The 141,510-nt window shown below is 51.0% G+C and overlaps 4 protein-coding genes across 7 annotated transcripts; 2 read left to right on the top strand and 2 right to left on the bottom strand.

Annotated features, from left to right (window-relative positions):
* Nucleotides 1-2,830: 2,830 nt before the first annotated feature.
* Nucleotides 2,831-7,578, bottom strand: JKAMP (JNK1/MAPK8 associated membrane protein). Its single transcript, XM_086462302.1, has 7 exons — nucleotides 7,538-7,578; nucleotides 7,253-7,344; nucleotides 6,357-6,511; nucleotides 5,099-5,305; nucleotides 4,474-4,655; nucleotides 3,707-3,783; nucleotides 2,831-3,408 (listed from the first exon to the last, which is right to left on the bottom strand). The coding sequence occupies exons 1-7, from the start codon at nucleotides 7,548-7,550 to the stop codon at nucleotides 3,190-3,192; spliced, it is 945 nt and encodes a 314-aa protein (XP_086318428.1). The 5' UTR covers nucleotides 7,551-7,578; the 3' UTR covers nucleotides 2,831-3,189.
* Nucleotides 7,579-7,729: 151 nt separating this feature from the next.
* On the top strand, nucleotides 7,730-10,938 carry L3HYPDH (trans-L-3-hydroxyproline dehydratase). The gene is made up of 5 exons (XM_086462962.1): nucleotides 7,730-8,285; nucleotides 8,578-8,747; nucleotides 9,062-9,184; nucleotides 9,943-10,080; nucleotides 10,813-10,938. Exons 1-5 carry the CDS (start codon nucleotides 7,730-7,732, stop codon nucleotides 10,936-10,938), a joined length of 1,113 nt encoding a protein of 370 aa, XP_086319088.1.
* A 2,926-nt stretch (nucleotides 10,939-13,864) lies between these two features.
* On the top strand, nucleotides 13,865-15,157 carry GPR135 (G protein-coupled receptor 135). The gene has a single exon (XM_086463446.1). The coding sequence runs from the start codon at nucleotides 13,865-13,867 to the stop codon at nucleotides 15,155-15,157; it is 1,293 nt and encodes a 430-aa protein (XP_086319572.1).
* A 14,214-nt stretch (nucleotides 15,158-29,371) lies between these two features.
* DAAM1 (dishevelled associated activator of morphogenesis 1) lies at nucleotides 29,372-86,228 on the bottom strand. Of its 4 annotated transcripts, XM_086461967.1 has the most exons (25): nucleotides 86,046-86,228; nucleotides 72,723-72,812; nucleotides 60,283-60,354; nucleotides 57,740-57,834; nucleotides 55,569-55,902; nucleotides 54,992-55,102; nucleotides 54,770-54,873; nucleotides 54,270-54,336; nucleotides 53,809-53,926; nucleotides 53,545-53,683; nucleotides 53,001-53,059; nucleotides 52,488-52,675; nucleotides 51,859-52,167; nucleotides 51,637-51,744; nucleotides 46,587-46,616; nucleotides 45,106-45,209; nucleotides 39,750-39,834; nucleotides 38,933-39,039; nucleotides 37,110-37,198; nucleotides 36,705-36,873; nucleotides 35,829-35,936; nucleotides 33,655-33,715; nucleotides 32,871-33,002; nucleotides 30,016-30,186; nucleotides 29,372-29,581 (listed from the first exon to the last, which is right to left on the bottom strand). In XM_086461967.1, exons 1-25 carry the CDS (start codon nucleotides 86,226-86,228, stop codon nucleotides 29,372-29,374), a joined length of 3,243 nt encoding a protein of 1,080 aa, XP_086318093.1. The 4 variants fall into 4 exon arrangements, with proteins under 4 accessions (XP_086318093.1, XP_086318094.1, XP_086318095.1 ...); XM_086461968.1 differs by lacking the exon at nucleotides 46,587-46,616; XM_086461969.1 differs by lacking the exon at nucleotides 46,587-46,616 and having other exon boundaries at nucleotides 51,859-52,151; nucleotides 52,490-52,675.
* Nucleotides 86,229-141,510: the final 55,282 nt, after the last annotated feature.

Genomic DNA, 141,510 nt, shown 5'->3' with positions numbered 1-141,510 from the left:
TAATGTTTAGACCCAATACCTAGAGCCCGTGCACAGAAACGCACACAGACGTGCCCAGCCCTCAGTACCGCACCTTTGCAGGTGGCTTTTCCTGCGTGGTGCTGCACTGGCTGCTCACGGGCCTATTGTGCCTGTGCTGATGCGGCAGCTGTGCCAACGTAGACAGAAAACCGCATTTAGGCCATTTTAGAGGAAAATACGCCGATGACTGTTGGTTACGGCAATGGTATTTTAACACATCAGTTCTGAAACAGTACTTTTAGAACTATCCTCTGGATAGTGTGTCTGCAAATTACAGCTTGTACATAGCAGCACAGACAGCATTTGATTTCCTTAAGATCGATTACTTCCTTGATCCCCAAATAAAACCCTTACTCCTGCACGCAAGACCTAGTTTGTTTGCGCACTACGTTTAGAAGCAGTGAACCTGTCAATGGGCATTTCACAGACAGAAAAGCTACCGGGAAAGGCGTATCAGATGTAACGAAGTCAAACCTGCTATGGAGAAAGAGGAGAGCGACATCTCGAGGCGGCCTAGCTGAGATGACACCTCTCAAAGCCCTTGAGCTGCTGGCAGGCTCTGTCCTTAGCAGTGGTGATAGGTAGTAGAATTAAAAAGGCACTGCTGTCACCCTTGTATATAGAAATATACACTGTTATTTGCACTGCTACAGCCAATGAGCCATGCAGGAGGCAGAGTTTAAGTTGAGAAGATCTTCCTATTATCCTCCCTCCATGTTTAGACCTTCAGCATTGCTCCACATCTTCTAGACTACTTTACTACTGACCAATATACAGGACACACGCTTTGGGTATCTTCCTGTATGGTACAGAGGGAAGATCAGAGTCCATCAGTGGGTATTTGACTTCAGCAAGGCCAAAAGCTCACTTCTGAGCAGGCTCAGAAGTTTTAGCAACTCTTATTAAGGTGTTCACATAAAGATTTTGATGACTGTAGAGCAGAGATACTGGTTTTTAAGGAGATAAGGAATCTCCAATGCTTTTCATTAAATCCATGCTGGTTTCGTACTTCAGTCATTCCAGCAGTTCCTATCATCACAGTGGTGCTATTACACGAAGAGCTGTTCCTTTCTCAGCAGCTAAGCTCCGCTCCTGTCCTCCCCTCCTGTCTGATCACTGCTGGTGCTGAGCTACGGGTACAGCTGTGGCCACACAGCAAGACACAAGCTGTTGGCACCGCTGATAAAGGGATGAAACAGGCACAAAGCCTTCTCACAGCGGGAAGCTGAGGGGAGTGCGCTGGAAGGTGCAGAGGAGGCTTTGCCCAGACGTAGCTGACAGATGCTTCACAGGCTTACCTGCAGCAAGTGGTTTGCTGGCCTCTACCAGGAAAGGAATATCTTTGTCTGGTCTTAGATGGAAATTTACAGTCAGGGGTTAAGAAAATGGATTTAGCAGGAAGGAAATTGCTGTTTAACCATCTCCAGGAAGAGGTCTCTGTACATGAAGCACACACAGCTAAAACTATAGAGAACTTTACATCACTGTAACGGGTTTGTGCGTGCATGGCAAGGTTTTGGTAGCAAGGGGGGTGGGACGGTGTTGCAGGGGTGGCTTCTGTATGAAGTTGCTAGAAGTTTCCCCTATGTTGGATACAGCCAATGCCATCCGGCTTTAAGACGGACCCGCCGCTGACCAAGGCTGAGCCCATCAGCAACAGCGTTTTTCGCCTCTGTGATAACGTATTTAAGAGAGTGAAAAAGTTGTTGTGCAGCAGTAATTGCAGCGAGTGAGAGGAGTGAGAATAAGTGAGAGAAACATCCTGCAGACACCCAGGTCAGTGCAGAAGGAGGAGGAGGAGGCACTCCAGGCGCCGGAGCAGCGATTCCCCTGCGGCCTGTGATGAAGACCACGGTGAGGCAGGCTGTCCCCCTGCAGCCCATGGGCGGTGGAGCAGATGACTGCCTACACCCCGTGGAGGGCCCCCACACCGGAGTAGGTGGATCCCTGAAGGAAGCTGTGACCCCGTGGGAAGCCTGCACCGGAGCAGGCTCCTGGCAGGATCTGTGGCCCGTGGAGAGAGAGAAGCCCACGCTGGAGCAGGTTTGCTGCCGGTGACCCCGTGAGGGGGGCTCACGCTGGAGCAGTCGGTTCCTGAAGGACTGCACCCCATGGAGGAGACCCACGCTGGAGCAGTTCACGAAGGACTGAACCCATGGGAAGACTCACGCTGGGGAAGTCATGGAGGACTTTCTCCCGTGAGGGGGACCCCACATTGGCGCAGGGGAAGCATGTGAGGAGTCCTCCTCCTGAGGAGGAAGGAGCGGCAGGAACAACAGAGTGATGAACTGAACCCAACCCCCATTCCCTGCTCCCCCCCTGCACGGCCTGTGGGGGGGAGGAGGGAGAGAAATTGGGATCAAAGTTAAGCCCAGGAAAGAAGGGAGGGGGGGGGGGGGGGGGGAAGGTTTTTTAAGATTCAGTTTTATTTCTTATTACTCCTCTCTCAGTTAATTAGTAATAAATTACATTTTCCTGAAGTGGCGTCTGTTTTACCTGTGACTGTAAGCGTTGAGTGATCTCCCTGTCCTTATCTCAACCCCACAAGCCTGTTGTTATATTTTTTTTTCTCTCCCCTGTCCATTTAAGGAGGGGGAGCGATAGAGTGGCTTTGGTGGACACCTGGCATGTGGCCATGGTCAACCCACCTCAATCGTATTTCCTCTGCTCCTACCTAGCAGCCAGGCTAAAGCAGCATGAGGAATTGTGCTCAACACGGTTGATTTTTTGGTGGAAGGAAGACAAAAGTCTATTTCCACTGGTGGGGGATAGAAGCTAGAGTATGTAGTGAGAAAATGAAGTTCTGGGGTACATTCAAGCTCTGTTTGTTTTATTGAAAGTCTATTGAAAACCAGGCTCTATTATTTTATTCAAACCCCACCTAGAATACTGACTTAGGAGAAAAACACAAGCAAACCGCTGTACTAGAATGTGTCACAAGCTGTTCGTACAGATTCACAGTGATAAACAGATACAAAGACCTTCCCTTCGTTCTATACCAGGTACTCGGGAAGAAAACAAAGTGCAGCTTTTTCATCCTACACAGTCTCACTCAGAGGTGTTTCACCTAGAAGTCCTGTACATAAATAACTTCTTTTAAAACAGAAGTTTCCAAAGAGTAGCAAGAACTAAAGTTGCTTAATCCAGTGTTGTTGGCAGAGGCTCCTTTTAATGTCCATTTCCACCTTCCGAGAGTATGCGTGACGGCTCCGTGTACTTCGCTGTCAGCAGGTAGAAGAGGGCAGGCGCAGGCACCAAGGCAAGCAACGGCAGGTCCTGCTCAAGCTTATCCAGTTTGGAAATGGAGATGATTCCATAGGCATGAAGTAACCAGTGGCTGAAGAGGACAACAAGCCTTTTCTTCCTGACAAGAAGATCCTTGAAAGACTTGCAAAATAAACAGAGCATCCTGTCAGCATTCGGCCCGTTACCTACCACCTGACCTTTAAGAGATGTCATAGGTAGCGCACAGAGACTGCAGGAAGCCGCCCGGGTTTGAGTCTTTCCAGCAGTTTCTCAGTGCGCCCCAAGAGGGAAGTCTCACAGGAGCTTCCTCCAGCTAAGAGAAGTCGTGAAGGAAGAGGCTTAAACACAGAATACACTGCTGAGAAAAGGCCAGAGACAAAGTGGTCTCTGCTCCTTCAAGCAGTTTACGAGTTTTAACACAGGAAACATGTTTACCTACCTCCACTTCAGAAGCAGACATGTACACAGCCAGGGTTACCAGAGACAACACCAGGATGATGTACGGGAAGGCATAATCTAAAGGCAAACATCAAACACAGCAGGAAAAAGAACGTGTGATGATACACTTCAGCAGAGAGAGTTTCTCCACATATAACCATGGGTGTGAAGTAAACTAAGCTACTCCATACAGCCCACCTCTCACTGCACCAAGCACACAGAGCAGTGAGGGTCAGCCAAGCACAACTATGTCAACGCTTCCGTCTTAGGTTTTCAAACCTTTTCTGTATTTCCAGGTGGAGTTACTGTATTAAACCACTAATTGAAAGCGGCAGACAACGAGAAAAGGACTCAGGCCGAGTGGGGATTTTGTGGCACCTGTCCCCTTCATGTGACAAGTATGTTGGCAGCTAAACCCAAACCAGCTGATCTCCCCACACTTACACTTTAATCCATCTCTGAAATCAGACAAACTCTACCCTAGCAGAAAGTGGAATTAACTCCCTCTGAAATAACTTCCTCTCATACCTGCTCTGTGCCCTGTTTGGGAGAGATTCAGTCTCCAGTAGCACCGGCAGAGGCAAAGCAGGGCCGGTCAGAAGCCCCTTTAGGACAGGGCTACCAGCGAGCAACCTTTTCAGGTAAGACTCCTCACAAGAGCCTTCAACAACGTCCTTATTCTCAAAGCAAAAAGAGCATCCCGTCCCGTCCTGTCCCTTCCCTCCCTCCCTCCCATCCATTTATCCGTGTTAGGAGGAGCGAACTCACAGAGCAGGCCTCCTCCAACGGCCTGGAGCACAGTGAGGATAGGGAAGAAGTACAGTGCTGCATAAATGCTTTTAAATCGATCAGACTTTCCTAAGCCACAGGCAATCTTCTTAACCAGGAGAGGCCGAAGTAGCATCATTAACACAAGACAGAAGGCGTAATATATAAACACTATGGTGTACCTGAAAACAAGAAAAAAAAAAAAAGAAAAAAAAGAGAAATTCCTTAAAATGTGCAGTTTTCTCCTGCAGACTCGACTCAGAACCAGGGAATTTGGGGTTAGTCGGTCAAGTCTAAAGAATTTACAAGCAAAGAACGTAAACACAGAACGGTGAGCTCACTTTTCCTAGGGGAAACAGTCAAGATGCAGCAAAGGGGAAAAAAAAATAACTGAAGTCTCAGATTTCATAGCTAAACAGCCTGGGCTATGCCACCTTCTTTGGTGACTCAGGAAGTCATTAGGTGTTGCTAAGTGTTTCACTCAAAAAACACCTCAATGAAAAGATTTCCTCATTGGTCCGAGTTATATCTGAACACTTTCTGCAGCTTTGAGAAGAGTGACGGACAGAAACACGCCTGTACAACAGGGAGGGACAGACAGGAGCACAGAAGCCTTTGCACTCACAGGGGATAGACTGCTTCATGAGTGCAGTGCACTGTGGTGATGTAGTCGGGACTTGGGTTGTAAAGCATCGTGTACCAGTCCGAAAGCTTCTTCACCTTGCAGGAGCGGACACGCAGGGAGCCGACGGGGTCGCTGACGAGCAGCGTGACCACGGCTGCCGCGCTGCACTCGAACAAGGCGGTGACGTGCTGCAGCAGCGCGCTGGAACTGCGGAAGGAGAGAGAGAGATTTAGTACCAGTTTTTGGGCGCTACATGAAACTCGAACGCCGACTGGGCAGCAGAGGCCTGTGCAGTTCAGAACCTTCTAAAGAGTTAACGTTCACTGTGGCCACGGATGGGACAACACTGCTTGAATAAAAAGTATCTGAAGCTGATGAAAACTCATTTACAATCACAGACGATTTAGTGTGTAAAATGTGATTGAACAACGTTCCAGCTTCCTAAATGAAAGCTTGTTGCCAGGTGAGGGACACCACCACCCACGCTGTTGCGCCTTCAAAGAAAGCACCAGCGAGGGTCAGACACCACACCTCTCAGGAGGAACTCCACTGTTATGAGGGTCAGACACCACACCTCTCAGGAGGGACTCCACTGTTATGTGTGACACAAGCGAAATTTTCAAAGCTGCAAGTCCTTGTTAAAGGTGGTAGGTATCCAGACATTAAACTCTCTCAGTCCCCTATGTTTTGAGCGCTTACTACATTCCAGAGTCGTTACTTCTTAAAAGTTCCAGTCTAGAACCCAATGGCCACATGCAGCTGTGGTTTTAAACCCCTTTTCAACAGAATTTGATGCACCACGATGACGTAAAGGTTACATCAGCTACGCTACCAGGACCAAAACCCAGTATACATTCTGCTAAGGAGAAAACTCAAACCCACTCTCTCGTTGCACATGCGCAGCACCGCTGATGGGGGCCTCTGCAGGTGGCAGGTTTGGCCCAGGAGAGAGGGGGTGACACAATGTGCGGCTCCTGCCCGCTATTGCGAAACCCAATTCAGCCTAAATTGCCAGAGGGACTGGGCACCATCACCTTAAAGAGCTACAGACCATGCCCTGAGGGCAGCGACTGGCAAGAAGGACCCACAGGACTCTTACATTTGTAAATAAACCGCCCCCCTCCAGCTGCCCAAAGCTTACGTGCTACAGTATCACCTCAGCCAACGGCACGAACAGTTCATTCAGCATCAGATGGATCGCCCACGGGTATGAGATTTCCATTTTTAAATATCTTATCTGAAGAAGGGGTACACGAACCTCTTTTTTCCTGAATACCATTCAATAAAGAACCAGTGTAAAACCAGGGGAAGCATGGCCATGAAGCCAAGGTACAGCCAGTCATAGCGATCTGGAGATCCCATGCATTCCCGGCAGATTTTGTTGTCATCGGTTCTCTGACCTCTAGGGCATACCTACAAAAAGCAGAGATTGTATTTACAAAGCATCTGAGTACCAGTTACAAATCATTGCAGTTCCTGGAAAAACAGCCCAAAGTAGTACTAAGGCAAGAAACGTATCAGAGTTTCAGAGATGAAACATCAACCTCCGTGATTTCGCAGCTTACAGTGGCCTTGCTCTCCCTGGCTCTTGCTCCTTAACATAAACAAAGCAGAAGCATGTTTAAAAGGCTTCCTCCAAGACTCCCTTTTCCTCCCCTGCTGTCACGCCACCTCCCTTTCATCGCTAAGCTCACTCACCAGGCCGCTCACAAACACTGCCCCGCTGATTTTCTTGCTCCCTGTTCATTCCGTCCTCCCTGGATCTTGCTCTCCCTTAGCACCCCAACAAAACTAGGGGGCAGAGCGATTTCAGCATAGCTCTCCGTACCATCATGTTCTGTTCCAGCTTTTGCAGCCCCTCCGCTCAGCTCCGGTTTAGCACCGAGCCTCCATTTCACCCCCTTCGGGCAAGGCTTCACCATCGAGCAGCTCCTGCTTTCGGTAAGGGAGCTCTGCCCGCCCTTCGCAACCCTCACCGCCACCTGATCCCCACGGCACCCCGGCGCTGGGCTGCGGGGCCGCGGTGCTGCTTACAGCGGGATCCGCATCAGCCTCCGGAGCGGCCCGGCCCGCGCTACCGACGCCGGGCCCAGCCCGAGAGGGAGCGGGGCCATCCCCCCTCCCCAGACCAAGCCCCGCCCGCACATCGCTTACCCCGCACTCCCCGTAGGTCTCCACGGAGCCGTTGACCGACAGGACGGTCCTGCCGCAGTACAGCCCCAGGCAGGCGGGCTGGATGTCCACAGCTGCGGGGAGAGCGCAGCCCGCGTTACCGCGGCGCTCCGAGTCGGCCCAGCCCCGGCCCGGCCCGCCTCGCACACCGCGGCTGCCCCGCAGCCGAGAGGCACCGAGCGCCGCCCCCAGCCCCCTCCAGCCGCTGGCAGCCACCCCCATCCCGGCACCGCCGGGCCCTGTGCCCCCCTGCCCGCCCCGTCCTACCGGAGCGGTACATCCCGGTAACCCAGCAACACGCCCTTCGCTTCCGCCGAGCTACTTCCGTACGCGCCACTTCCGCTTCCGACGCGGGGAGAAGCACCCGCCGCCCCCCCGAGATGTGGGTGTGGTCAAGCGCAAGGGGCGGGGTTGCGCTGCCCGCGGGTGGTGCCGTACGCGGGGGCGGGGCCGAGGGCGATGGCGGCGGCGGGAGGCGGCGGCGGCGGCGCCGGCGGTAGCGGTATCGCGGGGCGGCGGCTGCCGCCGCACTCGCCGTCGGGCCTGGTGGTGCAGACGGTGGAGATGCACACGGGCGGCGAGCCGCTGCGCGTCATCCCGCGGCTGGAGGCGGCGGAGGAGGCGGTGGCGGCGGGGGGGCTGTCGCTGCTGTCGCTGCGGCGGGAGGTGGCGGCCACGCAGGACCACGTGCGGCGGGCGCTGGTGCACGAACCGCGGGGCCACGACGGCATGTACGGGGCGGTGGTGGTGCGCGGCGGGGCGGCCGCCGGCGGCGCCCACCTGGCCGCCCTCTTCCTGCACGGCGCCGGCTACAGCGCCATGTGCGGCCACGCCGTCCTGGCCCTCGGCCGCTTCGCCCTCGACTACGGGCTGGTGGAGGCGCCCACCAGCCCCGAGACTGCCGTCCGCCTGCGCTGCCCCTGCGGGCCCGTCACCGCCTTCGTCCCCTGGGACGGCCGCCGCAGCGGCAACCCCGTCCGCTTCCACAGCGTGCCCGCCTTCGCTGCCGCCACCGGTGGGAACTGGGCCCGCTGTGCTGGGTTGTGGGGTGGGTTGGTGGCGGCCGTGCTGGGGTTGGGGGCTGGCGGCTTGGCTGAGGGGTGCCTGGCAAGTCCTCCCTGACTCCCATGTTCCTCAGAGGCCACTGGGGAGGGCGTACGGTGTCACATGCTGCTCTCAGACATGGGAGCAGTCAAGGCTTTGTCCCCATCTGTCCCCTTGCACGCAGCTGGGTTCCTTCGCTCCACATGCGAGCCCACAGCTCAGCACGGTTTCCCCCACTCACCACCCTCCCTTTCTCTGCCCAGACTTGGCCATCGACGTCCCCGGTCATGGCAAGGTGGTGGTTGACATCAGCTACGGTGGCACTTTCTATGCCTTCCTCAGCGCTGAGCAGCTGGGCCTCGATGTGTGCTCTTCAAAGACTAGAGACCTTGTCAATGCGGCGAGCGCAGTGACAGAAGCTGTGAAGAAACAGGTATGGCAGAGTGCTGCAGTACCCCAGCGTGTTCCCTTTGGGGTGACTGCACCAGACCGAGGCCCTTTATTCCCCCCCGAGATGCTTCCAGCCGCAGGTTGAATTCCAGAGTCCTCCTCTAGCCTCACAAGGACATGAGAAGGAGCTCGTTTCCCTGCTGCTGCGTCCGTCTCTGTGACTGGAGAAGCAGAGGTGGAAACGCAGCAGCGTGGCCTCGTCCCCTTCCTCTGGTCTCTTGAGGAAGCTGTACTGCACGTACTGCTGACTGCCCGGCCGGTGCGCGCGTTGGTGAACCTCTCTGTGCTTGTTCCCAGTTCAAGCTTCATCACCCTGAAAGTGAAGAACTGGCTTTCCTTTACGGCACCATACTGACAGATGGGAAAGATGCCTTTAGTGAGGAGCCCACCACCAACATCTGTGTGTTTGCAGATGAACAGGTACAGAAACAGGCTCTTCTCAGACACACAAGGCGCCACCTTTTTCCCTGCAGAGACGAGGGACAGTTCTGCTGCCTCTGTTACAGGGATGCCTCTGAGTGTCACTTAAGACATGCTGCTGTAGTTCCTAATGACAGATATACCTCTGCGCATCATAGTTGGTGGCGTTTTAAAATAGTTCATACCCACGTCCCACAGGTAGGAGTTTCCCAGTAGTTCAGGGGCTGAGATGGGATCCCAACATAGTGCATGCCCTTCAAATCTAGGGGAGTTGCTGGGGATGACCAGAGCAAGAGAGAAAAGAGGGGGGGCTAAGCTTCTCTCCTTGTCTGCAGTGGGTAAGTAGCAGGGGAAGTTTTGGTTGGGCTTCCCAGCAGTGAGGAGTGTGGAGCGCTGGGACAGATGACCTCGGAAGCTGGTCAGCGCTGTGTTTTTGAAGAATGGGGAAGGTGGCCGCTGCCCCTCTCAGTCCTCTTGCTGTGATGCTGGGAAGCTTTGACGTGCTCCCTAAATAGCCTCAATATTTATTAGATCATCATCCCTACAAGTTTGCCAAAGCAGATCACAATCCATAAGTAGCCCAAACCTGCTAATTTTATTTTCTCATTTGTGATGTATCCGGATTCTGTACAAAACCCTGGGCTAGAGGAGTTTCCCCCGTGTGTGGTAAAGGTGGCAAAGAGAACCAAGGGGAGCAATACTGTTTTCTGTTAAACCCCAAAATACTAGAGCTGGTTCATCTTCTCTTCTGAACGTAGGTTGACCGAAGCCCGACAGGTTCGGGTGTGACGGCTCGCATCGCCCTGCAGTACCACAAGGGACTCATCCAGCTGAATCAGACCAGAACCTTCCGGAGCAGCACCACGGGGTCCTTGTTCACCGGGAAGGCAGCGAAGGCAAGTGGCTGGCGCTGGACTTTCCCTCTGTCTGGAGGATTGCTGGAAAAGTGCTGTTGCCTTGGCTCAGTGGAGAAGCAGAAAAGGCTCCCTGTGGCTGGGGAAGGGCGTATGGAGCCTCGTAAGGCGTATGAAGCCTCATGCTTCAAGATTTTGTATTAGAGAAGCAAGTAGGAGTAAGACCTTGTTCTGTTGCATGGCTTCCCTGCAAATCTCTCGGCCATCGGGAAAGGACTGACTGGGGTGAGAAACATCCCTGATGGAGATAAATCAGTCTGGTGTGTTCTCAGTGGCAGCTAAGGGTGGATTCCTGGTTTAGTCCCCTCTTCCCTGCTCAAAGGCTGAGCGCGTTATTTGGAGATGTAGAAGCTGGGTCTGTGCATCCAGGTTTCCAGGCCCAGCCTTGGCCCCGTGACATCTGGCAGCATGTGGCTGTGAAGGTTTGGATGTGCCCCGGGGACCTCTCCGTCTCTGGGTGCAAGCGGCCACCAGCTTGTCGGCCTCCTGTGAGGCAAACCCAGGCTGTGGCAGCGCAGGGGCAGCAGCAGTTGTGGAGCTCGTGCAGGCAAGGTGAGGCGGTAAAAGGGCTGCTGCACACTTTGGGATGTACCTGGGCAGGGCAGGGCGCTTGGTGAGGGGTGCTCAGTGCCAGGTAGCGCTGGCATTTTGGGGGATTGGGAGAGCAGAGAACCTCCTCCTGTCACCTCCGTCCTGATCCTAATCCCTCTGCAGGAAGCCAAGTTTGGGGAGTACAACGCTGTCATTGTGGAAGTCTCTGGAGAAGCCTTTTACACTGGTACAGCCACCTTCACTGTCGAAGAGGAGGACCCGCTGAAATACGGCTTCGTCTTCAAGTGATCTGAGCCACTGGGCAGTGGCCACGTCTCACTGACGGTGCTCTGCTTCTCCTGCCCACGCATTTCTGTTCTGCTTCCCCACGCTGCTTCGCTGCAATATGCCAGAGCAACGGGAACAGCCTTTGGTGGGGCGACAGCATCTGCCGTGTTTTGAGATAACAGGCCACGTTGCCCTGTTGTGATTAGCATATTGGGTGCAGTGAGTAGCGTATATGGGCTGCTCTGCGAAGCCATAATCTTTTTCTTCTTCTTTTTTTTTTTTTTCCCAATACCTGTTCACAGAAAATGGAGCTGATCTTGGAGAGCTGTCTTCAAATTTATGTGCCTTCTCTACATCTGCAAATTAGTAATTTCAAAGCCATATTGTTACTAAACGCCAGCTGAAAATGCTGCCTTTCTTGTTTTCACTCCCACAGCTCATTTCCAGGACTCTGCCGAGTGTGCCATGGCTGTCCTGCTCTTCTCGATGCCTCCCGCTCAGCCAGCCGTGCTGCTCTGTCTCATGCCCCAGCTTCCCCAGTCTGCCCTGCTCAGGCCTGTCCAGACACCCTTTTCCTCACTGCGCTCGCTTCACCCCTGCCAGAGCCCTCCTGTGTCCTAGGGCTGGATGCAGGTATTTGCTCAGAACTTCCTACGGTCCCTGCTGCTTCCCTAAACCTTCTGCTCTTCCTTGTCTTGGACCATTGGCTGCAAATACCCCCTGGTTAACCTCCAACAGGAGCAGCTGTATTCGAAGGTCTGAGCCATTATGACCTTTGATTGCTTAATTATTTACTGAAGATTTTCTCTCAACCCCGGGGCAGCTTGCACAGCAGAGGGCTGGCAGCACTTGCTTTGCCGGAGCCCCTGGAGGGAGGATTGCAAGTGGAAAAACCAAACCAGGCCCTGGGCTGTAGGCAAACGTTTGCAGTGGCAGAAGCAGAGCTTCAGACCGCTCGTGGCCTGTAATTTCCAGCGTGTCTCTGGACAAAATGGTGTTCGTTTACTGAAGACACTCATGGGAGCGTGCCTTGTTAAAATGAGACACGAAAATGAGAGTGATCATCTCCCAGCAGGTCAGGCAGCAGAAAGGGAGCAAGTCATACTGGAGAGCTTGGAAAAGGTTGGCATAGAAATGCCTGGGAGGAATTTTTTCTGTCAGCTTGAAAATTGTATCTTTGGAACAGAAAGAAACAAAACTCCCCTCATGCAGAGAATGGCTGCGCTCCCAACAGAGGGTTTTCAGGCTGATGTCTGGGGCTTTTGCTTCCAGCTTTCCTGTCCAGGGGAGCAAGAACAGACACATGCATCCTCTGCACTTGCAGGAGTAAAATCCTCCGCGTGTTTCAAGCTTCTGGGCATCTCCCTTGTGATCAGCCCTCCAGCCTGGCTCCCGGCGAAGAGCTGGGGCAGCATCACGAAGCCCAGCACAGAAAGGTTGGAGGCTCTTCAGCCATTAATTAGGTCACAGCCTTCATTATCTATTTGTTATCCCCATCCCTAAGAAACTTTTCACGTAGGGGCAAGCAGCTCCAGCATGGCTGAGAGTTGGGGGGACAGGGTCCTCCTGCCCATGTGGGAGTGTAAGAATTAGGACCACTGAACTTCATGTTTGTCTCAAACTTTGTACCTTGTGGTTTTGGAGAAGAAGTAGAGACAGATGTGGTAGGACCCTGGGCTAGATGACATGGCTCCCTGGAAATATCTTTTTTTGTCGCTACGCGGTAACAGCTAGAGGCATGAATTTGTTTGGCTGATGTGCTACAGCTTGCAAGCTGTGTAATGGAGGTTGCACAGACTGCCAGCTCGCCATCGGCACGTGAAAGCAACTGTTGGATTGGATCTCACCGCTTGATCGCAACACATCACCATCGGATTGGCCTGGGACTACGGTACAAAAACGATCCTTGGCAGCGTCTGGGGGAAACAAGAGGGAAGCAGGAGCGAAACAAGAGGGAAGCAAGAAAAAGCAAAAAGAGGAAAAAAGGAGCGGAGTGAAGAAGAGCAAATTGGAGTGGAGCGGAGCAGAGCTGAGACCTGCCTGCCTGCCTGCCTGGACTGGACCACTGCTGGACAGGAAAAACCACCAGATGCTACAGATCCCCAGTGGTGACTATTGTGGTGTGCTCCTCTTCCTCCCTTTCTCCCTTTCTCTCTCTCTCTCTGTGTCAATAAAGCTTTGTAGTGGTGTTGACAATATATGGCCTCGTTTGTACCCTCATCTCTCGATGGGTATTCAAATCAGCACCTCGGTAAGAGTCTGCCTCTTCCGAACTGTAACAGGGGGTCCCCAGCTTGATCCCTCAGCTTGTGAGACCTGAGCCTGGAGACGGTGAGGGATGGTCCCGGCCTCCACCCAAGTGTTGTGCTGCTTCGTGGGGGGTTGCAGGGCTGTGCGGGGAAAGTAGCCATGAGGGCTGAGGGACCATGAAGGGAGAGGGGCTGTGAGGGGAGAGGGGCTGTGAGGGGGGAGGGGGGTCCCTGTGGGAAGAAGGGCTGTGAGGGAAGAAGAGAAGCTCTGTGGGGAGAGTAGCCATGAAGAGAGAGGGGCCACGAGGGGAGAGGGGGGGCCCTGTGGGAAGAAGGGCAGTGAGGGGAGAGGGGCTCTGTGAGGAGAGTAGCCATGAGGGGAGAGGGCCGCGTGTGGAGAGTAGCCGTGAAGGAAGAGGGGCCCTGTGGGGAGAAGGGCTGTGGGGACCCATCCCCGACTCCGGTCCCTGTCCCCAGCCCAGACGTGAATGGCCGGGGTCTCCCGTGCCCGCTGTCCGTCTGCGGGGCCGCCGCTCCGCCGCCCCCGGACCGCGGGGCGAGCAGGGCCGGGCCGGTTCCCCGGGCAACGGCGGCCGGGCGACGTCAGCGGCTGGCGGGCCCGTCGGCCTGGTGCGGGCGGGGAGCGCGGCGGGCGGGCGGGCGGGCAGCGCCTCTGCAGCGGCGGCGCGGGCCGGGGCATGAGGCTGCGCATGGAGCCGGCGGCGGCGGCCGTGCCGGGCAACCTCTCCCGCGGCGGCGGCGGCGGCAATGAGAGCGGCGGGGCGGCGGCGGCGGGAGCGGGAGCGGCGGCGGGGTGGTCTGCGGCGGCGCTGGCCTCGCAGGCGCTGGCGCTGCTGCTCATCTTCGCCTTCTCGGCGCTGGGCAACGGGGCGGTGGTGCTGGTGATCGCCCGGCACCGGCAGCTCCGCACGGTCACCAACGCCTTCGTGCTGTCGCTGTCGCTCTCGGAGCTGCTGGGTGCCCTCCTCTGCCTGCCCCTGGCTTTCCTCAGCCTGCTCAGCCGCCCGCCCGGCGCCTGGCTCTTCGGGCAGCGCCTCTGCTTGGCCAGCGCCGCCCTCCACGCTGGGCTGGGCATTGCCGCCACCCTCACCATGGCCCTCCTCTCCTTCGACCGCTACTGCGCCATCGTCCGCCAGCCCCGGCACAAGATGGGCCGCCGCCGCGCCGCCCAGCTCCTGGCCGCCGTCTGGCTGGCCGCCCTGGCCCTGGCCGGACCCTGGTACGGGTTGGCGGGCGAAGGGCAGCGGGAGGCCCGGCCCGGGGCTTACCGCTGCGTCTACGTGCTGCCCTGGGGCTCCTCTCGGCTGGGGCCGCCCTATGGCGCGGCCCTCATCGTGCTCTGCTACCTCCTGCCCTTCGCCCTCATGTGCTTCTGCCACTACAACATCTGCCGGGCGGTGCGGCTGGCCGAGAGCCGCGTGCGGCCCCTCACCACCTACGGGCACCTGCTGCGGGCCTACGGGGAGATGCGCACGGCCACCACCGTCCTCATCATGATCGTCTCCATCATCTGCTGCTGGGGGCCCTACTGCATCCTGGGGCTGGCCGCTGCCGCCGGCCACCTGCCCTTCTCGCCCACCATGGACGCCGTAGCCAGCGGGATGGCCTGGGCCAACGGCGCCATCAACCCCCTCATCTATGCCGCCCGTAACCCCAACATCTCCGTGTTGCTGCGACGTAGCCGTGAGGGTGGCTACAGGACTAGGAACAATGTGGCAGCCTACCTTTCCGTCCCAGGCCACCAGCCGGAGCCCCTGAGCCGGGCTGACCGTGTCCGGGAGCGCTATGTCAACCGGCACAACGGCCCCCAGGGCAGCACCCTGTCCTCTTCCAGCCCGGCAAGTGGAGGTGAGGTGGCCATGTGGGCCTGCAAGAACCCCGCTGTGCTCTTCTGTCGGGATGGGCAGCCGGACACCATCTCTGAGGCCACCTTGCAGGCCAAAGCGGACACAGTCGACACCAGCCTCTGAAGGGTCCAGGATGGAGGCGTTGGGCCCTGGGGCCGTCTCCCTGAGGAAATGCAGGGAGCCCTGAAGCTTGCAGCCCTTTGCAGCCAGACTACCAGGAAATTGGACAGATGGGGCTGCGTGAGCCACAGTGTGGTTTCTTCTCCGTTGTGTGAGCTCTGGTTTGGTGACCCAGTCTGCGAGCGGTGAGAGCTCCACGGGGAAAGGATGTCCCCCTTCCCTTTCAGCAGGCCTGATGCACAGGTAATAGCCGCCAAGCCCAGCCAGCACAACAGCTTGACTGCAAGAATGAAAGTGTTTGCTCCAGTCCTGCAGAAAGTGCCACAGTGAGGCTGAAGCAGACACACAAATACAGCCCAGACTGACTGACTGTGTGAGCTGTTTGTTAAGTGCCAAAAAAGCAATTGAGAGCTGAGCACTGGCCGCTGGAAGACACTCTGAAAACACCACCCTGTGAAAACTGCATCATGGCATGAAAATGTTGCTTTAACCCATTATGTGTGGAAGTGCTGGTAGTCAGAAAGTCATAGACTGTAGGACAGGCTAAAAAAATGATCTATTAAGATGATTTTTTTTTTTTCCAAACTCCCAGGCATAACAAAATAGTAATTTTTGTGAAAGGGAAGATAACACAGTACTGGGAGGGGAGGAAGGGAAGATGAAACCTCAGTTGCCGGAATTTCAGCAGCCTTTTTTTTTTTTTTTTGCAGATACAGTCAGCTTAAAATACTATGAATAGGAGAAATGAGAGTTCTTCAGACAGAGGACAAGGGTATGAGTGTAGACTATGATATCACTGGGTTTCTGCACAAACTTTTTGAGCTCATCCAAAGTGTCTTGGCTCTCTCAGAGTTTAACCGTGTTTAGAGGAGCCATGCGGGAAAGGTGGGTATCTGAAAGGAGAGGTAACGCAATACCATGCGCTCTTCCTGAGCGCTTAAGCATGTGAAAATGTGTATATACAGAAAACAGGTATTATATCGATGGCAGGAATCCATCTGGAGTATAGTATTTAAAAAACAGTTGTTTGTCATTGGAAAAAAAAGGAAAAGAACACAATGGAAGTGTGATTGCATGGCATAAATTCATATGAATTTGTCCATATAATTTTTTGGTCCAAAGGCCTAAAGCCTTACATTAGTATTTTGAATCAGAAACTAAGATTGGGCCTTCCTTTATTTTTGCCAGAGTTAAATGTGGAAGACAGGCAGTGTTTTTCCTTGTACAGGCTTTAAAAATACAGTGGTACTGTTTTAGCAGCTTTTTCAACTGTTTGTGACCCAAGTGAACATATTACCGTTGTTTTGTAAGTAAGACAAGAAATAAATTGTCTTTTATGCAGGAGATGAAAATGTCTCAGCCTGGCATCATTCTCAGCCCAGCCTCGAGAAGGGAACTAATGTAAAAAATTGCTGGATGAATGATAGTAGAGAGAGACCTAATTGTTCATGATATTTTAATGCAGCTGTTTTTCATGCTGTGAGCTTTACTGTAATTTTCTTGCATGATGCTTCTGAAGTCCCCGAGGAAAAGATTTGACCCTTGACTACTTCTCAGCACTGATACTTTGCCCTGCAGATCCTCGATTTTGCAAGATGAGCAGTGTTGTTTTGCGCTGTTTCAGAGAGAAGCTGTACAGAAAAACCACAGCTTTTCACAGAAGCTGTTTGACAGCAAGCGAACACTAGTGACTTGTTAGAAGGGAAGGACAGGAATTTCTTGCATACCTGCCCTTCTGCAGCAAGGTATGGCTAGTGTAAAGCTAAAGAGGTGGTTGTGAATGATGAGATTAGATTTAACTCTTACCTAGGTAGCTGGCAGGCGGTTAACGAGGAGATTGGTGTGGGCTAATTTGCCAGACAGAGCGCCCCGGTGTTTGAACAGCTTCAAGAGCTTTTGCCTGAGTTCCACAAGCTGTTGACTCTTATATATCTGTAAAAACTTTAACTACAATCCAGGAGATAGCAAAGAAAACTCACGGGGTTCTGCCTTCCCAGAAGGGACGTTTCTCCATGAGTTGTGGCAGCAGTTCTTAGTTACTTACGGCGCTCTGTACCGCCGGGAGGACAGAAGGAAGGAAAACTGCCCAAGCTCAGTACTCGTCGGCCTTGTGTGGCACAGAGAGCAGGCAAAGGCAGATCGCTTGTAGTTCATGTGTCGCCTGCAGAGCCGCACCCTGACTCTGACCCTCTGGCCATGGTACAGCTAGTATGTTTGTGGTGTGTCCTTACTGCGGTGTGAAGTCCATGTCATACAAGAAAGGGTGTCGCTGTTTCTAGCCTGGCCCCTCTGCAGCTCTGAGGCAGAGCCTGGTCTTTGACCAGAAGTGGTCATTTAGAGCCTTCCTGGCTTTAGCACCACACAGATTTACGGAGGGGGGCTTTTTGTATGCAAATAGAGCTTTCTCTGCCAATTTGAACAACTTGGTCAGAGTAGACAAACTAAAGGATAGTTCTTGGGTTGAGAAAATGAGGAAGATGAAGGTCCAGCACCGCTGTGCCTGACTTGTGGTGTGCAGCTCAGTGCTGCATTGATCTTATGGCAGAAAGCCCCTGAAAAGGGTGGTTCTGCTCCCCTTGGTGCTCTGCCCTGGCCACCTCTCCAGACCCTTCTGTCCCCACCACCCCAGCTGATTCTCGCTGACCAGCTCAGGCACTGAACAACAGAAACCCACCGATTCCCTCTTTTGCACGCTGGTTTAGTTTTCTCCCAATTGAATGCCATGAGCAGCGTACCACAGGCCAGGTGAGCATCTCTGTGGCAATCGCTTCTATCAAAGGCAGGATTGGGGATGCCAGGACTGAGGTTGACCATCACAGGAGCTGCAGCAGGAGTGAGCAAACATGGCTTCCTAGGAAGGTGGTACTGAAGCTGGAACAACACAGATTTCAACATATTTTTAACAAGCACTGGCCGTTGCCCCTGTGTTAGTCTTCTACGTGAAGAGCTGAATGAGGGCAGCTGGCTGCCATCCTTGAGCTGTCACAAATCAGCACATTTCTGTTAAACACTAACTTGGGCTGCAGCAAGGGGAGATTCTTGATCAGATCCCTTTTGATGTGGACCCGCTGCACCTGCAATAGAGAGCCAGCCTGTGTTTTAAAGTTGTGCCTGTCCTGTACTCCTCATAATCATGGAGTCATGGAATCATAGAGTCATTTAGGTTGGAAAAGACCTTTGAGAGTCCAGCCCTTAACCTAGCACTGCCAAGTCCACCCCTAAACGATGTCCCTGAGCACCACATCTACACATCTATGTGTTTTAAATACCTCCAGGGATGATGACTTAACCACTTCCCTGGGCAGCCTGTTCCAGTGCTGAGCAACCCTTTCAATACAGAATTTTTTCCTAATGTCCAATCTAAACCGCCCCCCCCCCCCCCCTCCCCTGCAACTTGAGGCCATTTCCTCTTATCCTATCACTTGTTACCTGGGAGAACAGACCTACCCCCACCTCACTACAACCTCCTTTCAGGTAGTTGTAGGGAATGCTCAGCCTCCTTTTCTCCAGGCTAAACAACCCCAGTTCCCTCAGGCAGCTGCTCCTCAGCACAGCACTGTTGAGCAAGTCAGGCACACGGGTGTCTACAGCCACATTTTTAAAAGTATTTTAAAACATACTACTGAAGGGTGAGGTGCCTTAAATAAACCACAAACAGCAGAGAGAGACACACACACAAACACACATAAAACACGCCAAAAGCTGCAGGCTGCCTGCCAAAAAGGTACTCGAAATGCTGCCATGTCCCAGCTGTGCTGAAGGTTGCTGCCTCTCACCAACAGTGCAGAGTGGGTGAGAAGGTCTTGCCCATGATAGTACGCAGGCCAGCATGTCAGTTTGTCCTTATACGTTGTACCATGTGTTCATCCAGGAGAAGGAGACCTGAGGTTTACCTTGCTGTTTTGCTCTAGCAAAAAACTCTGCCCATGGCTGCAGCTGCTTGTTCCTGGGTAAGAAAACATTGCAGGAGGTGGCTCCTGGCCAAGCCACTATGGGGACATCAGCTCTGCATCTCTTACGTGCCCATGCTGGTGTCACCCCACTTAGAGATCCCCTTTCTTTGGGCTGAAGGAGAACTCAGAAGGCAGCAGGACACTGAGGTTTTCAGACACTGCAAAACTAGCTTTGAGGCTCCAACCTTCCAGCCATGGCTCTGCAATTCTTCTTTCCTTCGTCCTCCCTTGAGATGAGCCTGGATGCAAGGCAAACCGCAATCTCGTTTGCACAAGGGGTCTGCAAAGGATGTTGGGAGACTTTTCAGCACCCCAATTCAAAAATCATATGGGTTATTCGGTGCAGGATATTCAGCATAAGAGAGAGAGCAGTTCACATGATCTGAAGACTGGTTCAGCCCTGGATACCAGTGATGTCACTCAAAGCCAAATTGAAAATTAGTCCTTGGGCTTTTTAGTCCCTTGTTGACTTTCCAGTGTACTTACCCTCAGTTTAAGAATGCCGTGCTATCTGGCCATGATACGCATGCCACTGATAGAACTAATGCATTATATCTTAGAAGGAAGACATTAAGTCTTGATGAATGACAAGCATTTTAGAAGGTACTGTTCCAACTGGAGTCAACAGTAGTTTTGCTGTTCATTTAATCATCAGATTCATTCTAGTCATCATTTTCCGCTCCCTTCCTAATCTCTGGATGAAGTCTTGGTTCAAACCAAATGCTTTGTGCATAACCTGTGAACTGTGAACAATTAGCAATTTATGAGTGACAGCCTGATGGGCTGTAATAGCTGACAGTAATCACCAGAACCGGAATAGCTCAGGTGAATGAGATCCCCCAGTCCCACTTCTCTTTCAGCACTGGTGTTGGTTTGCATATCCAGTAGATGCCAGCAGAGATCTGAGCAGCCAGCACAGCCTTTCTGCTATTGATGCTAAGAAAAGCCTCCTTCTGTTAATGAGATCAACCACTCTGCCTTCAGGACTGCTGCATCCTAAATAAAAGCATTCAGAGCAGGGGCTGCAACCAATGCAGTGCAAGCCCGAAGTGCATCTCTCTGAAATCTGGTTTCAAAGATGGATTCACTACTCATCATTGAACTCAACTCATGCTGCTCTTTGGAAGATTTGTCGTAGAGGCTGAAATGAATAATTTGGAAAGCATACATCAGAAAAGTGGCATTTTGTGCAACCCTGGGTGATGCCTATGCTGCATGCTTCCCAGAGCTGCAAAAACTGCAGCCTGGATACCTGGTGAGAACAGTCCTGATGCGGGCAGGGCGCTTAGTTCAGCAGCAGAGCTGTCTCTTCACTCCTGCTGCATTCGTATTTTTATATGGTGGCTCTGATTATTGATAATAAATGGATGCACTTCTAGATCTGCTGGCAAAGCATTACACAAGCACAAGGCAGTAGCTAAGCACCAGAAGAATAAAATGGTCCCAAATCCTGCAGGAGGTGTAACCCCCTGCCCAGCTGCACTGTGCTGCTTTGCTGCGTCAAGCCACGAGCTTGCCAGGAGCAGTGGAGTGAGTCCCAGTCGTTTCACTGGGGCTGGATGTGGGAGGACGAGGCCCTACCTGTACCATGGCCAGCCCTCTTGCTGTTCCCGGTTCGCAAAGGAGCGATGGGTTGCTAATGCCGTGCTGCTGGCAGCACTCTGCCCGAGTCTTGGAGCATCTGCATTCACCCCAGCTGAAGGGCTTGGGGAACAGCTCTGCTTTTCTAAGTTTTTTTTTTTTTTTTTTCCCTAGGAAATCAGCACTGTGAGGAGCAGGAGGAAAAGCAACATGGAGAGACAGACTGTAAATCCCTCTCGGTGACATAAAATGGATGAGTCACTGGGGAAATCAAAGTGAAAGTAGCACAAACCCCAGGGTGCAACACCAGGGCCTGCATTAGTCTAGTTGGGGAGTGATGGATGCTCTGCTTAGCCAAGAAGACCCCAGGAGGATGCGACTGAAGCCAGAGGAGATGTTGCAAGGGGGACTCAAAGGCGAAGGGAATATGGGCACAGCGTGATGTGTGCTGGGGTCAGGTCCTGCACTGGATTCACCCGCAAAAACTCCTTCCTGTGCCAGAAGGAAGGCAGGTGGTGACACCCTCCAGCATTTCTGTCCTGGGGAGGTGGGAGCCCTGCCCCGCTCCTCCTCCCATCACTGTGGGCATCGCCACTCTGCGCTCAGCTCCTCCCACCTCAGGGGTGGGTTTTTGGCTGAGCCTTAAACCGAGGCTCTTCTAGGGCAATCTGCAATAGCCACAACTGGAGAACCATCCCTGTATTTTCTGCAGGGATCACTGCGCTCATCTTGCCACCCATCTGGAGGGGTCGTGCTGGTACTTGCTGCTCGGGCAGGAGTCAAGCCCTGAAGCCTGGCTTGGGCTGTTTGTAACGGGTGAAACAACACACCAACGTGCCCACAGGCTTCTGGGGTGATCGTGAAAAATGAGCTGGATCCAACTGTGATTCAGCAGAGGAAGGAAATTCACTCTGAGAGGAGCCATTTATTATTTGTGCTATTTATTGTCTCGCTGGCACTGAGCTCCTGCAGGTTCAGCTGGTTTCAAAAAGGCAAGCACTGGCAGAAGCCCATAAAACTGATTGGGAAGCATTTTCCAAATACTCAAGCTCCTTAATTTTATGCATCCATTATCCTTGCCTTTATAAACTATTTTCAACCTTAGCTCTTCCATAAATAGTCAGCTCAGAAACTAATAAACGAGGGAGCATCTGAAGAGTTTCATACTGAAAAAAAGTTTTATTTAAAGCTTTGCTCTGAAAAGAGGATTGCACATTTTCTCGGAGGGGTTTTTATTGTTGTGTCAAGTGTTAAAGGTGTTTGCAAACATCAGTGCTTCACATGTTGTGGGTGCTTTCCCTTCAGACATGGGGACACCCACTCCTCTTTGCTGCTACCGTAAGGAGAAGCAGAAAGGTGCAGGAAGGCTTACTTTGGGGAGATCACTTAGGAAGACAACACTCCTCAGCTCCCAGGGTGGAGATCTGGGGTGGAAATGTTCAGCACTGCCTTCTGCATCTGTAGGAACACCTCTGCTTCTCCCAGGGGCTGGAGCAAGTCTGGCTGAAGGCAGCAGGAATCTCTCCAGCTTCTGCCAGCAGCACTGATGCACAGGCTTAAACACTTCGATTTATGCTCGGGGACTTGACCAGAGGGCTTCACTGAAGTGCACACACTCAGAGCAGGTGGAAGTTGTCCCCAGGTTGGGGCTGCACGTGCTGGGCTGGCTCCTAGGCGAGGCTGACAGCTAGCACTGGGCTAGCCCACCCCACCCCAGCATTGCAGCAGGGCAGCTGGGAAGATGCCAGTACTGCAGCTGGTGAGGAATGAAACCCCCTGGGTGAGCCCTACGGATTAAAAACCCTCAGGGTAATAGACATGGACAAAACCAGCAAGATAAATTTCTCTTAAATCGCTCACCCAGCAATTCCATCACAACCATGTAGATGTAATTTGCTTACCTGACCCAGCAACATGCTCTGAACTCATCTCAGCATCAGGGAAAAAGAATGCTCTGTGTAACCAGGTCACTTAATTCTCCAGTGAAATCTAATGTGCTGTGGCACTTGTGCTCCTTCCTGACCTGCGCCTGTGGCTTCTGTGCTCAGTCTGGTGCATTTTACAGAACATTTGGTAATATATCATCCCTGAGGTCGCATCAGGTTTTGAGTACATCATCTGAGTTGTGGATTCTTTCCAGAAAATGTAACTCAAATGGTGATCGCCCCCTGCTATTAAATTGGAAAGATTTGCTGTAGAAACTAGGTCTTGCCCGAGGAGTGCTTCACACTCTGGTTTCACAGTAAAAAGGGTCTCAGGCAGAGACTGGGAGCTATGTGAAGCACAAGGCTGCGGCTTCCTCACCTTTCCTTGAGCCCAGGGGATGCTCTGCACAGAGCCTGGCAAAGTAAAGCTGTGTGAATGTGCACAAGCACAAATTCAAGCAGCTGGAAAAGCTTCTGGAACCCCACAGTGCCCAAAGCCCAGGTAAAGCCACAGGCACCATCCCAGCCCAGCTTTGCTTACAGCAGCATCCTGGAAAGCCAAAGGAGTGGGTTAGGCAGCAGGAACATAGCTATGTTTGGCTGTCCTGTGTCCTCCAGACTTGCTGTCGTGGTGCCCAGAATTATCCTGGATTAGGGCAGCTCTTCTTGCTGGTGCCCAAACACACAGTGCATGTGTCCTACCCCTTCTCCAGAGTCGCGGCTGAACTGAGAGCGTGGGCATGTGAGCGAATGCTGGAATATGGGCCAGTAAAGAAAATAATGGAAAAATGACAGTTCAATGACTTGTCTTCATAGAGCTGCTCTGGGAACTGGGAAACTCCACCTTAATGTCAAGTTGGTGCAACGTGACAAAAAGTGCAAGGAACGCTGTGTTTTGGCAAGGGGATCCTGCACAAAACAGGCTCCCAACACAGATGCTAGTGTTGGGACAAGTCCTGGGGGGCACTGTAGTGGAGTGGGGCATTCCATGGTTTCAAAAGCCATGGAGGTAAGTTCAGGTGACCCATAAAAGTGTTTTGAGTTAGTTTATCTTACGTATACATGCTGCCTGCATGCACACACAGAGTCCACCAACCTGAAGCTCGGGCAGTGCTGAAAGTCGCAGTGAAGCCACACGTTGTGACCTTTGGCTGTTTGAATTGAATTATGATGGGTAGAATTAAAATTATCCCTCCTCAACTATATTGGGGGAAACTTAAATATAAAATTTAGCATTTTGACCATTCCACAGCCAGACAACACTGAACTTTTCAGACTGCAGCAGAGATCTGGCAAAGGAAAGCAAGAGGCAGAACTGTTTCTATACTCAAGGCAGCTCTAAAACCATGAAGTCCAGAAGGTGCCAGCAGATGGTGGTGCTGCCTTTCCTGAGGCTGTGCTGGGACCCGGCAGCACGGGCACCTAGCTTTCTCCCTGGCTCACCTGCACAAGCTCATCAAGCCTGGTTTAAGGCTAAAAAGAATATAAAATGCTCAGAGGTTTCCTTTTCATGTGCGTATATTGCAGGACCCTGAGCAATGCCAGGGAGAGAGCTCACAGGAAAGATGTCTGCAGGACTTGCTGCAGAAGAGGGGATGGGGAGGGGGACTCATAGCCTCTCTCCTGCACCCATCAGCCTTTGTGTCAGCTTGGCGTCTCCTCAAGCACAGCTCAAAGGGCATCTTCACTCGACAGCACAGGCTGGTACAGAAATACCCAGGTGCTTTTGTGGGGTTTTACTGCTATGCTGGTCTCTGCGCTGAGGGACGAGCCTGTTCCTGGAGTGCTCCAGCAGTGCCAGCCCTGCACAAGTGCCACAGATCGAGTGATCGGTCTGTGTGAGATCGTGACGTTGGCAAAGTGCAATTTTACCCCAGAACATCTGATTGAGCTGTGATATGGGCACTGGGGACAGAGCCAGCTCCAGCTGCAACGCAGGTGGGAGCAGGACCTGCAACGTCCCTGCTTTGCTTACCCTTTCCTGAGGGTCTCCAGGAGGGATGTCAAAGCCTGAGAGATCCATTGGTCCCGTAGTACCCTCCCTTGGGAGTAAATAAATGTTTTTGGACAATAAGTCCAGCAAGCTTCTGCTGATCCAGCACCCTGCAACCCCTTCCAGTGGCACCAAAGGGGCAGTGCTGCTAGTGGGGCTGGGAGCCCTATGTCCTACTTGCTGAGCTGAGTTAGGCATGCAATGCTGTGTCTGCGTCAGGTCGCCGTCCCAACCTCTTGACTCATCTTTTCCAAGCCCAGGTGTGATGCCAAGGATAACAGGCTGAGTGCAGGAGATGACACCTGACACTCCTCGCTCTGGCGGGACTCCCAGTCGCCCCAGCCTTCGGCAATGGGGAAAGCCACTGGGCTGGAGCGGAGCACAGCCAAGGCTGGCTCAGCAGGTTTGGTGTCACCAACCTGGGTGGCCCCATGGGGCAATTCTTCCGTGAGTGCCATGCCTGGCAGCTCCCCTGGCACCGGTGGGTCTGGGCAGCTTTGGCCCATCCAGCACACCTTCCTCATGGCTTTAACTGGAGGGAGCAGTCAGGATTTGGGGCACAGAAGCACTTTTTCAGGTGAAAACCCAGACAGCGGGGCCACCAGTGGACATGAGCTCCTGGTGACATGGGCTTAAATAGCACAGCCGTGCCAGTGCAGCGCAGCGCCCACCCCAGTCCCCTTTCCGCTGAGATGACAAACGTCATAGCTCAAATTTATGTTCTCAAGCCATAGATACTGCTATTTCAGCCCTGAGGAAGGGTTTGCAGGCTAGGAAGCTTGCACAAATTACTAAGCCTTTTTCCCCCTCAGGTATCTTGGTTGAATAAAAAACTATGCCCTGTCCTTCATCACATCTCCCACCGCCACCCAGTCCCCATCCTGGGGACCGGCCTGTGTCACACACTGGTGTGGCCCAGGAAACCTGCACTCTACCATTAACCAGAATTTCAGGTCCTCCATCGGGTTGTTGGGCTTGGCCAGCTTGTTCACATCCACTTATGGATGTACCCTAGAGCACCCCTGTGCTGGGAACACAGGGATTTATAAAGCAAAGAGCAGCTGAAGCCATTCCCCTTGTGTTTGGGTCCTTTCACTACACAGCCCAGGGCTGCTTTCACATGACATCACCAGCCCACCCGACCGCTGGGCACTGCGCTGGTAGCCCTGCGCTTCCCCACCGCCTCACGCTCCCCACCAGCCCAAATCTGACCGACACTGGGTCATAAATATGTTCTGTGGGAGGAAAGACCGGCCATGGGATATAAACAGGAGAAATCTGCTGTGTCTGCCAGCCCCCCATACTGTGTGAGATCGCACCAAAGGAAGCCCCAACAAGCCCAGGGACATGTTAGATGCCCCATCTGGGCTGACTCAGTGCCAGCTTACTGGTTACACTGGGGAAAGCCTCGACTGAAGGGGGAAGCGTATGGGTCTGAGCACGATGCAGGCGCTCTCCTCACTACAGGCAGCAGGGTTTGGGGATGCTGGGTGCTGCAAAGGTCCCTCAATGCAGAGCGCATTGGAGAAAGAAGAAAAATAACAGAGCCCAGCTGGAAAGGTGTGTGGGAAAGGCCATGGTGAGGGTGAACAGCCCAAGAGAGGTTTGGGCTACTGCCAAGAAAACATCTCTGGTGTGTCTAGATAGACTTTGGGGCAAGAGGCACTTTGGCCAGCCCAGCAGCACCAGCTCAGCCCTGTCGGCCGGAGAAATGGGGATGATTTGATCTCGTGATGCAAAACTGGCGGCTGCCTCAACGCAGGCTCCTAGAAAAGCCGGTCACCAAGGTGGGAACAGGCATTACCGAGAACGCAGTGGGGAGAAATGACTGGGGTCGCTGACTGGGAGGCGTTTCAGAGCCCACAGGTGGGTGACCATGAGGATGTCCCAAGCTGGGTGGGTGGACCTTCCCCCCCCCCCCCCCCCCCGCCTAAACCACAGGAAAGCATCGAAGTGGGGTTATCAGCCAGCCCCAGCAATAGCTGCAAATACACCCCCCAAAAAAAGCAACCTGTGGAGGGCTTTTTCTTCAACACCTATCTCAATCCCCAAATATCCCTTCCCCACCCCCACCCCCCAAAAATAACTCACGGCTCTACCATGTACACTCACCGAAATCGTTTTTCTTTATTGCATATTGCCATCTTAGAAAATGTACAGTCTCATAACATTACACAGCATTTCCCGCTAGCTAAGACTACTAACATCCTTGCACCTAACAGACTACCTGGTCACTACGAAGCTACTAAGGTCCAAGACATATACTTCAGTTTACAAATTATTATGGAATTAATTTTTTTTTCCTTTTTGGCATTATTAAAAAAAAAAAAAAATCATCTTTAAAATACACACCCAAGAGAAAAGAGTGGCTACTTACACCAGCACCAATCTAAAAGTAGTTTTTGACAATGGCACATGGAATTACCTGCACACAGCCTTTGCATTTATTTATAGAGATATAATATTTTTTCTTTTTTTTTTTTTATGGAAAGAAAACAAAGAAATGGCAAACTCAGCCCGATAACGAGGCTGTTGTAAAACAATAATAAAAAAAAAACCAAACAGGTTTGGAAGGGCAAGAGGAAATCTGTCAGGAAAGGTCCTGATGTGGCACTGGGGTTGCGGAAGCAGGAGCCGGGGGTGGGTGCTGGCAGCCGAGCCCCGCACCCAGGGACCCCGGGAGGCGATCGCCCTTTCCGACTCCCACCGCCTTTCGAATTAAACACGTGTGACCAACCATTCCTTAAACCATCAGAGGCCAGACTTTTTTTTTTTAACCTTTTCTTTTTCTTCTTTTTTTTGTTATATTTTAAAATCCCCCCAAAGTCCATTCCCTCAATTGTATCAGCCCCATTTTTTTCAGCCATAAATAAAAAATATAAATAGAGGCACTTTAGTTAAGGAATAGTATTATCATTACCTTTTGTCTTTATTTCCCCCTCCTTCTTAAAGCAAAGTGCTTAACTCCACCTTTGAACATAATCTGCAGGTTTTGCAGCTGCTTGGATACGAGGTGCTGGATTTTTTTTGCGCTTACCTGCTTTATTTATTACTGCTTTAAATGCTACTCAAAAAGTCTTTTTTTTTTAATTTTTCTTTCTTTTTTTTTTTTTTTTTTTTAAATCTACAGTGCGTCAAAAGTTGCAATGAAGAAAAGAACAAAATGGTAAAACCACAGCTCTTGACAACTCTGGTTAGAGAGAGATTTCACAGCTTTCACTCAGCACGCAGACCCCGTGGCCTTCAGGTGCTTAGAACCATTTTTTTTTTTTTTTAATACAAATTAGTTTAAACAGCACTTTTGCTATACAGTACATATAGTTAACTGACATCCCATACCCCACCAGTAATACCGATTATCTGACAAAAAAAACAACAAACCAACTTTATTTCAAATAGTGTTAATATCTAGTGCAACAGGGACAAACTCATCTCTCCACAGGAAAAAGAACAAACAAACAAACAAAAATAAGGATCACAAAAGTATTGGTGGTATAAAAAGGTTTTGTTTTGTTTTCTTAAAAAACACACCTCAAATAAATAAAAGTAAAAAGTAACAGTCCTCTATATACTCAGCATAATTTAAGAATAGAAATGTTAATATGTTAATGGTGGTTACTTTTTATTCTCCAATTCTTAATTTTCTAAACCTTTAAATTATTACTCCCTGAGAGCTTTGAATTATTTTTATTTATTTTTTTTATCTTTTTTTTTGGACTGACATTTGACAGGTAGTTCTGCTTAAAAATTTGCAATGACAACGAACAGCAAACCAGTTGAAAAAGGACCTGGCTAAGAGACGAGCGTTTCTTGGCATCGCTGCTTCTGTGTGTCCGATAAAGAAAAGAGGAAAGAAGGTGGGTGAAAGCCAGCGGGTTTTGCACCAGCCCCTTTGTGTATCAGAGACCTTTGGTCCTGACCCACCTTTACAGAGGATACAGTTTGTCCCATTGAACAGAAAGTAAGAATAAAAATTACAACGCAAAAGTCTATGCTCTTCGTCTCCTCCGAGAACCGACCTTTCCCACTGTCTTGGGCCAGAAAATGTCATAAAAGTATAAATACATCTGTGCGGCGTTAGAGCGGTAAGCACTTTGGGGTAAACTTTTTCCTTTAGCAAGGTGGCGGTAAGAGGAAAAAGAGCGTTTCCCAAGGACGACGGGAAGAGCATCGCCGGGAGCGCCCACGGCGCCGAGCTCGGGAACCAGCGCCAAAGCACGGATCTGCGAGTTTTTTGGAATAACCACAACAACGAGAAAAAAAAAAAACAACAAACCAATGGATTAAAGTTCAGTCAACTTTGTTTTTTTTTTCTTTTCTTCTTTAAACCGCTCAGCTTGTGTGCAAGACGTCCCCCGCAAACTTCCCGGGAGGGGTCCGAGCAGGAGAGCAGCGGGGAGTGGCTTCCCATTGCCTTTGGGGACCACGGGGACCGCCGGCGTCTCTGGGTTGGGTCCTCTCTCGCTCCGTGGATGCGGCATTGTGCTTGTGCATGGGGAGAACTACTTTTCGGAGGGGGTCAGAGGGGAGGAGGCAGCGCTGGCACCCATCAAGGCGGGCTGCCCACGCACCTCCATCCGTGCCCCCGACCCGACTATATACACAGTATATACACACACACACTCGCCCGCGGGGAGAAAGAGCGTGCCACTGTTTCGCTTCGAATCACAAGGCAGTATAATGGGAATAAAAAACCCCACCCAGCCACTTCAAAAACACTAACCCACGTTTTTTTTCGTTGGGTATTGTTGTTGTTGTTTGTTTTTCAGAAGTTGAGCTTGGTGATGGGCCTCTCACGGCCGCTGTCGGCCAGCTGGTTGGCGATGCGCTTGCGGTTGCGCTTCAGTTTGGAGAGGTCCTTGTCGAAGACTTCGCCCGAGCGCAGGGCTGAGACGAGGTCGTCGAACTCGCCGCCCTCCTCCCCGCTCTCCTTCGCCTTCCTCGCCTTGCGCTCCCGCTCCCGCTGCTCCTTCAGCTACGTGCCATGGCGGGGGAGGAAAGGAGACATCTCACTCTCATGCAAGGAGATTGTGGAGGTGCCCAGCACACGCATGGTGCCCCCCAAACTCATGAAACAAAAGCGTTTTCCCACCCCAGTGCTTAGCACACAAGAGCTGGTCAGGATTGATAGAACCCATGGGCTGAGGTCTACAGCCTCATGGCTGCTGCTGGTGGGTCACAGCAGCCATGGGCAGCACCAGCTCTGCTGCACATTTTACCTCCAAGATCTCACCAACCCAAGATCATTCGTTAATTAAGTAATTAACAGTAAAAAGTCAGTGGGTCTAAGAGCACAGAAGCTCCTTGCCCAGTCTTCAGTGCTCCCCATGCCACCATGGGGGCTGCATGACACGGCGGCCATCCCCATGTGCCTCACAGGTGCTGCTGGACTTGCTGGTGCCCGCTCACCTGTGCCTCCATGCGCGCCCGGCGCTCCTCCTCCTCCTTCCTCCTCCTCATGTTCTCATTCTCTTGCTTGGCCTCAGTCACGGCTTGAAGGAACTGGTCAAAGATGCCGAAGAACTCGTCGGGCTGCATTTTGTCCGTGTCTTCTCCAAAGTGCTTCACAGCCTTGGAAAACTGGAAGAGAGAAGACAGGGGTCCATCAGTCTCGGAGATACCCGCCGCCTCCGTGAAACCCACCATGGGAAGCCTTTGACCTGATGGAGTGGAGAGGAACACTTCCAGCGGCCACGGCGGAGAGCAGGGCGTTGCTTCATCAAGCCTTGACTTGAACATGAAATAAATCATCTGATGTTTTACCTGCTGCCCTGTAAAAGCCGACCTGGGTTGTTCCCGAGCCCCTTCTTCCCCTTCTCGCCTCCGGCTCTGCTGAGCCTCCCCCCACCCCGGCTCGACTTTATTAACTAAGCAGCAGTAAAAACAAGGAAGCAAAATATTGTGGAACCGAAGGCCGAAGACATAAAACTAATAGTAAACACAGCAGGGGAAGGGAAACTCGCACTTTTAAGTTTTTCTTTGAAGTATTTTTGGGGTATTATTTATCATTGCCACATGCTCTGCTATTGAAACCAAATGTGTTGGTGAAACTTCTAAAAGACATTTCTGCCCGGGCTCAGGCACAGCCCTGGGTAGGGAAATAAGGAGTTTTCCGGCCTTCCGTGCTGTTTGCACACCATTAATGTAAGGGAGTCGAATGAGGCCGTAGCAAAGGTCAGGACAGGACATTCATGATCTGCCAATGCGTTCTGGTCCCCAAGGAGCCTGTGAGTCACCTTGGGACTGACATCCTTTGTTCTCACTTCCAGTTTGAAGGAGACTTGTTGTGCACAGAAAGTTTGTTAAAATTGTGATGGCGCATTCTGGAGATAAGCACGCTTAAAGGAAAAGAAAAACAAAATCAAAGCACAAAGAGATTTATCATTTCTTTGATTTTTCTGGGTAGACCGAGAGGAACATTTTTAAAGCCTGCCTGTATGATTTAGTTCTATTTGCAGCGGTGTCCCAGGCTCTTCAAAAGACATTTAGAGCATTTTTATTTCTTTGTTTACTTAAGAGACTTAGCACTTCAAGATGCAGGGAGGAATCTGAGAGGTGCCACTATATAAGTCAAAATAATTGAGGTTATTCTTGTTGCTTTTCATCGAGATACTAAAATCTCTGCCATGTCACAGGACATGTCGGGGGAGAGGTGGGGGAAGGCTGAACATGTTATCCTCGCAGGATGTAAAGTTTATAAAACAATATGTTGTTTCTGCTTTCCTAAGAGAAAGCGGTGACACAATTTGAATCTGGACATGTGTTTAAAAAGCTAACGGTGCACTTTGCACAGCCCATCCTATCCAATAACCATGGGATTGGTTAGGACTGTACATTGCTTCAGAGCGGACTTCGATGGGCGCTAGGGACCTCCTCCAGATCCAGCCAAGATACAGATTGCAGAGCATTTGTCACCACCTCCACAGCCCTTCCTGCAGGGAAGATCTGCTAGGTTACCGTCAACAGTTTAAAAGGGCGGCCTGGCTTAGCCATGGCCTCAGGATGGCAACGGTCAATCATAATGCCCGAGCATGGGTGGATGGTCTGAAGGACAGTGACAATTGGACACTGGTACAACCAGGGAGAAGGAAGTGGTGATGCTTGGACTTCTCTCTTTGGAGAGGTAGCTCATGCAGTGTGTCAAGGATGGGACCTCTAAAATGGCCTGTGCTGGACTATCTCCCTGCCACTTCAACCAAGATGAAGGCTCAGCCAGGGAGAAGGTACTGGAGGACTGCTCTTGGAGGAAATGGAAACCAGATGTGTGCTCCTTTGCTGAAAGAGGGGAAGCAAAAGGTGCTTGGGAATCACAGACGTCACCCAACGTCCACCCCTTTGCTGCGATTTAAATGGGCCTGGTAGGGAGAAAAGGACAACATGGCAAGAGGTCATTGCACGTGGCTGCGAAGCACTCACCAAGGCATTACTCTAGGAAAGGCAAAAGCTTTTAAGTAGCAGGTCTGAAGTTGGCCTCAAATCATGTCACTGAGCTCCTCTCCCTCTTCTCTGGAGAGAAGAGCTGGGTAGGTCTGACCAAAGTTAGGCATCGGATGTTATTTTGCCCTATAGAAGCGAGGTCACTTGGGCAGCCTGGGTTGTCTCCGATATCAGCCTCAGGTGACCTCATGTCCAGCCTGAAGACCTGGCTGCATTTTTTCCCTCCCCTTCTATCAACACCAGACAGAATAGCCTGCTTTCTTGCCACCTTCATCGGCCAAGATGCCCCAGCTGCCACACTCCTAACTCTAAAGCCACCAAAACTGGGATATTTCCATTTTAAGACACGGAAAGCAAAGCAAGCCCTCTAAGCTTGACTGAAACGTCTTCACCAAAACGCAGATCCTCACAAATGACCTATCATCTCCTCCTCTGATGGACACAACTCTCCCATGGATAGCCCCTGCCTTGCACTTCCAAAAGATAAGACAGGTATCTCATGGCTTTCTACAGCACATCTTGTGTCCCAGAAGCAGTCTGTTGGCTTGACCTGTGATCTCCCGGTGTGCTGGGTTGTGGTGCAGGAAAAAGGCCCTGGGGACAGACAGGGATGTACCCACCCACCCACTCCAAACAAACCATGAAGAACAGCCCAGCACCTTTCTCATGTCAAGGTTTCAGCAGGGCACTTGCATGATCTTGTGGGGGAGGTATCTGTGACATTAACACAGAGCATGTGCTCTGGGAAGGCCAGGAGCATCCATTCCCTGTTGGCTAGAGGAAAGGCTGAAATGCTACCCAGATCTTGAGGATGTCAGTGACCTTACCAGCTCTTTTGCTTCCATCAGGAGATCTTCAACATCCGAGAAGCTGAAGCTGGCTAATGTGATGAACTGGCTGACGACAGACACAAACTTGTCACCTGTTTGCTGAACCTGAGACTTCTGGAAGTCCAGCTCCTTTGGGGAAAAAAAAATGTAAATCTTGTCAGGCCCTGGCTGATGAGGGACACAAGTACCATTGGCCTCCAGCAGTGCCGCTGGGTGCGTGCCCATGTCAGTGCCATGGGTACTGGCTGCACCACCATCGCTGCTCCCTCCTGCCACGTGTGAGACCACAGATCAACGCCTTTTACAATATCGTGCCTGCAGTACGCTTTTAAGGCCAAATCCTGCAGGAGAAATTGTGGAAGCGGCATAATTTAGCGAGGCAGTGAGTCCTTTGGGATACCTCCACCATTTCATCACCACTTCAGCCAGGCTACAGAAGTGCTCCCCTAGCCTGAGCCCCAGCCCTCTGTGGTTTTATAGCCAAACGCAGACCCGCAGCACATCACAGGCCCTCCATGGGCATCAATCACGAGACTTACTCAGCCTCCCTTGGAGTATTACGTATAAACCACGCACGTGCCTAACCAGACACGGTAACTTTGGTGCCAAAACAGCCCTAAGAGGACAGGCGCACGTGCAGGGCAGGAAGGAAAGACAAACAGATCTCCAGGATGTGAGATAAAAGCAGCTTTGCTGGGAGCTCCCTTGCCTGCCTCCCTAAGGAGGGATGCCGCAGCGCTCAGAGCCAGGCTGGACTATATTTGATTTAAACAATACTTACAGTCTCCACCGCTCTCAGGCCGCTCCTCAGAGTGTTTATTTCTTTCTCCAGCTCGGTCATGCTGTTGGAAATGGCAGGATGTTAATTTTCAGCCTTCCCCAGCAAAGTCTACAGCTCTCTGACCAACTCGACCACGGTTTTCCACTGAAAAGACCCTGGCGCTGCACACATTGCCTCCTGTTTGCAGAGCAGCGTGTCTCAGGCAGCAAATTGGACTGACAGCCTCTAAGCTAGGACATCTGCCTATCTCAAAGTGGCTGCAGGTGCTTGTTTTAAAGCAAAGCACTTTTCTGTATTTTTAATCAAGGGCACTGTGCAGGCTTAGCAAGCTCAGCAGCCTTCAGACCTCTCCAAGCAAAAGGAGAGCTTTGCTGGGTACAGACTTCTCTTCCCCTCTCGAGGGCCAGCAGAAGATAGGCTTGTTGTCCCAGTGCACAGCGGAGAGTTTTTCAGGGTGTGATGGTTAGGTGAATGCCATGCAAAGCATCCTTCCTAGCAGTGAGGCTTTCATAAAGGGAGACAACCCAAACATAGAGAAATGAAAATAAATCATCACGACTGGCCCTGACTTTGTTTACACAAGGCTCAAGCCCCTGATGAGCTTGGAGTTCAAGTGCTTACGGGTCTCTACCACTACATCTGAGGGGAAGCTTTCTCACAAAGACTCGATGACCACAGGCTTGACATCTTTCCAGGGGTGTCTGTCCTAGGGCTGGGGTCCCTGGAAAAGCTGACGTCGGGTCATGGGGCAAGCGTTCCTGGCAGGTTTAGCCTGGGAAAATGGAGTTTTGGGAGCCCTGTGCTCCAGCAGTTCATTACTAGCAGTGGGATTGACAGAGACAGCAATTTCGCTTCACAGCTGCAGGGCTGGGAGGAATTTAGGGTTTTCCAGAGCTTTAGAAACTTTTTGGTTTCACTCTAGATTGGACCAAACCCAAATATTACATACGGTGTCCAGTTTAGAGCAAAATGATAAAGTTTAGAGGGGGAAAAAACCCCCTCTACGCAGATGTTTTCTTTCCCATACATGTATCTGTACAACAGCTGCAGACACACTAACATGAGAAAGCTGGAGCCTCCACCAGCAAGGAGCGTGCCCTGCTCAACCACGTTCTCAGCCGATGCCGACAAGCACAGCTGCCACATACTCCTCCTCGCACACCAAGGTTTGTCCTCTCACTTTCTTTAATCCCTATGGCCGACAATTATTTTACATTTTAAACGCGAGGATGCTTGCTCCGCACATTACAGACCTTCTGTGGGGAAGCCACTATTGCTACAAGAGCACTTTGAAACCTGAAAGACCCTCGAGCCACCGTGAACTCTGTGCATATTTGCCATCCCCTCTCTAAAAAGGTGCCATTTCAGGCCCTTTTCATGTCCTCGGCTAACACAAACGCGCGCTGACTGCAGAAACGTGTGATCTTTGCTGCTCAGGTCCCCGAAGCAGCAAAGCCCATAAGCTCCCGCTGAACTTTAAAACCAAAACAGAGCCCCATTGATTTCAGAGGGACTTCAGCACATACTTGAGGGCTTTGCAGTGCGACAGCAGATTCCTCCTGCACTTAAAAAGTTCAGTGTGTGTTTAAGGGCGTCGCAGAACAGGGACTTCCATGGGCAGGGAGACGGCAGCAGCCTGCTCCAAAGAGGTCACCGGGAGGCAGGCAGGGTTTAAAAGCTCGTTGCAAACACCAGAAGCTCCATGTTGGTGGAGAAATGAGGGCCAGGCAGGACCTGGAGGCAGGTGAGTCCCTGGCACCGCTGCCTGGTCCTGCCCACGCCGCAGGCAAAGCCTCCCCACCACAGGCAGATAAACAGCTGCCCTTTATCTGCAGCCACACCGCAACCGCTTCCTCCCGGATTACTTAACGTACCATTAGAAATTAATTAAATGCTTCTGCGGTGAGATAACAACAGGAAACGGCTGCTCCAAGCAGCTCTCCTCCCTCGCGGTCGGAGGCTCGCAGCCCTTTGCTGCAAGGGCTGAGAGTTAAAGCCATCAGGTGATGTTTGCTCCTGTCTCTGGGGCTGCTCTCGGGCCGGCACAGGGTCCAGCCCGGTGGTCAGGATCTGGGTGGGAATGTGAGGAGGGGAGGGTGACATGGAAAGGCAGGCTGAAGTGAGGGGAGAGGCGCTCCTGGCACTCCCTAAGCACCACCTAAATTCCTGCTTACTTGACTTTGGCTGCCTGCGGGATGTCTCGCAGCTCCTCATGCAGTCGGAGGACTTTGGGATATTTCTTTTCGACGATAGTGATGAGATAGTGCAGAAGGGTGATGTTCCTAGGAGAAAGGAGCGGCGAGGTCAGCGTGGCGGCACCATGGGGAGCTGAGAGCTCAGCTGAAAACGCTGGTTAAATCCCGACCCTGGTAATGAACTATTTTGGGATTTCTGCAAGGATGCTGCTTGCTGCCTGTCTGAGGACATGGAATGGGTCTGTCCCATGCAAAGCCACGGTGCAGAGCAGCCTGGTCCCTGCAAGCAAGGGCCCTCTGCAGGAAAAACCCAGGGGAGGTGACTTGAGCATCACCGCTCCTGTCCTCCACTGTCTTTACTGATGGATGAGACCAGGCAGGTTTGAGACCTGACACAGCTCCCCTTGCTCTGTGCATAGAGCTCGGTGTGGGAGCGAGCACCAGGAGATGGCTACGGCAGCTTGAGGGGGCTGCAGAGGGTGTTCCTGTGGAGAGGAGCCCCTGGGATGCCTCCTCCGGCCACTGTGCCACAGCACGATGGCTCCTGGCTTCTCAAAAGGGGGAAAAAAACATTTGGAGGATGATCCTCCTAATCAGCCTTGGCTGACGTTTAGCTAGCCTAGGAAGGAAAGCCCCCATCAACTCCCACGCTGATCTGCAGCTTGGCTTCCCTCAAAACCTGTCTTGCTCAAAAAATGGACACTTGCATCATCAGATGCAACAGATGGGGCAGCAGGAGGGAGGAGACCGTTCCCACCTACCCACATCCCAGAGGCCACGTTAACGGCCCCTCCATTCCCCCAACATCCCAGGGGCCCGCGGATGCTACCGAGGATGAGGGCAGGGGCTGCTCACTTGTCAATGCTGGACTTGGTGTCTGCAATCTTGTTGAGGCTGGAGATTTTAAACCCAAAGGCGTTGCCCCTCTGGCCCTTGTTCATGTAGTTGCCGAAGGCCAGGACCACCTCCAGCAGCTGCTGGAGGCTGCTGCTCTGCAGCACTGCCTTGGAGCCAGCACGGATGGCTGAAAGCAGAAAAAGTGTGGGACATTACCCCTGCCATGTCAGCACACCGGTCCCCTTTCCTTGCAGCAAGCCCTTCAGTGCCCCCATGGCCAAAGAGCGACCACCAACTCCGTTCCTTCCCCCATGTCACTGTAACCTCCATGTGGACCAGGCTTGCCCTGGCACAAAAGAGATGCTCTTCCTACGAGCGCTCCCTGTGCCAGCACAGAGCCCCTTAGCAGGTCCGGTCACTTGCCTTCCACCTTGGGTTTGACTTCTGCAACTCTCTCTGCAAACTTCTTCTTGAAGTAGAGGGACTGCAGCCTTTGCTGATAATGGTTTATCCTGGAAAAAAGAAAGAGGTGCAGGCTGAGCTTTGCTTGCTCCAGGCAGAGCTCGGTTGCTCTGGTGCTCACAGCTGTGCTTACAAAGCACGCTTGAGCCATGGTGATTAAAAAATAATGACTGCATTTCTCCATGAAACTATGCTAGGATGGGAAAAAAATGACAACTGAAGCTACAGCTGTCCTGGGGTGGATCCAGGTGGGCTCTTAAGTACGTGCTTAAGCCTATCCTTAACTCAGCAGGTTCAACAAGTGCATTTTTACACCCCATTGCTATGAACAAACAGTTCTTTTACAACCACTCCTTAGCAAAGATGCTGATGAGGTCTGGGCTCCCAATGGCTTTGTGATGAGCTGCAGCTGGACACAGGCACACCAACTACCAGCACTAACGAAACTGGACCTTCAGATCCTCAAAATGATGGCCTGGGCTGGAAAGCCACCAACACAGCCCAATCCAGCCCTTTCCTGGGAAAGTTACGGACGGCTCTGCTCGTGTCAGTTGTATTTAGGCTAAACAAGATGTCACTGGTATGCAAATGGCAGTCTGATTTGAGTCATCTGGATCAAGGACCCATGGGAGATGTGCTCACAGACAAGGCCATGGGCTACACTGTTGTGCTAATCAGAGGTGACAAAGACATCACACTTGGTTACAGACCACAGGGTAAATTAAAAAGCCATGCTGGAAATCAAGGAAAATATTTGCACTGGCATGTTGTGCTTTGCAAAAGATGGAGCCACAGTAGCAACACTTGGGCAAGAGACTGTGAAGAAGAAAGGTGACCTGCAATAGGAAAGCTAATTCTGAGTGTCTTCCAGCCCCGAGGGCTCAGGTCTGAGCTTCACAGCTCCATCCTGCCTGCCTTTGACGCTCAGCAACTACATGGTGCATCACCCTGGTGTTCATCAGTGCATTTCTCAGGGATGACAGGAGTGTTTCTATTTTTGATCTCCCAGTATGATCTCAGATTGTAAAACTCACTGACTTTGCAAACAAGAGACTTGCTTGAAGTTCAGCTAAGAAATTCAAAGAGCTCAATACTCAGTTGGATTTAAATAAGGAGCTTCAAGATTTTAAACCAGCACCTCTAGAGGATGTGCATGCAAAAGATAAGGTTATTCATCCCTGAAGACTTCTAAGCCTTAAATGATTGCTACCAGGAGCAGGAAGAAATGACATTTCCTTTCCATCTCATATATTCTCAGGAGCCTCAGGGACGAGTCACCCCTGAGGCAAGGAGTGGGACTCATCTACACAACAGGGAAAAACCTACATACATCAGTCTTGAGTATTCATGAGGATATGTTCCTGTGAAGGGGAAAGGAGCGTCGCGTTACCATTCAAACAGCACTTCCCACCTGGGCCGCAATGCAGGTGATGCGGTCTTTCTCTGAGTTGTGCCAGACTGAGCTTTTCTCCCCCAAACGAGAGGGGAAATGTGTCAGGACATCCCCTGGGAAGCCAACACCTCTCTCCAGAGGATCCATCTCCCCACCCCTCACACCTCTGCTCCATCCAGCTGCTGCTTGTCTGGGATGCACAACCCTGATTTTAGGAGCACAGCATCACAAGTGATCCTTATGAGTGGGAGCACCTTGCTTTGGCCCACTCATTTCTTGATGTGAAAAACAGCAAGCAGGGCGTATTTCCCAACCAGGCTCCATGAAACAGCCGCCTCACAACCAGCCCATGCAGCCACTGGCCAAAACATGTGTCCCTTGGGCCACCAACCTGCTCATTTCGAAGAGGAACCGGTCAGCCTTGGCCATGCGGTCCAGCTCGTGCTTATGCTCTTCCAGGAGATCAATGTCACCCTTTTCAGGAACAAACTTCAGGAGCTAAACAAGGGAAAGCACACTCGTGGACATGAGGTCCATGCACAGTTTTTCAGGAGCAAAAAAGGTGAAATAAGTGTTATCGCTCTCCCTATGACCTTCCTCCCATTACCCCATCTCATTAGTGTCTCTTGCTTCTGCCCTGCCATCACTCTGGTTTTACAACAGATGTACTGTGTCTGCTCCAAGGAGGTTTCAACATCAGCGCTGGCAGAGATGTCAGGGAGTCTCATCTGCTGCAACTCTACCTATTTGCAGATGGAAATTTTGTGCAATGAATCCTCCCACGTCTCCGCTGAAAGCGCAATTACCGGCCCAGCTTTAAGGACAGGTGGATAAAATGCTTCCAAAGGGATCCAGAGGGGGTGAAAAATGGGATTCCCTTTTTGAGGACTGCACAAAGGCTCAATGAGCTTTCAAAAATAAACGCCCACCGAACACAAACTTCAAGCCACAGCCACAAAATGGGCAACCGGTTCAGCCTCGCAGTCCCAGGGCAGACCTGGGTACAGGCATGGCACAGGGAGGCCATGCTGCTCCCAACCCCACTGCTAAGACCAAACTGCTTTTCTGCTGCTCTAGCCCACTTGGGTGGTTTTTCAACATGTGACTGGTAAATAATTTGGGGCCCCAACACACTTTGCAAAGCTGCAGTTTGGTCCCGAGTGCCTTGCATGAGGCAACCACAGAGGAGCATGAGACATGTTGCTGACCTGCTCCAGCATGTCTTTTGGGAGGTCCTCCTGCTCGTCCATCGTCAAAATCGCGCGTTTGATCTCCTCGTTCGAGAGCTTCAGCCTGTGAGGTGGAGGGGAAGGACAGTTACCCCCAGCCCAGCAATCGGACAAGATTCAGGAGCATTTCCTTACACACCCACGCAACGCAAACAGCTTAGCTCCCAGCCAGCAGCACCATCACAAATAACGTTATACAGCGAGTTATGAAGAAGGACACGTGGGAAACGTGGTAGGACCGTGCTCTGCCAAGGCACAGCACAGAGCAGCCCTGGCCCTGCTGCGAACGGGGGGTCAAAGCCCACCAGCCAGTTCCCTCTCCCCGCACTGCAGCTGCCGTCCCCTATTTTATAGACTTTTATATAAGTATTGTAAGTATCATATATGTATTAAAAATTTATAACTTTTGTATGCAACTCTTGCCCGTAGCAGTGCTGCTCCTGCAGTGCCAGCATGCCTGAGGGCTGTGGGGTCCGCTCCCCATCTGCAGCACAGCCCAGCCCGGGCTCAGAAGTGCAGCTCAGCACTGCTCCTCAACCCATCGCCACAACCCCTAAGGAAAATTTCTGCTGCTTTTCTTGGGTTTGAACGTTGCCTCCCTCACCTCTCCCAGCTGCCTTTGGCTGGAGTCTTCCTCTAGGAAGAAAGAGAAATTTGGGGAACTGAATGCTCAGCATCCTAGGACACGCAATAGGGTTTTTTTTGGAGGGGTAGGGATTCAAGGTGCTTTGAAGTGTAACAGGTTGGAAACCAGCCCTCCCTCCAACTTTTTCTTCCTCGACTTCACCTAACAGGAATTGAAGACATGGCCTCAAATTGGAGATTTCTAAAAACACAGACGGTTGTATCACAGCAAACAACAATGGGCTGGTCTTCCCCCAGCAGCCTGCACCGAGCTGAGGCAATAGATAGACAGAAAGATGCCCTCAGCCCTTCCTGGGCTACAGCAGCCATTAATTACAGTTTAATATGTCTGCAGCACTCCCCGTGACCGCTCCCTGCAACGGCTTTGATTGCAAAACCACACATATTTTTCTTCACGTTTTTGCATTGCGGTTGATAAAATAATCTAAATGCAAATGAGGGAAAGCCCAGAAACTCCTGCAACTCTGTCTGCCAGTAGTCTCTTACCCAGCTTGCAGGGATGGTTAAAGCCACTGCAACACATACATTTTAATGAAAAGACATGCTTGTGGGCTTCAAGGAAACCCATCGCTCCAGTCTCAGTGATCAGCGCTGCCAAGGGATAATGAAACACTGGATGTGGCTCAAAGGAACGAGCTGAAGCCAGAAACACATCCTATGGCAGGATGTGAGACCTTGCGTCAACCTGATCAGCAGATCAAGAAGATTGGGAGCTTACTTGATCACTGAGTAATAAAATGGGGAAGGTATTTTCCATCCTGGCATCTCTTCAGGGAGCAGACTGAGACCATAGAGCTGGCTTTTGGAAGATGAAGCTGAAGTAGGAAAGGTGATGGTCTCTAAGACCAGCGTAGCAAGAGCTCGGTTTAGCTTGAAATCTTTTGTTCAAGACATGAATGGAAGGATCAGTTTTATCGAGGCTGGTGGATCTTACAGACCTGGCAAGTAAATATTTGTTGCTTATAAACTCATGTTTCTCATCCTGTACCCAGTCCTCTCTCACCTCCTGCTCGAGGGAGCCCCCCAAGAGAGGGTTTGTTAGATGAGGAGCAAGTTAAAATCTCACCTCAGCCAAGGGAAGAAGCACAAAGGTTGCACTGAGCAGTGGCCACGACAACTGCTAGGGTCACCCCACAAAGGACCAAACCCAGGATCCATGGAAAATGTCCCCTCTGATGCTGGCAGCGATGAGCAGACATGTCCTGGGGACACCCTGCCTGTCCCGTACGAGGGCAGTGGCCAGGATGGACACGACCCGAGGAGGATACGAAGCTGCAGGAGGACTCCTTTTACACCCAGGCAACGACATGGGAGCTCAGACCACCAACAAATGTCACGTTGGTCCCAACCCTGGTGAAAAGCAGGCACTGGATGGGTTTGGACATTTGGGGGAACCCTGGGAGGCAAAAATGCTCCTGGGAGAAGGGGGCAGGTAGGCAGCTACCCCTCATCCAAAGTCAAACTGAGCACCTAAAGCACACACTTTCCACCGTGTTCACCTCCAGGATGGTGGTGAAAGATGAGGGTGACTTTTGTAAGCCCTGCTCATTGAAAGCAAAGTCAATAATAGAATACATTTAAAAAAAAAAAAAGAGGCTGAAAAAACTTTTCTCAGGAATCATCGAAACCCAGTGCCAAGAACAAGAGCCTGCCCCGGCATCGGCAGAGAGCAAGCGCGGGGCGCCAGAAGAAAACAGCTTCTCAGACAATTTGATGGGAAAGGGGCCAGTGAAAGCTAGAAGCTTATCTATAACCACAATAATTATCATTGTTGGCAGCAGCTGTCGAACGCGAGCCGTCTGAGAGGAACGGGGTCACAGGACTCGCTGTCACAGGGATTTAAAGCCAGCAGCTCGCCGATGCGAAGTGACAGCTCGCCAGCCTGACAAGAGCGGGGCTATTTTGCGCGGCTTTTGTAGAATCCCGCAGAGGACGTAATAAGTGTGAAGGGGAAAAACGAATTCCGCCGGCAAAGGGACGCGCCCTCCTGAAAAGCCACATTCATTTGAGAAAAATGCTCCACGCCGCCTCGCTGGGGAGAGGAATCAAACGAGCCATTCACCACCAGCGCAGGCAGAAAGCGACGGAGCAAGGGCTTGATTTGCATCTTGCAGAACGCAGCGCTAAAAATACACACACGTACACAGGGAGCAAAAGCAAGGACGTGGTGGGTTCGCGGAGGAAGACCTGATAATGCACTGACATCGGCAAAGCATTCTCCACAAAAAAAAAAAAGAAAAAAGCAAGCGTTAAAAATATTCTTGTGCTGCATTACAAGCCAGAGGACAATCCAGTGATCTCACTGTGCAGTAATTTCTCCCAAAGCAAGGGAAACCGGCAAAAAAATAAATCTACAGAGAGAGATAAAGTATCTCGCTGGCTGTAATCTTTCCACGCTGCAAGCCAGACAATGCCTGGTGAGCTTACAAACGTCTGGGCTAAATCAGGGGCCAAGCTTGCAGGTCCTTTCGCATGTGTAAGTCTGCTCGTCCCCACGGTGGCCGCGTGAGCGAGGCAGGAGAGCAGCAGCCCAGCTGCAGCGAGCCACCCTGCGAGACCAGTTCATTTGCATCACTGGGACCAAGGACCCGCTGCTCTGCCCAGCTTAGGGATGGGCAGCTGGGGCAGGCAGAGATGAAAAGGTTCGCCCAAGGTCCCACGGAGTCTGCTGGAGATGCAGGGGATGGACCTGAGCCCCACCAGCAGGATGCCTGGGCTTCACCTCGACACTGCTCTTCCTTTTAGTTGCTTGGCATCAAGAGTAAATCACCCAAAGGGATTTTGGGGAGAGAAACTTGTGGTCCCTTGCAGAAATAGGGAAGGGGCAGATTTGGCTGCTGCTGCTGGGCTAGAGAAATGCCCTGCCCGGCTGGCCCTTCCACCCACGCATCCCCGGGAGCACCACGGGACAAACCTCAAAGCACCTCCAAAGCAGTGGCCGGCACAAGCCGCTGCTCCCCGAGAGCTGCTCGTCCCCGCAGGGTCCTGATGCTGGGGGATGTGCCTGGGAAAAGCCGTTATAAGGGGCCTGGGGACCACCCTGCAGGGCAGGTCTCACCCTGCTTCTTCCCTAGGAAACAACCCGAAGTGGAAGGCAGAGAGGCAGCAGCCTCTGTGTTGCCCTTTTTGTGGATTAATTACTGGAGACTCGATTCCAGCCATCGCTTTCTTGGAAGAGAAAGGTTTGCTGGTGAGATGAAATTAAGACCTTCACTCATTAAGATACACAAGATGCCTTTGAAGTTAAGTGCTTGGGTAGCTCCCCTTCCCACTGAAGGGGCTATTTGTGTGCTTAACTTTCAATTATACACTTAAACCTCTGGTTAAATTACACCTAAACCCACTCCAACTGCTCTAAGCCTAAGTATGCTGGGGAGCAGCCCAGCCAGTGCCCCGAATCCCATCGCTTTACTGGCTAATAGCTGGCTGCCACAGATGTACTCATTCGCCGGCTGCTTTAAACTCCGCTTTCATCATCGTCCTTTTTATTTGGACTGCTAGAAAGTACGAAAATCCCCAGAAGCAACCCAGAGCAGAAACAGCCATAAACACAGCAATTTTACCACTGAATGCTGCAGCTCATGGCTCGCTGCACTCATCGCTCCAGCTGCCTGCAGGGCTGCAGACCACCTCCAGGAGAGCTTGAAGAAGCACCAAGGACCATGAGTTACTCACCCAGAGGATTTTTTTTTTTTGCAGGCACCAGCCTCTGCATGCTTTCGAGGGAAGGAAATCAGCTGGGCTGCCCAGGAGAGGCATCGGCTCTGCTGACCCACGGTCCGGGAAAACAGAATTTGGGCACTGTGGCTGCAAGCCCAACCTGCCAGCGATGCTGCTCCATCCCAGCCGGTCCTGGGTGGCACAAAAGCTTCTGCGCTTCCAAAGTGAATATTTCTGAATGGAGCTATTTTTTACTGCTGTTGGGTGTTTTTTTTTCTTTTTTCTGGGTGAGTCAGAAAAAAGTGGCATTTTCTGCTGCTGGGTTTTTTTTTTTTTTTCCAAGTAGCTACGCTGATGGTTGATCCTTTCAGACCACCACAGCCTGGCTTCTCCTTTCTCAGGAGTCAGTCTTATTGGTGTAGTTTATCTTGCCAAAAAAGGCCCTTTTTATCCTCTTGGCAGCAAGCCGGGGATGGGATTAAATTGCTGGTAGCAGTGCTGAGCCCGCCTGGTGAGGGGCGTGTGGGAGGCTGTCATCCTAGTGGGGCTGGGCAGCTGTAAGAGGGGGACTTTCCCTTCCTGAAATCCAGATGTGGCACAGGACACCCGCACGGGCCACCAGGCCACAGCTGAATTATGCTGCTGCTCCCCACACCCTGCTGATAGACAGAGCTTTCCCCAGCCTAACAGAGACCCTCTTCCACCGCCACCAAAGAGCGAACAAAACCCAGGCTGAGGAAGCTAAGAGGTAAAATCAAGCCCCCTCCTACGCCCTATAAAGGCTCACCGGGTACCCCAGCCCCTCTGGGGCTTTCAGGGGACTCTGAATTGCCCCGTACCCAGCTAAGCGCCACCCCACCATGAACTGAATGTAAGGCTATAGCTGGGTTCAGGTGTCACTGGCCTTCCTCCTGCACTGGCTTCTGCCATTAAACACCTCCCCGGGGATGAGGAGCACCCCCCAGTGCTGGACAGGGCATCGAGCATTCATTCCCCCACTCCCCAGAGGGTGAGAAGGCGTTAATCGTACCTGGAGAGGAGGATATTGCAATTCTGAGCTCTCCGGCCGTCTATGACTGAAAGCTCCTTGACTTTATGCCGGGAACTCAAGGTGTCATCGATGGCATCTTCCTTCTACAAAAAAAAACCCCAACAAACCAAACCTGGAGAAATGCCATGGAGAAGCAAAGACATTTAGTACTCTCAGCACATAACAGCGTGATACACAGCGGGCCCCCATTAATCAGGAGTGTCACCACGGGTTATGGGTAAAACCCATCGCCTGTAACTGAAACACAGTAAGTCATTTCATAAACCAGAGCTGGCTTTGAAGCCACTGGTTAGAAATGTAAATATTTTCTCAGACAGGGAAGATTTAAAAATCTGCAAACACACAGGCGCTGCTGAATAAATAAAGCCAGGCTTTCTTAGCATACATACTTGTGATACTTCATTAAATCCTCACATGAAATATTTCATTACGGGCTGCTGCACACACTCAGCATCACTCTTGTTCTTCACCCCTGCTCCAAACATCTGCAGTCGCCCTTCACGCATCAGTCTTTCCGAGCAAGCCAACCAATACAAGCTACCAGACTTGCAATCGCAACCTGCAGCATTTGTTGCTCTTTCAAGGAAATTCTCCCAAAATACGGGATTTGAAAGCAGGAATCAGCGTGGCATAAGCACCTACATCTCCTAAGCAGCTTAAATACATTACCTTCAAATGAGTAACAATATACCAAATTGCGGTTGTAGGCGAACGGGCAGATTTACATGACAGCCATTTTGCAGGGTTGCCAAAGGGGTTCATGTTGCCCCTGGTTTTAATTTACCGTATTACATGTTTTAGTAAGGTTAATCAATTAAAAGCCGGCTATTCAATCCTTCTGGAAGGAACATAACCTGGAGCTGCAAGGTCCCACGCGCTATGGATCCGCACTAAATGTCTATGAGCTTAGGAGAGCTGGCACACAGTCACGGCATGGGTTGAGGGTGAGCACAGAAGTTCCCACGTTTTACTCTTTTTATTGTTTGAATGAAAAAACCCCAGCTATGAGAAGCGGGAAGCTGCTGGGACAGGTGGCATAGAATGAAGGCAGTGGCAGGTGAAGGAAGGTGAGCCCTAAGTCACCTACCACCAGCTGCCCCTCTCATGTGCTTTGTCTGCTCTGACCACGACGAAACAGAGAGCTTCAGCCCGTAGCTATGAGTTTATTTATTTCCACGTTTTGACAAGCAAAAATGCCCAGTGGTAAGAGCTTCTCTGTGTCAAGCCAAATCTGAAAATCCAACCCCTGGACTCAGACATTGGCTTTGTTGACTGGCCAGACAGCAGAGAGGGCAGCTTCTTTCTTACTCAGCTTTCAAGCTGCATCTCCTGGTCATCTTTGTACCTTGCTGGTTTAACCCCTGCTTCGCCACACGTTAACCCCCCACAGCAGCCCGCACGTCCCCCGTGTCCCCAGCCCCACACGCACAGGCACTGGGCTCCTGCGGATGCTTGCTTACCTGCCTGGAGTTACCATTCACAAAGAAGTCCTACGGCCATAGCAGAAGCATGGAAAAAGGCAGTAAAAACACATGCAGTTCAGTGATCTCAGCGAAAACAAAAGGAATCAAAGCACAGACAAAGGGAGGGTGCAACACGGGGGGGGGGGTCAGCAGCACGGGGAGGCATTCGGTGTCTGCCAGGACCGAAACAGGGGGGATGCACATGCAAATGTGGTGAGGATTAAAGGATGTGCAGAAAGGGAGGGGTGATGGGAGAGGCGGCTCCATGAATGGATCAGGGCAAGGTGCTGCTGCGCAAGGAGGTGAGGAGGGGACAGGCAACAAGGCAGGAGGATTCTGGCGAAGCCCTGCCGCCGCTTTGCGCGTAAGTCGGCGAGCGTTGGCCCAAAGGCACAGCCCTGCTCAGCCTGCCGTGCCGGGGAAGAAAATTGCTAGTTTTTGCAAATCTGAGGGATTGAAACACCAACACGACTGCCAGGAAAAACAGGGCTTTCAAGCTGAAATAACGAGAGGCTCATCGTGGAGCAAATCTGGCCGCAGCAAAACTTCACCATTTGCCATGGCAACACGTTACCCCTTGACTTCTCCTCCGACAGGAACAACGTCCCTTCTCCAGGGCTCGGCAGCCTGGCCAAATGCCACCCCGATGCCCCACCAGTGCTGTGCTCCTCCAAAGTCCTGGTTGTCCTGCTGAGCTCCCCCAACCAGACTGGAAGCATGTGCGGCAAAGCCGGCACCACACACATGTGCACACACACTTACACACACACACACACACACACACACACACACACACACGAGGGTTTTCCCTCCTCGTTCCCTGAGCTGCACCTTTTTTTTTTTGTGTGTGTGCGTGGCTCAAGAGACCGGCCGTCAGCTCTGTGATGGGGAGGCAGGTCTCAAAGGTACATAAATGGCTGATAATTTAGCTGTTTTTAAAAAGAGAAGGCAGGCAGTGAGCGGAGGGGGTAGATGGGTCCAAATGCAGTTGATTTACAAGGGTGCTTTCCTCCAGCCCCTCTGTGACTGATGACCCACGTGCCTGCATCGAGTTGGGTCATCCCCAAATACAGCCCCATCACTGCTGCCTTTTTAAAGGAAACCTTGTTTACGCTGGTTTTCCCTCGACCGGCTGCCGAGGCTGGATCAGCCCAGGACCCACACGTGGCTCTGGGCAGAAGGATGAGAAAGGGCTTTGTTAGATGCCACCGAATACCCAGGGCCGGGAGACTGGCACCCGCTGGGGACTGAGCCATGCCAACTGCAAGCCCTGTGGCTACAAACCAAGGCGTCAGGCTTTCCTCGAGCCCGCAGAAGTGCTGCAGCCAAGAAGCAGAACACGACAAAGGAGACAAAGAAGAATCAACCAAGAAAAGGAGCAACCGACCCTTTCTTCGGCAGAGGGATGGGCACCCATGGGGTGCAGCGCGGGCACCCCAGCGTGGGGCCGCACCGAGCAGTTCCCCGAGGCAGCACCACATCCATCTGTGCAGAAACACGTGTCAAAGAGCTGCCACGACCATCCCCAGGAGCAGAGCTCCAGTAATTCCACCACACTGGAGGCTTTGCAAGGCAAGGGGGACCTGCAGACCCTGAATAAGGACACCCAAGCTGCCACTGCTGTACTTCAGGGAGGTTACATGAAAACCTGTATGATTTAGCTGGATGTGAGGCTGTTGCAAAGGCAGAATTTTACTCCAGGGATCAGTTAAGGTTGAGGATTGGTGTTTCACAAAGCAACCTCTTCCCACCAGGCTCCTTCACGGGACAGGCATAAAGCACACCCACAAGGCGCAATCTTCTTCCTCGTTTAACTGGTCTTTAGTTAGGAAGCCTTCCTTCCATCCTGATGCTCAAACAAGCCCCATGATGCTCAGACCTGCTCCACACTGCTGGAGAGGAGAAGGACGTGGTGGTCCTCCTGCAGTCTCCTGCTCCAGAAAACGGAGGGCTCCTCATGCATCAAGGTAGAGAAAAGGCTCGTTACAAAACCTCCCCCTCTCTGCCCCAAACCAGCCTTATCCCTGCCCCTTTCCCTCACACGAGCCATGATCCAGCCTCTGCTGCAGGATGGTGGTGTAAGAAGGAGTAGCTTTGTACCTGCTGTCACTGCTCCCACCAACATTCCCCACCCCTGACGCCCCTGGCCCCTGCGCAGGTCACTCTCGCTCGCGTGGAGAAGCTGGAGGCTTTTTTTCTTTCATCCCTTTTTGGGAGATGAATTCTTTCCCTGATTACTGCTAAGCCCCTGGTTCAACTACACGTATTTTTTTCCACTTGGCCCTGGCTCTTTTACATCACTCGCCTCTGCAGAACCTGCCAGGACTGCCCCAGCTGTGTCACCGCCACTTATCAGCATCACTCCCAGCCTCTTCCCCTTGCAGCCTCTCAAAACATCTCCAACGGAGGTGCAGACCCCTGCATAGCACATCTAAGCCCTGATGGCCCTAGAACTGCTTTTCTCCATCACCGCATGCAGGTCCTTAAGCAGCCACTCCCAGTCCTCCTGAGCCCTCATGCCACAGCCTGAAATGCAGAGCTCCTGCAGGTTTTTCTGTTACATCTGGCAAGATTGGTAAATGCTGGTATCACACACGACTGCGGGGCCGAGCTCTCCGCCGGGGAGGGGGACACCTGCAGAGCTTTGGCAGGGAGGAGGGGGGAGGATACAGGCTCTCCTGACAGCATGGGGCAGGGATGCTCCCAGGCTGAGCCCCAGGAACCCCATAGGCCTCCTGTCCTCCCCACATGGAAAGGGCCTTTCCTGAGAGCTGCTCAGCTCACTTTATAGCCTGCCTTTACATCCCAGCCTGTGATGTGGGAAAAGCATTTAAAGAGATGCTTAAAATTAAGTATACCATTAAGTCTTAGGTCTGTGCACTACTTAGGGATTCCCAGGGACTATGGCAATAAAAATAACCAAGTCCCATCAACAGCAGCCCCACAACAGCTACTCATGGGGGATCTGAGAGCTCTCTGCAGCATGCACACCTCTGCACGCTGCTCCCAAACCCTGCTGGGGTGCCAGCCACAGCGATGTACTACCCAGCCACACAGTTCCAGAGCCCCATTTGCTCGGGGGCACGGGCAGGCAGGCAGCCCCCGACGGAAGACAAGTGAGAGGTGCGATCACCAAGGAAATGATTTTCAACCAAGGGCTCAAGATGGGAAGCAGAGAGGACAAATCCCTGCTCCTCCCCTGCTTGCTCAGAACAGAAACCAGCTTTTGCTAGAGCTCAAAAACGCTGCAAATTATTAAGGCATTAGTTCATCTTCCTTCCCCGCAGGGACAAGCCATTCGCACGGAGCTCCCCCAGCCCCACAGCAGATGTGAAGTGCCCCGTGGTGCATGTGTTACATCAAGGAACGCATCTAACCTCGTGTGCTGGGGTGTGCACGGCAGCTGCCTGCAGAGCTGTGCTGCTGGCAACGCCCGGGCACACAGACAGGCACCCCGTCCCCACGCCGGGACTGCAGCAGGGGCACCCTGGGGACTTGCAGGTGAGCAATCACACGCTCTCAGGTCCAGGTGAATGTGTCCCGTCACTTAACTTGCACAAAACAGTGCTACCACGAAGCCTGGATGAGCCGCAAGGAGCTTGCGCGTCATGCCCCCAAGGGTGGCTCCTGCCCCAGCAGCATCTCACAGGTGAGCTTTCACCTCCTCTTTCCCAGTCTCCCTTCCAGATGCTCTCGCAGCATCTTCTGCCAGTCTCACCCCAGTCCCTGGCTCCCACGTTCAGCTCCCTTTTGGTCCTCATCCTGTTTGGGGTGAAAGCCTGTGTCACAGCGCTCCTTGCAGCATCTCCCCCTTCTTGCTGGCCCTGAACCTAACCAGCCGCTTCACCCAGCAGGATCTCGGCCAAGCCAAATTATTTTTAAATTCCTGACTGGCAATAATCCACAGCACACCTGGTGATTCACAGATTTGGGCAGGCAAACCAGAGGGCAAACTGTCCTGCTGACACACCAGGTTTCTATTCTTGCTTCCCTTCCATTTCCATCTCGTCTGCAGACATGCCCTTCAGTAGGCATGAGTCAATCTCCAAAAACATCACGGGAAGGAGCCAGCGCCATGGTCACCTATTCCCAAATTCCCTGGCAGTATGTACTTCTGGCAGGTTACTCTTGATATTTGCCCTGCTTTAATCTGCCCTGATTTTTCCTTCAATTAGCCTCTGGAAGAGATTAAACTCTCACATTGCCTAAGGAGCTTATGTGTCGGGTCCACTTCTTCCTGGCACCACCCCTCTGCCTGAGCCTGGCAAGAGTGTGACAACCTGTCCTCTCCTCGCAGCAATGCTGCCAGATGTTCAGCAGGTGAACATGGCTTTTTCAGCCTCTCTCCTTGCTTTTTCTCCTGCCTTCTTGAAAAACTCATTGCTTTTGCCCATTGTGGTCCTGCCTGGGGTAAAACAAGTGTCTAATTTTCTTTGTATGCTTTGATGCCTTCCAAACTGGGGCCATATTGCTTGAGCAGGAGATTAAAAAGCAGAGACTTTTGCCTGCAGTGTCATTATTTTGGTTTGGGATTTGCTTTTTTGTTCAAAGCTCACATTTTGCTCTGGGCTTACTACAAAAATAAAAGAAGAGATCCACCCACATGGTAGATGTGGGCAAAACTCAGTCCTTCTTGGCCAGAGAGGGATAGAAATTTTCCACCCAATACGGAGACACGAAGCAGTTTCTCTTAAGAGTGATCCAAAAATATTACACAACTGTGGCCACATCTGGGGGCTATTTTCATACATTCCCTGTCTCTTTTTTTTTTGTTTGTTTGGTTTTTTGGTGATCCATCTTCATGACACACGTGGTCAGGTGCATGGGCAGGGGTGAAATCAGGCACACCAAGCCGTAAATGGCCACTTCAACGCAACGGCACTGGCATGCAGATGAGAGGATAAAGCAGACCTGGCAGTCTGGCAAACACAGCATTGGTATGAAATAATGACAGGAGATGTGTTTGGAGACCACGAGTGACATGGCATGATCTCGTCACGGCAGGGCCTTGTCCGGATCCCCGCGTGTGCCCCAGGCCAGCCGTTACCTGCTGTCTTTGGTAGGCGGAGAATGTCCTTTCCAGGTCTTCGAGGTCCAGGATTTTGAACACTTTTGCATCATCTATGTCAGTCCACACGGTGCCTGCCAGCTTGTTCTGCAAGACAGCAGGAGCACTGCAGGTTGGGGGTCCGCTGCCCACGCACCCTTACATCACCAGGTGGCCATCCAGCACCTCTGGTTTCCCTGCCCGAATTATTGCCCGGCTTACCTCTGGTAGCTTGGACCAGTTGAAGGACTTGAGGGCGTTTGTTGGCTGTGGGATGCTCTTCTTCTTGAGGGCCAAGCCCAGAGGCGCTCCAGGAGGAGGCATCACCCCATCCAGGGGTGGGGGGCCGGGGGGAGGTGGGGGACCACCTGGAGGGGGTGGTGGTGGGGGAGGCGGTGGGGGACATCCCCCTGGGGGTGGCGGTGGTGGTGGAGGGGGAAGAAGGGATCCAGGAGCCGGAGAAGGTAAAGGGCCACCAGGAGCTCCTGGTGGCAAGGGAGGTCCTCCGGGGCCAGCAGCACAGATAGCTCTCTGGAAGAGAAAGAGGAGGGGAGACTGGTCATATGGAGCCAGGTGACACCACCCAAGAAACACCCCCATGCTGATTTTTAATTATTTTTGCCAACATTTAACCAGCATAGGAATCACTCAAAGGTTTCAGGACTCCTGACTGAGGTCCGGTGCAGCTGCAGAGGCAAAATCACCCCACCACCAGGGATGGACATCTTGGTGGCCCTCCCAACAAGCACCTTTCTCAGCCCTCTGTGCACCTCAACCTCCAGAAATCACCCCATGGTGTTTGCAGGGGGTTTGGGATTGGGCCACAAGAAGGAGGAGGTTTGGGGACTCACCCTGCTCATTTCGTGGAGCTGCGCCGTGAGATCTGCCACCTGCTGCTTGACCTGCTTGTGCTCGCTGGACTCCTTCTCCAGCTTCTCCTTCATCTTGTTCAGCGTCTGCATCATTTCTTCCTTCTCCTGGGCCTTGGCATCGCACTCCCGCTCCTTCTTCTCCAGCTTCTGCTGAAGCTCAGTGTGCTCTGAAACAGCCCCATGAAACCACTTTTGGGTGACAAACACTCCCTTTTGACAAACAGCAGCGCACGGGGGACTAACCCCCACGCTGCCCTGCAGAGAAGAAAAGGGAGTGTGTGCTGTGCCTTAACACCCCAGCCAGAGCCTCCCCGAGAAAAAATGAGTGTCTGCTTTGCTCATGGCCTTTGTAAGCGCCATAGCGTGATATTATCTCAGCTATTCAATAAAGCCTGCAGAGTCCATCCAGCTAAATACATGTATATGTTGCCCATTTAGCTTACTGCGCGTGCTACAGTTAAAGTTAATGCTGTATATCTCTCCATCACTCACCTTTTCGCATTTTTTCTGCTTGCTCTTTCCACTGTTTCACTTCATTTTCATTGACTAACCTAAAAGGAAAAGACACGTAGCACGTGAGACAATCCTACAGCAGTGAACAAGTGACCATCAGCAGCAAGAAACACAACGGAGCGAGTCTGGGCAGTGGAATTTAAGACGCTCAAACTGGTATTTCTAACTCCTCTGCTCTGCCTCCCCCCCAGCAGGGTTTTGTGCTCTGGGATGTGGTGCTGTCTCCACAGCTCCAGGGATGCTGGCTTGTCCAACCGAGGAGCAGAAACATCACCAGGTGACAGTAAGTGATGAATGAGGAACGGTGACAGCAGCAGCCAAGGGAAACAGCTCACTGAGGCCACAGAGGCTGAGCTTAATTCGCCTGCGCATTGTGCTTAAGAGGTCACAGTGATGCCAGCCTGGCAGGGACAACCCCCTACCCTGTCCCTCTCGCCTGCTGGCACGGGATGCAGCAAAGCCACCGCAGCTCGTATTGGCGCTGCTCAGCAGCCAGCCCCGGGAAAAACAGGCGAGCACTTACATTCGGACAACATTTTTAATATTGAAGTTTTCCAGGGGAGTGGCGTCAGGGTCCTGCCCTTTGTCACTCTGGATGACGATCTGCTGCACGATCCTGTCGAGCAGCAGCCAGTACTGGACAGTGTTGCCGCTTCTTTTGTCTGGAGGGGAAGGAAAGGAGAGAGTGAGGGGAGCAGCAGGGAAGTCACTGCCGCTCCCGGGGAGGAGATGTGGGCTGCAAAGCTCCCCGGCAGCCGTGGGTTTCCTTGCCTCCCCCGGGACTCACAAGGCATTTGGAGACAGTGGTGCAGGATAGACATAAAGTGCGGGTATGCCTCGGTGTGCGTCAGCCTCTTCCTCGTCAGCTCGAACATCTGAGTCGCACTTTTGGTGTCGATGTGGACCTGCGGATGGCAGCGAAGCGAGGTCAGGCCACAGGACCGGCGACGGCACCACCTGTTTGCCAGGCCATTCCAAACTCCACAAGCCATCCCCACCCCACGCCTGATGGGCAGGCAAGCCCCACTGTCCTGCAAGGGGCAAACGGTGCTGGTTGGCAGCCAGAGGAGAAAAGGGATGAAGCACGCTGTAGGATGGAGGTTGCAACAGAGCAGGGCAACAGGAGACAGATTTCCAACCTCCAAATTTCATCCAAAATACTGCACTTGGTCCCAGGCCATGTAGGTGCTTTTAAAAGGAACTGTGACATCGAGTGCTGGTGTTTGCATCAGCAATGTTTGTACTCACCAGCTCAAATCTTTTGGCAAACTCCAGTTCATCTTCATTTCTAAGCATTTCAAAGAAATCTAAGTGCCTGAGGAAAGAAAGGGAAAAAAAAAAAGACTGTTAAAAGGCAGGTATGAATGTGACAATTAATAAATTGCAGGCAGCCAGTCTGGCAGCAGCCCAGAGACAGGCAGGACTTGAAACATCAACTGTATCTTCAGTCTCGAGATCGCAGTCATTACAGCCTGTCCAAGGAGCTTTTTGGGATGAGAAGAGGAGGACAACTGCTGGCAGCATCATTCAGGCCCCTGATGGCACATCCTTCCCAGCTCCACCCAACGTCAGAATGCAGCAAACCCACGCCAAGCTTTTCCCCTCCCTCCCTGGTGACAGCAAAGAATTTCCTCAAGAGGGGCGAGTCTAGACCCACACTCTTTCCCCAAAGGCCAAGTCCAGAAACCAGAAAGCAAGGATGCAAGGCAAGGGCAAAAATAGCCAGTGGGCTGGGGGTGACTACTCACCTGTCAAGAGTTGAATTTTCATGCTCTCTTAATTTATCAATGACTGGCTGGATCCCGAGCATGAGAAATTCGTATCTCAGATGGAGTCTGAAATCCAGGCTTTCCTGCAAGGGACAGTTGTGGGGTCAACACAGCAAGGTGCACATCCTCAGAAACCTTACTGACATAAAACCACCCCAAACCCACCAAAACACCTCCCATTCCAAGAGCCCTGGCGCTCACCACGCCTGCCCCCTGGCTCAGGACCGCGTTGATGAAGGACATGATGGCTGTCTTGAGGCTCACTTCATCTCGATACCGCCCCGTGCTCTTGTCCAAGTCATTGATCAGCGTCTGCCAAACACACAATGTCAGTTAAACGCCTGATGACAGCCCCAATGCTGCACAAACGGCCAGGGGATGCATGTAGGAACAACTCCTCGTGATGCTCCTACAGACCCTGTAGCAACCTGCTGGTGCTGGATCATCAGCTGCTGCCTGCTGTAACGCAGCCCACCCCAGCGCCCAGTTCAGCTAACACCAGCCCATCCAGATGTGCTGCAGCCTTGCAGAGCTGTGATCCCAGAGACCCTGCACAAGCAAGCTTTTTTTTTTTTTGAGGGGGTGCTGCCTTAAATAACTGGTTCCTCACTCTTTCCTCAGCTGCAGATCTCATCAGACACGGTTCTGAGGTATCCAGAGTATCCAAGCTGCAAACGGCCATAATAAATCATTTGCAAATGGCATTTAGATATCCAAGAGGAGCAAGGGACAAGAATACCAAATTCCGGGAGCCAAGGGCAAGTTGAGACCCACCTACCTGAAAACGAGTCCGTTCGCTGGCGTATTTCTGGTAGTGCAGCATCGCCTCCAGTACCTTTTTGTGGCCCCCGGGAACCAGGCACACAGCGCCCATGATTTCCAGCACTGCCACCTTCGTCTTAATATTCTCCGTGCTCAGACTCTGAGCGATTACGTTAATACTCTCCGAATGGGCCAGGACGTGAGCCCGGCCCAGGGAGTTGTTCATTAGTGCTTTTATACATCCAATGAGCGAGGTATGTATGCGAGACTCTGCCGTCTCATAGTCCATGCTTTTGAGAAAGTTCAGAATACACGACAAGCCATCCAGGTCGATGAACCGGGTTACAAACCTGTCAGAAAGAAGGTCTTTAGCTCCAAACCCAAACGGTAAAGGCCCCTTTTACCTTCACACAGGGCTGACTTGTCTGTTGTTGTAAACCCAGGATGTATTTTTCCCTGGATTTTGGATAGCAGAAAGCCTGCAGGACTCCTATGGCCCAGAGACAGAGATGGGGTTGCAAAAATCAATTTAATTGGTGCACGGTAGCGTAGGCAACCAGGCATCATCTGTACAAGGTTGTCCAGAGCTAGGATATTTGGGAGAGGACCAGCTAACCCAGTCATCAGCACAAGTCCCTGGGTGGAGGAGTTTGCAGCCACACTACTGCAAAACCTTCCCAGTCCCCAACCTGAGTCTTAAATCTCACTCGCTTGGGACCGGTTTTGCACAGGGCTGGAAGAAGCTCCCGAGCCCTGGAATCACCTCCTGGTCAGCCACAGACACCCCAACATCATGCGAGCCCATATCCATGATGCCTGTCAGACTGTCTGCCTCCTGCTACCTCTCCTGTCTCACCATTCACATCCTTCTCCTCCCTTAGGCACATCCCACCAATTTTAAGGGATTTCTGATTTTTTATGACGACTTATAATGCCGCTAAATAGAAAGCAGACAGCAAACACACAGCAGTGCTCCAGGCAGATTCACTAGAGCAGGCAGACATAACACTGCATGCTGCTCAGGCATTTTAGGACCTCCCTGCCCGATGCCATCCAGGCTGGGTGTATTCTGGTTTGGCAAAAGGCACGGGCTCGGAAAGCAAATGAGCCAAGAACATCCCAGCACTGGGATGATTTTAATTCGAAACAAGCCATGCTGATGCGCAGCAACAAAAGGGGTAATTGCAGGCTTGGGGAAAACTGATTTCTCTGCTTCAAAGCCTGCTCTTCTTCCAGCCAAAGTCAATAGGAAATTTGATGTTCACTCCCCTGGGAACAAAAGCAGGTCCAACAGGTAAAATTGTCTATAAAGCTTGTTGGATCCTTCTGGCTTCCAGTGAGAGAGACTCACAAACCACTTTTAAGTGAAAGTTTCATGGCTGGGTACCAGCCCCGCTCCCAGGCGACTGAGGGGAGCCAGCACCCAAGATGTCAGGGTTCCACAGAAACTGGGTGCTCACCTTTGACCCTGGGAATTTCTTACCAAGTACCACCACCAGGATCATTGCAAAACAGAAACGGAAGAGGGGAATGCAATTACAAGCAATAGCTGTTTCTTCCATAATCGGACCAGGTCACAAAACATTTTCCCATCAGAAAATGTCGACCTGAGGCATCTTAAAGGTTTTGCAAATGTGTGCATGCACACTCCAGAGAAACTGAATTTAGGAAAAACTACAGACATCCAGAAAACGTCCCACCCTTTCTTTATCCTCCCCATCAAAACCTCCTAGCAACATTAATTTTTTTTTTTGTGTTTCATAAAAGCCTGAAGATTCATGTGATTTTATTCCTTTAAAATGTGCAAGAGAAGCTGAAGTTGAAACAAAGGGCTTGGTTGACCAACAAAAATTGGATTTTTTTTTTTTTTTAAATTCAATTTGGAAGGAATTTTTACAGTCTGTTCCAATGAGAACAAAAGCAAATTTGAAAAAAAAAAAAAAAAAGTTGCCTGATTTGCCTGAACAGACGTGAAGGTCCTGGTGGCTCTCAGACACTGAAAGGACCGAGGAAAAGCAACAACATGACAAGAGGTGAATTGAAAAAAGCAAGTGGCATTTCAGGGTCCTTGCCTCCCTCGTCCTGAGCAGGGCCCGTTTATATTTCTATTTAACCCCCCCTCTGCCAGAGGACATGAATCAAGAGCCGTGACCGCGGCGATAAAGCCAGGAAACAGAAGGGAATTGCCTCATTGGTTTCGTCCGCAGTGCAGTCTTCAAACTTTCGATTGTTTTATTTCTCTCCTCCTCATCTTCTTTTTCCAAGGCGATCAGTGATTTTCTCTGCAAAAGGAGAAAGGCCGGTGTGAGAGGGGAGGTTTCCCTGCGAAACACGTGCCTGAGCAGTGGGAGCACCCGCTGCCTCGCCGAGCCAAGCCGTGGGGACGGAGCCGGGACCTTAAACTGACTCTGGAAGCCTAAAAGTCCAGACACTTACGGCAATCACAGGACTTGGGAAAAGGAGGAGTGAGGAGAAACCCTCCACGGTCTGCAAGGAGACGGCTTGGACTGGGGACAGCACGGTGAACATGTTGCTTTAGGCTGAAAGTGCTGCCCGCAAGCACCCAGACACCTCGCTAGCACATGTAAAATTAAGCTGCGAGTGTTCAGTGACACCCCAAACCAGCACTGGCTTTGGAACAGTGTTGCTGATGGCCTTGCATCTCCCCAGCCAGTTGGGTTTTGTTTCAAAGAAGTGGGAAACAACCATCGGCCAGCGCTGAGAGAGGCTGCAGGAACCCAGTGCCCTCTTTTCCAAACCGGTCCTCACCCCCCAGCAAGCCCTGGCAAGACGCTGGGCTTTACTGCCCCAAGACAACCTCGAGAGGACACACTTAGCATCGTCCTGCATGATCATTAAGTTTCAGAGTTAACGCCCTGCAGGTAGGAGTGGTGTCATCCCAAATTGCTGACCTGCAACACATCCAGACAAGCCCATGCTGGAGGGTGCTCATGACTGTCCCTCTCCAACCCCCAGGCTCAGAGCAGCGAGAGGGAAAGGCTGCAATTCAGGAAAGCATCCCAGCTCTGGATGTAAACCCTGGCACATCCCCTACAACCCACAACCCTCCAGGAAACGCACTTTGTAAAAGGGAGAGGTAAATAAGTTCTTCACAGTATCCTATAAGAAAGTGTCTGTCTCAACCCTGCTCAGAGATGCTGCAGGTGACATCTGGGTGATGTGAATCTTGATGCGTTTCCAGAGGACGATCCCAGGGCTGGAGGGGGGCTGTGAGGATGCAGAGGGCTAAGCCAACACTAACTGCGGGTCCACAGAGGGAAGGTGCGAAATTGGGGCAGGAGAGACGGAGGGGTCCTCTAGCCTCCCCTGGTACCCATGCGTCCCAACAGGTACCCATGCGCCCCCGCAGAGGAGGTGGGGGGCTCAGCAGCCTGGAGGGGACGGGATGGTGCATCCATGCTTGGGGGCAGCCAGGTGGGTCCTGTTGCTTGCAGGTCTCCCAGTGCAACCCACCAGCGTGCATCTGGGTTGGGGACAGGGGCTGTGTGCACGGGATGCCCTTGGCATCTCCCACACTGGATTTTGCTGTCAGGCTGGCACTGGGGGCCGGGACACTGGCCCCTGCGGCTCTACTTGGGTCACACGGCTGCCTGCAGCCCCACGCACGTACGGGGTACGGCTTGCTCACCCCAACTCATGCAACCAAGACTACAGCTAAAGCAACACCCTGGGTGCTTCCTGCACCATCCGATGGCGCTGGGCTCTCAGAGGTGTCAGGGTGAGCCCTGCCAGCACTAGCCAAGGCTAAAGGAAAAGAGGGAGGAAGAGTCCCCGTAGATATCAAGAGCTGCGCTGAGCCCCGCATTTAACCCAGCTCCTCTTCAGCACCGTGTCAGGGAGATCAAAGCCACCCTCCAGGCATCTGGCAGGCTTTGATCACAAGCTCTGCTCAGGCTCAGGGCTTCGACCGGCTGGCAGCCTGTGGCCAGCCCCGGTCATCCCTGCCTTCCCGGAGGGGAGCAGCACGCTCCTTCCTGGCTCACCGCCCCCACTCCCTGTCTCTGTCCCCACTCCCCCTATCCTCCCTGTCACCCTGGCCCCATGACAGCATGGCAGACATGGGTGGGGGGCATGGGAAATTATGCTTTTCTCTTTTTTGTTTTCCATGCTGCTCCCATCCCCAGTGCAGCGGCCACAAACCTCAGCACCTTCAGCCTCCGAAAGGAGGAGTGAGGATGGAGGGGCTCTGAACTGCGCAGCCTTGCGGGAAACAAACTTATTTCCTACAGAAAAGAGCGCTATTTCTGTCTCACCTGGCAAGATGTCGACAAGAAAGTATTTCATAAAATTACATCTAAGCACACTGGCAGGTCGGGGCAGGGGGGGGACACCCAGAGCCACGGCAGCTCCATTGGCCCTTGTGGGGTGGACAACCTGCAGCATCATGTTCTGCCACGGCTGCCCGGCACAGAAGGGTGCCTCGGGTACAAGACTATAGCACTGAGCAATCAAACGAGGTCTTCACAGCCTGGTGGCTTTATACCGAAACCTGCTGTTTGCCATCCATCTCACAGCCTCCCAGGCCGGGGTGAGATGAAATGCAGAGAACATCTCCACTTTACCGCTCTATCTGCTGGTCTAACAGGTGATATTGCCTCAATAAACAACACTTGTCACCCTCTTGGGCACAACGCTGGCTGTGCCGCAGACTGTCACCGCTGCGCTGCTGCCCCATATGGGGTTTGCAAGTGTGTAGGGAAACTACTTACAGCAGCCATTGAATTCAGCTGATCGATATAAAACTCTGGCCAGCTGGTTGCTCCTTTATTTTCTTCCTGGTCCTGGAAGGCGGGGAAAAAGTGAAACAAACACAGCAGATTAGTAGAAATAGCGTTAATATCCCCTGCCCTTCATGACCAACCACCTCTGAAGCGCCCTTGAGCTCCTGCATTACTTTTTATCAATATAAGCATGACTTTCTACATTCTGAGCTCACTGCTGACAGCTCCAGCTATGAGAATGTTACCTGATGAATTGAACTAGCATGTTTTATACGTGATCTACGTTACACCATCTGCCTGTGACCAAACTCTGTCCCTGTGATACTGCATCAGTCTTGTGGTTATCAGCTTCACAGAAACCACACTGAAATTTTACATCCAGATTTCTTGTGTACCGACTCTACAGTGCCCTTGAAGTTTTGGCTGCACAGCCTTGATGAATGTGCTTTTGGGGAAATAAAAGAGTCTCTTACAAGTTATGAAGAGTGAATAAATGTGACATGAACTAGGCTCTACTCTTGAAGCAGGACCATGACTTACTAAGATCCTGAGAGAGATTCCAGGCACCACAGACAACTCCTCTGGGGTCTTCCTTAGTTGTTAGGAGGGAATATGCACCTGGCAATGTCCCCTGTTAAAGGATGTTACCCCTGGGCCCATGATCTGTGACACTGAATGATGCACAGCCTCATTTAGTCATCCTAGTCTACAATGCCCTGCATGTGGCGGGACTCGCAAGTGGTTTTCAGATTCTACCATGTTCTTGTAGGACGTGACTGAAGGACCTCTGAGCCCAGCTCAGGCAAGTAACACTGCATGTCCCCACGGACTGCTTGGGGCAAGTAGGAAGATTTTGAGGGAATACTTCAAAATCATCCCTTTTCCCCACTGTATTTTCCTAAAAACTCACATCAAAAGAAGAAAAAGGATTCACAGCAGAAATGCCACACAGGTCTAGTTACTCGATACTACACAAATTCCAGGCATCTTCCCTCACTCACCATCTTCAGTTCACAGCCAAACTTGCTGCACAGCTTTTCCCCCTCTCTAACTTTAAGAGATGTTCGCAAAGGTCATCCTACATCGCAATCGCCTGTGACGGTAGGAGCTGGACAACCTAGTCCTCTGCTCCCACGTCTGTGCATGCAGACAACTACCGATCCTCCGGCTGATTTCAGCAAGCCCAAGGAGCACAGTCCCAAATATTTATCTAGGTTCAAGAGGCATACACGGGAAATGTTCGTGCATCCGAACTTCCTAAGCTGCAGTTTGCCAAGATGAGAAAACATGGAGTCAGTGGTAGGTAGTTTGGACAGGACCCAGTTTCCCCACAAGCAGTGCAGCCCGTCCCTGCAGACCTGACTCTTCTCTGTGCCTGACTCCAGGATGGGGACAAAAGAAGTTTGTGAGCAACAAGGGACCTGGCAAACCCTCAGGCATCTCCTGTGACATGCTGAGGGCCAAGAGAAGCTGCTCGTCCACCCTCATGGCCATCTCCAGCCCTCTCCAAGGGGCCGTGATCCAGCCTGGCAGTAACCAGACTGCCCCGAGCAGCTCTCTGTGATGGCTGCCCATGCCCTCAGGCAGGCTGCCCACTGACAGATGCACATCCATGAGCCTCACTTTTTTTTTAATCTTCTATAGATCTGGTCAAGTTTAAAGCAAATAAAATAACTTTCCTGAGCAAGAAGACTGCATTCAGACCTCCCTGCCCTCTGCTTTAACACTTTGGGTTGTTCTCCCCTCCTTCTCCTGCCAAGAACTGAGGTTTCGAATGAAACATTTGATTAACCTGTTGTCCACATTTCTTTTTTTTTTTTTTTTAGCCAAGCGGGAATCAGCAAAGAGCAATAATTTTTCTGAGATGGTAGAAAACAAGAAAAAAAATCTGTCCTACCCACGCTCGTGCCACACTTAATAAACCTGAAGGAGGTCTCACTGCCTGCCTCTGCATGGGTGGATGACCATTCATAGTCATGCCCTGACAATTAGTTTTTGCCAGCAACAAATAAAATCATCCCCATCCTGTCCAAATAGTGCTTAAAAAAAAGGAGAAATGCTCATCTGCTGGCTAAGCATGCAACACCCAGCCTGATGGGGAGAGACAGGGATGCCTTTGGTCTTCTCACAGTCAGGAAAACCGGGATCCACTGGCTCCTCTCTGCTTTCCCCTCTCCTGAAAACTCACCTCCACCAAAGGCAAGAGGATGGAGGGGCAGAGACCTCTTGTCATCCACTGACAAACAGACTCAGTGAAGCAATCGTCTCCAAATAACCCAGGGACCGTCTGGCTGTCCATCCTGCTGCATTTCTGGGACCACGTGCAGGGACTGTCCCCTGCCAGCATCGAGTCTGGCCAACCAAAGCCATGGCCAGGGGCAGGTTTCCGCTGCAGTGGGGGAAGCCCAACGCCTTCCCAAGGGGCTGGGAAGAGAACACCCGCTTGGTGTCTGGTCCCTCAGAGCTTCCCACTGCTGGACTGTGCAGAGAAATACCTGCCATGCCCACAGGAATACCAGCAGCCGGTGTGTCCGCTCACACAAGGCCTGCTGAAAGACATCCAGGTTGTCAGAAAGATGCTCAAGGTAATAGAGAAAGTGTCAGGGGGCTTGAGAAATGGGGGTGCAATTTATATTTACAAGCAGAATGGAAAGGCAGAAATTACACCACCACTTCCTGCACAGCCAAAGGAAGGTCTGCTTCTCTTGAGCAGGGTGGGAAGAGTGTGATATTTTGCAAAGTATTTGTCACTCCAGGATAACAGGCCTCATTTCTGCAACCTGTGGGTTAGAGCTGTCAGTTGATCCCAGGCGGGGCAACCACCCCCTGGGATGCAGGGTAACTGCCCACAGCCAACCACCAATCTGCAGAGCATCGCTTGCATGACCTTCCTGCAACCAAAGGGCAGTTCCTTGGGGCTAGCCCTATTCAGTGCTGCCCACCCGTCCTGCTGGATGACCCCATGGTTCCTCAGTGGTGCCCACGCAGCCGGGGTGAGGCTCAGGCCACCTTGCTGCTCGGTGATGATCCCGTCTGCTTGGTGACAGATCCCGTCTGACAGCCAGGTCTTTCTGGTGTCTCAACTCACATCTCATGCCTTCCTAAAGGACACTCCCATCTGCTCCTGTGTGCCAATGCACACCCCTCCCTGGTACACACAGCCATATACAGCACACCATCTATATATGCACTAGAAAAAGGAGAGAGCACATATATGTGGCAGAAGAACTGAAGAAGATGCTGGGGAGTGATGCTGGGGAGCTGTCATGGTTTGAGGCTGGGCCGGCCACTAACGAATGACAGATGCTCTTTGTCAACCCCTCTCCCATCCCAAAAGGGAAAAGGAGAGAGAGACAGAGAGAGAGTTTATGGTTTGGAAAAGAAAACTAAACCAGCTTTAATGAAATAATAACAATAAAAGAAAAGATAATAATAAGAATAAGGAAATAATGAAATATATACAATATGTACAACTATATACAAAACCAATACTGAACTCAGCTCCCCCCACCCTGATGACAATATGTCACCACCACACTGCAGGGCTGGCACTGGGGCAGTCCCAGGCTGGACTGGGCAGCAGACAGGGACGGGATGCAGGAGCTGGACTCAGGCACTAGATTCAGGGGTGCACAGATCGGGATCAACGACAGAAGAACAGACAGAGTCCTCCTCAGACATCGACCATCGAAGAAGAGAGAGTGACCCTCGTGATCTCTCAACTTTACACTGAATATGACGTCCATGGGATGGAACACTCTGTGGGTCAGGTTTGGGTCACTTGTCCGGTTCGCTCCTCCCTGCAGGTGTGACCCTTTTCACTCCCGGCACCCCAACACGCAGTACAAGATTCAGCAGTGACCTTGGTCGCTACAAGAACAAGGATCAGCAAGGGCCTCTCTGCATCCCATTCCTTGGTACCGACTATGAACATCAGGGGTTATCACTGCTGGGAGCAGTCACTGTCTGGAAAAACATGCTGCTGTTTCAGTGAGTGCCGTTAGTTAGAGGAGACTTAACTGAAAAGTTAAAGCACTAAAAGAGAATTAGTTCTGATTTAGCCCAAGCCAGGACAGGAGCCACAAACCCCATGCACGTCTGCCAACTCACCCCTCCAAACCATCCTACACCCTGCCACAGGAAAGCTCTGCACAAACCCTGCAAAGCCTGCAGGCACATATTTTGACTTTCCCAGCTTTTCTGCCCTTTAGAGACTGGCATGAAAACAGTGCTCCGGGGGACAGCGGATCGGGGGCACCCACGTGTGCCTTGAACATCGTCCAAAAAGGGACCAGATCCTATCACCTCGTGGAGATGTCACTGGAGGTCCTCCCCATCACCCCAGGGTACCATCAGCACCTCTTATAAGGAGCATGGCTCTCCCACCAGCAGTGACATCAACTGGGAAGGGTGGCAAAGTTCCCACCACAGCACAGCACCAAGAGGTATCCAGATGCACCCAGCCAAGAGATTTGGTCAGGGAGTACGATCCATGCTGTAGAATGGGATGGGAAGGCAGAGGGGCCGGATCATCCCATACCCCAGGACCTTCCCGCGTGGTGTGAACACCTGCGAGGCAGGCAGGGATCCGGACCTGCTGCTCATTTAGGGTTGAAAAGAAGCAGCGGAGCAAAAAAACAAAGGTCTCTGGGGGGTGGAGGGGAGGCTGAACAACAAAATTGGCTAAACTGCTCATTTATAATTAACGTGCTGCATTATAAATATTTCCCTTTGCTCGGCTCCCTCGGGCTCTTACATTTCCTCCCTGAAACCCCCAATTTAGAGAGCACTCTCAATTAAGTGCAGCAGAACCTCATTAATTCAGATGAGCAGCGGGGCAGGCTCATCAGAAAGCAGCTTCCCAGGCAAAAGGGGACTGCACAATAAAGCAGGCAAAGATCAGGGCACGGGCTTCCCTTGGCTCCCTGCAGGACGTTGCTCAGTGGTAATTACTGTGGCTAATGGTCTACAGCACACTGATAAGTGTCCTTTAGTGCATTCGGTGGTGAAGAAATCTCCCGACAAAGTGACAAGCCCTGAGGGAAGTGACTCACAAGGCTTTGCTCAGAAGCAGGAGGAGGGAGGAACCTCTTAGGGCACCACGGGCTGAAAGGGTGAATTTGTAAAATAGTTTTCCAGCACCCAGGGTGGGTTTTGGGGACGGGAATTTTGCAGCCTGCCTTTGACGAGGGATGCCCAGATGTGGAGATGAGTACCACCAGCATCGGCTCTCCAGGAAGCTCCATCACATCCTGCATGGCTGGCACCAGGGATAAAAAACATCTCCCAGTTTCTTCTCTGGGCTGTGTTTAGGTCTTTGCCGTGTTCGCTCTCTTCTCAAGAAGCACAGAAGCGAGGGCTGATCCGAACCCCACTGCAGTGCCGTGCTGCGGCTCACTACGATCTGCTCTTTTAGAGGCAGGCTGTCGGCTGTAATTGCACAGGGCAGGGATGGGTATCCCTTCTCATCTGTAACATTTACATCAACATCCCTCGCTGTCCTTCAGGAAATGCCCCGACAGACACACACGTGCTCTGCTGCAAAAATAAGGAAACGCCAAAGCTGTGCAGCCAAGGGCAATATTTGCCCTGTCCCCTCCTTCATTTCCCACGTGCTCCCCCCAACACCCATGTCTTCCTTCCAGGGACCTGGCAAAAATACAAATCACATCAGCTGTGGCCCCGGCACCACTGCGCCCTCTCCTCGCCTCCACCGCCCCTCCGTCCCTGGGCTCTGCGCGGGGCTGACGGATGCTGCCGCTCGGCTGTTTCGCGCTGCGGCGGCAGTGGCGGGGGGCTGTTGTGGTGTGAAACTGAGGCACAAGCTCCATCCCCTCCGTCGGCGCTGGGTGCCGTGGGGAAAGCAGCATCCAGTCAAGATACCTCATTAGTGGGAGCTTTTCCAAGCAAAGGTCACCGATCTGCCAGCTCTAGCCATCCCTTTGCTTTTCCCAGGGAGATTTCACACTCCCCAGCCCTGCCATGTCTTGGTGACGAGGCTGACACTTCCACAGCCCACGTGCCTCCCCCTCGGGGTGGCAGCAGCTCCCACAGCCAGATGTGCCCTTGTTCTACCCAGTGACCGTACCCTGGGAGACCGGGCAGCAGCAGAGAGGAGGTGGTGGCTCAGCCAGAAGTGGCACGAAAGCAGTTTGCAGGCTGGTCTCAGCCGCATATGGGCACCATTATTTACACCTGGAAGGTGCATCTTCATGAGCTGCTGCCCCTCTGACCTCCAGGAATGCAGTCACTAGGAGCAATGCACCCTCCTGCTTGCAGCATGTCCCCATGGCAGCGGGGAGAAAGACGCCTGTGAAGCTCCTCTGCGCTTTGTTACAGCCACTTTACTTCCAAATCAAGCTTCTGCCAATGTCTTCCAGGTGTCCAGCCTGTGGGCAACATCTCTGATCCAGCAGCCTCCTTCCCACACTTGCAGCCTGTGGTGATGGTGGTGGATCTGGAGCTGCTCTGCGATAACTGAGCCCCAGAGGACGGCTGGCTGGGTTCCCCAACCACCTGATGTCCAACACACCAGGTTACATCCTTCAAGGTGAAACCAAGGCAGAAGAAAGGGCTGGCTCACAGCAGCCAGCTCCAAGCAAACCCTGGAGAGCCCTTTAGCGACAACGCTTGTGATGGTTCACCTCCCTCCGGGCACCACCTGCAAGGCTGGTCTGCCCCAGAACTTCACACCAGAAGAGTCACAGCAAGGGGTTAAAACAGAAATCCTCTTCAGTTGGCACCTGCTGCAAAAATAGAAGCAACCCCCTTCATTTTTTACACATCCTCCAGATGGCATTTTTATTTTGCAGTGTTCCCCACCGCTCCTTGCTGCTCCATAATGGCTGAGCAAGGGAAAGCTGGTGGCAGCTGGCAGCCCACCGTGTTTCGGACATTCCCCCCTCCCTTCCTGCCACAGATCATCCACCTGGATGCTGTTTGCAACGTCAAAAAAGAAGCAGACAGAGGTGCGGATGGGTTTGAAAACTGAGGGGTCTGCAGCCTCCACAGAGATTTAAATCCAGCCCAGCTCCGCTGACATGCCCAAGCCATTGCCAGGCGTGTGTTGGTGGAGGTTTTGGCCCACCGTAGCCCTCCGGGTCTTCCTCGTCCCTCCAGCCACTCAGCTCCCCCAAGTATCCCTGCAACAAAACCTGAATGATGCAACTAAAGCCACTTCTCCAGGGAGCAATGCTGCAAAGGGCTGTAATGTCATCAAATTCTCCCCAAGCTGGGATCTCGGGGTCTGAACCATCCCATCCCAGACCACTCTGGTTTTCTGTATGGTAACAATTCCTATACCCTCTCCTCTACAAATAAACACATGCCCTCTTGTATGCTTTTCCTAGGCTTTAAAAATTATGCTCCCCATAAGCAAATATAGCATGACCAGATGCCTTTCGTAGTCAGCTGGTTCATTGTTTGAAAAGCTTCGTTTTAAAATCCAAAAAGATTGCTAACAGATGCATTTTTTGGCCAGAGAGGGAGAAAAACCTCGCTTAAACAAAAGTGTGTTGTGATTGGAACTAAAAAGGGAATTACCTTTAAAGATAAAAACTATAAACATTCCCTATTGAAAAATACCCCCAGCCATGCCAAGAGCCCGTTTCTCTCAGTCAGCCTGAGAAAATGACACCCGAGATGATATTTCAACCTGCTGCTGCAATAACAGCAGGTATGTCTGGATGCTCAGGGGCCATGAAACGTTTCTCACCCATCCCAGGTGACCCAGGAGCATGGCAAAACGCCGAGCTATTTTCCCTCCTTCCCTTGCATGCCATATTTGTCAGCTTTTGCCCTTAGTTCTGCTACTGCAGCTTTTTTGCTTGATTTTTTTTTTTTTTTTAAATTGTGGGTTTTTTTAAATGAAGGAAATAGATGGAAACACAAGCCCCGTGAATGAGCTGCAGGACTGAGCTACAATTGGAAGAGCGAGCTGGAAAGCAAAGCTCTCTGGAGGGAGCGGGTGGAAGGTGCAGTTAGAGAAGAAAGAGCTTGTCTGGTCGGGAAAAATAGTATTACTGGAAAGCCATCACTCGTTTCCCTATTTATCACATTTTTCCCCATTCTCCCTTTCAAAAGTACCATCGCTGCCTTCTCCTAATGCGAAGGGATCCTGGTTTTATATCTGATGTCTGCCGAAATTTTAGATGTAACCTGTGTTTGCCAGGGACAGCTTCACGCTGCTGAGCGCTACGCACCCAGCGTTAGCAATGCCAATGGGTTTTCAACCCAAGTTTAAAGACTGCAGCATCACTTGGCAGCCCTGCAAGTCACTTTTCCCCTACCCCAGCTTTACAGCTGCTCAGAGAGCTCAGCTGAATCGAAAGGGAGGGGGGCAGAGCCAGACTTCATATTTGCATGAGCTGGTTTTCACTACAGATCCCTTCCACCTGGTTCTTTATGCTGAGCTTCTGCCTGCACACCCCTGTATCCACCCATATTTTGAGGCTCATAAAAATTCCCCAGCGAGCTGCTTTAATAGCTTGACGTTACGTATATCGGCTGGCAGGAGCCAAACCTCCTGTAATTAAGAGGTGCTGCAGAATAAGTGCAAAGTGTTAATTATTAACTTCCTTTGGAGCGTGGCCTCCTGAGAAGCCATCCTGAGTCAGCCTCTTCCACTGAAGCAAAACCCTAGCCAAAGAAACGGTAAAGCTGGAAACCCTCCTGCTTCCTCCCTGTGCTTCCGAGCCATATCCTCTCCTGGAGAGCAGGGCCAGCAGGGAGTGAAATATTTCGGGATGAGGTATGAAACGAGTCATCATCCAGAAATATCACTTCTAAAAGCAGATTCCATCCTGCTGTTAATGCATCTCCACCTTCACATTTCCCTGCTTTATTACAGCCATAGAGGGGGCTGAAGACTTCAAAGAAGGTCTCTCCAATAATCTTTAAATCTCTCTCCTGACCCGAGAGCTGCACGGCTGCTGGATTTAATGCAGACATCAGTTCCCCCTCGGGTTGCTGCCGACAGACTCACCAGCCTCCATCACAAGATGCTTTTTATCTTTCTGCCCCCTGCCCTACCCTGAGCATCACAGGGTGATGCAGGTGGGATGGGACTGTGAGGAGTTCATTTAGTGCAACTCCCCGTTCCCAGCAGGGTCAGGGCTGGGATCAGACCTAGCATCGCTATGGATGGAGAATAAGGGAAGACAAAACCGCCACTCTGCCAAGCCAGTACTGTGGGCTGGGATAAAAACAGCTGCTTGCAGGGCAGAGAAACCAGGATATGGGGCTGCGGGCCAAGGGGAAATATTCCAGGGAAGGAAGTATGCCTGGGGAATAGCTGGTTTTCCCTTATTCCCTCCCAACAAGCACTGCCAAGGCCAGGTGCTGCCCAGGTCCTGCCAGGTCCCTTTCCAGCACAACCGAGCACAACAAAATGTCTCATTTTGGTCACATTGTACCAAATCTTGCCCATCGTGGGAATATATAAAACATGCAACAGCTGGGATGCCCTCTAGAGAGCCGAGTACAGCGAATGATGCCGATGGCAAAGCAGAAGTGCTAGACACGGCACGCAGCAGCAGGGAACATGCTGAAAGGACAGATATTCAGATGCCTTCTGTGCTGCACACACCTTTGCCGTCGATGGAGGCAGGGGAGTGCCCTGTTCGCGTGGGCTACAGCCACAGCGTAAGATATTTTGGAGCCTGGCAAAGCAGATTTTCAAGGAAAGCCCCTGGGAGAAGGCTGGGCAGTGTTTCTGTCCTGCCTCGCACTGCTCTTTTGAGGGGGAGCTTGTTGCAACTGGTCTCAAACTGGACTTTCAGACTCAAAGTCCGACCAAAGTTGTCCGACTCTCAGCAGCTTGTTTCCAACAGGAGCCAAAATTGGCAGCAGAGGAAAGAGCAAAAACTGCTCAGGGCACAATTTTGGATCCTTGGTAAGTCAGGCAGCTGCCTGCAACTGATGTCCATCTTTGCCAGCCCCCTGGGACCCACCAGGTGAAACTGGATGCTACCAGCATCTCAGGCAACAACTCACTATCAAACACAGACAGGCCAAAGGGTTTGGGCGCATCCTGGACTGCCCCAGAACACTGCCACTCAGACTGCAGCCAAAGCAGGGAGGTAGGACCAAGGGGGTCTATGTCTTCAGCTCCACTGCCCCGGCCAAAACCCAGCCATGGCTCTCAGCTGGAGAAGCCCAGCCCCTCCTCTTGATGCCAGGCTACCATGTAAGGGATTTGTCCTCAGAAAAACATAGGTGCATGAGTAAGATTTACCAGGAGCTGATGGGACAGCTGCCAATATCTCTGCTGCCTACTGGTCCTCATCACATAGGAGCAGGACTGCCTAGAGCTTGCCATGCATAGAGAGAGACATGTTCTCCAGCTGACACAATTCCTTGTTTCCTCCACTGCTGGAGCCTCCATTGATACAATCTCACTCACTTTTAATTAAAAAGCAGGAGAAAAGCATTCATCTCCAGCAGCACATCTCCTTCAGAGCAAGCAGTGGCACGTATGCTCTGCAGCTCACCAAGATGGCATCACAAGTAGGGAAGAAGTGGCTGAGAGCAGCCAGAGGAACAAGGACCAGAGCAGAACAGCAGGCAGGATCCGGCCTCGGAGGGGCACCTGCTCCTAGGACCTCTGGGGATGCCACAGGGCACTTTTGTGGCTCTTCCTTCAACACTCACCGGGAGCAGGGAGTTTCTCAGTACGTTTTTTAAAAACCTGTGAGCACAAGGAGGTGCTGGAATGGGAAAGAGGCACCATCAGCCCTATATAAACCCTTCCTCAGGAGATTAGATAGCATGTAATCTCCCCTCACAGTAATAATGACATGGCTTTGCTTGATTTAAGGCTCTGTTGTTCCCCCTTATCCAGATGCACCGGAGCACAGCACCGCTTATCCGACAGGCAGTGATGAGCGAGCATCCCCTGCCCATTTTCTTGTTGATTCAGACCAGTGCCTATAATTTGTTAACATCTCTTCTCCCCTCCGATTTAAATCTCGGGCATAGCAGGCCTCTGTCTAACAATAATATAGGGATTTCAGGGGTATTTATGAGAGGCTTAAAACTTAATCCTACATGAGCAAGGTAAGCCTGCTCTTGGCCTAAAACGCGGCTGGAAAATCTGGTGCCATTGCTACAGCAGGAGAAAAGAGGCATTAATGGCAGCAAGCGCCCTTTGAGTGGGGCCAGGCGACCGCCAGCACTGCCACACCAACTCCTGCAGCCAGGCTAGGGGACACAGCAGCGAATTTGGGAACTGAATCACAGAATAGTTTGGGTTGGAAGGGACCTTTAAAGGTCATCTAGTCCAACCCCCTGCAGTGAGCAGGGACATCTTCAACTAGATCAGGTTGCTCAGAGCCCCGTCCAACCTGACTGTGAATGTTTCCAGGGATGGGGCTTCTACCACCTCTCTGGGCAGACTGTGCCAGTGTTTCACCACCCTCATCATAAAAAATTTCTTCCTTATCTATTCTGAATCTACCCTCTTTTAGTTTAAAGCCATTACTCCTTGTCCTATTGCAACAGGACTTGCTAAAATGTCTGTCCCATCTTTCTTACAAGCCCCCTTTAAGTACTGGAAGGCTGCAATAAGGTGTCCCCGGAGCCTTCTCTTCTCCAGGCTGAACAATCCCAACTCTCTCAGCCTCTCCTCATAGAAGAGGTGTTTCCAGCCCTCAGCCCATTTTTGTGTCCCTCCTCTGGATCCGCTCCAACAGGCTGATGCCCTCAACTGGGGGCACTTCCCTCACAGGCCTCAGCATCCTTCCATCTGCTTCGAGACTGAGGACTTTTGCCTCATTTCTCCCCACAGTGCTATGTCCTGCAGGATCTCTGCTTCGGACAAGAGCCCTTCAATGTCCCAGGGATGACACAGCTTCACCCTAAAAGCAACCTCTGCACCACGGGGCTAAAGCTGTCACAGTCTGTGCTGCAGGGGCATGGCCTCCCCATTTGTGCCATCCTCCGGGAAGAGCCGGTGGGAGGACAAAAACAATGCCCAATTCTGTTTCACAGCAGCAAGTGGAAAGCCAGGGGAGGGGGAGGCTTTTGGACAGGCTGTAATCAGGCCCCCAGACATCAGCAGAGAAGAGCAGGGCCATGAGAGATGGTGACCAGGGCAGCCCCTTGCCACCACAATGCCAACCTCAGTGGCCACGGAGCTTCACGTGGCCCTGCTTGTGCTGGCATGGATGAGCATGGGGTGCTGGACACCCATGCAGGGCATGGGGACACCTACTCCAGCTTGAATGGGCTCGGGAGGAAGCGCTATGCATTTTGGAGACTGAAGACCTCGCTGGTCACCCTTACTTCCCCAGGGAACAGAGGCATTTCTGTGACACCCCGAATACCGCTCGGCATCCCAAGACAGCTGTGTCCCTCCCCATGTCTCCTCCCTGCCCTCCACGGGAGGGAAGGGGCTCAGCCCCTAACCACAATGCAGACGGGTCTCTTACTTTCTTCTTGCTGCAGTAGATCTGCCACTTCTTCTCCGCTGGCAGCGCGAACATGGCCTCTCTGTGCTTGTCCGTGAGGTCAAGTTCATCCTGGAAAAAAAACCCAGAAAACACACAATATGAGTACACAAACAGGTGATGGCACAGACACAACCCACCAGATAAGCAGCGTAAATCAATGTGGGGCCGCACCAGAGCGCAGCGGTGGTCCCACAGCATCGCCCCGTGACTATCGATTTGTCAGGGCAATGATGCTAATTCTCATCCTGCTGTTGCTGACCTCCCCCTGACTCCTGGGCTACAGCCGACTGACGGGAGGATGGGGCTGCAAACCTCTCTGTCTCATTCCTCCCGGACATTGCTTTCATTGCTTTTAAAGGCAGCAAGGATTTTAGAATGGACATCCATGAAGCCATTACAGCTGCCCACAAGATAGCCTCATACAGACGATTGAGAGCTCCAGATGATAGACAGCATCAAAGACACGTACAGGAAAGAACAATTCAAATAGGACCTTTCTTTTTGGCCACCACAGATAATTGCTTCACTGAGCAATCTGAGTGGTCCAGGACATTTCCATCGCTGACACCCTCATATCATTGAAAACTGGAGGTTTTTTTGGCTTTTGGTTTGTTTTCCTGTAACTAAAAATAGAAAGCTGTTTTCCTAATATCTACAGTTCATGAAGGGGTACATCCCCACCATCAAAACTGGACTACGTAATGCCTGGCAGAGATAAAGCTGTTTACTGACTGAAACCTTTATTGGTTTATCTGATGTTATTTTAAAGGACACATCCATTTTCAACTTCGAGGCTCAGTTAGCAGTGTGCCCTCCGCCGGGATGCTCGAGTATTATCAAAGCCTCGTCGCTTCCTGGTGCTAGATGTAGGTCAAAGCTTTTATCAGAGAACTAAATAAAACATTCAGGCAGGGCTGGGAGGCTCGTTGCTAAAGCCAACATTGATCTTACAACCATGGATGTCTCTTACACCACCACTGACTGATGACAATCCTCGTGCTGGAGGGGTGTTGGTGCAGCAGTGGGAGTGCTGGAGGTGCTGCAGAAGGTCACAGGAGAGCCCTGCCATGGCCTCCAGCCAACTCATCCTACCCTGCCAGTGGATTTAAGTAAGAGGTTCCCCATTAAAAATTACACACTTAATTCCATCAACTAAAAAAAGGCAAAAAAAACCCCACATGGAGACCCTTTAAAGTTTCTCTACCTGAATAATAACGCTTATCAACTAAAGCTGGTAGCCCCTGGTACCCCAATCAAAGGTAAAAGCCCCATTTAGTGAAGGCTTAGCAAGATGCCTATGGGGAAAGAAGGGTGCCTGCATGAGTAAGCCCACAGGCCATGAAGAAACTTAGCTGATCTAATTAAAGCTCATATTGCACCCAGTAGCCAAGGAAGGGAGCTTCCTGCTATTTTGTAACCCAAACTCAACGGCTCTCTAGCACAACACGCAACAACGGAGGGCTGCTGGTGGTCCTGAACATCTCAGAAAGGCTTATACATCCACTCCAGGTATTGATTTCATTTCTCAATGAACTGACTCCTCAAAAGGGAGGGTGTCGTGGAACTTTTTCCATTATGTATGCACGGAGGAGCTTTGCCTCTTCCTTGACTTTTTCCTCCCATATTGACTGATTCTTCAAACCACCGTGCTGCACAGACCTGACTGTGGTAGAGCTCTGGAAGCAGACTTGCAAGACACCCTTACACCAGAAATAAACAAGCTGCTGTGACAGAGGCTTGGAAAAAAGTCAGGACTGAGAAAGCCTGAGCCCAGTCTGAGACACCTCCCCTCCCCCTGCACCTAGAGAGGAGAACCTGGCTTAGGGACTCCTTCAACAAGTGCTGCTTTCAAACCTCCCCATGTCCTCACAATTTGGGAGGTCAGGGATTCATATCCAGCAACCTCTCCTTCCCAGCCCTGGGCAAGTCTCGTCACCCTTCCATGCCTCAAAACCAAAATTGCACTTGATGTCCTTTGCTGTTGTCTCCTCAGGCTACGAGCCAGCCAGACACCCAAGCTCTGCTTCAGCCCCGATTCAGCAGGTCTAAAGGCAGCCAACAAGATGACACCTAACACAGGGACCTGGTTGAAATTCAGCTTGGGGGTGTGTGGGAGGACAAGGGGTTTCTGATGAATATTCACGTCCGTGATGATGGTTTGAGTGAGGGCAGTTATGGGCTTCCACTGTGACCCCGCTTCCCTGCCATGTGAATCTGGGATTCAGGCATGAAAGCACCAGCCACACACATCTGTGCTTAGGTTCTTAGAAAAGTATTTACTGAAACTTTCAAAATGCCCATACCCTAAAAATATAACTTGTACAAATGTGAAGATTTATTAATCAGGAAAAAAAAAAAAAATCTAAACTGAGCTGAAGCCTAGGTGGGAGCAAGAAGGGATAAAGCAGAAAAACATACTAGGTGCTGGTACATGACAACGCGCAAACACATCCAAAAAAGGTGCAGAAACACTTCTGAGCCCCACACTGCATTGTGCCCTGGCTTTAACATGTTCAGTCATCGCAGCCCTGCATCACTCAGCAACACGCACCTAATATATCTTGCAGGATGCTTGGGAGAGGTGTTTAAATAAATCTTATGTGGCACCCAGTGAATATGAAAATCCTCATAATCAAACAGTGAGTAATGACTGTTATTCTGAGTTGCAACAATGACTTAACCATGAAAAATCAGGTCTCTGCTGGCTTTATGTGTACGGTGATTCCTGCACCCACCTCCAGCCCTTCGCTTAGGCTCGCTGATGGCTCTCAGTACTCCTTGTGCCCAAGCAGGCTGCTCAGAAACTGCCCTTCAAACTCCAAAAGATCAAGGGAGGCCAGTAACATCAGCCATTTTCCGGGGGCTCACAGACCACTGTACAAACGCACTCTGACAAAGCCTTTAGCAATTGCATGGTGGAGTCGTAGCGCAGCAGAGAAGCCGTGCACAACCTCAAACCCATATGTGCCTTCAATTAATAATCACGAGCTCGATAATTAGGTGATTCTAACTGGCAATTAATTTTATAGGCCATTTGCAAACCATGCACTCCCGCTACAGCGTGCGATGTTGGCAGCTGTTGAAGAGTGAGAAGACAACCGGTGGGTAGGTGCCCATCACCCCTGCAGCCCTCACCCCTCACTCCAGCCTCACCTTTCACAGCTCTGCCCCTTCCACCTGGCTGTCTTCATGGCAGGATCTGCCAACTTCACTGTTTTAAATATTTTTTGGAATCGGGTCAAAGGCACATAAAATAACAGCCTCATTTTGCTACCAAAGGAAGTCTCTGCCCAGAGTGTTTTTACTGGAAAGAGATACACTACTCTTAAATATTTATCCTGTACAGTTAAACTATTCACCTTTAGATCAGGAAACATGTTTCCACACTAAATCTTCATTTGAATATGATACTAAAAAAGCCTCATGGGGGGAGATTTAATTCTCAGCGTGTATTTGCTATTCTAGGAGGTAAAATACTTCCATGCCCCTTGCTTTGCTGACGGCTCTCTGCTGAAGCCAAGCAAACCTCCCTCTCTCTCTGAGCACGGCACTGGCTCCAGTGAAGGCGATCTCACACCATTCTCCTAGAGCTGCCTTAGAAACGTGTGGCTCGGCTCAGCACGCTGTGAGCACGATACCATGGGCCAAACAAGGTTTTATCAAGTGATCTATTATCTTTCCCTTGGAGGACACACAGAGGTGCTCGGGGTGGATGGTCCCACAGTCCATACCTCCCTGAACTGGCAACCAGGTGGTATGAGGAGCCCTGGCAACTGCAGGTGCTCTGGTCCAACCCCCTGATCAAGCAGGGCCACCTAGAGCCATCGCCCACAACCATGTCCAGATGGCTTTTGAATATCTCCGAGGCGGGAGACTCCACCACCTCTCTGGTTTACAGACACCGTAGTCTCCAATCACCTCCTGATGGCAAAGCCAGATCAAGCAGAAAAGCGAGGCATTGCTGCTCGAAGAAATATTTCACCCTCCCAGCAGAAAGGGCATCAAGTCCAGCCCCAGACTCACAGCACGGTCCTCAGTGCAAGCTCCTGTCCCTGCCACTTCACCCATGACACGGTGGACATTTTAATAAGCATCTTCCATGGGCTAAGAGCCACAGGCTTTAATGGGGGCAAGAGCAGGAAGACCACTGTAAATCTCTTGACTTCAGAAATTACCTCCACAATGGGCTCTCGGAGACGGGTGAGCCTGAGTGCTGCCCACGCATGGCTGCAATGCTCCAGCATAACCACCATGGGTTCTTCCCCTGCATCCCACAGGTCACACTGGCCACCAAACATTCTGCAAGTAGCTGGGGAGTAGAGCTTAAGTAAGGGACAATTACCTATACAGGGGTCTCCACCCCCAAAATATCTTCAGAGGTTGTAGTAAAAAGATGAAAAACTTTTAAGTCTCACGCACCTTTCTGGATGATAAATTGTGTAACCGTAATACATGGAGGAGGTGGGGGAAAATAAGAAGGTCACCCATTGCCGTAATTGAAATAAAAATTAATTAAAATTTGCTCGCTTGTTTGAATTTACATATATGTTATATACACACACACATATAAAGACATCACCAGATCAATAAATGACCAACACAGAAGAGCAAGTGAATTTACTCCTGATGGATGGATGAACAGAGTTTAGAAACTTCTGATGTGAGACTACAGCACATAAAGGCAAGATCTCCTGCATCCTTAAATAAACCATGAGATCCAAAATTGCTCAAAAAAAGAAAAAAAAATAGAAAGAAAGAACCAAGCGGCAGCTCTTTGTCAACATTTGGCATTAACTGGTACAGCATGGGAATAAAAAATAAATAAATAACGGCCTGCTGAAGCCTGCCTCGGCTTCCTTTCACAGGGGTCATATCGCTTTTTCACTCTCTTCCAGGCATTCTTCTCCAAGTTCATCAATTTGATTTATCCCAGAACGCTGCAGTGTCAAGGGAAATGGCAATCAGCATTTTTCCCCCCATACCTCATCTAATCTTCTTCCGCTGAGCGAAGACGCTGCCCGCCCGGCCAGCTGCCTGCCCAGGACTGCCAGCCCCGACTGCAGTCTGCAAACCTCCACCTCAGAATCGATCTTACTTAGCTCGTTATTTTCTTTTTAAGCTGTTTTCCTAAAGAAACAGGCTTATTAATCAGCGGCTGTTACAGTGGAAACAACAACCACCCTCACACGCACCCTGCACCGCAGGAGGAGCTCCTCTGTCTGCAACATTTATTTAGGCGATGACAATTCTCAGCGTATGTAGATTTATCTTAGGGTTTGTTTGTTTTTTTTTTTTTAAACAGAAAGGTAGTGAATGAAGTATTTTATTTTTAGTATTAGTAATAAAAACACCTCCTCCCTAGCACATGTCTTTTCCGCCATAGTACCCTGAGAAATTAAAACCAACCCCTCAGATAAACCGATCCCAGCCAATATTATCACTGTGTATTTTTAATTTACCCACATCAACCTGCAGCTGGAATTACAGAACACGAACCAAACTGATCTATTCATATTTATTAATAAGCACAACAGATAGAAGATTTTTATTAATTTTACCTTTATCATGTAACGATTTTTTGTAATGAAGGAAATTGCTTACAGCAAGGGAACGAGTAGCAACAAGGAATAAGTCTAAGCACTTCAAAGTGCTTACGCCTAGTCAGCCTCCTCCCACACTGAATTTTTAGTCCCAGATTGGATGAGAAAAAACCCCAATCCACCCTGCTCTCCAGCTTTCAGCTATTGACCTGAAAGCATTGGACAGACGTAAATAAAATACGTATTCCTTTCTTCTTCTGCAAGAAAGATTACGGCCATCAATAGCTGATCGAGCTCCTCAATAAACTCTAGCTGCAGCTGGTTCATATTCCCATCAGTTCAAACACCTAACTCAGGCAGACAGCACGTAATGCTTTAATATTATTTAATTCATTATTTTAATAGGCTAAAGGTTTAAAAGGTGTTCATATTCCAATACTAGGGTATTTTAAAAGAGGAGTAACCACTTAGGTTTCTCAATCTTTTTTGCTACAACATATATATACAACCGCATATAAACATTATTTTTTTATTTATTGAGCTCGGCCTTCTGTGACCTTTTCACCGACATCATCTGGAAAACCTTTCTCCCATTTTAATTAACACAGGGTACTTTTACAGCCTGAGTTATTGATCTGCACAGTTTTATCCCAAAGCGCACTCTCCGATCTAGAAGCCCTGTGGGTGGATCACCAGCACGCTTTTTTATACACAATTGTACATAAACCCTGAAAACAAAAAAATACAATGTATCGGCCCATTGTTTACTACTGTGATCACTAAAATGGATTAAATTTAAGTCAACCACTGCTGGGCATGACTGCCCTTTAGTGGTTGCACCTCGCACCATAATAAAGCACAGAGCTGGCAAATAAATACAGAAGGTTTTGGATGTGGATTTCCCACTATTTATGGACTCAAAGAAGTCGCTCCCTTTTCAACCAGTTTTTAGATGTCACCTTTGCCGCTGATATCCCTGAGAGCTATTGAAGTTGGAAGTGAAACCAATGGGTCAAGCGTGGCTTCAGACGTCCCCTGCCTGATGCGGATGCTCCTGTAGGAAAGCTGTGAATAGTTGGTCTGGGGCTAAACTGCTCCAAGATTCCCCCAGCTAAGGCCCTAGGAAGGGCATTGAAAAGGGACTGGATGGGAATTAGTGGCTACAAAGCCCCACACCAACTCGATCCTGAAAGCTTCCCAAGATGTATTGCTCTGCGTTTGGGACCTTAAGGATGTGGCTGAGGGTAGCAGGAGCCAGCTCCAGCCTGATGGTGATGGCAATGTAAGATGGAAGTGGGCTCCTTACATACCTGTGACTTGGGTGGGACAAGTGGTCCTCATTTCCTCACAACCATGGCTTTGGTCACAGCCAGCATCCTAAGGCCATTTTTAAGAACCTGAGCAGGCGCAAAGCTGAGAGTCACCCTGTAACGAGGCAATTTCTGATCGAGGTTTGACATCCAGCAAGATGCTTTGCACAAGCAGGCCTCAGATGGGCTTATAGATGTTAGGTGTTGTTGGGGAAGGGAAGCTGATCCCCGTAAACAACAGTATTGATTTGAACACTGGAGTTGATGGGAATTAGGACCACTGCACACTCAAGCAGGATCCTGCCTGTGGGGCTGCAGAAAACCTCAGCTGCCAAAAGCTGACCTCAGTGATGCTCGAACACCAAGGAATGCCCAGACTCTGCCGGCGACAGACAACACAGCGGTATGAACAGCTTTCATCCGTATCTGCAAACAGATACAATGCAGGCATGGGCTATTCCCAGCAGGAATGCTTCCTGCTGAGGTTGGTGATGAAGCCCAACCCACGTGCTGCTCAACCCTGCCTGTAACTCCAGCAACACCACCTAATCACTGAGCAATCAGGAAGAAGACTGCTGATGGAGCAGATGCTCCATCCACTGAGGCCAGTACCCTCCATGGTGACCTGTGCCAGAAACACTTGTAGATGGTGCAAGCCAAAACCATAAATGACCCAATTAAGGTCACCGATGCGTTACTGAATGAGCTGCCCAGGCATCTCCCAGGGATGTGGCCTCCTCTTTTATGAAGTGCAAAGTGGAAAGCATTTAGCAGGTAGACCATATAATTTTTCCACTTCGGCTGTACTTCTTCTGGAAACAAAGGAGTTTCTTATGCACTCTCTGCCTTCAGCTGGGGTTCACATTGTGCTATAACATGGCTCCTTTGTAAAATTACGGGTCAGGAACAGCATGATTTTTGGGCAAGCCCCCACACTAGTTTGTAGCTGTAACAGATATTGCAATTACACGAATGCTTCAGCTGAAATACAGCGTTCCTTGGTGCATTACTGAGTTCAGGTCTGTGGAGCGCATGTAGGCAGAAAATCTTTATTTTCTTGCCGAGTAGGTGTGCGACTTCTACATCAGATGCTTACTTATCAAAACATACATTTAAGAGATTATCTGTGAGGGTGTAATGCTATGAGGAGACAAAAACAAGCACTGTGAGCGGCGGGCTGGGATGAGAGCATGGCAGGTCCAGGCTGTTCGCATCTAATGAGCAGAACCTGGGCAGCCCAGTTAAAGTATCCACACGGTTCCCTGCAGAGTGAATTTAAAAGCAGATCTTAACGAATCACTTGTTTTTTTTCCTTAAAAGCAATTCATAAGCTCAAGGGAGCTTGGTCTTGGGAGACGGTGGTGGGATGGGGTCAGGAGCCCCATGCTGCGTGTCTGGCCCTTGGATAGACTCTGCAGAAAGTGGTGTTCTGCCCAGGACACAAGGGCTATTGCATTTGTATGTTTTCTGGGTGCCAACTAGATGCTTTACTTCACAGATATAGAGGAAAATGGCTTCAGCCACCATTCGGTGGTTCTCAAAATCCTGAAGTCCTTAATGCTGCAAAGACCAGGCAGCAAAAAACGACAGCTGACCTGCAAGCATGAAATGCAAAGCTTGGCTTTGCAGCTGATCCCTCAGCTGTTACTTAAAAGCCGTGTTGTTTTGCAAGGCCCAAAACCTCATACTTTCTGCTTATTGGATTAGAAACTAGGGAAAAAGCACATTACTTAAGTTCTTAAGTAACAGTGGATATCGCTAGCAAAGAGTTCCCAATCTGGCACGTATTAACACGTAACGGTGCTCACGCTGACCGCACCTCCACCTTCTCCTCGCACTGGGGTTGTCCTCTGCTCCCCATGTGAACAGCGCATGAAATAGCAATCATCCTGGCATGCCGAGAGGGCGGGAAGGCATGGCTCTGCGGGACTGTTACCCATGGAGCATCTTACCCAAGCACCCCACATCATCAGCCACAGACTGATGGCCCACCATGAAGCATTTCAAAGGCAACACAGAATTAATCTCTGTGGTGGGGGATGCTATCTCCTAACAGATAGCATCCAAAGAGTGGCTGTGATGAAATGCATGAGTTGCCCCAAGTACAGCAAAAACAAATGCTATGATAAATCTTGCAAGCTGCCAGGGACTTTTTTTTTTGTCCCCTATGCTCCCGAGTTTCCACTACTTCATAAAGCAGGGAGGGATGGAGCAGCCTTCCACGTCACGGGAGGGGAAGGCACAAAGCCCAGCGCTTTGGACACCAGGTGTGAATACCTCCCCTCCAGCAGAACCCAGCGAAGGCAGTCACTAACACCTTGCAATGTCAGCGGGCAAGTGTCTGCACCCGTCCTAAGCCCGGTGGGCTGGGGACATGGCACAGCCACCCACCTCCCGGTGTCACCTCCCCAGGTCTCTCAGACCTGCTGGCTACTGGAGTCTGGGCAGAGGGACCTGGGGAAGGGTTACCCGCTCTGGTTTCGTAGGCTAAAAACGGGCTGCTACACATCACGGGCGGGATGCAGGGCTAGATGGAAGCTGCTCTAATTTCTTTGCATCGCTAATGACAAGTTGGAGGTGAAAAGTCTGAGAAGCCCGATTGGTACCAGTAACTGGGATTTCCTCAAAGTCAACGTATTTGGGAGGACAAGCCTCGAGGGGTGGCTGGGGCAGCATCTCCTCTGAGCCCATGCCTCCGCTGGTAGGGACACAGGCTGGGAGCGAGGTGTTGGGACCACAGAGAGGCAGCGCCTCATGCTTCAGGGACAAGCAAAGCCACATCGGACCCAGCAGCTCCTCCAAGCATCCAGGCAGTGTGAGGGTTGCTGGAGCACCACTCTCACACTGTCAGGATGGAGACGTCGCTGCGACCTGCCCCACAGGGAAGAGAGCCAGCAAGGGGTCCTGGGTTGTGCCGGGGCTCCTGCTGCCCTCTCCAGATCAAGCCATTCAATCTGCCCCCGTGCCTCCACCCCCCCACCCGGCGCACGTCCCGCGGGGCCAATGCACACCACCACACACAGAGCGTTTCATTACAAACCTCAGAGTGACAAGGAGTGTTAAGCAGATATAAAGGACATCAGTCATTTACCCATCTGGTGGAAAGTCTAGTTGCTGGCAGAAAATAGAGAGGATTGTTAGAGCAAGATCTACCATATGGCACCATTATGTGGAGCTTTGCAAGTGCTTTCTCTGAGCGTGCAAGCAAGATTTCAGCCTTTGAAGAAATGCTGTATTGTTAGCCTGGATACTTCTTTCTCTTGAAAGAAGCCGTGGCAGATGGCACAGCTTTGTTCTCTTGGTTCACAGGCAGCTCGTGCAGCCCCAGATATTCCCCCTTGCCGGGGCTGAGCAGCCCCAGCACAGCGATCCTCCTGATGTGTCCTACAGGAGGATCGATGGCTCCTAAAACTCCTTAAATCGGATGGATGTTGCCTGGTGGGTACCACACCACTGCATGAACCCCAGGAAGCAAACACCGCTGACCTGAGCCGGTGGGACACACCGGTGTCGATTCAAGGAGACCTGCACAAAATCACAAAGCCTTGTCCCAGCCAAGGGAACTGTAAATCAGTAAATCTTCCTGAAATACCCTACTTTTGTCTGCGCCTCCCTGCCAGCACCTGCTCCTGCCTGGGTGGCTGAGCCTGGCTGGAGCCCCGGCAGGACAAAGAAAGGCCTTTCAGATGGGGCCGGTGCCCGCTTGAGCGACATCCCAACAATACCCCGACGAAAACCCATTCAGCCCAGGCGGGGAGAAAGGAAAGGAAAGGGAAAAGGTTCCTCCGGGAGGAAGCGGTGATCAGTCACTGACCACAGCAACAACATCTGCATCTGCCCTGCGCCGGGGAAAAGCCACCACCTGCTGCATACTGCTGGCTGGGACAGGGCGCATCATTCCTGCAGCCCGGTATGGAACTCCTGTTTGTGCCCAGGCAAAAAAAAACCCATCCCCTGTTTTCCTGTTGCTCCTCCTGAGAAACACTCGCACGGCCACAGAATAAAACCCTAACTATTTAACTATTCTATTGAACTATGCCAGTTAAGATCCCAACACATAGCAGGCCATGAAACACAACAGGAGAGCAGACCAAGCCTTTAGCTGACCTCAGAGTCAGCTGCTCCAAGTCCCTCTGCAGCTCAGGCCCTTGTCCTCTGCCGCTGGCACGGGACAGTCACTGATTTCTCATGCTACAGATGTGCCCAACTCAGACAAACAGGCACACGTAAAAACACCTGAAGCCCAGAGGATATTTTGCAGGATGGCTCCAAAAAGGAAGAGGCTTTGCCCTTTGATATACACAGCAGGCTGGGATTTGCAAAGCAGGGACCCTGCTGGATTGCTGGTCTCTGTGGGAGGATTGTCCGTCCAGGTGGCCAAACCCACTGCTGCAACATCCCCAAAGATACTGTCTGTCCCAGGCCTGAAATCTTCCACCCCTGCCACTCCGAGACCCTAATGGGAACAAACGGGGCAGGAAAGTCACCTTTAAGGTGCAAGAGAAGAGTTGGCAAAGGACCAAGCCGAGCTGGCAAAGCCTCCAGATCCCCTCCAGCCCCTTCGACTTCCCTCAACCCAACCGACTGGGACAAAGAGGACTTTGGAGGGAGCCCTGGTCCCACAGAGCGGGCATAAGCCATCCCGCCCCGGACGGTTGAGCATGACGGGCCGGGTGGCATCAGGCTCCAGCAGGCGTAAAAATCAGCCCAGCACCTCTGAGTGCTTTCTCTGTCTCTCTTCCAAATGTTACACAGTGGGTTTATACAGAAACAGTGGGACGCTTTCCAAACCATTTAACTAATGCTGAAATTTAAAACCCGACACCAACAGGTTACTGAGAGCAAGAAGGAGCTGTTGTAATGGAGGGGGGGGATTTAGATCTTCACTCCCCCTAAATGGGAATCTGCCCTCTCGTGCCTGCAGTGCACAGCTCGGCTTCCCCCTCCCTCCCCTCCCACCCGGTGCTGGCTCAGGTCAAGATCTGCTGGATGGATTTTTTGGGGAGCCAGAGGGTTGCAGCTGCTTGTACGGGAGCATGGGCACCCGCTGTCCCCCCTCCCTATATGACTTCAGTTCCCGGGCAGCCAGCACAGCTCCTGCGGCTGGCATGCCCTGGATGAGCAGCTGCCTTCAAGCTTTATTCTCACCCTTGGCTGGGGGAAAAAACCCAAAATCTCGGCAGCACAGAGCAAGGGATAGAGAGCAGGAGGGCCACACCAGGGCATGCGCTGGGCTCAACTGTACCCTGCAAACGCCGCTGGGCTCCTGCCTCGCTGCACACCCAGTGGTTCCCTGCAAGAAGCATCTGGCTGAATTTGGGGGAGGTGCTTTGAAAATCCCAGGCTTAGGAAAGTACTGTGGGCATGCAGGTTTGATGGGGCTCCAGCGCACAAGGATGTGCAGATGCCTTCTTCAGCAGGGCTGGTGATGCTGAGCTGCAGTGCAACAAGCCCTTACACTGTCTTTGGCTGGGGCATGGGGAGAGTTTTCCATGGGAAAGAATTTCCCCAGGAAAATCTGATTTGGACAAGTTATCAGCGGAGAAAGAAATGGAACAGAGGCAGCCACTCCACCTGAACAAACCAAACGTGACCAGTGGCGTGTTGCAGGACTGCTGCAAGAAGAGTCCTGCTGCCAGGGTGTCTTGTCCCTGCCATGCTGTGTTAGGTGTTCCAGTCTGCCTTCTCCTTTGTTCCATGGAGAAGGACACCTGGGCAAAATCAGCTCTCGTACTACAACCTGGATCTCTCCTCTACCAAATGGTCTGGCTCACCAAAACCATGCTGCCTGGCATCTAACGGGACATGCTATACCAGGAGGTGTGACCGACAAGCGTCATGACTCCCAGCTCCCTCCACACATCAAAGCACTGTGCAGAAACCTCATTTTACTGCCGAGCCAACTTCAAGCGGCGTGTTTTGGGTCCATCCAACATGCCACATCAAAATGTTTTCGCTTAGAAGAAATCAAAGCTTTTTTCCGCTGACATTTTTTGATCCATGTCTTTCAGAGTTTTGATACTGAGGGACACAGAAACAATATCCCAACTCTCCAAATCTCAATTTAGCCCAAAACCAAGGATTTCTGCGAAGCAGAGTGTCCAGCAAGTAAAGTGACTTTGCATCTACAAGGGACAACCTGCTTTATTGGCTCAGACACCCCTGCATCGTCCCGGAGCTGCACAAAGCCAGACCAGCCCCCAAAGCCCTGCTCTAAGAAATCAAGGCTTTCTAACAAGAAAGAGAAACCACGCCAATCTGGCAGTACACCCGGGAGGAGCAGAGCTCAAGGTTCGATGCAAAACCGCTCCCAACAGCAGCCCCTGATGCTCCCTTCACACCAAAGCTTGCCTGAAAACTCAAAACCAAGCCTGGGGAGACTGGAAAGGGGAAAAAAAAGCAAAACAAAATGGGGGGCGGCGGGGGAGAAAAATAAAAAGCATCCTACTTACCACCAGCTCGGTGAACATGACGTCCAGCTCCTCCACCGGCGGCATGGGCAGCGCAGGCTCCATGGTCTGCAGGGCGAAGCTGCTGTCATTGCGCAGCCGGTACGTGATCTCAGGGTGGTCACTGCTGCGAAAGCAGCAGAAGATGAAGGAGATCCCCCGACTGCTCCTCTTCCTTGGGGCCATGGCCAAAATCCTCTGCGTCCCTCCCTCCTGGGCACTAGATCCTGAGGGAAAGAGAAGAGGCTTGAGCAGCCGCCCCGCAGCACTGTGCTCCTTGTCCCGCCGAGGGGAGGAGGAATCAAAGCCACCCACGCGCTCGGCATGGAGGGGAACGGCGGAGACGGTTTATGTGCCAAATATTTCTGCTCAGATTTGATGTTTATGGTCCTGGCAACCTTGACGACCACGTGAATGAAAAAGATGTGTTTGCTTTGACTTGCGCCGAAGACAGCAGTGGCAGGGTGACACGCCGCCCATGGGGAGAGGGGTCCTGCACCCCCAACACTGCTGCAAATCTCAGCAAATCCCTGCCGACCCCTGTGTACCATGGCAGCCAGGCCAGCCTGCACCTCAGTCCAGCCAGGGGTATGGCAAACTTGGGAGGCTGCTGCCAGGAACAGCTGGACGTGCTCGGGGCCAGCAGGTACGTGGTCCCCAGCACGGGTGACTCAGTGCTTGAAAATCTCATATAGCTCAGGATGCCCCGAGCCACAGACAGCAGCAGAGCTGAGAAAACATCCTATATTCTCCCCTCAGCTCTTAAACGTGTTCCTAAACATCCACCGGCAACCGCTGGTTGGGCGGCTCTTTTTCATGGAAAGTTTTACTTGGCTTTAATTAGATAAACCCTACTTGAAATTCCAGTAAATATTTACAAGACGCAATTTCAGCTGATAAAAATCACACGGTGCTGGTAGCTCAGACTTTCCTACGCAGTGCTTACATCGGGCATCGCTCACGCTGGCGGTCGCTTGGGTTTTGCTGATTTCTGAAACTCACATTGGGAGCAAAGCTCAGGGCAGGAGACATGTCTTGCCTGACCGATAAGGGCAAGGACTAGGCAACTACTGCCCCAAAATTGTGACCATCAAGTCAACGATACAAAAGGAGGGCCACCTATGAGAATAAGGACAGTGGAGAAACACCCTAACGAGAAAAATCAACCAGCAAAGTAGAGAATTTTTTAAAAGTCTAAACATTTGTCTTATAAAGCCACACACCCACACATTTTATCTTTGTGAAACAAGACGTCGAGATGTTAAGAGACAGGACAAACAGACAAGGTTAAGGCAGCTGGTTGAAATATGGATGACTCAGATTTATTAACAAAGCTATGAAGAGACTTGGGAAAAAAAAGTCAGCATTTGGAAAGAAGTGTCTGATCTCCCTAGAGCCAGCCATTCCCCTCCAACTATGGATTTATATGCCCAAACAAATAGCTGCTGTGCCCTGTGGAAAGCCAACGCTGGAGGCAGGTTGCGGGCAGATCTGGGGTCAGATCCTGCACCACTACTTGCGTGGCAAACACTGCCCTCCCAAAATAGGGACCTTGCAGAAAATTCAGGCTCTACCCACATTACTTTAACAGAGTGTCTGACCCTTGAAATTGTCTTCGATCGCATATTCTTAGCACCTGGTGTAATCATCTGCTGAACCACGAACGATGGGAAACGGTTATTGGGTCTTCACCGGGGATAATCCCAGGCTGTGCAACTGCTCTGTTCCCAGTCCAGGCGGTTCCCCTGCCCAAAGAGCCCTAAATCTCATTTCACATTCAGCATCTTGCATACAGAAAAATGCAGCCACTGGAGGAATTTCAGCTGCCATGAAATCTCTCTCATCACAGCTCCTCAGCAGCCAGCACCGCAGCAAATCCATTAGCAGCCTGCTGGCATCCCTTCGGTGTTAGGAGGGTTTTGGGACCTGCTGGGGAGTTTCTTTCCTAAAGGAGGGAGTGAAACAAAAACCCAAAGGCACACAGACCTCTGTCCCCTCCAATGAGGAGGAAAACATTGCAGGTTTAGATTTTAAAGAGCCATGAGGAACGGGGCACAGAGGGAGATGCTGGCGGCTGCCCAGTGCTTAAAGCGTAGTGTGGGAGCTCAGTCCCAACCTGCACATCCTCAGCTGAGCAAAGTTGGTTGTTTAGTCATTCCCAGTCCATGGGTATGGCCACAGCATGCCCAGAGCAGGGCCTGCTCCTGCTTCTGCAGCTGGTCCAGAGCAAATGGACCCATTCTCCTCTTCCATAGGGTATTTTCCATCCTCTTTTCAACACCACATCAATCTCGTCCTTGAAACCTGCTGCTAGGTACAAGCTCTGACTTGGGCTTGCAAAAATGTACGGAAAGCTTTTATCAGAAGAGCACTTGCTCTTCAGAGATACACACTCCTGACGATGTTTTACGAGAAGTTTGAATGACAAACCAAAAGGCAAGATTTTATTTTGGGTTTTAAAGCAGACAGTCATGTAGAAACCAAGACAAGGTATTTTTGAGCTGCTTCCAGCTCCGGAGCTATTGAGGTTCCTCATTTTCATCTATAAACAATTGAAAAAACCAAACCACCATACAGCACAGGCTGAGTGGGCTGTAGGTTATTAGCAACCAAGACTAAAAATGGTTAGAGAAAGAATATGTTAGCTACCAGGCAAACGGCATAAACCTTCAGAAGGCTGATGAATATTCATTGATGTGATGCATCAAAATCAAAACATGGCTCCCTGGCAGGTTGTCGGGAGCTGCAGACAGCGCAGATAGCACCGTCAGAACAAAGTCCAGCTACACAGCCTTCTGCTTTCCTGAAAATCCTACAGAAATTGGTTATTCATGGAGAAAAACTGACAGCCCCTGGCAATGTGGAGGCTTGCATTAAGGAGAGCAGAAGGGACCAGCTCCTCACAGCATCACATGTTAAGTGTCCTGCTCCTACCTCCCATTTATACCTTGGAGCACTAATTAGATCAATAAATTTAAGTCAGATTGCGATCTAATGGTGCCTTCTGGCCTTTACTATTGAGCAGGCCAACATAAATTAAGTTTAATTGCCCCTATATGTACAGAGCCAGGGAAGATAGGATGAGAAGGGTCATTGAGGGAACTTCTAGCCAAACCCCAAGTCCCAAGGAAGGACTGATGGGGCTGAATCATTCCCAAACAACTTTGCTTTCACAGAAACAAGGGTGGAAATGTGTGTGTGACAGGGTCAGCCTGGAAGCCCAGGGAGAAGAGGATGAGGAGGAAGAGAAAGCATTTAGCCCACACGTGCCACCAGGACTGAGCGGCATCCACACACAGGGCAGAGGCCATGGGCTGCAGCTCAGTGATGCACGGACAGATGAGTTTTGTTGTTTTCCTCAGCCCTAAAAAAAAAGCATCAAGCCTACATCGCCCTGAGCAGTGCTTAAATGAAATCAGTCATTAGGAGAAAATTGGACCCCAGTGTCGCTTCCGCCTTTGCTTTAAGGAAAGGAGAGCAGCAATTACCACTTGCATATTAAACAGCCTCCTCGGCAAGCTGAATTAGCCTGCGTGGAGCAATGTGCTGCCAAAGCCTGTCTGTGACCGATGCTCCAACAAGCTGGTTTAGAGCCAGCACCCGTATTGCAGCGTTGCGGTCTGCAGCCTAAAAATACCCAGCAAGGGTGCAAACACAGGCAAAGGAGCACGCACACTCCCCTTCACAACCGCCTCCAAACCCGCCCAGAAGCTAGGAGCTAAATCCTCAAATATGAATATTAGCATGTTGTTTTTCTGGCTCCTCTACCGTCCCCTCCCAAAACAAGGATGCAAGATCCTGAGCGAGCTCTTTCTCAACGGGGAGCTTTACTTCAGTGCATTACACAAGGGGACAGTATTTTTGTGCAGTAATGCTCACTGATCGTCTGCTGAGCCCTGACCAATTTCAGCACCTTGGGCCGCACCAAGCTTTGCCTCCCCCCACCCTGCCGAGTTTCGGCGCAGCCTGGGATGCTCCCGATCGATGGAAATTTTCTGACTCTCTTCCATCGCTGCAAAGTGACCTCCTTGGCTGGCGGTGATCGGGAGGCGCTTGGCCTCAGCGGGCAGTTTTGGAAGACACTGTCACCCGCACCAAATGCTAGCACCGGGTGTCCTGGACCACTTTTTACAGCACGTAGAAGGCAGAAATTTGGCATCCCACACCCTACGCTTGTCCCATCCCACCGCTGAGCAATGGTGCGCCCTCCCTTGGTGCTTCTCCCCATGCATATAACACCCAGTGCAGCGTGCAGTGGCGGGATGCGCATCAAACCCACTAAATACCTCGCATCATTTTTTTAAACAAACAATTCTGCCCATCCGATCAGGCAGCAGCATTTGAGCTCGTCCCTTTCAAGCACAAGAAGTGCTGCTCTGTTTCATGTTTGCACCAAAGCCCGTGGAAAGAAACGCTTTTCAATGAGGCATATCCAAGCATTATTTAATTTTAAAAATAAAGGTTTTGAAATTGAGCCCTTGTGTGGATGAAAAGCTCAGAAACAGGATTGCCTTCCACTAAGCAGGCGCCACCTTCCCTCCAACACAGAAGCCTGAAGGACCTGAGCCCATCACCAACACTTCCAGCACGGACCCTGCGCAGAACACGGTGCTGGTATACCCAGTACAGCCATTCTTGTTAAAAGCCACCAGGATGATTTTTTGGCCACGAGCTCCCATATTCATTTCCCTTCTCCAGCGTAAAGCTGTTTTCATGCAGAGGCTGCACAGGAGGGAAATGTTTGTGTTTGGTGCAAACCCATCTGTATCAGCAAGAGGAGGAAAAACCCCCAAACACTTGGCTAAAAGGCTTTAAACTGTTTGACTACTGGCTTTTCTCCCTCCATCCATCCGTGAAACAGCAGCCGCAAGAGGGGATGGGGACAAGACCCTTCCCGTGAAGCCGCAGGAAAATCAGCTGCCAGGAGGAGCCTGACTCATAACTAAATCACACCAGCCATAATTCTCAGCATAAGCAAATCTCAAAGACTCGGGTTTCATGGATTTATAAATACATCTGCCAAATCCTGAATTACCCCAGATCCTCCTCCCCCTTCCCAGAAATCCTGTTAAACTCCATGAACCCAACGAAGGGGGTTTTGCATCTCCAAATCTTGCTTGGGCTGCCCAGTACCCAAAGGATGCTGGCAGGAGCTGGCTGTAGTCGCAGGCTCTCAGCTTGCCCCTGGAAAGCCCCATCTGCCAGCACCGTCAAAAATCCAGCGCTCACCTAAAATGCGTTGCCTCCTCTTTGTATTCTTTTCTTTAATCATGGCATTTGTGACAACCTGAAGTGCACATCTGGGCCTGCTGTCTCGCAAGAAGGCATTTTACACTGTTCAAGGGCAGACAAGCTTTGGGGGCTTGATGGTGAAATTCAGCAAGAAAAATCAAACCAGTTTATTCGCAGAGCCAGTAACCACATGTTCATTGGTGGGGAAAAACAAACAGTTGCGCAAGTTTGTAACACACCAGAAAAAGCCTCCCTTTTTCCATCTAAACAAAATTTACACCTACTGCAAGCCATAAAAGTGCTGGGAGAAACGTTTTTTGCATGTGTCTGCACGGAGCTCTCCTATCTAGAAGTGTTGATGATACTACCCAGGAAAAAGAGGAACCACCTCCATCGCACGCAATATCACAGCTCGGCTTGGAAGTCACCTCTCCAGCGCGTGAGCAAGTTCCCTGCCAAGAGAAGCACACGCGCTGTTGACTCTGCAATCCAGTTTTCGGGGGAGAAAGCGTGGTGCACAGCAGGGTGAGCTGAGATCTGTCTTAACGCTGTCCAACTGAAATCAATCCTCGGAGCAGCGCCTCTCAGCTTGGCAAGCCAGCAAAAATCCAGAGCAGGGGATGGTTGCAGGACCACGTCTGTCCCAGCGCATGGAGATAAACATAGGTACAAGAAGAAGATGCTGAGGGCTTGCAGGATCCATCCTCCATGGCAGGAGCTGTCCCGGGGATCACCACACAGCCCTTAACCCCCCTGCGGTTGCAGAGACCAGCACAGCTCAGTGTGCAGATGAATCCAACTAAGGAAGATGCTGCTGGAGCAAAACTTTGTTTAGTTTTCAAGGATTTTCCCTGCTGGAAATTTCCCAGTCAGCTAGAGGGCGAGCAGCACAGTAACACCGAAGGAGGTCACAAGTTCTCCACTAAAAGGGTAAACTTAATCGGTGACGAGCTGAATGCCGGTGCCAGATCCTCTAAACCACTACAGACTGCTTCTTATGGCAGCTCCAGCAGATCAGCTCGGGCAAATGCCTTTTATTTCAGGAACAAGGACAACAAGCATGGAAACACAGACAAGACCCAGTTTGGGAACCTATATATATATATATTTCTTAATACTCACTAGGGTGCTAAACGACCCAATTCTACAAACGCACACGTGACTTTTTTCCAGCAGCTGGGCAGATTTGTGGTCCTTCTTTTGCAGAAGCAAATCAAAAAGCAGGGTGGGTTGGTGGTGAGAGGAAGAAAGAGTTTTCAAGTCACATATTCCTCCCTTAAATGCCTGGAATGATTTGCATCCTGAAACCCAGGCACAACACTTGTTGGAGGTAAGTTAAGCCCAAGAGACTTCCCAGGAAGGCAGAGGGAGGTGGAGGCAGTGGGGGGGCTCTCCAGGAAGGATGCTGGAGCATCCCCCTGCCCTCTCTGTGCCCCAGCCTGGCTTCAAAAGGCAGCACAGAAAAACCCAGCAGAAAGGAAAGGCGGCACAAGGGGCCACCCCTCCTGGTGCTCCCTTCACCCCGCTCTTGTTTCGGGGCAGCAGCTGCCGGCGCTGCATTGTGGTGGGGCTCAAAGGGGCAGAGACAGCCCTTTCAGAGCTGAGGTCATGTGTAGGGAGGGATTAGCACCGACCTGGGGCTCTCCTGAAAGCCCGCAGCCTTGCAGACAAGACCTTCACAAAAGGTGGTCCTTTGCCATTTGAACCTGGTCTCTCAGGGAGCCTCTGAGGGTGTTCAGGCCAGGCGATGCCCAGCCTTGGCCAGGCAGCCCTCGAGGTCAAAAACAGTCAAGAGAGGGTTGCAAGACCCCCTGGGCAGCTCAGGGAGCTGCTACAGTCCCATCAAGCATCCCAGGGCGAGCATCCTCCTCCATCCCCATCACCCATCACAAGGACAAGCCAACATCCAGCCCTGTTCCATTTCCATCACTGGTTTTGGCCCCAATGGTGGGAAAACACTCACACAAAGCACAAAACACCTCCAGGAGGCTGATAACACCGAGCTGTGAATCTGATCCCAGCACATCACAAGTTACATATAATCAGCCAGGAAGAGCAGCTTTGGTGATCAGAAACCTCCCGAGATGTCAGGCACCAAGACCACCTCCCAGCCTGGCTGCTGGAAGGAGACCTCTCCTCTCAGTATTTCCCTCTCCATCTGAAAGGATGTAGATTTAAGTCACTCCATTTCCGAGATCACTCCCTGCTCTGACTACTCCCTTTGACAATGTAAAGCTTTTGTCAATAAAACTCAACAGCCTGGCAAGTGGGGAGAGAGGAGCTGTATTTCCCACTGGAGGAGGATATTTGTTTGCCAATTAGCCTTTTCCTGAAGAACAATAGTTCAATAAAAACCTTCCTTTATTTTAATTCCCCTTTTTTTCCTACCCCCCCTCAAGCCTCCAGCCCTGCTCCTCCAGTGATTATTTGGGCTGTGACTTTGATTTATCGTATGCAAAGCTTCACTGCTAAGCTTTCCATTTCACTGCTCCCCATTTCAGAAGTAATCCCTGGGGGTGAGATAGGCTCTCCAAGTGTAAAACCGAGGGGGAAGGCAGGCAGGTTTTTCCTCTCTCAAAGCCTCTTAATTAATTTGGTTTCGCAAACTGGAGTTTCCAAGTTGCTCAGCAGCAGACGCTTCCAGTCCATCACCACAGCAATGTCTGACGTGGGGCCACTGCCAAGGCAAAGCAGCAAGGAGCTGAGTCGTGACGGGCTAGTTTTGGGTTGTGTTTGGAGATTTTTAGGATTATCCATGCTTAAGGTGAGGCTACTGGAACCACTGGTGTTCATGCAGCTTGTGGTATGCAGCAAGCTGGGTTTTTTCTCTTTCAAAATGCAAACTGGGTGGAGGCTGTTGTAAATAGGAGTCCTTCCTAACAGGGACCCTGATGGACAGATATCATTAAACTTCAAGATATCATTAAACTTGTAGTCCAGTAAGTGCCCAAAGCAAACAAAACACATTTGTCAGATCTCTCAGCTGGCCTACCCATCTGCAATGCTGATTTCCCTTTAAAGATTTTTAAATCCTGATGTTAATCCAGAGTGATTTTTTCCCCCCTAAAGTACAAACCTGGGGTTGAGGCTTCCTTGATAAATACATCTGATGGCAGAAATAGCCTGCCGGCCATTTTCCTTCCAGTACAACACTATTATCTCCCCGTGCTTCAGCAGATGAATGCTGAAAAACCGTATAGGGGAGCTCGCATCAGGCACAACGCAATCCCAACAGCTCCAACACGATGCCTGCTCCCATCTGGTCTGGGAAAAAGCAGCAATTTTTATCACACTACACTAAAAGACTGTTTGCATTTAATCATAATAAAGAAAAGCAGGCAAGCACAGCAAGCGAGACTAATTGGAAGGCTTGATTATATTTATTTTTATGTGGATGCAGCATGATGTAGCTTGTGGCAAAAGCCCCGCTTTGAGCAGGAGGGAGCTGCACCACCCCATGCCACAGGACGGCAGGACTCAGGTTTCCCAGGAGAGCTGCTCAAACCCACCACCTCCAGTTCGGAGGACCCGGCTCAATGGAGGCACGTCGTTTTAATTGCCTAACTCTCCTGCCTCCCACCGATGGCAGGGAGCAAGGAAGGGCTCACCCCGAAGTCTGCCGACCCATCGCTACCAGGGATGGAGTGAAGGAAGGTCCCTCTTCCCTGGCAGGAGCATCCAGAGGGGAACATTCGTCCAGTGGAGATCCCAAGGGGATGCATTTAAAAATCAATAGAGGCTATTTTAATGCTTAATCCAGGAAAGTATCAGCATCAGCAGCATCAATACAAACCAAATTTAAACACATTGAGTACATGCACAGGATTTTTAATTTTTTTTTTTTGTGCATTGATTTAACCAAATCTGGTTTTTCCCCAGACATCGCAGTCCAAACAGGGCATCTGTAGCATCCCTAATGCTTCAGGCATCTTACCTGCCTCCATCTCTACATGCTGCCTAAAAAATAAGCCTCTCCACCCCACTGGAGCAAACATTGCAATGAGGAAACCCCCCTCAAAGGTGCAATATCGCAGCAATACCAGCCACCTCCTGGCCAGGGCTATGTACAGAAGGGGATTTCTCTTCTTTGCAGGTTTTCACACTGTACCCACCACAAATTGCAATATAAGCTTCGATCCCTGTAGATATTTATACAATGATCTCCCTTTTCATTAAAAAAAAAAAAAAAACCAAAACGAAATCAGCCTCGCAATCGCAGAGAACTGCTTGAAAAAGTGACCCAAGGGGATCCTGAGAGGCTCAGACATCCTGAGAGAAGATAATTGTGTTTGAATTTTTTAATTTAATCTCATCTGCTGCAGGAGGGCAGTCTGGACGTTCATATATCTGGGACTAGCCACACTCCAGACGCACCCACAAGCACAGCTGTACCTTCCCAGTGGCCACTGCAGGCACAACACAGGCTCAGAAAGCCACAATGTCACCCACTTCTGTTTGGGTACAGCATCTGTCTCTGCCCTCTTCCATCCGCCAGCTCCCTCCTGCACGCCCACTGCTATCTCTGCACAGATACTCTGTGGTTCAACACCATCACTTTGCTCACCTTCCCGAGTCTTCAAACCAGTCATCGACCCTCCTGGCCCTTTCCAAGCTCACAGCTCCTTGCAGATGACTTCTTGCTTGGGGTTGGAGCCCACCACTCTGGCCAGCAAAGCGAAAGTACTTCTCACCATCAACACCAGCCTGGTTTACTCAGAATTCGAACAAATGGAGAACTTCACGTCTTTGGTGGCGGCAGGACCTTGCAGAGGTCTTCACATCTGCCACCTGGGCAAGGCTTCCCAGTACCACTGCTGATTAGCGCCTTCGTGACATTCCTTCAAAGCTCACCTCCTTTCCTGGCTTCAGGGCGATGTATTTCACTGACATCACGTCTGCCCAGCTCTCCAGCGAGAAACTGTGTCCCCAACACCCCAAAACACACCCCCATCCCTTTAGCAGCTTTGAAGCTGAAACACCTCTAGCAGCAGAGGTGGCAACCGAGTTTGTTGATAGGAGCCACTCAGGGCTGCAGCTTTTCATTAACCAGCTCGCCAGATCTTTCAACATGGCCCAGACAACACCACTGATAACAAATTGGCTCAGCAGGTCTAACTGAGCTTGAAACCCAGTGAGCTGAGCCCTGTTCCTCCATTCACACTTCCTCATGCCCATGATACGAGGGTCACAAGCTGGTCAAGCAAAGGCTTCAAGCAGGGTGAGTCATGTTCATCGGGCTCCTGAAGCGTCTAAGCAGAGCCCTGACAACAAAAAAGTAAAGTCAAGCCACTGGTGTGGGGACTGTAACAACATCAGAGCATCTCTACCGAGACACCCAAAGGCACCATTGCTCTATGCTTTGCCACGAGACGGAGGCCACCATGAGAACAGGCTGGGTAAAGCTGTTTTCTGCTTAGCTGCACAAGCACATTCATCTCAAACCCCCTCTACAACAGAACAAGAATATCCAGAACCTCCAACATCCAGAACCTCCAACATCCAGAACCCCTCCCTACAACAGAAAGCCTGCCCTACCTCTAACCTTGGTAGCCCATTGCTCCAAATCAACACTGCAGTTTGGATGCCCTAAACACAGGCTAATGAAACAACTCAAAGAGAGGGCAACCCCGAGATCATCCACAATCTTGTGACTGTCCACAGGGGAAGGAAATAAAATGGCTTTTTTTAATAAAATGGGATAACAAATCTTCAATCTTCACAGCAGTTTCCAGCGCAAGACCTGTAACACTGCAGAGAAAGCTTGAGGAAGCTGCAAATCGGATTTAGGTACCTGAAAACTCCAGTTTCCCTCCACTACTGCCAGAGATGCCAGGAAAACACTCTGAAATAACTGCCTCCACAGACAAAAACTTTCAAAACCCTATTAATGCAGGATTTTGGAGCTGGCAAGAGCTACCCACGCCCATTGACTACAAGACGAGCCATGAGAGTAGGAGGAGGGGAGAAAAAGCATCTTCCAGGTAATCACAGGCATTTTCTGCGCAGTTGAGTGCCTCGTGGGGAGAGCAACCCATGCATCAACAGAGGCACTTGGAGCACACCAGGGCTTTATAAATTCACCTTCAGTAGATTTAGCAACACGTCATATGGAAAAGGAATGTGTGCTATGCAAATCTAGCCCCAGACTGCTCCCTGCCTAATCTAGCTTTAGATTCAAATGCTTATTACCATGGTGTCTAATCGGGTAATGCGTAATAGACAGGTTTAGTTTGGGCTGCCAGTACTTCAGCTGTGTTCTTACTAAGGCACCAAATGGAGGGAAAAAAAAAAAAAAAAGAAACAAAGAGAAAAAACCCAACACTGTAAAGAATTCAAGCTCTGGTGGAAAGCAGAGAACAAAAACCAGGCGCTCTGGAAAAAAAGTATTGACACCTACCAGTAAAAGGCAGGCAGATATGCAAACATTTGGCAGCTCACCAAGAACACAATGAACACTGAGTCCTGTTCGCACCCCATTGTATCCCTGCAGGGAAGTAGAGGGCTGGTCTTTCAGGGTCTCTCCCTCCCCCACCACCCCGTGAGACATAAGGCGATGCAAGCATCTCACACAACCGTGTAGGACCCATCTACCAGCAGCCAGCTCCCTGCCGCACTGAGCACAGCTGGTCACACCATAACCTCCAGATTACCTTATGGATGCTCTGGACACCCACATCAGGACCTCCAGAGCCTGGGTAACACACGCCAACCAGGAGCTGTTTGCTGGTTTGGGGATGAAGGGGTTCCCTTACTGCATCAGGGTCTGCAGCAGGACACGGGGACCACGGAAACATCATTCCCAGGGGCCACCACCTCCCTGTCTGCTGGCACTAGCCACGCAGCAGGTCTCACACCACGGCCAAGGTCATCTCTGCCCTTACTTGCACCAAGCAAGGTGATTCATCTCACTTCTGAGTTTGTCACATACAGTCAGTCTGTCCAAGCCATACGTCACTCCTGGCACCTCCAGGATACAACCCAGATGCCAAACTCTTACCTCCACCACACAGCTGCAGCTACGATTCTGCCACTGTGCACCAGAAATAACCCAGGGGCAGGGACACAGGACCCACCATTCAGGCTTGACAGGTTCTCCTCTCCATCTGCTATTCACCTGCCACACCAAGCTTTCCTGCGATGGAAGATGGTGAGGTTTTTAACACCATCGTCAAGCTCCTACCTTTAGGACGCCGAATCCCAGCAGCTTGTCCTCCCCTGCCTCTGCAATGCTGAATGGCACCTGCAACCAGCTCCAGCAAAGGGTCAAGCCATGCAAATGTTGCTACCAGCCTCTGAAGACCCTACAAGACTGCAATGACCCAGCTATGCTACAGAAACTATGCTTGGTGGGGTAAGCAGCACTAGGAATATCAACGCTAACAAAGAGGAGACTTCCCTCTGTGAACCTAAGCATCATAAGCCATATTAGGCTGCAGAATAAACTTAGATTTATTAGACATCAGAGAATTCACATAGGTGAACATCCCCCCTGCAACACCTTCATGTCTGTGCAGAGTCCTGCAGCATGGGCTCTCTGGTGTCCTGTAATGTGGTAAATCCAATTAAAACACTCTTTAAGGCTTGGATGTTCATAACATTTACGTATATTCCCTGGTGTCTAGTACAGACTGTGTTTTCATTGCATCCCTTCCCTTAATAAAAACCTTCCACAACACCCTTCTAACTTGATGCCTGTTTTGACAAAACTTGCAGCAGCTCTACGTATTTGAGATGAAAATTAACCTGGAAGAGAGGACAAAACCAGCCAATGGACTTGATGAATTGTCAGCGGCAGGGGAGCAGGAGCAGATGGACAGACCAACTTTGAAGCTTCCTTTCATTAGGAACCTAAGCTAAAATCATAGGTTAACTTTCAATGATGCAAGTTATTACTGAGGAAAGTGAGGCAGCTGATATTTTGCCTCTCAGGCACATGTGCTCCATGCTTCATCATTTACTGAATGAATATTCAAACGCTTTGAAAGGAGAAGGAAAACAAACCCAAAGAAACTGGAGGTTGCAGCTCGCAGTGTTTTCATAAGCCTGTTCAAAGACAAAGCCAGATTTACCAGTGCCTGCATCACTGCCTGGCTACGTGGGCAGCTCGCTCCGGCTCTGCACCTCCCCAGCTCACAGCAGTGCCTGGAGCTCGTCTGGAGGACTTTTTCCCTCACTCCTGTAGCCAAAACAACAGCAGGGATGGTTGAATGAGGTGGAAAGACACCCTTTCCCAAGAAGCCCAGCCCACGGTGAAGAGGGAAGAAACCCTTTGCAAGACTCCCTGCCCGAGGACATGGATGGAGATGCTAGTGGGGAGTCCTCCCCAGCACCAAAGGAGCCATGCAAACAGTATTTACCTGGCCACAGGGACTAAATACTCCAGCAAAGTCATACTTGTTTGTGAGCCAAAAAGGAAAGTGAGCCACTACTGCTTCTGGAGCTATGTCTACAACGGTCTCTGGGACAGGGTCACTCCCAGTGACGACTCTGAAGAGGTCCCAGTGAAGAGATCCTTCATCCCACCATGGCGCAGAGACTCATGGATAGTTCACGAACACGTATTTCCAAGGGAAAAAAACCATTTCAAAGCCTCAGAAGCTGCATTTCTGGAGCTGTGGATAACACACATGCGAAGAGCATGGTTCGCTTATGATAACCCAGGACGGCAACTCACTAGAGATGTAAAAATAATTTAATGAATAAGTATATTTAGATTTATAACCCCACAGCAGCTTTATTTATAGGGATGCCAATCACTTTTACACAGATATAAAATTGGCTGGCAGAATGCCTTAGACTATATCCAGAAACCCATCTGTAACAAATCTAAGCTGTGATATCTCTGCATACGTTTGGCCGAACAATAACGCTAATGCCCCGGAGAGGAGCTCGTCAAGCCTGCCACGTGGCCAAAGATAGATGAATTTTGCTATCATCTACTATAAACTGACTGGGGAAAGGACCAGATGAAGGAAAACTAGTTACCACTTGGGCTGTGTGGATGCTAATACCAATGTAATTCTGGCTGGAGAGCAAGCCAGCATCCAGCTGGCTACAGGTGAACCTCTTTCAAAACCTTTCATCACTGAAATGGGGAGTTATAAGCAAGTAAAAAGACCTCCTGGAGCTCTGTAGAACCTTTAAAGTGTGAGGAGATTAAGCTAGGGCTCCTGTGTATAGTTTTTTCTGTCCATCGCTCAAGACACAAAGCTGTAACAGAGGAAGATGCAGAAGAAACCGACTGAAAGTCATTGCTTGGCTCTCAATCTCAAAGCAGACGATTTCTAGTGACACCTCCTCTCCCACCACTACCCAGGATCTTGCAGTTTTATCTAAACCTGCAGATGTCAAGGGGAGAGGTTGCTGTTGATTTCCACTGGGCTGGTGTTGCAGCATCCCAAACTACCCCATGTTGTTGGGTTGGGTCTGGGGGCTTTCTGTTGCTGCCCCTCCAGTTCAAGCAGGGACCAACTGGAGAACTGAAAAGTCACATCTAATTCACAAGAAACAAAGAAAAAACTGCTCTTCATCCCAGTGAGGCTTCTGGGGTCTGGCTGTCTCAGAAATGGGGCAAAACAAGGATGGCTCCACGTCAAATACAGACTATGGGTAAACGCATCTCATCCATGAAAGTTGCAGTATTTTGGCAAATGCCACGGCAGAAAAGGTTACTCTGGAATTTTACTTTGAATAGCTCTGGGAACAAACCCAGCATTAATTTTCAACACTTATTCAGCAAATGATTTTAATAAACTGAGGGAGGCTTGCACATGCATACTGACAGCATTATTCTGTAGATTTTTGCCTCTGCCTCTTAGATAATTTATCAGAAAACAACTCCCAGCAAACACGATCGCCCTCCAGTTCAATGCACGGATTCAACTGACCCTGCCTTGGGGACAAAGTAACCTCTCGAGATCCTTTCCAGCCCAATTTTAATACCATTTTACACCGCAAGCTGCTTACATGCTGGCATTTTCTCTGATTCATCCCTGGAAATAAATATGTCTAAAAGAGTAATTGATGGAAAGAAAAAACAGAAACCCAACAGCAGTTCCCTCGCTCAAGGACAAAGCAAAGTAAAACTACCAGATGCAGAGCTACGGCATCCTTGATCCAAATGTTCTCCAAACCATTTCCAAATGTTTTCCAAAGCTCCCAGCTGAACCTTTCACAGCTAGGTTGCGACTCCACCAAAGCCTCAGGCTAGGGTTGCATCCCATGCTGTATTTGAGCGCGGCATCACGGTGCGTTGCAGCGCGTGCCGAGGAGATGGTGGGCGATGACTTTTCCAACAACACACCTGCCAAAACATACCCAAGACCCTTGTGCAGAAAACACACTGCTTCGAAGAAAAACCACCTCTGCTTTTTTCAGCGGGGCATCTTCCAACGTGATGGAGCTCAATCGCTATGTGGGCTTTCAGGAAGAGTCAGTGAATGCACATGGCCAGATGTCCTCACCTTCACGGCAGGCTTTTGAGTTTATTCTGAGAGGAAACCACTCCTCTGCCTCTAATCTTTTGCAATTATGTGAAATAATAGAGTAAAAAATAAAATAATAAAAAATATTTCCATATTTACTTACGCGAAGTAAAGAAAGAAAAACATACATTTTCTACACTTAAGCAAGAAGTGTTGAAGTCATGTCCAAACACCAACAAACGTGGGATCTTTACGATCACACAGACAAAACGGAGGCAGCTGTGGGAGATGCTGGGCTGAGCAGCTGACCCCAACCACAGCAGCCACAGGGCAAGCAGCAGTGCTCAGCTGCAAGAACTGACCGCTCTGGGGACCGGGGGGCTGGCACACGGCAGGTCCCCATTCCCAGCCTCCTCACCCCACTGCTGACACTACAGCTTCCACCCCCGCCATCGGCCTCATCAGAAACAGCAGCACCTGCAAAGTGGAGTCTCAGAGGTCCTTCAAAGTCCAAAGCTGATCTCCACCTCTTTCAACTTGCTTCTGCACACAATCAAAACCCACAGCAGGCTCCTTTCTGAAGGAGCTCTCCTATCAACTGTATGTGGGCTTTTGATTAGACCTTTTGCAGAGTTGAAAAAGAAAAGCCTTGCTTGACGATGATAAAGTCTAGACACTACAATATATTTTCCAGCTGATCCAGCAAACCTAAAAAGCCCTCCCTTGATCTTGGACTGCCACGATCAAAGCCATTATCCCATTCGGAGCCCTTCTGAAACTTTAGCTTCCAAATGTGCAAGTTATTTTTAAAATCTAAACCAGGCCAAGCCTCTTGCTTGGAGTTTTATGAGGAAAACGGGGTGTGCTCCTCCCAAACCTTCCCCCGCCACGACTGGAAGAGGCTGGTGGGCACATGGCAGAGGGTGAGAGCAGGGAAGCAGCCCCATGCCTTGGGGCACCTCCGTGACACCTGGTGGCCACGGTCTGCTTGCATGGGGGGACACAGCCCATCCCCCCAGGGTGGCTACAGTCCTCATCCTTGACTGAGATGAAGTTTTTTGGAGAACAAGCATCCTTTGCATCCCCATCCTTAGGATTCATGTCTGCCTTTGGCATCCTCTGTCACAGGGGTGTGTTATTCTGGGGCCCAAGAAGAGGAAACAGCTTGAAATACTTCCACTTTCTACAGGTATTAAATAAAACTAAGCGCTAAGAATTTCCTTTACCAGGCAGCAGGACGCCCAAGTGCACAAAGAACATCCAGTCCTGCACCACGGGACAACCAGGAAAATAAGGTATTCCAGGAAAAAAAAAAAAAAAAAAAATCATTCTCCAGTCTCTTGGAGGAGTGCTTCAGGTGGCTGAAGGGAAAGAAGAAACACACAGCCCTGCAAAAGCATAGGAATGCCAAAGGGGTATCAGCTCTGCCTTAAACAGGATGCTCAAAGAGATGTGATAGAAGAGCGGTCAGCTCATCCCAGACCAGCCCATGGCGAGCACCAAACCTCCTGGCATGCCATGGCCTCTGTGGGAGAGGGGACCCATGGTCAGTCCCGACCGCTGAGGCTCACAACAGTGATAAGGACCTTGGGGAGAACTGGAAGTGCTTTTTGAAAGTATGTGGCCACCAAGTTGTATCTCCCGTGTCCCAGGGTGGACTTCTAACAGGGGGACGTTCTTCAAAGAGAGACTGGGGACAGGAGGTGACTCCTGCCACAGAAAGAAGAGAGACAGAGCATTCGCATGCTCCAAAGCTATCTAAAAGCCCAATGTAGCTCCCTAGCGAATGTTTCATTTAACTAAGAAGCTTCTAAAGCAGTGGGCAAACAAACCACATCAGATCCTTTTCCTCACATCTTCCACCTCCACGATGCTGCCCACCTCCCTTTCCCTCCATGCTTTCACCCTCCTCAACTCCCAGCAGCTCTGCTCCTCCTCCTCACCTCTCCCTCTGCCCAAACCAAGCCAATCTGCAAAAGACTGAATGCAGCAGGCAGGCACACACCAGTAGGATAGGGATTAGAGACCCACCACCCCCTCCAGCATTCCTTGCTGGGGCTGGAGGGGCCATGCCAGGCGGGAACAATGGCCATACTGTACATCACACATCCGCAGTGCTTCGGGAGGTGTTGTCTGATCCCCCACCAGCTTTCCAGCTGGGTCAACGTCACAGAAAAAATCAGGTCGACAGCCTTCCTTAAGAATATTTCCATCAAATCAGACTTTTCCCACTCCCATGCACACCGGAGCAGAAAGAGCGAGGGCCACCAGCAACCCTGTGCCGGCTGTGACAGCTGCCACGTTGGTCTCGGAGGGGACAGAGGACTTGCTGGCATCTCCCCAAAATGTTGCTTGGGAGCTGGGTGAGGTGGACAGAACATGGGAAACCTGCCTAGCTTCAGCTCTGCTGTGGCACAGAGTCCAATACATGCCCCAGTGCAGTGGTTTATCTTTAGTCTCCCCAACAAATGCAGAGAGGAGATGGACTTCAGCCTTAGCCTCCTCCCACCATGCAAGTAAGTGTGTGTCTCGCTGGGTCTATTGAAGCCACCAAAGCCCTGCAGATGATGATGGTCCCACCTTGCTCTTGCCCTGGCCTCTTCCCTCTAATGAGCTTCTCCCCAGGAAGGAGAGCAAAGCCCTGTTGCTCATCCACAATCCCCCAGAACAGTTAACACTAAGTTACTGAGCTTGAAAATTTATGGTCCCCATCACATAGGAGAGCAGAGGAGCTGATGGCAATGTCTGCTTCTGGATTTAAGAGGATCTAAACCCCTCACAGAAGCAACAAGCACCCCGAACCCTCGCTCCCAGAGTTTGCACGCTGGACATGAGAAACGAGGTGGTGAGGGCAGCTGACGAGCCAGCATCCTGGCACCCAACCCCTACCTCCCCAGATTGGGAAGAAAGAGAAACCAAGGGGAAAAAAGCAAATCGTCCAGCCCCACACTGCCATCAGCAGGGCAGCCGCCCTCAGCTGCTCTCAGTGATAAAATATCAAAGGGAAAACATTGCGCGATCCATTTAGGCACTGAACACTAAACAGAGGTGGGTTCAGCACCACATCTGTCTCATTGCAAAGCCTTCCAGCCATCCCATCCTCTTCTGCAGTGTTTTTCTGGGTCTTTTTCATCTCCCGTGTAAAAGAGATGGGAAACGTGTGCACTACTGGTCCCCCTTTCCTAAACCAAACATGCAAATACAAGCTGAAACACAGCCCATTTCCAATCCTGGCAAACTTATAGTGCTAACTTATTTCCAGGCAGAGCTGTGATACCACCACATTATGGAGTCAAAGGTGTAACTATACAAGCGAAAGCAAAAGCCCTTTATTTCTGTAAAGCCTTTTTTTTTCCCCCTCCTGAAATGACAGGGACTAACACAGCTCTGGCCAGTTTAGTGGGGTATACATGAAGGCTTGGCTGAAAGCAACCTCATTAAACTGGCTGGGTCGTTAAGCACCAATCCAAACATGCAGTCCTCTGATCACCGCATGACGGGCTGGGAACCAAAGGCAACTCGCAATTAAACCCGTGACAATCAGGAAAAATCCTTACAACCCCCCCCAAGCAGAATCCACTAACACCATCCCCACCCTTCCTTCTTCTTTTTTTTTTTTTATTTACTTACATAAGCAGCATGACAGATAACTTGGAGGAAATCAGATGCTTAATGATTAAGTGACACTTAGGCAGCAACTCTGGAAGATAAATACGCTCTTTGGAAACCCTGCAACAAAAACAGAAGGTAAAAACAGACAGTAAGCAATTATTCTGATTAAATCTTGGAAGACCTGAAATACCCGACTGAAGTAGAACAAAGCCAGTGTGCGCCAGAGCTGCTTGCAAAAATGAGTCACACCCTTTTTTAAAAGAATTCACCCAAATAAACCCAAGTGCTTCTGTGTTGTTTTTGTTTGCGTGCGTGTTTCTTAAGGTCTAGGCTGATAGGAAACCTCCGCCGTACCCTGGAGGGATCCCGTCACCTCCAGCTAAAATTAGACTTCAAGGAAAGCGGCGGGTGTCTCCAACCTGCACCAGCATGGCGAGGCTCCCACCACGCGCTTGAAAAGAGCGCGTCGGGGGTTTTCCTCCCCTCCCATCGAAACCAAAAAGAGAGGGGTTTTTGGATTAAAAGAAATTAAGGAAAATAAATAAATAAGGCATGCTCCTAGGGATAAAGGAGTGGAAAACAGGTCTACCCTGCTACCAGGCTCGGAGGAATCTGAGCCATGACCGTGATGCAGGGAGGTGAGGATGCAGCTGCACCTCGGGGATGGGATGGGATGTGACGGGATGCTCGACCTAGCGGTGAGGGGAACTGGCAAAGCCCACCAGCAGCTCACACACCACCATGGATGCAGAGTAATGCCTTATCGTGGTCCATGACACCAGCATGGGGAGCCTCTGTTACAGCAGACAGCATGCAGAGCAAGACAAGGGGATGTGCCCAGCAGAATTCCCCTACTCTCCTTGCCTTGGAGGAAAACCATTATTTTCCTCCTCCCGTTCTCTCTGCCCTCCCCCCACCACATTAAATGCCAGTGGAGCTCAGGGGAATATTTAATCTCAAACCTCAGTAATCAATCAGTTCACCCTCACGCATGAGAAAGAGTCACAGCAGTAAGCACCAAATCCCATTTCTACCCAGCAATACAACGTTTTAATTACGTACATAACATTTCCCTTTTAATATAAATCCTGAACAGATCCAGGCAGCCCCCGGGTTATGGGTGGGGAAGGACATGGTGCCAGGGAAGAACATGGGCACGGCGGGGAGGAGAGAGGAGAAACCATTCTGGCAGTTATTTAAAATGATAACTTTATAAGGCTGCTCCAGTTTGCCATTGGCACGGTGATGCTTTGACCCCGCATTCACCATCTCAGAGGATGGGCAGCAGTGTGGCAAGCAACAAGCCCACATCCAGCCCTGCCACCAGAAGCTGCACCGGTTTTATCCCAAAACGTCAGCAAGCGTGTGAGAAAATGGGGACAGAAAATGCAAGATGGGCACACGTGGAAAGGCTTGGGCCGGGCTGTGATACAAATAACAGCAACAGGACCTCACCACTGGTGCTGTGAGACTTACTCCAAAGTCTGTTCATATCAGACAGAGCCTTTCTAGCTGGGTTTGAGCAGGTTTGGGATCACTCTCTGCCAACACTTGTTATTTCCAAAACCAAGCATGGCTGGACCAGCAGGACCATCACACAGCTGCCAGTGCAACAGGTAGGCAGCTGGGAGCAACATCCCTCCTTCGCCTAAGCAGACCAGTCCTGAGTGGCACAGCTCACAAACAGCTATGTTAAAATACAGCCTTTTTCTTTTTTTTTTTTTAAATATAAACACATGCACAGACTTTTCCAATATATAGGAACAAAAGAGGGGACACCCCGCTGAAACCCCATGTGCAGCTCAACTGCTTTCTGCAGTGATGAAGGAAATGAGAAGCAGAGACCAGGCACACACCCGCTCGCCGTGGCGTGGTTTGGCTCTGTGAACATTTCTGGATTCCCCAGTGTGAGCTCTGACCTCCAAGAGATGCAAAATGGTCTTGGAGCCGTTCTGGAGAAGAAGTGGAGGGGTGCCAAGGGCTCAGTTTGGCAGGTGGAGTGGGATGGAGTGCCGGGCTCCAGGTGCTGATGGGGGATGGCTGACCCCAGTCCATGCCCCACCAGCTCTGAGGTCCCCAAAACACCCACTGTGCCACAAGAACAAGTCAGGAACTACCCCAAACCCACAGTGCATAGCAGAAAGCAAGGTCCCCTCCCAGGTCTTGGCAATAGGATGAACACATTCGTGACCGTGGCTCCAGCCTCGCCAGACCACAGGGCTTGGACAAAGCAAGGGAAACAAGCTCAGGACTGGGGGTCTTGGGATTATCTTTGACTTTTCTGTGCATAGCAGAGCTGTGTCTCTGAGCCCTCTTTTTTCAGGCAGATCCCATGGCAGGCTTTGTAAACACACAAACATCACGTTCAAAAGGCTCACAAAAGAAGTTTTTGGAAGGGGAGGTGGCAGGGTGTAACGGGAATTTTCAATTCCTCTCAACAGGAGACTTCAGGTGGAGATATGAAAGGGAAACCTACCTGTAACTGAGATTCCCAGACCGTGGCCTCCTTCCAAAGGCCAACGGTCCCTCCCCTCCTTTATTTTTGGCTTCAGTTTCCCCAAGACCTGTAACATCAGGAATTGCTTGGCACAACGGACAATGTCCTCAAGTTCCACATACATACCTTGAGAAATTATTGCACTTACACCCTCCCTGATCTCTTTAGCACATGTTGGGAGGTGCTCAATTAAGAGGGAGCAGGCACCCGCAGCATATTCCCAGAGGATCCAGCCGTATCCCCATCCTCTCCCAAAGAGCAGCACTTCACAGTGCAATTCAGGACAGATACTCAGTGCAGTATCTAGAGCAAATTAAACCTCCCAGGCACAGCAGCACGCATGGATTTATTGATTCATGGAAAATGTCCTTATAAATTACTTCATTCAGTTCAACGAGACAAGACCAAAACGAGAGCTATCCTCGGCAGTAAGAGGCTGCAGTGATATCATTTCAGTCCCGTACTCCAGAAGAAACCACTCTTTCAGAGCAGACACTTCTAACAGGGCCTTGTGAGGCTGGTGGAGGACAATACAGAGGCCAGCACGGATCTGTGCCACATCTCACCTGGTCCTCACCTCTCTGCTCCACAGCAGGCAGAGCCAACGGATTATTTGAATGGGACTGCCCGCCTGGTGAGACATGGTAGAGATCCATGCTGACTTCTTCTGCATTGTCCTCCTCCAGCCCTGTGAAGCCATATCAGAAGTGTCTGCTCTGAAAGAGTGATTGCTCCCGGAGTATGGGACTCCCAAGCATTGCAGCTCATTAATCTTATCTTCTCTTCATACTAATGGTTTAACGTGCTTTCATCAAGCTCAAACTCTGTCCCAGGGCCACCTGTGGTCTAGACCCAGGATGCTGAGACAAGGCTAAGACCATTTTTTGCAGGTGTTTGTTCCAGTGGTTAAATGCAGCTCAAAAATAAATAAAAGTCCAGATGTACCTGTGCCTTATTCTGGATAGCATGCAGCTGGCTTTGGCTTCCAGACATGGGCTGTTTGCTGGACTGAAGAGCCACTGGATGCCCACCACCACCCCACTGACATAGCAATATATGCTTGCATTTCGTAGCTTCTTGATGAAAAGGCGAGAGGAGCACTCACATTCCCCAGCACGAAGCATTTTCTCAGCTTTTATGTACATGCAGCACTTCCCTGCATCCTCATCACTCAAACCAGCCCCACCAACACTGAGAGCAGGGCCAGGCACTGCCCTTCCACCGTGGGCTCAGCAGCAGCCCCGCTCCCAAATGCCTTTTGCAGGAGCAGGTGCAATTGATCACAGCTTGAACCACTTTCCACGGCTCCAAATCACCTCCTGGGATCACTCCCCACCATCTCCACCTTCAGATCATCTCGTAGCTTTTAAAATCAGTGCCAATTTGAAACCTACTTTAAAAAAAACATCAGTAAAGATGCTGCGTCACATTGGATGCCTCCAGGATGGTACCTGCGGAGGTCTTCTAGGAATGCCTCTGCCTCATGTGAACTTCCCTGCTGGTAACATTAAAACTACAATTATCTCTGCAGATTAATAAAGGGTACTGCATCTCTGGCAGCAATCTGAGGCAGGGACTCCCAGCAGTGATGGCTTCAAGTTATCAGGGCACACAGGCACACACAGCTGGGTCTGCAGTCCCCATCGGTCGCAATCACCCACGCCTCACCCATTCCCCAAAACACACCCCACCTCCCCAGCACCGATTAGTATTTTGATAAAGAAATGTGTCTCGTCACATCTATTCACTTAACTCGCCATCGAGGGGTTGCCATCCCCACATGCGTTGGCTTTGCAGAATAAAATGCTAATGGGTTTCACATCCACAGTGGTGTGACACCGTCCCTCACCTCCTCCCAGCCCCAAGGCACGGATCCCAGCTCCACAGCATCCTTCTGCCTCACGGACCAGGAACCACTGCCTTGGATGGACCACCTGCCTCCATCCTGCTATTTGGGGATGGTGGGGAGAAAACGGCTCCTTTACATGGTGAGGATGAAAAATAAACGGCCTTGTATCACTGCAGCATTTGCGAATGTCCCCTCGCAGCACCTGTGAATGGTACCAGGGACGCGGGTGACTGAAACGAAGGGTGCCGGCCACCTCTCACAGCTCTCGGGAGCACAATAAGTAACGCTGCAGAGGCCACAGCTCAGAGCTGGGAAGGCTACAAGCCCTGTCAGCCCTTCCCAGCCCAGGCGAGAGGGAGGGCAGGCTGGCCCGTCTGCTTTGTGCAGGTCCTTACATCCCTGGCTGCCAGGTCCAAGCACTTTCTGGTTCTGCCATCTCAGAAATCACCCTCATCATGAATCTCTTTGAGGCCAGGCACAGCAGCATGCAGGGACTACCGTTGTCCACTGCAGCTCCTAAAACAAGCTCTGCCCTCTCGCCGTGGCAGGGCTCACACCCAGGCAAGGCGGGTGAGCCCGTGAGCATCCCTGTGCACCACATTCCTCCCTTCAGCTGCTCCTCGCGCACACCCCAAGCAATACAGAACAGGCACAAATATACCCTTGAAGTCAGTGTCACGCAGGAATATGCAGCCCCCAAATACCCTCCTCTTCGCTCACTGGAAAGCGTTTAACACGGCAAAGGGGAACAGCAGAGCGTGGGGCTGGAGTCAAGCCCAGCAAATGCTGCAGGGATGAAGGGGCAGAGGACTGGAGGACGGGCCACCACCCACTGTGGTTTTCACCCTCGCCAGGCGACCTTCTTACAACTGTACTTGAGGAAACACCTCTGCTCTCAGAGCAGCCCATGCAAGGGCAGGGAGATGAGATCTCATCCCACCCTGCACCTTTCAGGGCTGAAAACTGGCACCGCAGTGGAGCGCTGCTCTGCTCCTGAGACACCAGGAGAGCACAAACCACCCTGGCCCTGCCAAGCAGATCTCTGTTTTTCTTAACTAACAAACTCAGGCATCACCACAGAAGCTGAGGAGTTGATTTTTCAAGGGTAAAGCCTATTCCCTCCAACTGTAAGCCAAATCAGGGATAAAGCAGGTCAGTGGCTCATTCTTTTAGGTACCACAATGATATAAAATTTTTTTTTTTTTTTTTTTAAATAAAGGGAAACTCATTCACTTAAACACTTCAATCAGCTTAATTATCCCTCTCTAGGAAGTTGGTTTTTTTTTTTTTTTTAAATAACAGAAGCAATCAATCATCCCAGGGAGGGCAAACACCCATTTCCCCCGGAAGCCCCCACCTCCAGCCACGGCTGCAGCCATCCGGGCTCCTCCCGGCACACCGGGGCGGAGGAGCGGGAGAGCACAGTGGGCCAGCGTGGCGGGGCACACCACGCTGCCAGCGCACAGGTGGGTGAGGAGGTCAAATCCAGATACTCAAGGATAAGCTGGTCACACACTGCAGATAAGCAAACGGTGAATTGCAGTTTGCCAGCCTACAGCAAATACCAGCACAAGTCACTTGCATGACTGTCACTGGGTATTTAACTCAGAAGTTGCTGATATTAGAGACCCTGAAGCCACAGTTCATTAAAGCTCTCCTGATGAACTGCTTTCTTGGCTATTTTGAAGCCTGCAATAGAGAAGTCTGAAAATATAAAGTGACTCTTGGCTTTGAGGCTGGCACCCCGGAGAAGATGCAGCAGTGCTTTTTACCTGTTGTTGTGACTTTTTGGTCTTTCAAGGACTCAGAACAATCTGAGATGCTGTCACGTAAGACAAACCTCAGGCGATAAAGCAACCAGAGACCCACCCAGTAGCTCCAGCAGAGCACCACACAGACAAACCAGGGTGCAAACAGGCAGCTCCCAACACACACACAGCCACAACTTGTTTATCTTAATCCCAGGCACATAAATTCCCAGGTGGCACTTTTGGACCAATACATTAAATTCTCCCACTGGCATTTAATTTCCCTTTTGCCTTCCATGGCTTAAACTTCTTCCAGTTGCTGCTAAAGCTGATCAACAGTTTTTTATTCCTTTGCATCCACAAATACTGAACAGCTGCCTCTGGGAATTCTGCAAAGATGGACAAGGACCTTTTATCTGTCCTGAAACCAGCAGCCATGCCCAGGTAGCTGCAGCACAGCCACTAAACTTAAAAACCTGTCAGGCATTGGAAAGCTTATGGCTACACTGCAAGACCTAGTGCTTCCCAAACCTGCATCGCCTGAAAACTCAGAGCCAGACACCTCCACACAGCTGCCTATCGAGCATCCAGCACCTTGGCCGTGGTCCAGATACAGGTTAGCAGGAGAGAGCAACATGGGTCTTGGCCATGGGATGCCCCATCCCACTCTCCTCCCAGCTCCGTTCAGAGGCAGCCAGCTACGTCCTGCGTTAGCGCGTTTTGCATAACGAAAAATGGGAGTTAGCCTCTGCAACCACAACTCGAAGGGTATATTTAACTCAACTGGAAGACAAAGGAGATCGGGTCCACCGCAGATTAAATTAGCTGAGCCTGCTTACATCAGGAGCTCCCATCTGCCATTGACCGTGCCTCCCACGGATTTATTCCTCCTAGCTCCACAATTTAGTGGTCCGAGAAGGAGGAAAGGACCTGCTTCATCAAAGATCTGAAAAGGAAAATATACAGCAAAGAGGCAGCAGAGTGGGCCCAACAGGATCCCAAAGCCATGGGCAGGACAGTCTCGCAAGGGTTCGTATCACCTGTCTAGACCCCAGAGCCATGGTGCAGAGGGTGGGGGACAATGGGGGACACCCTCAGACTGCCCCAGAGCCCAGCTCCAGTGTGTCCCCCGCACCCTAGCACAGTATGGAAGGAGGGTAAGGATGCTTCCCTCATGGTCTTCAGGACCCTTACTTCACATCTACCTCCCGGGAAAAAGCTCATTTTTCCTGCCTAATTTCCACTGATAACATTTCATCCCTCATCTCCTTCGCTGCAGTCTCATGCAACTCAAAGATGCGGCCAAAGACATGGTTATTTTTACATTTTCCTTCCAGGAGATGGTATCTCCACAGGGCACGGCTGCCGTGCCACATCAGATCACTGCACCGTGCCTGCTCAGCCCCATGACAGCAGGATGAAGTCTGGGGGAGATCCTGCTGCCAGGTATTTTTGTGTCTCACTGGCATTAAAGCTTCCCAGCTTTTCAGTCTATGGCCCTAGGGCATCCTGAAAAACAAAACAGCTCCAGCCCTAAAGGTAGCAAGGTGCCATCCCACTCCCTCTTTCCACAGTCCTCCACCCAAGCACCAAAACAATCTTCCAGTCATCCCAATTTCAGATTTTTCTGAGGTTTTTGCATTTGTCATGGCACCCTGTGAGGCACTGGCCTTACCCAGATCCAGGTCTTTGTGGATCCAGGACTTCCAAGTTGACCCAAATTTCCCCCCTACAGGGAGAGACTGAGTTTGGCTGTGCCAAGATGTCAAGGTCCACTAGATGACTATCCTCCTCAATGAGGCACAAAGGCTTCAGCATGACACGGAATTTCTTTAGATCCACATATCTTATTAGCCACTTTTACACTAGGAGAAGAAAAAAAGCTGCACTTCCACAAGTAATTTAAGAGCTTTTGAACTTTAGATGTAAGAAAGAAGTTCTCTGTAAGGGTGGTGAGGTACTGGCACAGGCTGCCCAGAGAAGCTGTGGCTGCCCCCTCCCTGGCAGTGTTCAAGGCCAGGTTGGATGGGGCTGGGAGCAACCTGGTCTGGTGGGAGGTGTCCCTGCCCATGGCAGGGGGGCTGGAACTAGATGACCTTTAAGGTTCCCTTCCAACCCAAACCATTCTCTATGACTAAAGAGAGGGACACTGGAGAGCAAAGCATGGGGCATGCAGGGAGAAAGGCTGGTTTGTACACCCATGGCAGAGAACCAAGCAGAGCAGGAGGATGGTCCCCTGTGTGCTATGGTGCATCTGCAGCAGCTATGCCCTTGCACAAGCACAACATCATGATCCCATTACTAACATCCCCTAACCCACCACCAGCAGAGCCCACACTACCAAGCTCAGTGCCAGGGCAGCAGTGGTGGGTGACAGCTAGGGGAGGCTGGGATGGGGAAAATGGAATCCTTTTCAACAGCAGGAGCACAGTTCACCCAGTGTTTTGTTTCCCTTCTTCCCTTGAGATCACTCTCCCTGCTGTTTGGCCATGACAGAGAAGACACGCATTCAGGGAAGAAGACGGTAGGCTGTATACTGCTTGTCTGTAGTTACTTCACAAATAAAGGTGATCATAATGAATGTTCACATCCTAAAAGAAACCCCAGTGCCCTTCCCCCACCTACATCTCCCAAAGCAGAGCACAACTCCAGCTGCTCTGCAATCTTATCTCGACACAGAAACAGACTGGGGCAGAGATATAAGGGTTCCCTGAAGGCATGGTTTATTAAAGGCATCTTTATTTAGTCAGGTCTCTTCAAAAGGGCCGCACTGAAGTGCTGTTCCCGGACTGGTTTTCATCGCCGCACCAGCAGCAAACACCACCCAGGCAGGGTCCCCCAGCCTGGCAACGCAACATGCACCCCCAGAAAGTTGCGGGGTTTTCCCAGGCTAAAAAGCAACCTAAGACCAGGGGGATACTCCCAGGCCAAGACATTTTGGGGTACTCACAGCTGAGAGTCACGAGGAGCTCCCAAACACACCCTGGTCTCGCCCCAGGGATGTTACAGGGATGGGCACGTTAACAAAGTCCACAGGACATTCCCCATTTATCCAGCAGCTCTGCCTCCAACTCCACGCCAGGCATGCTACCACAGAGGTTTGCACCGTAACAGCCCAATATACCTAATCCCAGATTTCAAGAACCAGAGCTACAAAACAACTGCACAAAGAGGCAGCAGTCTGCACGCATCCCAGGGAACCTCCCCGCAACCAACGCCTCTCTATTTATCCAACACGCGATCTTTACACGTTCAGCTATTTTCATCCCACCCCACTATTAATGGATGCAAAAGGCAGTTGGGTAAGGCGTTCGACAAAAATCTCATTTAGAGATCAAGACAAGCTTAATTGGTTTCTAGCCAGACCTGCACAAAGATGGGTTACTCCACAAATACAGCTGCTAATCTGCCCATTATACTCCCTAAGCTCCCACCGACAAAGAAAAAGAAATAAAGAAAAGATGCACAAAGGAATGCAGTATTTTGAGCATGTTACTTCCAGCGAGTAACACATCAGAAGCAATGAGTTCTGCAAGAACAAGGGCTTTGCTTTTCTTTGAAGGACATTGATAACCAAGTGGTAAACAAAGTAACAACAAAAAGACCTAACGTAGATCAAATCTGAATTTTCCACAGGCAATCCCCATCCATTTCAGGTTCTTGAACAGCATTTCCAGCAGCTATTGTTTCTGCAGGCAGGCAGAAGCAGGGGAAAAGCTTATGCGGCTGAGTAGACGTCATCTCACAAGTGACGGAGTAAAGAGGATGGAGAACCTCGTGATTAAAAAGCACAGGACTGAAACCCTAGAGAGCTGGATTCACTTCCTAACTTAGCTGTAAAAAAAAAAAAAAAAAATAAAAAAAAAATTAAAAATTGCGAGTTTCCTGTGTGATCACATCCTAGATGATTTATTCAAAAACCTGGTGTTGAAAAGCGAGGGAGGGGGAGGAAGCAGGAGGAGGAAGGGGAAGACTCGGTCCTGTGGGCTTTTAATAGGCTTGGGTTTAGACCAGCACTGGCAAGCTGTTAACATCCATCTGCGCTGGGCACTGCGTGACCTGGAGCTGGCACTGGGAAAGCACAAGCATCCCACAAACTCACGTAAGAAACCACCCTGCTCCTCTGCCCAGGTGTGTGGGGTGGGCTTGGCAATGCCACATCCCCAACAGCAGCGTCCCACAAGCGTTCATAACGTGTAACTCCGAACAGAAACAAAACCACGTGCAAAATGGAAAGGTTAGTGATAATTTCCCCTCCCGGAGCCACGCAAGAATTGAGAAACAAGAATATAAAGCTGTCCTCCAAACGCAGCACAGTATAAATTAGACAGCCACACAATCACAGCGCTGCAGAGTCAGCTGCAGCAGCAGCACCGTTAAGAGAGGCGATGAAAGGGCCATTTGGTTACAACCTTCTCCCCTTGTGCAACAGCCTGGGACTCCCAGCTCCGGTGTAGGAGGTCTGTTTATCTTCCCGAATCCGAGCCAAATCAGCTCAGTAGGAAGCGCTGCACCCAAGGGAGAGCGCAGAGCTGTGGATCCTCCAGCAGGACAGAGACGGAAGCAAGGCCAGCACCGGAAAGGACGGCAGTCATGTGTTTTGGACCTTTACAGCAACATCCCTCCAGATCCAGAACATCTTTGCAGGTGCCTTTTGCAGCAGGTGGGTTTGCTACAGGGCAGAGAGCCAGAGAGGTGTTTTTCCAAGGCTTTCCTCAATCACAACGGCTGCTCGCAAATTGAAGACTTGGAACGAGCAAAGAGCAGCCCAGTCCCTGGCCTTGGACAAGGGTTGCCAGGCATGGAGATATGGGGCTGGTGCCATCCCCAAAAGCTGCTGTGGGAACCCCAGAATGAACAGACTCAAAGTTTGACTTTCAGAAGCGAGAGATGCTGTAATTAGCAGCACAGAGTACAGCCTAGAGGCTGGGTATGGACGTCCCTGTGATGCTAGCTAACAAGGTGACTGTTCAATGTCTTTCTCCTCCCTCCCAGTGTTGCCCAAAGAGCCAATTTCCCAGAGCAAGAACATACATCTCAGGATGCACTGTAACACCCCATTTCCATAGCTGGATCTCAGCCCCTGGTGTCCCCAGGGATGGGTCCCTCCTTAATTGCTCCACCAGACCCCAAAGGTACAGTCTCTCCCCAGCTCCCATCAAAATGAAAAACGTAGTCCAAAACATGAAGCAAAGAGAAGAAAGCGTGGACATGAGGCAACTGAGCTACAGCTGTAAGACACACCATCACCACGGTCTCACGTTCACCTAGTTCAGCCTCATCCGCGTGCAAAGCCAACAGAGCTTCCTCTGATGCAACTACAAGCGATCCTTTGGAAATCCATCCACTGAGTATTTTGAAGTTAAAGTCCCTCTTTACTCTCTTTTTCTGATGCTAAAAGCTATTATGCTATAGGATGGCTCGAAACACCAGGAAGATACTGTATTTTATGGATGTAAAGAAAGTCCTGGCATGACAACTAAGGGAACAGGACGATTTCATGACTACATACCCCAAATCATAGCCCATTGCACATGACTGCAGTTTGAACACAAGTATGACCACCACTGTATCACTTAAGAAACTGCAAATTTTGATGAACCTGGTGAATGGAAGAGCAGCATTTACTACAAAAGTAAATGTGAGAAAATTATGAGCATAAAGGCTCACTTCCAGCTCCATACTCAAAAGCAAACTGACTGTAGGGATTAGAGTATTTAGCACGCTCCAAAAATTTTCCTCGACATCCTTTTGCTCCGTGTGATGGTTAGAAATATCTCGTGGCTCCAGAGCCACCAGCTATTTCACATGCACCTTGCTAGGCAGCACTCTCCACAAAAGATAAAAGGAGCTGGCGTTTATAAACAGATCCGAGTTGTCTCCAAGAAGCCTCCAGCCTCTTAGCAGGATGCCTCTGAAATGCCAGGGTGAGGAGGCAGCACATGGGCTGAGGTCTCAAAACCAACCTCTCATACCCAGAGAGCGCTGGTAAGCAAATGGCTTACGTAAAATATCTGTCAAGATACCCATTTGAATCACTGGCTCTTGTAAACAAGGTTGCTCTGGAGGCACTGGGGATTAGCACAGTTCAAACAGCCCTTGGCACGACTTACCGAAGCGCCCAGGAACGGATTTGCAAGTTCAGCTTTTCTCCTGCCTGACACTCGCCCAGCTCCACAGAGCAACACCCAGGCTCCTCACAGCCTTAACCCTGACAACTCCTGCACATGGAAGCTGAGAAACAGGGATGGGAGAAGCCCCATGTTTGACCACCAGACTTGATGGAAGAAAACCCAAGGCAGCATCACCATGGGGCTACTCTTCTCCCTTGCAGCTGGAGGAGGTCCAGCACCAGGCTGTCCGCAAGCAAGCTAGGCAAGTGTCCCTTGGCAGAGGCGTGACAGCTGAAAGTTATGCACAGGATATGCAAGGAGAACGGTGCCAAGCAAAACAGGGCAGCTGAAAATCACCATGCATCCGAAAGGCTTAACCTGATATTAAGGCAGAGAACAACCTCTCTTCCCTGCGCTGGGCACAGTCGCAGCCAAGACACTCCTAGGGCCTTGGGGGCAGAGGGAAGAAAACGTCAGTAGATGAAGCGTCTTTTGCATTTGATTTCTGTGAAAGCTGGGCACGGCAAGGGTATTCACCTTCCCTGCCACATCACCCGCACCCTCAGCTCTAGTGAGAAGGTGCTGTGGTTTCCAGGAGCGGCAGCACGAAGGAATGCCAGAGTGAAGGGTGCCTGGCAGCCACGGGAGAGAAAGCTTTACACAAACAGATTTACAGTCGCTCACATCTACACAAGCATCCTTGAAGGAAACAGCTGCATCGGACCTCAGCTGCCACACTCTTCAGGATGGCACACAGTGGTTCACAGCTTCTCTAAGCACTGTTCGTTTAGAAGATGCTGAGGCCAAGCAAGGAACAGGCACGCAGGAAAAAAAAAAAAAAAAAAAAGTCTCTCGCAACTAGGCAAAAGTCAGATGAATGTGTGACTCCAGAGAGCTGCCTCGGAAAGGTCTGCACAAAAGAAACACTCAGGAGCAGCAGCGGGGCAGACCCACCACAGCCTCAGCTAAACGTCACACAACACATCCGAGCCAGAAAACATCCTGGCTGCACTGCCTCCGTGGCCATGCCACAGCAAGCAATTCATCTTGCTTGTTTGGGGTGGGGGAAGCAGTCTCTGGACTGTTCCTCCATCCTTCTCCCTGCTGGAGCTGGGAGCAAGATCTGTTGCTAGCAAAGGCTGCCCGTAACATGCACCAAGCTGCTAGGACATCACCTGAGCAGCATAAAACGTCGTGGATCTTTCCACCACCCTGACCCACTGCATTCTCCCTCTTACACCCCAGACTTGAGTGACTGCAGGTCCCACCCCAGAATGATGCCCCTCTGCATCCCCCCATTCTCACACTCCAGTTTTCTTTGATTTTTAGGACAAGTCCCATCGCTTCCCCCTGGCCCAAGCAGCGCAAAGCTGGCTCCCGGGTGCAGAGCACAGCCGCAGCTCCCCAGCCCTGCAGCCTCAGGGTACAGGCAGCTCTGTTCCCAGCCAAAAAAACAGTGCATGCACTTTCCTGCTTGTTGATAGTCTACCCTCAAATGCTCAGCCCTAAAATCTCCAAGGATGCCCTGCTTCCTAGAAGTCCTCCATAGGGAAGGCAGGCTGATCCTCACTCCTGCGAAGCATCGAAGGAACCAACGCCCCGCAGACCCTTTCCTAAATGCTGCCAAACTCTGTACCAAACTTTTACACATTGGTACAGAGCCCAGCTGCTGGTGTTTCATGCAAAAAAACCCAAGTCAACCTCTGAATGGCACAATTTTGAATTGCCTTCCTCCTGCCACAGGGCCCCGGGACAGGATCTGACAGCAGCCCAGCTCATCTCCATGGGGAGCTGGTCATGAAAGACCCAGGTGAAAGGCGAGCAGCAGGGAGCAGCGAACACCTGGAGATCCCACTGCAGTTTTCCTCTGCTCTCCTGAGGATGGGCACAGGTCAGATGAATTAATTGGGCCCTTCCCCTCTCTTCATCTCACCAGTGTCTGGCTGCTGCCGGGTTGCTTTGAGCTTTGGCACGGCTGCTTTCCACTCAGGGCCTGTACAAGAAGGGACGAGGAGCCTCAGTGCAAAACTCCTGGCAACAGCCCAAATCCAGAGTTTGGGAATTGGGTCACTGGGTTCAGCTTCTGAAAATCGTCCCTTCAGTAGGGGTGGCACAAGCAGCAACAGTCGCCTCCACCACCGAAGCCAGAGCCGGACACTTCTGCTCCTCCTCCACCACACCCTGCACAGGTTATTTCATTTACCCTCTTGTAAAAACACTCGCACGCTGCTGGAGCAGCCTTGAGAGGGACAGCCCTGACTTCCAGGCAGTGAAGCTGCGTGCACAGGAAAGACATGATTCAGGTAAGCAGCACGTAGCTGAAAGCGCATCGCTATGCAATGCTCACCCAGAGGAATGTAGAAGGCGAAACATGAAGCCACTTGTCTGGCAAGGCGAATAACCCTTCAATCATCCGCCAGGCCCTGCAAGCACTGGGGAGCTCGGCGCTCTGGGTTGAGAAAGACGACGATGCCTCCAACCAGCAACATACCACCTCTTACTAACCGCACTGGGGACACGCCGCTGTATTTCCTGAGAGCTGAGCCCAGAAGAGCTCAGCGAAAGAGCTCCAAAACAACAGCAAAGCAACTGGCATGTCCTCCAAGAAGAGGCAAGGCACGAAGAGCAACCCTGCTCCAGTGGTCTGACATGTTAGTGCCAGTCAGCACTGCTGTGATGATGAGCTGGCACGTGCTGTAGTGGGCAAGAACATGCCCGTCCACCAACACTGTCCCTCCAGTGGGTCAAGGCAGTGTTTTGAACACAAAGGCTCTCAAGGTAACTCAGTTCATGAGGAATAATATATTGAGTAAGTTATTGAGTCACGGTAATTCTAACTCATTAACGACTGTTGCTAGGTTGGGTCACCCCATCCATTAGGCTGATTTAGGAGCGACGTCCTCCTAGCAGCACAAACCTCTTCCATTTAGCAAATTCACAAGAAACTCCCCCAAAGGGCTGGGGGTGAACGCAGGAGAGAGCACAAACAGGACAGGGTGATCGGAGATTCATGTGGAGCGCATAGAAGTTGCTCCAGACCTGGATGCAGCGTGGGACAGGACGCCCTTGGGAATGACCCCACTCAACTTCACCACGAGGAAAACACGGGCCAGATGTTCAGGCAACTTCACGTGTTAATTTGCTGTAATTCAGGTGGCTGGTGCTTCGGTCGCACCAATCATGAAACAAAGCACTGTCAGCTCAGATCATGAAACTCTCCAGTCAACTAACCACGTCTTCATAGTGTGCCAGGCCGCTTCTCTCATCTCCACCTCCTTCGGTTTTCTTCTCTGTGGCCACAAAGATCTGAAAGCTTTATGACTCACTAAGCGGAGATTTTCTGCGCTACACCAGAACTCCTGGTTCTTCAACGTATTCCAAAATGTTACGACACGCCACGAGGACAGGCGATACCAAGTGCAAATGATCTCCTGAGAGGGCAGGTGGGTAAGAAGGCACCAGCACAGCTTTCCTCCCAACCCAGCTCAGGTTGAGGAAGCAGTGGGGGGAAAGAAGAATCAAAGGCAAACATCACAGCCAGTATCTTGCAAGGGGCTGAGGACCCTCTCTTTTTCGCATTAAATAGAAAGTTGGAAATATGTCATTAAGGCTGAGAGAGCTAATGCAAGACGCAGAAGAGCTTCTGCTGGCATATTTAACTACTTTCCAACCCTTCACTAGTTATTGCTCTCGTCCCCTAGTATGGTAAGCACACAAAATAAATCTATATGGCTTAGCATCTAGATTAACCAACACAGTAGTCAGGATCAGACATTCAGTATTTCTTCCCCAACTTACAGCCCTTTGTTCAGATCACTTCTTTTTTCAGCACAGTCTGTCGTGGTGCAAGAGTGAAAAGTACACATATGATTATCTTAAAGGGGGGGGGCACAGGAATCAACATGGACGTGATTTGAATTTTACAGCATTCAGCTGCCACGACTTGCAAATAAACACTGTCCCAGCAGGTCCATGCAAGCATAACAGCACAGCAGTAAAACACAAGATTTTTCTTCCCCTTTTAAAAGAATTTTACTTATATAAAAAAGTGTATTTAAAAAACCCCAAACAAATCACAGGTTGAAGAACCGTAGTTAGGTCACACTCAATTCCAGCAGAACAAGCGCATCCTGCTTCACATGGCCTCACCAGTCACTCCACAGCAGTGGCAGCTTTCTGAAGCCAAGTTAAGATATTTAATTACCAGCATCAAGTCAGAAACCAAAGCGTCCAACAAAATCCTCATTTGTGAGCGAAGCCTGCAGAAATGTCGTTGAGCAGGCTTTGGCAATCTCCAAAGCTGACAGCTGGATGCCCTGGCTTATCGACTGCTAGAGCACACTCAAAAAAAAAACCCCTCTGAATACTTGCAGTGCCGAGCAAGCCTTCAAGGCAGCCCCGCCAGCCTCTTAAAAAGGCTCACACAAATAGGCAAGCTTCATTTATTAATACTTCAGAGATAAAAGTGGCCGTGTAGGAGTGGCTCATGCCTATCTGCACAGCAGGAGGATGGGCAAAAGACGACCACCCGCTCTGGGTGGTGCATCTATCGGCACCCCCAGTCAGTTTTTAACCAGTTCAGGTTATAAACGCAGCAGGTACGTTCGCTACCTGTGTGTGTGGTGGGCTGCTGTAAATGCATCAGCCAAAAACCTTCAGGCAGTGACCCAGCACCAACGGTCAACGCATGCAAACTGCAAGGCAGGAGGATGGAGCGAGAGGAGCTGTGCTCCTGGCCGGCCAGTGAACAGTATTTGCAAGGAGCCCAGCCACCCAACAGCTCTGTGCCTTCCCTGCGCTGGGTTCCTCAGCTGTGACAATGACAGTGTGGGAGAAGGGGAAGAAACCAAAACAAAGCACAGAAGCAAAGGGAGACAAGCATGAGCCAGTTAGACTGTGCCCAGCTCCTGCCCGTCCTCAGCAGGAGGGCTCATCTGGGACCGGAGGAGCTGGCCCACAGTGGCTGTCCCTTTCCTGCTCCCTCCCGCACCCCTGCTGCAAACAAGGGGTCAGATAAGGAGCCAGCTCAGGTCAAGACTGGTTTGACTCCGTTTCAAGCCCAAGGGAGCGGATTCGGTGCTGATTTTACACCTCACCCATCCTGTTTGCCTCCCCAGGGCGGAGGCCAGGACGCAGAACAGAGCGTACGCCTGGCTGGCTGGACCCAAAAACCTGGGGGCTGTGGCAGGGGCACCACCGGCAGAGTCACGCTCCAGCCGAGCCCTGGCTGGAGCCAAGAAGTGTCAGTGCTTCCTGCTGCCCCGGTGTCACATGTTGTCGGGCAGTCGGAGATCGCGGACTTTGGCTTTTGCTTCCTGCTCCCGTATGGCCATGGGGAGAGCAAGGCGAGTCACTCATTAATCGAGGAACAGCAAGGTGGATGCCTGACCCACAGGGCTTGGGGGGGCAATGCATGCCGAAATGAACACTAGCACCAACAGAAAAAGGTCTAGATGCTGCAGGACCCATTTACTCCTGGTGGGACCAAAAGAGGAACAGACAGGGAACGCCGATGGCTTTGGCATACGTTGCTTTCAGCCGGGGAGGACAACGAGGTCGCATCGTGGTTCACTACAGTGGCCTTAATACACACCACCGCTCAATTTTGTATGCAGTATCAGAATCAACCTCTAGAGAGGGGGGAAAAAAAAAAAAAAAAGAAAAAGCCTTGTTCTGCCAGTGCAGCCGAGAAAAGCTGCCTGGTTGTACAATGCTGAATGTCTGCAGTGTTTGGGCCTGGCCAAAACCACCGGGGCAGCCCGTGCCCATAGGCTCCCCTCGCCCCGACATCTGGCAAAGGGGGCTTAGCCGCACCCCACCCACCTCCAGTTTCTACAGGGAGCTCCTTACCCCCAGTGTGGCAGCGCACAGCCCCTCTGGTTCAAGTGGTTTTTATCAGGAGGAGAATTATCATCCGCTTTTACCTTAAATTAACCTTGATCGCTTAAAGATGCAGAAAGCCTGCTTCACACAGGCGCCAACAGATGAGGCAGCACGGCTGTCTGCAAGCGGTGTGGACCCCACGAATGAAACCCCACCGTTAATACTGATGACTTTGTGCCAAACGAGTCAAGGATCCGACCGCAGCCGTCACACACGAAAAGCAGTGGGTACCAACCCCCAAGGCTCACATGCAGCAAGGGAACTTCCAAGCAGGCCCCCTGACCTGAATCTCCCTGAATTTCCAGCCCGGTGCAGCCAGTGACAGACCCGACTTCCCTGTCTGGCAGCTCTCCGGCTGGTACCCGAGCCACAAACCCGCTCGTCCTCTGCTGTTAACAAAGCCACAGCCCGACACCGAAACACACCATCATACTCCCACCCTGGCTCCCGCATCCGAGCATCGCGCTGGACCAGAGCACGCCCGCAGCATGGTGTTTTACACCAGCGCTGGTGGCACGGCACGTACAGATGATTAGGCAGCCCCAAATTGCCACGCCTGGTGGGGAGGCGGGGGGGGGAGAAGCAGAGACACCCCCCCCAGCTTTGCTCAGCCAGGGGAACCCCATCCCTGGGACTCTGCCGGTAAGCAGGGGGGGTCACATCCCGCCCCTGCGGGGCTCAAGCCCGGTTTGGGAGGTGGCGCAGGGGTGGGAGCCGCGGTGCCAGCAGGAGCCGGGGACGAAGCAGGAATCCTCAGAGGCGTTGCCATGGAGAAGGCAGCGCAGCAGCATCCCGCATCCCACGCCCGCGGGTGGGCGCCCCCTGCCCGGCGTCCGCAGGGGTGGGCACCGCCCGGGCACGGCGGCGGGGCCCCGCTACCCCCCTCCCCCTCGCCCAGCCCACACCGGAGCCGGAGGGCACGCCAGGTCCCGCAGACCCGGGATGCCGGGGGAGGGGGCTGTGGGGTGGGACGGTGGGCGCCGCGGGGCCCCGCCGCGCCCCACCCGTGGGGACAACCCCGCGTAGTAGCGCCCCGGGCTGGGGCGTGGACTCGGCTCCCGCCCTCCCCACCTCCCCCACGGCGGGGGGAAAGGCAACCCCCGAGCGAAGAGAAGCCCCGGCCACCCCCCACCCCGCTGCCGGCGCACCCAACCCCCCCCCCGGGCACGGCCAGAGCCCCCCGGGGCACGGGAGAAAGGCAACCCCCCCCCCCCATTCCCTCCGCCAAAACCCCAGCCAGCCGAAAGAGGAGGAGAGGCGAGCGGCGGCGGAGCCGCTGCCCGGACGCGGTGCACTCACCCCGCGGGCGCGGACCGCCGTACCTGCCGGCGCGGCGCTGCGCTGCGCGGCGCGGAGCCCGCCCGGCCCCTGCCCACAATGGGCCGCGGCCGCCCCGCCCCGCCCGCACGGCGCGGCCCCGCCCCCGCGCGCTGACGTCACCCCGCCGCCGCGGCCGCCGCCGCCACGCCCCCTGCCGCCGCCGCCGCCGCTGGCGGGAGTTGTAGCGCAGTGGGGGGGGGGGGGGGGGGGGGGCAGCGCCGTGGGGGGTGCGGCGGTGCCGGGGTCCAAACCCAGGGGTACCGCGTCGGATGGGCGGACCGGCGCGGAGCAGGAGGCGCGGTGCCTCCCGCCGGTGGCTGCGCGGCAGTAGGGGGCGGGGGGGGGGGGTGTGTGTGTGTCCGCCTCCCGCCCGGTTTCATCCGGGTGGTGACACGGGTGACCGCGGAGAGGCAGGGTCAGCGCCTGGCAAAGTTCTCCCAAGCGACACCGGGTTTAAGAAATCGGTTTTCCGGGGGGGTTCCCGTTCCGCGTGGGTCAGGGCAGGGGTCTGGTAGAGGGCCGGGTTTCCACGTGCGCGGGAATAACCCCGTGGCGTGAGATCAGGCCGTGGGCTTCCTGCAGAAGGAGCAGTTACTGCTTTTGGTGCGAATCGGAACCCCAGATCGAATTAATAGCCTGTAACATTTTAACTTAAGTAAGCTTTTTTTTTTTTTTTTTTTTTTTTCTGGATGAGGGGTCAAGCTATTTACATCTTGTATGAAGTTTTTTTTTCGACGACAACGACCGCATGAGAAGGTCTGAAAGACTGGAAGGGATCTATGGGGATTGTTTTTCCTATGGAGCCTGCACAAATTGATACAGAGACAAAGGAAGGGGCAATGATGGGAAAGTAAAGAAAGAGCATCCTTAGGGGAGCAGATAACCAAAGCACGGAACAAAATGTAACGTGAGAAACAGGATAGGTTATACCCAGCTGTCCAGTCTCCTCGGTGGCCTGTACGAGGGAGAGAGAGAGAAATGGATGTATCTATAGAGTCCACACGAGCGTAGACAGGTTGAGCACCTATGATGGCTTTTTCTGCCTGTCTGAGCTCCACCACAGGAGTTGATCCACAAAATAAAACCAGGCTCAAACCCATAGAGTTTCAGCCCATCCCATATGGTTTCAGAAATCCACGTTCCAAACAAGTGGTCTACACCATCCCTGGAGGAAAATGCAATAAAGTCTCATGAATGGTTATGCTCATTAGAGAGATTTGTTAAGATGTCAGCTGGACTTTTTTATTTTTAAGGCAAAAAGGTATATTTATCTCAACAAAGCCACACTTTCATAAAATGAATTTTCTCCTTCTTTTTACCATGCTTCTCCTTCTTCTCACCTGTCTTTCTCCTAACCTCTTCTGGTCTCCTGTAGCAATGAGCTCCACAAGATAAGTGTGTCTTGCTAAGGGAAAAACTATTTCACTTTATTGCTTGTGAATTTCAAAGTCATCCCAGTTCCCTGGTGCTGGGCTGACTTCACCTCCAAGCTTTTTTAAATGGCTCTCCACAGCCTAGCCTTTGGCAAACAAGTACCAGCCCTTGAGCTGCCACCCTGTGAATGAATCTTTCAGCAGATAATCTGTCCTGCACCTGACCTGGAAACTAGTCAATACTCTGAAAACTGAAATAACCCCTTCTGAAACCATCAACACCTTTCTATAGATGTGCTTGTCTTGCCAAGGACTTAACCATGCCCCAGAAGCAGAGAATATGCAAGCTGCCGGAGGTTCCCCAGAACCTGTCTCCGTGTCCAAGCCAGCCCATAGCAAGGGATGCATTACTGCAATTCCTGTTCTAATGCAATGTGATGCATGAGGTGTCCCATCCGGGTTGTGGTTGGGCTTGGGAGATTCCCAGTGCTGGGACTCTTCTTTGCAGAGAGGCAAGTCGGCGGCTTCATCCAAAAAAGGGCTCACAGATCATACTGGCAAAAGGAATAATTACAAATTGCCACAACCAGCTGGTTTTTCCACGGGGGTACTGCAGGGACCCAAGGTGGAAATGTCAACGTAGTGTGCAGGTGCTCTCTTAACGTTACCTTGGTGTTGGAGCAACAGGAGGTGATGAACACAGAGGCAGTTTTGGTATAAATGGTGTCAAGGGCAGGTTATTTGGAGCAGTAAGCCAAATGATGGTGCTGTGAAACTGGTGGGACATGAGGATAAGCATGTCTGTACTGGGGAAGAGCCAGCACAGCTTTTGGCAAGAGAGATTGTAACTCACAAAATCTACCGCAGCCCTTGGATGGGGCCAAAGATTTGGTGGACGAAGGAGATCTAATGGATATAACAGATACGGATTTCCTAAAGGCACTGACAAAATCCTTCATCAAAGGCTCTTGAGGAGAGTAAGGAGACATGAAAAATTAAGTGGTTTAAAGATAGAAACCACTGAGGCCAGGCGGGGGTGGTCAGTCCCTGCAGTGAAGGGATGCCCAGGGGTGTTTGGTGGAGATCTGTGCACAGGTCTGTGCTGCTCAACATCTTCATCAATGATGTGGAAGTGGGGGCGGGGTGGGAGGTGGTGACGGTTGCTAGTGACACTGAACTGCTTGGAAAGGCCAACAGCAGCAAACTGCAGAAGGACACTCAGTGATAAAATGACAGATGAAATTTAGTGGAGATAAATGTAAGTGATGAGCCTCAGACGAAGCACTCCTAATGCCATGCACACAGCGGTGGGCTCTGAACGGACTGTCACCCCGCAGGAAAAGTACCCTGGGTTATAACAAGAAATTTGATGAAAGCTCAACTCATTGCTGAGCAGCAGTCAAGAAAGCGATCAGACGGGTAGGAGTTAACAAGGAAAGAGGAAAAACTACTGTACAAATTCCTGGTTTGCTTTCCTCTTGAATACTGTGAGCAGTTCTGGTGTCTGTTCTCACCAAAGAGCTAATGATCAAAGATACGGAGCGTTTTTCACCTAGGTAACTCTTCAATACAGTATTTCTATACAAGCCTTGGGCTCAGGAAGTCCCAGAGCTGCAGCCTGCTGGAAAGTTTATGGGAAAATATCCCTGTACACTTCTCATACCCTTGGCTTATCATGCACCATTGGCTATGAGAGAGAGGATGTCGAGCGGGATGGTCCCCGCATCTGACCCAGCACAGTTTTTCTTATGTTCTTCCATTCATCTTTTTTTCCTCCACAAAATGTTGTCCCAGGACTCCCCTTCCCACTCACCTCCTCAAGGACATTTGTTAACAGTGTAGTGATGGTCTGATCTGGAAGTTCCCAGCCTGGGCAAGCAGCTGCATAATGGTTGGCACCTGGAAGTGCATCTTCCTCATCAAAATGGCTCAGCCATTTTCTTGTAATTGCCTCCTCGGAGCTTGTTTGGAGGCTGCTTATCAAGACCCATTGTGTTGCTTTCCTGCTTGTTTTTCCAACAAACGCCTATTAAATTAAGCTCCTATATTCAGACAGGAAAACCCAATAACCAGCTGCCCAGAGCCTCTCTGGCTAAGTAGGACACATGCAATAGTCATCCTGTAAGACAGATGAGCATCCAGAAAATGGGTGCTCCAAGCCTGCCTGGAGAATAATCCCTATAATGCCTTCTAACAGGGGGGTTTTGACAGAGTTTGTTCATTGGATGCAAAACTAAACCAGGACTTTCTCTGAGCCGAGGGAAAGAAAATGGGTTTCTTGTTCTAAATCTGTAAGAATATACTTGGTATTGTTCATTGTTAGCTGCTCATCAGACCCTATAAATGTCCTCTGAGCTCAATCCGTGTTAGATCAATACTGTCTTATCCCTGGGGGAGAGATTTTATGTGTCTGCTTCAGTGAAACTTCGAAGGGCACTCTTGATTCAGATGAGAGTAATGGAACATGGAACCCAATCCCTTGCAGAAATTAAATAAAATTGATTTTGGAAGCAAAAAGCCCTCGCTTCTTGAGGTTATAGTCTTTCATGTTGCACAGATGATCTGCTCAGCAGAAAATTGGGCTGTAGCTTTTATTTAATTGTTGTTTTGGTCTAAGGCGAAGACTTGCACCAAACAAACAAAACCACACTCTGAGCTGCTACCACCATCCTGCTCCGCTGGAGCTTACGGGAAGATTTCCGTCGACTGCAATCAGGGCTGGTTTTAGCTCAAAGGTAGGACACAAAAGTGTTCTGCTTTTGCCCTCTCTTTGATATAGAGCTTTCAGAGTACGTGGAGGACGTTTTGCGGCTCTGTGTCTGAGCTGGGAGGTCCTGCTTGAAAACAAACCGCGCCCTAAGCCAGCATTATCTCTAACAGCGCTGAGCCAAATCTCGCCCCAGGATTCACGTTGGTTCCCGGCAGCTGGCAGGGGGAGGTGAAGCTTCAGCGTAGTGTTTCATAGCCTCAAAAGGGAAAATAAATGCATTCCCAAGGCAGGACTCCGTCGTGCCTGTGTTGGCTGGTCACGTTAGTAGAGGCTCAGTGGATTTAGGCCCTGATTCTGCAAAGTCCTTAAGCTTGTAAGGAATTTGTAATTTGCTTGTAAGCAAATTCCTGTTCGCTTCAATGGCATTTAATCACATGCACATAAGTGCTTTATGGTGTACGAGGGAGTTGCACCTTGGTAGAGGTGGGGATAGTTAGTCCAAGCAACTGACTTTTCAATGTGTTCAGAGAATGGTAAAATGTAATAAATAATTAGAGAGCAGATTGTGAGACTTCTTGTAAACAGCTATTGCCTCTAGCTGAGCTCTTCCTCCAGACCTGCCCTTTCCAAACCCACTGTCTGCTGGGAGATGCTGGGAGAGCGCAGCCTCTGCCGGCTGCTGCCCCTGTCCAAACAGCCGTGCCCTGTGGGGAATGAAAGACTCGGATGAGTGGCAGCGAGATATAAAGCACTTGCAGGCGTGCTGGGGGTGTAGGAAGCCATTAAGTGCTCAGTGCCTCGGCCAGAGTCTTTCACCCCGTGCCTCTCTGCGGCTCCTGCGGTTGCGTTCCTCCCCTCTTGTCTGCAGCCGCCAGAAGCTCCTCGTTCTTCCCTCTCCATCCATCCTGCCGGCACCAGTGAGGTGCTGCACGTGTGGCCATGCCCTGGTTTGGATCATCTTGCTTGTGCCTGGCCTGCCTTCAGCAGGCTCCTGCCATGCAGCTCCTGCCTGCTTGTGAAGCCAAGGGTCGATCCTCCTCCCCGGATCGTCCTGCCAGTGCCAGCCTTCACTCGCAGCCTTGTACCAGCATCAGCTGCTGTATCTGGGCGGAAATGTGCTGCTCAGCGTGGGCGCTACCTCTTCCCCCCTAGACTCCTCAACCCTGCTAGAAAATGAGCCACTCCTGATAAGGGATCTGTAACTTTGTCCACATCTTTTTTCTCCCGCCCCCCTATTCCTGGAGATGACTCTTCTTGCCCTGAATTACTATCAAAGGTACCAGACAACCCCGCCCCTCTCCCCGTTTCAAGGTAGACAGAGCAAATCCTCAGCAGATGAAAGTTCAGTGCCCTGTTATCTTCCTCACATCCAGGGTTATTTATCTTCCAAGAGCACGGAAAAAGGTAAGGTGAGGGGTAGCAGCCAGGGAAGATGAGAAGCAGGAGGAAGAGGAGAGAAGGGGTGGGAGAGGGGTGTAAATCAGTGCCTCTTTCTCAAGCCCAGAGACTGCTGCAGATTTACACCAGCTGTTGCTCAGGCTGTCAGAGAAGGGTTTAACAGGGATGCGTGCATACACAGCCTACAGGGAGAGCTGCTTTTATTTGTTCACATCTAGCAGGGGTTGAATTTATTGCCTTTGCAGAGGGGCCAGCAAAAAGCCAGGGCGTCACTTAAATCTGTTTAAAACCTCAGATTAAGTCTTTGCAGGAAGTGCAAATGGGGAGATGGAAGTGGCCTGTCCAGATGCTGGCTCCATTGCCTGGGGGAGTGGGCTACAAACCCACCTTGCCGTGATGGCCGAGGAGCCATGTGAGGCTTTTGCCTTATCAATAGAGCGTCCTTTGTTCCAGAGCTGTAGCAGAGACAGAGTGAGGAAGTGGCAAGTCACCTTAGGCTCACATTGAGCCTCCATCCTCTTAATGGAGCATAAAACGGTTAACCCCCAGGTCACCAGGCGAGTCCCAGCCCAGCTCCACCATCCGTTAGGGAGAGGAGCTTATCCGATGGGAATTAGGAGCCCTCATCAAGGGCCTAGCTGCATTTGAAATATCTTAATCCTCCTGATTTTTGATACGATTCAGTCTTCTAAGCACCTATCTTACTTTTGCAAGATGCCTAAGCCAATTCTTGGCAGCATTTGTCCCTAGTGACTCAGCCAAGGTCACACGTGGAGCCTGTGGTCGACCTGGGAACTGCTCCCAGATACTCCAAGTCCTGGCCGAGCGCATGGAATCACAAGACCGTCTCTGTCTTGCTCACTATTTTGGTCACCCTGATTTGTCCTGCATCATTAAATTTTTACAGCGCCTGACTCCAGATGACTTCAAGTTTGTGCCTCCTGTCTCCAGTAAATGCAGAGCTAAGAGGTTTTGTTCCTCCCAGCACAAGGGCTGGAATGTGAAGACTCAGCGACCAGCACAAGGAGGAAAATTTCTTCCATCCCTGATGGCTGTGTAACTGGACGTACGTGCTCCCAGTATCTTTCAAAGCATCAGTGTGGCTTTTTCAGGTCCTGCATTTCTTTTTAATAAGCAGAATTCAGGACAAATCTGATACGAGACTTGAACGGTGTTACCGGCAGCAAAGCAGTGGGTCCTGTTGCTTCCCTGTTGAGAGATCGCAGGGCAAGCGTCCTGCGTGGATGGAGCGAGCACAGGACTGCCTCGACCTCCCTGCTTCATCGCTGGGCACTCCTGGGGTGACATCCGCACCCTGACATCATCTCTCTTGGCTGAGTATATCTGCTTATGGGTTTTCCCTGGAGGGCTTCTGATTGCTCTCCGGTTGCGGTTTCTCTGCTGTGAGGACTTTCACAGGCTCGCATGCCCTTTTCCATGGTACCCAGATGCTGCTTCACCCCAGGGTCTCTGCTGTGGTGGCTTCATCAGTTTATCAGAGCCACTGTGCTGTGAGCTGTGTTTGTGATTGGGAAGGAGAGGTATTGCAGCCACCTCTGGCTGCTCCGGGCTGCACCCGCAGGATTGGCCCTGCTGGAAAGTTGCTGGGCATGGGGTTGGACACTGCAGGAAAGCTTTTCTGTTTCTTCTGCTCAGCCTTTTCTCTGATTGCCCAAGTACACAAACCTCTCCTCCTCCTCCATCCGCCTTGCAATAATTTTAGGTCCATGCACAAGTCTCTGGCTGATGTCCTGGTAGGACTGATGTCCTCGGTATCTAAAAGCTGTCCATGGCTGCTGCTGCTGCTCGGAGATCTCAAGCTCAGATTGCAGTTTTGGCAGAGCACCGTCTCCTCAGCTCAGAAGGAGCCGCTGGGAGAGCAGGGGTGAGCTGCTCTGCCGTGCGGTTGGAGTGCTGGGGGCAGTACGAGATGTGGTGGTGACAGCAGTATCCCTGCGCCACCTGCTCCGATGAGCTGAGTGGACCGTGGCCATGCCCTCGCTGCCCCAAATCATTGATGACATAAAGGTGTTGCCAAGCTGGCAGAGAGAGAAATCACAGTCACACCAACAGCAAAGGGGACCTCCCCAGTTGCAACCTCCTTAGTCACAGCTGGATTACTAACCCCATTCTTATATTTTCCACGGGGGCGGCATGAGTAAGAGCTGACTCCTAGGGCTGGTTGTTGCCTACAGAAACCCTTAAGGAGAGAAGTGCTGACAGGACTATCAGACTGTTTAAGTTTCGGGCCAAGTTAGGGGAGCTGAATGGTTGAGCTAGGAGCGAGATGCTGGCTAAGGCACAGGACAGAGCCAGCCCAGGGGGGCCGGGATGGAGAGGGCTGCTCCAAGCATCCTCCAAGGCAGTGTCACCAGGAGGGGATGGGCATGCATAGCTCAGCCTTTTCCACCATCTCTGAAACACCTCAGTCCCTCCAGAGGTTGTATTAGGGACACAGACTTGTCTTGGAGAAGAGGCCCCAGCTCCTGAAGCAAGCTTGGTCTGTTGGTGGCCCTCTCTGTTTTGACCCATGGCGAGTTGGGGGGTGAGATCAGGTCTTGGGAGCGTACACCTTCCAGATGCCTGGCTTGTGTATAAGGGACAACACAAATGATGAGCATAGGTTACAGGTTTCGGGGCTCAAACACGTGCCAAGTCTCACATGTCTCCCGCAGCTCCCAGCCATGGGTATCGCAACAGCCCCAGGCTCCCGGCTCCAGCCTCTCCGCAGCTGGCTGGATGTTTGCAGTGCAGGAGGTGGGAGACAGCGGCCCCCCAGCTCCCTCTGGGGCAGCCCCCAGACCCCGGGGTGATTCCCCTCCCTGTGCAGACCTGGGAAGGGGAGGAAGGGGGAAGAAGAACTTTCCCACTTCGGCTGAGATGATGGGAACGAAACCTCACTCCCCCGGCACTGACTGCCGAGGCGGTGGGAACATGAGCTCAGCCCCTAGGCGACTTAATGGGCTTTTAAAAAAACCCTTTGTATTGGATCCATTCTTCTTCCCAAAGCTTGCTGGCTTTGCTCCAAAGGGAAACCTTTGATTCTGCAAATACACCACAATTATCATCCCGAAGAGTCTCAGCTATCGGGCTCCCCGCCTCCGAAAGATCAGCAGGATGCCAGAGAGGTGCTTAAATCATTTTATCCTAAGAAAGCCTTGGGCTGTAACAGCTTCCCTGTTGCTTGGAAAAAGCCACCCCTCTCCCAACAGCTTGGCTCCATTTTTCTGCCAATGATACCGTCGCTAGTGGAGGCAGGGCAGGCAGCGCTGCGGAAACCAGGCCACCGGGGTTCCCGGTGATTTCATCAGTCCCGAGACCGGGGCTTACAGTGATTTATGAGCTTGCAAGAATCTTGCCATGGAGTTATCTCCCCCTCCCCGCTTTTTATCGCTGTGCAGATAGGGATTCAGTGATAGAGCTCTTCTGGGTATCATAGCAAGCTCCGTCTGTTTGACAGTTGCAAATATTTTTCTCCAACATTGCACAGGTCTATGTGCACAGCTCTCACCAATGCTGCCACCATCCAACACCGAGAAGCTCAGCTTGGCCTGGGGGAGCCCAAACCCAAAAGCTCGTCAAGCACAGCACCCACTTCCTGACTCCTATCCCTTGCTCATGACTCCCCTAAGCTCTCCCCATCTCCTTAATGTAGGATTTTATTACTTTTAACTTACTGTGGGTTTTTTTTTCTCCCTGAAATATTTTTATTTTCTTCCGGTTATACAAATCCTGCCATTCTGCAGTGCTTTCCGGTTTAAGGCTGGGATTTTTGAAGCGGATTTAGGGGAGTTAGGTGCTCGGCTTCCAGGTGGAGCCCAGCGCTTCTCTCCTTGTCAAAATCCCCCTTTAAAGCACGTCTTCATATTTTTCTACAGCTGTTTTTCTTAGTAGTCTAAATAAAGCTTTCAAGTTACGACTCGTTGATGTAAGGCCAGATTCGGAGGCTGTCAGTTCCTTTGTGTATCCTCAACTTGTCTGGGGGTGTTTTGTTTTATTTTGGGATCTCTGCTTGCTTCTGGGACTTGCTGCAAAGCTGTGCATTTAGCAGCCCTCTCCTGCCAAGCTCTCCCGGTGTAAGCTCGCAGTGCTGCTGGGTCCGGCCTCTGCAACTCCCTTGCACTGGGCTTGTTTTTCTGCAAGAGCAAAGGATTTTGCAAGCAGGAATTTGCTCTGGCCATGGCATCACCCTCCCTTTGCCATTGCAAGAGCCCCAGGGAAAGGTGTGCTTCACTCCGGCTAAGCAGCCAAGGCCAGTGTCCTTTCTGAGCTGCAGTTGCAGCCCTCGCAGCCCCGGGACACAGATGGAGTTTCTTCCTCATGGAAATGAATTATATGGGGAAGGCTGATTCCCTTTGGTCACACACAGCTATTGCCTTACAGGTCCAGCAGGGGCTGAAACAACACAGCATCGCCTTCTCCTCCCCATCCCTGTCCTGTCTCCGTGTGTCGCTCGCTTGGTCACGCTGGTGTGGCCAAGCCAGCCAGTTCCCCAGGCCAGCTCAAGATGAAGGCGATGTGAGTGCAGGAGGCTGAGCCAGCTCTGCCACCAGCAGAAAGGTGGACCCACAGCTGAGGGACTGACACAGCTCACCCCAGATATCTATAGGCCAGCAACAGGCTGAAACCAAAAATCCACTCCTATGCTTTATCAAAACCACTGTCGCTTACTTAGGATGCTCCAGATATGATTCAACACTCATTATCTTCATTGTGCTGGAGATTAGGCCGCAATCTTTTCAGATAATAGCTTTATTAGCTCTGTATTATTCTTTCTACATTATTTATTTACATTAAGTCCAGAACACTCAAAGCTTTCACTGAGACAGTAAGGGCAGTTCAGTGGACATTTTATGCTGTGTTTTTTTACACTAACAAAGATCCTGTGTAGAAGGAGCTGTCCCAGGCCAAATGTGCTCTTGCCAATGAAGTCTCTTTGGCTAAAGGAAGCTGTACGTGTTATGGATGCCCCACCAGATGCTAATAGTGAGGGAAAATAATTTCCCAGGGCTTCAGCACAGGCAATGGGCTGTTGTCTCCCTTTGCCTGCTGTGCTGGGCAGATGGCTCTGCCAGGACTGCTCCTGACCAAGGGACAACCAACACCTATGGTGCAGCTCACCAGGGGCTCTTTCTTGGGCTCCCTTGACCCATCTGCCTCCAGCCATGCATCCTGCTCCAGCACAGGCTGGCGCCAACCCTCTTTTGGCTGGGACAAGCTTGCATTCTCTCCCACCTCACCTGAAGTAAGGCCTGGAAAAGAAATTAGACTCCACTGATTACTGATTTAATGACAATTGCATGGGCTCCTGGCTTTGTCCTTGCTCATCAGCAAAGATGGCACATGGACCACTGCAAACCCATGGCAGCCCGAGATACTAAACCTGGGTTTGGGTCAGCCTCAGGAAGGGCTGCCTGGGAGGTCCTGCAGTATACACTGGTGAAGTTACCCGGCCCAAATTTTCCTCTGACTTAGTGTCACTGCAGAGGATGACTGTGGGCCATGACAGCAGATGAGTCTCCGTTCACCTTTGCCCTGTCCTTGATGACCTCGTCATGAAAACCAGGAGCTGACAACCTGACTTTCCAGCTCTTCTCTGGTATGTAAGGGTCTGTTTCTAGCACAGGGTACTCTTCTCCCTTCCTTCTTTTCTAAGTGCCTCTCTTTGCAATCAGAGGTGCCAACCATGCTATTAGCACACCTCCAAATCTAGATTAAAGGGACCAACATGAGGCTGGCTGGTTTCTTGCTCATGCTTTCCCTGTTGGCTCTTGGTACCCGGTGAGCCCACTGGGCACTGCCCCGCATGACACCCAACACACTCCCTGAACAGGATGCTCCAGGAATGTCCTGCCACACACCTGAGTTCAGGAACTGCAAAAGCAGAGCTGGGGAAAGGCACTTCACACATGTTCTGGATAGCCCCAAGTGGCTCCATTCTCCCCCCATTCATGCCTGGAAGAGGGATACCCACTTTGGGAGTGACTGCTTGCGACGTACCCATGACACAGGCACTGCAGCTCCCCCAAAAAACCTGGCAGATGGTGTGGGCTAGCTTTGATGTGTATTTCTTTGCTATTCAAAACAGTCTCTCCTGGAAGGGCTTGGACTGGAGGCTGTATATAAAAGCTGCTGTTGTTTTTATTGGGCTACCATCCAGCTGTTTAAAACATGGATGCCCTGAGCGATTCTGCTGGCGGGAAGCAGAGGTAAAGAGGCTCCTTTGGATGTGCTCAGAAATCATCTCTGCATCCAGGACTCCTTTTAGAGATGTTTAACATCATCCATCTTTCAAGCCTCTCAAAGCACTGGCACATCTCTGGGGTTTGGTATAAACACCTTCAAAGGCAGGGAGAGAGAGCAGGGCAGGCAGCGCAGTTATGAGGTGTCCTGTGTCACAAGTGGTGCAATTTGTAGCTGCATGGAAACACCCCGGCAGAGAAACAGGGGATCTGGGAGACGCACCTCTCCGTTCCCAGCCCAGCCCAGAGGCAGCCTGCCAGCCCTAAATTTGGTGCAGCAATGCTGCCCGCTGCTTTGGGAGCAAAAGGACGAAGCTCTAATGGAGCTACAGTGGAGACTGTGCTCGCTTGTCTTTGCTTGCTGTTTGTACACCCTATCAACCAGAGCTGCCTGGAAGCAAGCTCTGGATAGTATTTCCTGGGCTGTTCCTCTTCAAAAGCCCAGCTCCAGCTTTCTGGAGCTGCCAGCAATGTACTGCCCCGGCACTGCCTCTAGTTGAAGCTCTAGTCAGCCAAGAAAGGATGAGTTGGCTGGTACCTCCTCTTGAACCTCAGGAGGGGAGTCTCCATCCCTCTCTCCACCTGCAGTCTACCCACCTGTGTGCTACCCTGGACCCTGTTATCCAACGGCCGGTTGCCACCACCCAGCCCAGCTCTGTCTGCTCATCTCTCCCGTACCTGTCCCTTTGCCATTGGTACATATCGTCCCTGGGCACAGATGTCCAGGGAGGCTGCACGGCAGCACAAAGAGAGTCCTTCTCCTCCTTACGCCTCCTGCAGCCACGGCTCCAGGGACTTAGACTGCAACTAGATGATTTGCCCAAGACCAAAGAGTGGACTAGTGTCAGAGGAGGGACGTGGACATCCCTTCCTGTGCTGTGCCTCCAACCCAGCCTCATTCTATGTGAAAAGCGCACAAACCGGACATTCAACTTACCACGTCTTTGCACAAGGCTGTCCACAACTGGGGCTGCCAGGGAATTATCAGATACTCTTGTGGCTCTGCAGAGAAGCCAGGAGTCTAAGGGAAGGGTTACTGATTGCATTTTGGCCCTGGGGAGCTGTGTTGGACAAACTGCTGTATAATCACTGCACAATCCAGCCTGCAGAACAACATTGTAATATTTTTCTCGTATCATCGTGCAGCTTTGGAAGCGTTTATTTGATCTCGTTTATCCATGTGAATGTGTGCAAGGACATAGCAACCTCTGCCTGCAGAATGGCTCCTATTTTTCCCTTTGTTTGTGCGTGAGTGGGCTGTTCCTCAGCCTCCTCTCATCCTTTCTGCAGAGACAAATTCTGCATGGTTAAAAAGTATGTTTACAGCTTGATCTTAAATATAACCTAGCCATGGGAAAGGCAGAAGCATATTTTCCTGAATATTACAGCTTTCAGTAATCCAGAGGGGAGCATGGTGAAAGGTACCCTGAGCTCACGTGGTGGATTAACTGCATTTAACTTCAACCAGGATCTACTCACTCAGGCCCACTGCAGGCTGCTCTGAAAATAGATGGCATTGGATTGGGCATTTCAGCTGTTCATCTTGAAGTGCTGACTCTTTTTGTTAGAATAAATCCACAATAACACAGTAAATCAGCTTGGAAGAGAAATAATCAATCTCGTGGACATGAGAAATGTAACTGCATTTCAATTTTTCTTCCCACTTTTTCTGATACAAAAGCTTTTACATGCCTTCATGCTGAAAACAGGCTGGAATCAACTTAGATTTTAGAAGTATGTAACTTAGAGACTTTTTTTGTCTCTATGACAAAAAATGTATGTCTCTATGTATGGAGCTGAATTCAGTGCTTTTCAAAACCAGGCCTCCAGCTTTGCAAAAAGTCTGTTCGATTTCTAGATCAGCTCTTTCCACCTCTTGTTTCGGACAGGTGTGCAGCGGTTTATCTTAACGTGATCTGCATAATCTCTACACCCTGTTGAGTGTGCAGTTTCAAAACAAACCTCAAACAAACCTCAGCTCCCTCTGAAAACCCATCTTCTCTTAATCTTCCTTACAGAGAACCTGTAGGAAGATGTCAGATTATACAAATGAGAACTTTGGCACAGCTGGGTTAGAGTAGGCTGGAATTAGTCATCAAAGTTACAGCTGGAGGTTGTTAATCTGTTGGTGACTTCCAAGCAAATTATTTTTATTTTCTGTTTACAAAATAAGAGAATGAGATTATTGATTAGGCCTTGAGGTGTGGTGCGTCACAGGCAGTGGTAAAACAAAGATGACGCCGAGCTTGCTCACACACAGATGAAGGTGTGCTTCTTCATTAAGCCTGAGTCATCACTTCCATTAGGAGCAGGACTGAAGCACAGCACAGGAAGGCTGCGCCTGCACCAGGGCTGCTGGCTGCCATGGGTCTGCTGGCAGTGGCCAGTCCCTGCTGAAAGCCCTGATCCTGCACTGGCTGTGGCACCCACAACTGGTGAGTCAGGTTGGAAATTTCTGGCTCAAGGCTGGATGTGTGCTTCAGCTTTCCAACCTGCCTCGCTGGGAATTGCTCTTTGGACTGAACTTGTGTGGGCTGGAGGCCAAAGATTTCAGGTTTTTTAGGTCTCATTACTTTTTTTGTGCTTAATTAAGCAGGGGAAATCACTGCTGTTTAAATCTTATGGATCTGCAGTGCTGTTAATCTCAGACTTCACAAATTGTAAATTAAGCTTCCCCAAATCGTGAAGGTGGGGTTTGTTTGTTTTTTTTTTTTTTTAAATAACAGAAGCTGGCTATCTTCATTGGGATTTTGTGCTTTCAGGACATGTCTTGGCTTTTTCTCCTGCACATGTAAGAGCAGAAGCAAACCCTTCTGCAAAGCTTAAAACCTACAACACAATTGCCTGACTCCAGAAACAGTAATTTAGAACAAAACCCAATTCCTAAGGACCCAAATTAAACCTTTGAGCATGGGCAGCATAGGTAGGAGCAGTCATTTTGTTACTCAGGGTCCAAGCTCTTCCTGACCTGATCTCATTGCTCTTAGCAGCGGACTCTTTGACACTGCTAATCCTGGGCACCCATTATTTGATCCGTAGGTTGAGGAGGAAAAAAAAAACCCCGAAGAGTAGGTGATTTTCAATGTGGCCTCTGCTCTGCCTCAATGCAGAAAGCAGCAAAACCCTGTATTCAGCACACTATATCCTAAAATGGTATTTTCAAGCAATGTCAGGGTGAACTGTCCCCCAAGGTAACGTGGTTTTTGTGTTGGTCACCCAGTTTTTCACATGCTTGTCTGCTGTCAAGGAAGAGCCAGTGCTGCATTCCCCAAAGTGGTTGCTGGAATGGGAGCACCAAGGCGAATGAAACACCTCGGCAGAGGGATGAAGGAGCAAATGATCATCAGCTGGCTGAGGCCCGAGTGTCTCTTTCCTCTACCTAGCTCACAAAGCAAGAACGAAGAACAGACCTCCTTTCCTGTCTCTCTTACCTCCCGGAATGCCTTCTCATTAATGAAAGAAAAGGTCAATATTGGTGGTGTTGAAATGAAGCACAAGGACCGAAACGCCTCCTGCGCCTGGCGCAGGGCGCTGAAAGAGCCAAGCGTGAACCAACATTTTCCAGAGCCTCTATCAGCTTGAGGTGACTGCTTTGGCTTGCCAGTGTGCAAGAAGGAGCCTGATTTCAGGAAGCAATTTGCAACCAGGCCCTTAGGAGGCTAGGGAAACAAAGCACCTGTGAATGGGTCATAGCTTGGCCTCCCCAGACAGAGGTTTGCAGACTGTCTGGTGGTTTGGGAAATTCAAGAGGTGGTGGACAACCCCCACCAGGAGGATGTTGAGGAAATCTGAGGCTTGCCACACCAGAGAGCCCTTGGCGAGACTTCCGCAGCTCGGCCCAAGGCACTCGCATCTGTTTGCCGATCCATCCATGCAGCAAAGCCCCCACCTGGGCCTGTGTTGTCCTCAGTCTGAGCATATGTTCTCAAATGCTGCATGAAGAAATGATGTTTCCCACCGCACCGCTTTACCCACCTGCCTCATCTCTCTACAGCTGGTTCCGCTCTCTCTCATAGCTTTTTGCTTCATCTCCACCGCCCAGTAGATACTCTCCTGTCCAAGTATTGATTTGGTCAGTGGTAACCGTCTAGGAAGTTATCACTTTCATCCCACTACCTTTATGTTTTCTCCTGTGCCACCCTTTATACTTTGCCTTAACACCATGGCACCCTCTTTGAGACCTGCCCGCAGTGATGGCAGCAGAGATCACAGCCGGTAGCGGCACTCAAGGCTTTGAGGCTGTACCCTCAAGGAGAGTAGACTCTTCTGTGTCCTTGTCCTTTTCTATCTCTTCATCTCCACCCACCGTTTGTCTCTGCTTTTAAATCCCTAGGCACCTGGGTGGAAGGAGGTGCCCCTTTGGTCCGTATGTATCCATCATCGCTTATGATGCTGTCTTGGGTCCCAAGTGGAGCCTGTTGAGCTCTGTGCAATGTAGACCTCAAGGATGACTTGAATGGTGGAGCACCAGGCTTGCACGTTTGTGCTGGGCATTAGCTGGACCTCGCTTTCTCCTACAGCTGGTCGAGGACTTCCTGCTGAAAGGCATCTGTGAGGGGAATGCCTGTTACTGCAAACAGATACATCCTATGGGATGGTGCCAGTTTTGTTGACATTTTCCAATTCCTTATCTTAACCTGAAAATAAAACATTTTTTTTCCCCCATTTGGTCATTCCAGGCTTCCCTGTTTCAGTTTGGGCAGTTACCTTTAGCTGCTGTGAGTTTGATGATAATCTGTGTCCATCTGAGCTGCTTTTTACTTGGGTACATTATGAGAGATATTGCCTAAGCCTGGGCAAAAGACAGGGGCATGAGCCCCTTGGGACCAGCATTGCAATGAACAGCCTGTATGCTGCAAACTGAGCAGGGCTGGAAGGTTTAAAAGTGCCCAGAACTTTGTGACAAATTCTGTTGTGTGAAAAATGGGAATACTTTCCTTTTTCTTGCCCTGATTTGGTATCAAACCAAGTGTTTAAAGAACCTAGGAATGGAAACATTTTATTTTCAACCAACCTCCCACTTGCAACCTTCAATCTGTTTAAGAAGGATTTTTTTTTTTTTTTAAA

Source organism: Leptosomus discolor, chromosome 3 (assembly GCF_034619465.1).
Source record: "Leptosomus discolor isolate bLepDis1 chromosome 3, bLepDis1.hap2, whole genome shotgun sequence".
Lineage (NCBI taxonomy): Eukaryota > Metazoa > Chordata > Aves > Leptosomiformes > Leptosomidae > Leptosomus > Leptosomus discolor.
The sequence above is the reverse complement of the archived record's forward strand: the minus strand, read 5'-3'. Positions and strand labels throughout refer to the sequence as shown.

Excerpts from the sequence above, each read along its gene's own strand:
- L3HYPDH (XM_086462962.1), top strand. The coding sequence starts at position 7,730 with ATGGCGGCGGCGGGAGGCGGCGGCGGCGGCGCCGGCGGTAGCGGTATC. Across the intron at positions 8,286-8,577 it reads CGCCTTCGCTGCCGCCACCG|ACTTGGCCATCGACGTCCCC; the intron begins GTGGGAACTGGG and ends TTCTCTGCCCAG. Across the intron at positions 8,748-9,061 it reads CAGAAGCTGTGAAGAAACAG|TTCAAGCTTCATCACCCTGA; the intron begins GTATGGCAGAGT and ends GCTTGTTCCCAG.
- DAAM1 (XM_086461967.1), bottom strand. The coding sequence starts at position 86,228 with ATGGCCCCAAGGAAGAGGAGCAGTCGGGGGATCTCCTTCATCTTCTGC. Across the intron at positions 72,813-86,045 it reads TCATGTTCACCGAGCTGGTG|GATGAACTTGACCTCACGGA; the intron begins GTAAGTAGGATG and ends TTTTTTTTCCAG. Across the intron at positions 52,168-52,487 it reads AGCTCCACGAAATGAGCAGG|AGAGCTATCTGTGCTGCTGG; the intron begins GTGAGTCCCCAA and ends TTTCTCTTCCAG.
- JKAMP (XM_086462302.1), bottom strand. Across the intron at positions 4,656-5,098 it reads CATGAAGCAGTCTATCCCCT|GTACACCATAGTGTTTATAT; the intron begins GTGAGTGCAAAG and ends TCTTGTTTTCAG. Across the intron at positions 3,784-4,473 it reads CGTTGGAGGAGGCCTGCTCT|ATTATGCCTTCCCGTACATC; the intron begins GTGAGTTCGCTC and ends GTTTGCCTTTAG.
- GPR135 (XM_086463446.1), top strand. The coding sequence starts at position 13,865 with ATGAGGCTGCGCATGGAGCCGGCGGCGGCGGCCGTGCCGGGCAACCTC.